The sequence below is a fragment of the Mirounga leonina genome, unplaced genomic scaffold (genome assembly GCF_011800145.1).
Source record: "Mirounga leonina isolate KUSES-001 unplaced genomic scaffold, KU_Mleo_1.0 Mir_168, whole genome shotgun sequence".
Classification (NCBI taxonomy): Eukaryota; Metazoa; Chordata; class Mammalia; order Carnivora; family Phocidae; genus Mirounga; species Mirounga leonina.
Window position 1 is genome coordinate 64752877 of NW_023270426.1, and position 144179 is coordinate 64897055.

Sequence of the window (144179 nt, forward strand, 5' to 3'; positions counted from 1 at the left end):
AAACTGAATTATCAGAAAGTATATTTTAGGAATATATTGGAACAGAAGTATCAGGAAGTATTAACCATACACTAAGTCTACGCAAGGCACTAGGCTCAGAGCTGTTTTGCGGAAGTTCTACGTTTACATTTGATCTTTAGAAAGTTAAATGAAAAGTATTTGAAAAGAAATTTGGAAAACATTTGGGGTTTCAATTTAAATGGAAGAGATTAACACTGATACCATGAAAACCTGAAAATGAAACTGAGCTAAAAGTAAAACTTACTCTGGGGTTTCTAAGAATCTATTCCAGTATAAAAGCAGAAATGAATCATACACACACACACACACACACACACACACAGATACACTTTAATTTTTCATAACGCTCTGGTATAAACCCCCTTTATCTTGATTTCCCTTCCCTTATTTTCAACAAAGAGAAGAAAAAGAATCTTTCATTTAATGATAACAGCCAACTATGATCTCTATATATCTATATAATAATGATTGATGATAAGTAAAATTATATTTATTATCTTACAATGGCAGTTGGTTCCTTAGAATTTCTTAGTACGTTAGAGAAGGGGAAAAATAATTAGGAAATTAGGACATGGTTTATGTTCATAGTAACACTGGGAGGAAGATGCCACAAAGCCTGAAACACACTAGTTGGGAGACAAGAGGTCTACATTCCTGTGACTCCATCTGTACTTGGAGGAATCTGGGGACAACAGGCAAATCTCCTGTCATGCAGGGGACCACATCTGTATCCTACGCTTATAGTGCTGCTTCCATGCAGTGGAATGTTAATGCCTTCTTTGGCATCCATCTCCTTAGATGAAAGATACTGCCAAGTTCAGAGCTGTCCTGCTGTTTTAGGAGACCAGCAACCTGAACAGACAGAATCTTTTTCAGTTACAGATCTAAGTGTCTTGGACCTGATTTCTGACATCAAGCCAATCACTTCACCTCTCTCTTCATCAGGTTACTGTCTATAACTTTACAAAGTCCTGTGGGCATTATCAGAGAGATGTACCTACGAGACTATCCCAAACATTTTGAACACATACAAGACATTATTACCTGAAATTCTTTCTTTTTTTTTAAAGATTAAAATCACTTTATTTATTTTTTTATTATGTTCAATTAGCCACTGTATAATACATCATTAGTTTCTGATGTAGTGTTCAATGATTCATTAGTTACATATAACACCCAGTGCTCATCACAACACGTGCCCTCCTTAATACCCATCACCCTGTTATCCTCTCCCCTCTGAAACCCTCAGTTTGTTTCCTGGAGTCCAGAGTCTCTCATGGTTTGTCTCCCTCTCTGATATCGCCCCCTTCAGATTTCCCTCCCTTCCCTGTGGTCCTCTGCACTATTCCTTATGTCCCACATGTGAGTGAAACCATATGATAATTGTCTTTTTCTGCTTGACTTACTTCACTTAGCACAATCCTCTCCAGTTCCACCCATGTTGATGTAAATGGTGGGTATGCATCCTTTCTGATGGCTAAGTAATTTTCCATTGTATATATGGACCACATCTTCTTTATCCATTCATCTGTTGAAGGGCATCTCATTATTTCTTATGATTTCATAGCTAAGGAACCCTTTAAAAATGTGTGTGTGGGGGTTGGTCTCAGCCTAGTCTTCTCATAATTCCTTGCTGGAGGCACAGTCTTAAAATGAGGAATGAAGGGAGTGAACAGACTTTACTAACAGTGTCCATATTTTTATTCCTGGGAATTGTGGCCCAACAGGTGTTAGACCACAATCATTAAGAAATTCTCATCAGGGCATCTGGGTAGCTCAGTCGATTGAGTGACCAACTCTTGATTTCAGCTCAGGTCATGATCTCAGGGTCCTTAGGGATCAAGCCCCAAGATGAACTCTGTACTCAGCAGGGTGTCTGCTTGAAGATTCTCTCTCTCTGCCTCTCCCTTTACCCAACCCCCCAAAATAAATAAATAAATCTTTTAAAAAAAATAAATTCTCAGTATCATCTTTCAAGTGTTAGGCTGAAAATATCAAAAAAGTAATAAATAAATAAATAAATAAATAAATAAATAAATAAATAAATATCAATAAAAAAACAAGGACCTGGTTTTATCCTGCTCTCATATCTCAAATGCATTTCAAATTTTGGTTTCAAATATTGGTAAGACTCTTTGCTTACTGCTACAGGATTCTCTGATTTTTGACTTAATGCCATATGCCACCTCATGCTACTTTGTCTGCCCTCTCTAGGGTTTGCTTCACTTATTATTCTTTATCCCCTTTCCCTTTTCCTTTATAATCTTGGTTTACTATATATTAATAGAACTTTAAATTCCACTGTGTGTGGTCACAATGTAAGTAACTCACGAGACTTAACAGTATACTTAGATAATGAAAAGTATTGAACACTGAGTCTGGAAGGGACGAAGTTGTTCGTTATCACTTCTCCCTCAAAGAAAACTGCTCTGAGATTCAGTCAAAAGAGACTGAATTCTCAAGAATTCAGAAATGTAGAAATGTGATTTGGTGGATTGTCTCGCTTCTCTTTCTGGGGTATATGTTGCTCTTCCTAGAGGTGAGCCCTAGGGAGGAGGGTGCATTTCGAGCAGCAGATGCCCTGCTCAGAGGCCAGGGTAATTGGAAATGCAGCAGAACATCCTGTTCCTGGGAGACCTTCTGCCTGGTTGGTTGTGCCCTAGAGATTTGGCTCCTGGCATCCTCGCCCAGACCTTTGGACTTCGGCAAGGCCAGTTCTTTGTTTCTGTCTTCATCCATGGGCTGTTCTGGTTCTTTCGGAGGTTTCCTTTTGTGTGTGTGTGGCAGTGCAGGCTGCTCAGGCTGCCTGGCCATGCACTTGCCCATGGACATTCCACTAAATGTCATAAGCAGCAACGGAATATGCACTTAACTTGGAAATGAAAACTATGACTTGTGCAAGAATTACAAAACATCTTTCCCAATTCTTGCCAAAACAATGAGGGCCAGGTCTCTGGTTTTCATGGTGGTTATTAAAGTTTTTGACTACTGCCAGATGCCACTGCTAAGTACTTTTAGCTATACATCTTGGTTGGAATAGTATATATGAGAAGAGCACAATCAGGAGCTTTTGAACACAGAGTGCCAAGTGAATATGGTAACACATTATCCTAGGGAAATCCTTCAAACATCTTGGTGCCTTGGTGTCTGTATCTATAAAATAGAACCAAAATGTAGAAACAGTATAACAAAACCTTCCTCACTGGGGTTTTGTGAAGGATACCAGCTAGTCCACATGAAGTATTTTATGGCTCCTAATTACTGGTCGTAACATTGCATACTACAGATGGGAAAGGGAAGAACGGAATGACAAGATAAAATCACACAGTGACCTGGGGAAAATCCCAAAGTAGAGAGAAATCCAGATTTCAAGAAACATAGCCATATTTGGGCAAAGCCCCAGAGTTTAAGTAATGAGAGCACTTGAAATAGAACCTGAAGTCACAGGCACATAGACAAATTATACAGCTACACTTGGTAAACGGTGCAGGTGCAGTCACACTACTCTGTCTTTGGAGGAGAGCTGAGGTGGGTCCTGTGATTGACTTGCAGGTGCAGTGAGCAGGTGACCCTCTGGGAAGTCTCCCCAGGTTCCTGATGAAGACAGGTAAGGAGGCCATAGGTAGAAAGGGACAAAACACTTCTGGTTCTGTGCAGTGGGATCTTCAACCCCCAACCACTAACAGTGTTGCCCAAACTCATGGCCTTTAACTGGGAAAGCATCACAGAAAGACTTTATGGCCATTGGTTATGGAACTAAAAGATGACTGGACAAGACTTTGTTTCAATTAGCAATAATTGCGCATTGTAAGCAGTGTGAAGAGAAAGAAGGAAATTCGGGCAAGGTAGTCTTTGCTATTTGCCTCAGGGTTGTATTTTGCAACACATAATGGCAACAATTAAATGAGGACACAATATTATCTAATCTGTGCTCTTTACTTCCCAGGATGTGGAACGTTTTCTGCAGGAGCCCACCTTTATCTCTAGGAGCCTCTGGCAAACAGTTCCATTTCAGCTCAGGGCTTTTTTGTAGAAGGAGCTTAATGCTAAAAGCAGGGGTCTCCTGCCCTCCACCCCCTCTGGTGGTGAACACGTTTTTCATCGTTGTCCTGAGGTTGCACTAGTCTGGTTCAATTTTTATTTCTGTTAATTTTTAATGAGTTAGTAATTCAATGATCCTGGCTCTGAATCTCTGGAAGCGTGGATTGTTAGTAAGGATTGAATCAGCTTGTTGGCTCATAATAGGCTCTGAAATCCAGTAACATTCATGGTGTGTTTATTTACTTGGGTGGTTATTGGATCCCAGTAGGAGAAAGAGCTGAAGAGACGAATCCAGTCAAAGCCTCTCTGGTTGCCCGGAGAGCCCTAGTGGCATAACCTCTGCCCTAACTGAAGCATCACCCTTCCAAGGAGGATGTTACTACCCCCTTCTATTATTACTTACCTGGCTTTATGAGAACTGTCACATCTCCAAACCAGTAAGCATGTAAGACTTGCTTCAAACTCTATGAAATATCTGCTATGACGATCGTTTTATTAGGTATTAGCTGGGGCGCCTGGGTGGCTCAGTCGTTAAGTGTCTACCTTCGGCTCAGGTCATGATCCCAGGGTCCTGGGATCGAGTCCCACATTGGGCTCTCCTCAGCGGGAAGCCTGCTTCTTCTTCTCCCACTCCCCCTGCTTGTGTTCCCTCTCTCCCTGTCTCTCTCTCTGTCAAAATAAATGAATAAAATCTTTAAAAAAAAAAAAGAAATTAACTTACATCATAGCTGTAACTGTAGATGCTGAACCTTATGCAGAATGAAAATGGAACTTAACTGAGTAGTCAGTAATTTGTACCCAAAAGCTACCATTGTCACATATGCCAAGGGAAGTATCAATGAGTATATTTAAGATGCATTTAAATGAAAAACAAGGGGCGCCTGGGTGGCTCAGTCAGTCAAACATTGGACTCTTGGTTTCCACTCAAGTTGTGATCTCAGGGTCGTGAGATCAAGCCCCCTGTCCACTCTGAGCTCAGCAGGGCGTCTGTTTGAGATTCTTTCCTCCTCATTCTCCCTCTCCCTCTGCCCCTCCCCCAACTCAACGCACTTGTGGGTGTACTCCCCCCTCAAATAAACAAATAAAATCTATTTAAAAGATGAAAAAACAAAACAAAACCAGAAATAGTGCACTAGAGAAACCCTGACTGTAGGATTAATAAAGCCGTATTTTCAACTCAAATACTTACAAGATTATATACAGAAGGATAATTTGTGCACAGCATGTAAATAATCATGATTCTCAGTGGGAATTATTTGCATTTTAATTGCTACTAGTAATGGAGAGAGTTGTGTCTTTTTACTTGTCCTCGTCATTAGAAAGAGTAGTTTACCATAAACTTAATTCAAGTTTTTATCTTAAAAATGGTGTCCTAAAATCTTGGTCACAGTTTCCTATTGTTTGATATTCTCTATCTCTATTTTTTTTGTTTTGTTGTTGTCATTTTAAATCAACTGTTAAAACCGATTAAGTAGGGCACAAGGTAGTATGTCTGTGGTTTACTGAAAGCCAACCTGAAGGCTCAATTAGGAACAGCAATCGTCTCTTTGAAGAGAGGGGCTGAATCTGAAGTCTCATTAGTTTAAGTGCCAGAGTTAACAACCCACAGCTGTCCTTAATATAGTGGTTCCTTTTTATACACTATATCCTCAAACCATCTATACTATAATTTTCTTAATTTTTTTTAATGGAGCACCTTTCACTGAAATAAACTTTCTTTAAATGAAACTTTTAGATGATGACTTCAGATGGGAAACCAGTCTCCCTGCCACAAGAGGTGATAACCACAAAAAGAATTAATGGTGAAAACAGGAAAGCATTATTGAATTCTAGCTAAAAACTGGAGCTTGCCAAGGCCCTGAGCTTCAGGCTTTCTCTCTTTTGTTTTCATTTTTTTTTTCTCTCTCTCTCCTTCTTTTTTGGTAAAGTGTTAAAGATGTGTTGAAGACACCAAATGGAGACTTTTTCTAGACATACAGAGGAGCGTAGAAGCAGAAGAACTTTCTCACAATATGATTTAGTAAGACTAAAACCTTCCCCCAACTCCACATTACCTTCGCCTTAGAAAAGAGGCAACAGGTGCCTCAGGAAAACCACCTCACATCTCCTAAGTTTAATAACCGGGAGTGATAATGTATGACTCTCCAAGTGAAGCCAAGTTGGATCCAGGGCTCTTTTTCTCCCAGATTCTTCTTCCTCTTGGGCATTCTCACGGACAGCTGCTGCTGCCCCCCACCCCCATGCCTCAGGGGAGCCCTCCGGGACATTCTGCCTCAAGCATGAACAGAGGCTTCCCTCTTTCTTTTTTTTTTTTTTTTAAGATTTTTTTATTTATTTATTTGACAGAAAGAGACACAGCGAGAGAGGGAACACAAGCAGCGGGAGTGGGAGAGGGAGAAGCAGGCCTCCCGCGGAGCAGGGAGCCCGATGCGGGGCTCGATCCCAGGACCCTGGGATCATGACCTGAGCCGAAGGCAGACGCTTAACGACTGAGCCACCCAGGCTCCCCTTCCCTCCCTATTTCTTCTGAGGACACCTGAGAAGAGACTGGGTATTTAAATGAGTTTATAAACAAATGGGCAAAAAGGAAATACAGAGAATGCCTTAATCTTCCTTTCTATCATCGGTTTGGAGTTTCCCAGAGGCAGTGGTTCTCAGACTTTAGCTTGCATGGAAATCACCTGGAAGGCTTATTGAAACACCAAGTGCTGGACCCCACCCCAAATTCAACAGGCCTGGGTTGGGGCTGAGAATCTACGTTTCAAACAAGTGCCCAGAAGAGGCTGGGGCTGCTGGTCTGGAAATCACACTGGGAGAACCACTGTCCGAGCGAGACCTGTCGCTGCCTGGCGTCTCCTGCCTGCCTCCTTTTAAGCAGGCCCATATCTGAGGTATGTGGAGAGACACTTTAAGGGCCGGATCCTCATTCTAAAACGGAAACTCAGTGGGCCTCATAAATAAGAGTTGAATTCACTCTCAAGTAAGATCAACTCTTTGCTCATACTACCCACGCGTCTCCCTCTCACTGAAGTCACCCAACCACATTTCCTCAATTCAAAGGAATTTCACATCGCTGCAACGGGCATACGTTCCATGGTCATTGTTAGTCATGTTCCGAGTGCGCAGGAACCTGGTCCTGGTGATTCAAATTATTGTTGCTGCATGAGTGAGGTGCGTTTTTGGTGCTGCACAAATGGACTTCAGTGTCATCGAAAATATCTTCAAAATTATAATATTGAGCTTAAGCATTGAAACAAAAAGTAATTGTGGATGAAGGAAGGCGTGGGAGTAGGGCAATGGGGCTTACGTTTGGTATTGAAGCAAATATTTTCTCCCTAGAATGATTGCAATTCCGTATTTTTAAAACAAGCTATGATAAAAGTTTTATTTTTAAATAGCAACATTTACAATACACCCATACATAGTTTATAGTTACGTAAATGGTGTGATGGCGAAAAACATTAACCTCACCTTAAAAATACAGCATGTATAGATTTTAAAAATTCCGTTAGGGGATGCATGAGCAAAAACCGTGAAGACCTCAGCTCTAGATTGCGATTTTCCGAATGACCCTCACAGTACTGACATCTGGCCAAAATAAAGTCTTTAACTGTCCACGGAAAAATGAGAAATAAGGACAACTTACTCCTTTTTTTAAATGAAGCTGTATGTTTTCGGTTTAAAGTTCTGGCTTGTATTCTGAAATAAGTTCCTTCATTTTTGGAGAGGAGGAAGTTAAAATAGCCTTAGTTTCAAAATTATGGTGTCAATACTTCAGAGGCTTTTTTTTCTTTTCCACATTTCCTTTTAAAGCAACAATTGCATTCTTTATAGTATCTACATGAGGAAGCTGCCCCTGAGTAGATGAAGCCAAGTTTCATCTTGTTACTGAGATATGCATGAAATATAACTTGTTAAGCAGTCAGTTGAAAGCAGAAGAAATTCCTAAATCTCTGTGAATATACAAAATAAATTTCAAAGCCACAGGACTATCATTTTAGGCATTGCAGTAGTTTAATCAGCATTATTTCTTTCTTAGTGGTTCAGAAAACAGTAGTGTAATGTACAAATGATGTTGCTTTAGGTATGATCAAACATTCATCTGAGCACCTAGATAAACCAATGCTCAATACATCCGTGCTAAAACTCCTACTCACCTATGATTTTACATTTACCTTTGTGGCCTTGATGGAACAAATAGCCCAGCATGGTCAGGGAGGCAGACCCACATTTTAGGGGGATTCGGAGATGGGGCAAGGGGCAATATTAAAGAACAGTACCACAAGTTCTAATGAGGAGGATTTACACCATCGGTTCCTGATGGGAGGCAGTTACACAGGAGGGCAGCGGGTGTTGGGATGAGGAAGGAATAAGGGATATTCTTGTAGAGCCTGCATATAGTCAGTACTTAGCTGTTTTGATGACTGGATAAGCAAATGAAACGTTTGAACATTTTTCCCAGGATGAATTGTTTTCTCAGGAACGGGTAGTTATTTATTTTTTTAGTATTAATCTCCTCACTCCTCCAAGGCTAAATAAGGTATCAATCAAACAGTGTGAGAAGTAAATCGTGTATTACCCATGAAAGCAAGCAGTGGCCATATGTCACGAAAATAATTTGGATTTGAACGAGTGAAAGACAGGTAGCGGGCAGGGTAAATATTCTAACAACTGGACTGTGACTTACTGAGAAATGCCTCATATTCTGCTTTTCCTTTATGTCCTCATTTATTTTGGTTTAGTTTTGTGGGGACATGCTAGATTACTTTGCTCCTGATGACTGTATCCTTCCTGGGAGAAAGGGAATGAGTGACTAGTACCTAGCTTTACCTCTCTGCGGACAACAGAGAGGCTGACGTGACTGGAGGGCAGCCGGCGTATGTTTTCTCTGCCAAGCGGGATTTCCCAGGCTGAATTACATTTGAAATTTGTTTGTCTTGGTTTCTTTGTTATTATACAAACAAAGCTAAAAAACCGGATCGAGTGTTTAAGCACAGAATCACAGGATTTAATGTCTTATAGACACAAGGGGTCAGCATTTCAACACAGATGATTCTGTCGACGCCTTGCCTTTCCTGTTCAGTTTTGTGGCTCTACAGTAGGCTTGATGTGTTTATGTGTATGAGGGTGGATAGGGAAATGAAACTCAATTTGTATTTTGCACATCGCTTTCTTTTCCAGTGGAGAATGTTGACACGTCTCTTGTAGATGCAATCAATTTGCTATAGCCATGGGAATGATACCTAACAGTGAATCTTCCCAGCCCCAGTGGTCCCTATGGTTTCAGCAAACTTCAATGATGGGCATAAATTTTCCTCTCCCCCAAAGAGGTTCTTAACCCAAAGAGTCCTTAATCTATGCTTGCTTAATAAGTATTCATTTATTCCTGAGCTGTACTAATTTATTGATGCCAGTTTTCCAGGAAAAGGGGCCCTGGGGCCAGTGGGATTATATGTTGATTCTGGGTTTATTTAATAGGGCTTCTGACTTAGCATTGGGTTCCATGATATTGCTGTTTCTTTGATCCAACCTTTCACTTGCCATTCGTAACTCTCTACCTTTTAAATAACAGTTTGAGACAAGATATTTTTTAAATTTTTTTAATTAACATATAATGTATTATTTGTTTCAGGGCTACAGGTCTGTGATTCATCAGTCTTACACAATTCACAGCGCTTACCATAGTAGATACCCTCCCCAGTGTCTACCATCAGCCACCCCATCCCTCCCACCCCCACCACTCCAGCAACCCTCAGTTTGTTTCCTGAGATTAAGAGTCTCTTATGGTTTTTCTCCCTCTCTGGTTTCATCTTGTTTCATTTTTTCCTCCCTTCGCCTATGATCCTCTGTCTTATTTCTCAAATTCTTCATATCAGTGAGATCATATGATACTTATCTTTCTCTGATTGACTTATTTCACTTAGCATAATACCCTCTAGTTCCATCCATGTTGTTGCAAATGGCAAGATTTCATTTTTTGATGGCTGCATAATATTCCATTGTAAATATATACCACATCTTCTTTATCCATTCATATGTTGATGGACATCTAGGCTCTTTCCATAGTTTGGCTATTGTGGACATTGCTGCTATAAATATTGGGGTGCACATGCCCTTTCAAATCACTACATTTGTATCTTTGGGGTAAATACCCAGTAGTGCAATTGCTCGGTCATAGGGTAGCTCTATTTTCAACTTTTTGAGGAAACTCCATATTGTTTTGATAAGATGTTTTAACATAGAATTACTTTTTATAAGGAACACATACCAAACAAATAATAAGGTTTTTTTTTTTGCCATGAGTGTGATATTTCTGTTAATTGATGTATAATTAACATACAGTGTTATATTAGTTTCAGGTGTGCAATATAATGATTCAACCATTCTATATATTACTCATTGCTCACCATGTTAAGTGTAGTCACCGTCTGTCACTAAACATTATTACCATATATCACCATTATATACTTATTGACTAGATTCCCTATTCTCTACTTTTCATTTCTGTGGCTTATTTATCTTGTAACTAGAAGGTTGTACTTCTTAATCGCTTTTACCTATTTCTTTAGTGTATTTTTATCATTTGTTCCTTTTCTTCAGGAACTATTTACAAAGTTCTTATCACATGCCAGACACTGTGCTAACACTGGGATTAAAGATCTGAACAAGAGAGTTATCTTCTCTGCCCTCAGGGAGTTTACAGTTTGGGGACATAGTCTGACAGAACAGCAACAAATGTCCCTTGTCATGTTGGTGTGATAGGTAAGGAGAATATGTAGCAGGGGGCTCAACTTAGTCTGGGATGGAATCAGTGAAGCCTACTGAGGGAGGTCGCATCTGGGGAAGATCTAAGAGGATAGCAATGAGCAGAGCACACATAAGGGGATGCACAGTCCAGGCAGAGGGAACAGTGTATGTGAGGTAGGAAGGAATGTGGTGCACTAAAAACAACCAAAAAAACAAAAAAAAAAAACCCAAAACCAAAAAACAAACAAACCTTAGACAAAGGTCTGTGGGGTTGGATCAGGGTGAGTGAGGGGAATAAAAATGTGATATGAGCCCAAAAAAAGCAGGCGGGGGCCAGATTATGGGGGCTTCAAAGGCCAGGGTAAGGATTTGGGCTTAATTCCAACAGCAATAGGACGCAAGTTAAGGGTTTAAATAGGAAAATGACACAATTATATATATTTTTTATTATGTTAATCACCATACATTACATCATTAGTTTTTGATGTAGTGTTCCATGATTCATTGTTTGTGTATAACACCCAGTGCTCCATGCAGTACGTGCCCTCTTTAATACCATGAGAGACTATGGACTCTGAGAAACAAACTGAGGGTTCTGGATGGGAGGGGGTTGGGGAATGGGTTAGCCTGACACAATTATATTTTTACTTTTAAAATAAAACTTTGGCTTCTGTGAAAAGATTGATTGGAAGAGGTAAGGAATGCACAAGTGGAGACCAGCTGGGAGGCTGTATGCAGAATCTATTACTGCATCACAAATTTCTCCAAGACTTAGCTTCCAACAAACACTTACTGTCTCATAGTTCATGTAGGTCAGGAGTCCATGCCCAGCTTATTTGGGTGCCCCTGGCTCAAGGCCTCACAAGGCAGCTCTCAAGGTGTCAGCCAGGGCTGATGTCACATCGGAAGCTCAATTATGGGAGTTGACACACCCATGGTCACTCATGTGGCTGTTGGTAGGCTTCATTTCCTCATGGACTACTGGACTGATGATTTCAGTTCCTTGCTGGTGGCTTCCATCAGTTCCTTGTCTTTTGGATCTCTCCACAGGGCAGCTCACAACATGGCAGCTGGATTCCTTCAGAGCAAAGGAGAGAGTGAGAGATGGAGAGCAAGATGAAAGACAGAGTCCTTTGTAACCATTTCAGAAGGGACCTCCCATCATTGTCCTATGTATTCTATTTTTATTAGAAGTGAAAAGAGAAAGGATTATGTAATGGTGTGAATACCAGAAAGTGAGGATCATCGGGGATGATTTTGGAGGCTGCTGCCATGTAGGGTGTTGCCGTGGTCTCACTGAGAAATGACAAAGTTTGAACTTGGATGGTATCAGTAGGATGGGAGAGAAGTGCTAATATTCTTCCTCTTGGAGAACAGGAGTGATATTTAGAAGATAGAATTGGAAAAAAAAAATGTGCTAGTTGATTTGATCTGGTGGATAAAAAACTGAGTTAAAAGATGACTCCAGATTTCAGGCTGGGGTTCCTGAGTTGATGGCAGTACTCCTCACTTACAGTGCTACACTATAGGACGGGAGAGCTGGGAAGTGCAATTTTGGACCTATGAGGTTTCAGATGCCTGTGAGGTATCTAAATTAAAAATCAGATAGGTGGTTATATATTCAGATTTGGAGCTCATAAGAAAGTTATAGGTCCGATGTGGGTCACCATAGAGATGTTAATTAAAGCATGCTTTGGTTTGGTTTTCCAGAACCACAAATTTCCCAAGTGACCAGTGGGTCCCTGGGAATGAGATGACTGAATTCTTTCTAATTGCACTCCTTGGTTTCCAGATTCATATATTCTACCCATCAGAGACAGGACAACACATAATGAGCATTGGCATAAAGTATATGCTACCTCAGGAACCAACACCCCAACCTCATAGTGTATCATCTCCAAGCTGGCACCTTAGAAGTTCCTTCAAGGGGCTCTTCCATTCTCTATCAGGACAACAATGTCTGGGTTATGTAGTATGTGCGAGACAAGCAGCAATCGATTTTTAGTTTGTACCAACATACCAAGCTGATCCACCAACAGCCAGGTCTGCGTTTTTCTCTCCTCCATCATTGGACAGATCCTCTGGTATTCTATAACAGAACCATTGTAGCATGCCCACATCTCTGGGCCCTGAGATCATTTCCTCAGAACTCCGTGGACATTGTTCTGACATCTCCACCTCATTTAATGTGAACCACATTTTTCTCCCAAGGTTCTAGGAGTCATTCCAGAAATGTGTTAAGACCAGCTCCAAAGCCCCAAAGAAAGTCCCAGGGGTCATCGAAAGTAAAAGCAGACCTAAACCAGGGGAAAGGCCCACAGACTGGTACAGGTGGGTGAAGGGAACTACAGACTACCAATGGTGTATACTACAATGCCATAGGAGGGGATGATGTGAAGAGAGGGTGAAGTGAGCAGGGCAAGGACTTCAGACATAGTCCTCCCTTTAAGACCCCGGCATTCAGGGCGCCTGGGTGGCTCAGTTGGTTAAGTGACTGCTTTCGGCTCAGGTCATGATCCTGGAGTCCCTGGATCGAGTCCCGCATTGGGCTCCCTGCTTGGCAGGGAGTCTGCTTCTCCCTCTGACCCTCCCCCCTCTCATGTGCTCTCTCTCTCATTCTCTCTGTCTCAAAATAAATAAAGGAAAAAGAAAAAAAAAAAAAAAGACCCCGGCATTCAATGGTTCATGAGAGGGAATTGCCAACAAATGAGATAGGAAGAGAGTTGTAAAAGAGATGATGCCCAGACAGGGTTTTAGGAAAAAAGGATTATTGCATTGTATTGGCAGGATGTAGTATCCTGGAAGACAATGATGACCTTGGCAAGAGCAGCAATGTCAAGTGGGACAGTGGGCCCAAGAGCCAGATTTAGAATGAATAGTGTGTGTGGGGGGAAATAAAGCCAAATAAAAAAATTAACAGCGAAAGGAAGGAAATAAGATGATGGATGGGGAGGCTATGGAGTTAGGGAGGATTTTTTTAATTGTTTGAGTTTATAGAGAGAGCACATAGCTCAATGCTGTAGGAAAGAGGAGAAGTTGTGGAGAAGAAGAGGGAGGGTGAGAGAGACAGAAAGAGGGAGAGGAATTAACCCTACTGTGCATGATTTCTGAGAAGAAGAATCTAGAGAAGAATCTAAGCCTAGATGGAGGGATAGCTTTTGATGGTAAGAGATAATCACCACACTGAAATAGGAGGGAGGAGAAAGGGATGGTTTAGGGATTTGGTGGTGGGAAGTTGAGGTTATGTAGTTCCAATATGATGGCTTATTTCCCTGCGTAGGAGTGAAGGTCATCTCATAAGAGTTAATGGGTTAGAGAAAGTAAGAGGTTTGAGGATGATGGACAGTGTCTGAAAGAAAGCAAGGTTAGTGTACAGAAGGTGTGCGAATGACAACAGCCATGAGAGGGATAGAGAGTGGTAAAGCTAGGTATTAAACATGAAGCTCAGCAGGTCTAGGGTTTGCAGAGGGTAGAAAATATTTGTCTGGAACATGGACCTGCTTCCCACCTAAGGTACTTGGCAAATTAGGAAATATGCAAATTCTATTAGAAAAGGCTATAAAGGAATTTAGGTTTAGTTATGAGCAGAAAGTAGAGCAAAGACAAAATTGAGAATGTAGAATTATTTATCAAAGAGATGGGGTTTCTGGAGAGTAAAATGAGGAGTTTGGGAGCAAGCTTTGAAACATGGATTAGGTCAGAGAGGAGAAAATCCAGAGCATGACTCAAACAAGCAAAAATACACTGTTCTGAGTTCTTTTTCTGGTCTTCTCTCTCCCTCTCTCTCTTTTTTTAAACCAATAAAGACACCATTCTTTTCTATTCATTATTACAAACTGTTCCTAACCCAAGGCAAGCCAATGGGTTGGATTGCAAAATTGAATTAAAATAAAGCCTAACTAGAATTGACATTTATTGGCTACACAAGTTAAACTGAGGTGTTGTTTTTAAAGATACATTTATGTTTGGGCATTAATATAGTTCACTATTTTGCTGTGATTTTCACTTAATATAATCATCTCCTTTCTCTTTCTTTGACCTCACCCTGACATGGTTGAATATTTTGCTGTAATTTTTAAGTGATCTACATTTGTTTGTAAATGCAGCATATATAACTGTTCATCAAAAATTGGCCAAAGATATTTTTGTCTTCCATTTCTATTAGAAGGCCTAACTGCTACCATGAGTCTTTCAAAGATCACTTGGGTAACAGAGACACAGAATCTTAGAAGAGTAGATATGCCTATATCTTTCAAAAGAAGGGCATGTCTGCAGGTGAGAAATTTCATCATTGTTAATTGCATACTTCATTAAACCTAAGAGGGTGGATTGAACAATAAAGACTGAAGAGTAGATTAGCTTTAAGTTGCTGAAAGAAGATGGTGACTGTCACCGTCAGAACTGGGCTTTTGTAAGATAATTCCCACTGCTGCCTGGAAGGTGGCGTGGAAAGGGACAGATTGGAGGTAAAAGGAAAGTAGGAAGCTGCTGTAATAGTCTAGGTGAACAATAACGAGTCTAATCTACACACATGACCAGGAATAGAAAAATGGTAAAAGAAAAAATTCCTCTCTTTCTCCTCTAGTTTCAACACTTCTGACACCAAATATATGGGTTTTTTTTCCCCACACCAACCAATTTTTCAATTCTCTGGACACCAGTTAAATGTCCCACGATTCACTTATGACACTAATAACTTGGAGTTAGCGCAGATCCCACAGTTTAAGAGCTCAGTCCCACAAGACTGTCCCTTGCTCAACCTTAGTTGTCAATCACAAGTCCAGGTTGTCACCTGTGCTTCTGATGGACCAGCTGTAATTAGAGATTCCTGTAACTCCCCGCCTCAGGTTTGATAATTTGCAAGAACAGGTCATAGACTCATGAAAACAATTTATTTACTTAGATTATCAGTTTATTATAAAAGGATACAACTCAGGGACAGCTAGGTGGAAGAGATACACAGGGCAACGTATGAGAGAAGGAGTGTGGAGCCTCCATGCCTTCCCAGAACCTCTATGTGTTCACCAACCCAGAAGCTCTCTAAACCCCTTTGGTTAGGTTTTTATTGAGGCTTCATTTCATAGACATGATTGATTAAATTATTGACCATTGGTGATTGTCCCCCTGGAAATCAGGGGGTGGGAATGAAATTTTTCACCCTTCTTATTCAAGAATTTCCAAGGGTTTTAGAAGCTTTGTGCTAGAAACTGGGGACAGAGATCAAAATATATATTTATTATATCACAGTTTCACTGGTAGGGATGGATAAACTGTGGGTATACAACCCACACTTGACTGGCAACTGACTAAATTGCCTGCTTGGCCACATGATACTGGAAAGGGCATGATTCCTGACCTTATATCTTTTTCACTACTCCTATTCCAGCTTCATCCTTCCCCATCTGCCCCCACATAGCTTTCTGAGCCATGTAGAATTTGTGTGAAAAAGGAACCACATGTTTCCTGACATCCATAACATTAGGGAGGAAGGATGGGAAACAATTGCATAATTACTGCTGCACAATCATGATGGGAACTGATTCTTGTAGCCTGACATTGGCTCTTGGTTTCCCTGGGTGACATTTTCAGACCTTCATGATAGGTGAAGAACCTTGGAAACCATGTCACACGTTTTCCTGTGGTCTGAAACACATTCATTTAATGAGCTGATGACCTTTATTTATCTCCAAAATGTGACTCCATTAGCTGTTAACCAAACATACAGAGTGAAGTTGAGACAATGACTTGAAACTCTGAATCTCAGGATTGCGATGTTTTTCTGAACAGCATCTGGCTAGAATGGACAGAAATTGCCTCCATTACTAGGGATTTCCATGTAAGAATAGATGTACTGTAACTCTTTGGTTGAGCATGTACAATAGACTATATGACTGTTTACTGATAGTCACTGCTCCACTTGCATTATCATTCTCTGAGCCTTTGAAGTTAGGTTTGGTTATAGGACTTGCTTTGGCCAAAGCCATGTATGGCAGTGAGTGACCTATCCTTTCCAGGTAGAAGAATAAGAACTTGTGCATTTTTGCAGTGTTGCCTTTACCCTGTCCTTTGGCAACTGGCAAAGCAGGCAGTGACTGCTTTCTCATGATGGGTCCCTGGGTGAGGACAAAGTGATGTGAAGCAGAGCCCTCAGCTGCCACGTGAGGGAAATATATTACAGGCAAGATATAAACCCTTGTTGCTTTAAGCCCCTGAGGTTGGGAGTTGTTACTACAGCATAATGAACCTATCTTGACTGATAAAGGGTATATATTTCTACTGCACATCTGTATTATAGATCTGGAGTCATTTTTAAAAAGAAAAACACTTGGGAGGGGGGAAAGGTAGTGTGGGTGTAACAAGAAAAAATTGGTAGAAAATAGTCTTTAAATTGTCACTAGAAATAGGTGAAAATAACCCACTTGTTCTTTTATGTTTAACTACATCCTGCTATAAAAATGATCAAATATTTTGTTTTAAGTGCCTAGGGGGTAGAGAAGGGGGTGGAGGATTTGGAACTTCAAAATAATAAATGTACAAAGAAACGGAAAATTCTCCAGATTTTGTAAAAGGATCAAAGCAGAGAGAACAGAAATTCCTTTAACCACAGAGAATGAAACAACTATTGGTTGAGTGTTTTGCTGACTCATCATCTGAGATTAGCCTTCGCTTGTGTTCCCCACTCTGCCACTCAGATCTTAGAAGATGATTTCCACACTTGGAATACTGGAGGAGTCTATCAGACCTGCCCATCCCCCATGAGGTGGGCAAAGTGTGATACTTGAAGACTGGTTAGAAATCAAGAAAGAAGTCCCCAAAGAGCTTTTCTCTGAGGGGTTAAGACTTTAGTAGATTGATCTATGTTTTCTTGATTAGAAAAGATTTCCTTTGTGTGTCTGGAGTATTGTTCTTCAAAGAGAACTGTGTAAACGTGGATTAAAAAATCTGATAAGATACGTGTGTATATTGCAATATGATCACCACCATAGCATTAGCTAACTTCTCTCACATCACGTAATTATCATTTCATTTTTGTGTATGGTGTGAGAACAATTAAGATCTAGTTCTCTTAACAATTTTGAATTTTATAATGCAGTACTGTTCATTATAATGATATATAAATGTATCAACTCAACACATGGTATACCTTAAGCTTACACAATGTTATATGTCAATTATCTCATTTTTTATCCTTTCATTTATTTTTCTCTTTTGAATATGTAAAAATACACACAACTCAAAAGTCAAAATTATATAAGTAGGTAGACTCAGAGAAGTCTCCCTCCTATCCATACACCCCCACCTGCTTCCTACCAGTCCCACCTATAAATATTGTCAATGGTTTATAATTTATCCCTTCTGTATTTCTTTCTGCAAAAAAAGCAAATATATATACATATATATTTAAATATATACACATATATTTAAATTATTCCTTCTTTCTTTTTTTTCTAAGTTTTTATTTAAATTCCAGTCAGTTAACATACAGTGTACTATTAGTTTCAGGTATAGAATTTAGTTCTATCTCACTTTTTAAAAAAGTCTGATGAGACGTTAAAATCCAGGCCTGATTTTAGGGTTACTTTGAAGAAAGTAAGCAAAAGTTTCTTCGTCTAACTCAAATGTATTTTTCTTTAATTGCTTTCGGGTGTGTGTATGTGTGTGTGTGGAGGAGCGCCAAGGAATTAGGCATAATGTCATTGACTAGCAATGTACCAGTCAACTGTTTCCAGGGGGTTGATGAAGTTTAATTAACTGTGTTACATGAGAAATGTCACCAGTCCATTTCTGGACAAAGCAAGAGCCCCTACTCACCTCTTTCCTCTAATCTTGTTCTTTTAGAGACACTTCTCCACAAAGCAGCCAACAGGATGTTTTTTAACATCTTTTTTTTTAAATAAAGTATACATAATTTAAAGAGTCAAATAATTTCTCCTTGTTAAAACAGTCCCTTAATGCCACCACCTCCCCCTCCACCATTTACTGCTTCCCAGAGGCAGCCACTTTGAACTCTTTTATCTGATTCTTTTAGTAATGACCACATTTCATTAAATTAACAATGGCTATGTTTATATGAGGCAAAAAATGCTGCCAGTTACACTGTGACCACTGTGGTTTGAGACGTATCCTAAATATGGGGATGTTGAAATGTGAAAATATAATGTCTCTCAGAATTGAAGAGATATGGTAATTTCATTTCTTTGAATAACATACTTATATGAAAATTCATATTTGTGTGTGTGTATATATACACACGGTATACATATATATATTTCACCATGTTCCTGGGACTCTTGATCCCTCTCTCAACAACCCCTGTTCCTTGGATCCTACATGTTCTTTCTTGATTTGCTTCCTTGTGTAGAATGCTCATTGTATTACTTTTCTGGGGAAGTTTCAAAGTAATGTTTTGAAAGCTTGCATGTCTAAAAATAATTTTATTCTCCCCTACATTTAATTGCCTGGGTATGAAATTTCAAGCTAAAAAGAATTTCTCCTAGTATTTAAAAAATATTGCCCCATTTTTTTTCTCCTAAAGTCCAGTATTGCTGTTAGGTGAACTCTGTTTTCTCCCTTTTTTGAAAGCGCTCCTTTCTTTGTGGCCAAGGTTCTGAAACTTCACAGTGACTTGTCAGTAATTCCTTGAATTATTTAATTGATTTCATTCCCCCCTGCCAATATTCTCTTTTCTCTCTCTTTAGATTTTTATTATTTGGATATTGACCTTGTAGATTATTGTCCTTTTTTACATATATATTTTATGTATTTTTTCTATTTCTGATTTCTCATCTTTGCTTACTTTTCTGTATTTTCTCTTTTACTTATTTCCTGGAAGATTATCATGTAACCTTCTTGCTGGATTTTTTCTTTTTTATAGCATATATTTTATTTCTTAAAATTGTCTTATCCAGATGTGTTTTAAAACAGTTAAGTATCTATTTCTTTTATCTCTGAGAACTTTGAAATTTGTTGACATTTTTTTCTCCTTGTGAAGACTTTGTTTCCTCTAAGTTACTGTTTCTGCTGTTTGGTTTTCTCTTCTAACCTTGAGATTAGTGGCTCTCCCCAAATATCTGTCAGTCCAGATACTTGTTCATATTTAAGTGTTGGACACTAAAAAGCTCTTTTGGAAGCTGTGGGACTGGGCCTCATTCTAATATAACCTGGCTGAGCCATTTTGTTAATGAACACACGACATGCATTTCTAGATCTTTTCTTTTGGGGTAATCATATTCTTTATAGAAGGATCCCCTTTTAATCTCCTTTCTGATGTCTAATTACACCACTGCCAGAAATATGGGAGTAAGGGAAGATAGCTGAGAGTCTCAACTACTCAACACTCAGTAGGTGAATTTCACTCAATTCCCCCTTTTTTCAGTTTGGTACTTCTTCCCTCAAGTGACTCTGTCTCTTTGTCTTGCTTTATTTTCCTTCTTAGCCCTCTTTACTGCATGACCTATCATATTCTTAGCTGTTAATTTGTTTATTCTTTGTCTTCTCCAGTTGGAATGTAGGGTCAATGAAAACATGGCTTTATCTCTTTGTTCACTCCTATATCTCCAGTGTCTGACAATGCCTTGTACATAGAAGATGCTCAATAAGAAATTATGTGATAAGTTAGGTTAAATCATAGGAAATGTCTGCTATTCAACTGCTTTTTGACCCTCAAAAGGTGACTTCATATAGTTCAAACTAAGTAAAAGAGGAGCCAAACAGCTAGGGATTATCAACATTTTCCTAATGATATGGAAGTGATTATAGGAGGTATTGAATATCTTTTATACTTTGTTGTATGAAAGTAATCTAATAGTGAGAAAACTCAAGACCAGAGAACTTAAATGACTTGCCCCCAAACAGACTATGTCAGGCAGTCATAGAACCAGGACCAGAATCTTATGGATGGATACCAGGCACTATTCGAGGCTCTGAGAATAAACCTGTGATTAAAATAGACCTGGTCTCTGCTGGGTATTTCTGGAGCAAGAGAGAGAAGAAACAAGCAAACAAGGATAATAGGACATTGAATGGAATTGTTTTTATTATCTTACAGTTTTAGCTAAAGGCTCCAAACTGGAGACAATAGGCAATGTGAACCTCCATAAACTAAAGAGAACAATGTGGAACTGCCAAACACCCCTCCAGGGCCAGACTGGTTCTTCATCTCTCACCCCTACAGCTGCCTCTAGCCTATGTATGCACAATACTGAAATTCACAGGGAGAGGGGCACTGATTCACAGTAAAGTATAGGCTCAGGAATGGAGAGTACTGTTGCTTTGTGCCATCTCCATATTTGTGTTGGGGTACAGTAGAGAGTTTCGATCATAAGTGCCCACCCAGGCTGCTTCTACTACATGGTGCAACTGTTACTCCAGAGAGGTTTGTTGTGCTGAAGTTATGGGTATATGAATAACAAACCTTCAAGCAAAATGACCGAAGGAAGTATATATTCCTGCTTCTTCCATAGAGGAATGAGAAAGCTTGAAGTGCCAAGTTATAGATTTACCTATTCATGATGTAAATCAAATTGGAGGGTTCTCCAACCATGCGGGCCTAAAAGAAACAAAGTTGATGTCCATAATACACTGACTTACACTTCTAATTTCTGGTATTTATCTTCATATTTAAAGGAAATGTAAAACATTTATTGAGCAGATGGCAGTCTACATAAGGGCCCATGAAATACACCTGTGTCTCCCAGGCCGCAGTTACGATGGAAACAGCTGTTGACCTGGACCAGCATGTGTTAGTTTTCCATTAGCTCACAGTGTTCACCAGGCCATCTGTAGTTCAGAGCTAAGTAAATGGAGTCATTTTCCATGGTTGGCTCATTTCCATATGTCGTTATGTAGAAAAGCTGATAAAGCATGATTGCCTCGAAAGGTAGAGGGGGGGAAACCCTCAGACATTCTGGCAAAGTTTCCAGGAAGGTCATCATTAACAAGGCTAGTCAATAAAATCCCCACTGGCTGTAGATACTTGACTAATCCTGTGGGAGAGGGTAGGTCTAGTTAGATTGCTGTCAAATGTCAATGAGGTATGGGTCAGAGGCTTAGCATATTCACGTTTATTTTATTTTGCTCATGGTACACTGCCTCCTCTCTATCCTTCTTTTTTTCTTCCAGAAACATTTTTGCCAGTGACATCCTGATGAAGTATTTTATAAGGTGACCAGATTCTCAAGGTGTGAAGTAGCATGTCTCTTCATCTTGAGGTAAGGAGGCCCTGTGTCTCTTTCATCTGTTGAACTGTACTTTTCAGGAAGGAAGGAACCGTTTTGAGTATTGGGTCTTCATTGCCTAGCATAGCATCTATCTATCACACAGTAGGTGCTCAATAAATCCCTCTGGCTGAAATTATGAATAAATTATATATATGCATTGTGAGGAATTTTGGTCATAAGCCTAAATGGCCAATCTATATTAGTCCCTTTTTTTTTTTAGTTTCAGAGGTAGAATTTAGTGATTCATCAGTTGTATATAACACCCAGTGTTCATTACATCAAGTGCCCTCCTTAATGCCCATCACCCAATTACCCCATCCCCCCTACCCACCTCCCCTCCAGCAACCTTCAGTTTGTTCCCTAGAGTTCAGCATCTCTTATGGTTTGCCTCCCTCTCATCTCTATTAGTTTTTTAATAACACATTAGATATATAGGTTAAAAATACAATAAAAACGAAGACAAGCAGAAACAAAATCCTTAAACACAACAGGATTTATAATTTAGATAGAGGTAAAAGGTACTTTATATTCTAATACTAAGGCATTATACTTGGCTGCCTTTGTCATCACTGATATAAATTCCTCTAACTCACTTTCTGATTTTTCTGTCAAGAAATTGCCCTTGATTAAGTTTCTTTTTTAATTTTAGTTTCAGTGCACACTAAAGAAAGCACCTTCTGCATCATCCTCTTAGAAGATTAGCTCTTGGATGTCTCACAGATGTATACTCAACCCAATGAAATAGGACTTCCCTGATTTCCTGACAATCTATGTCTCTACCCAGCTTTTGGGAAACAAGAATGGAGCCATTAGGTGATGCTTCCTGTCAGCTCACAGTTAGGCTCAGTTCCTCACACCTCTGAAATCCCACTTTCAGCCCATCCTTCTCTTTGTTCTTTCTGATCAGTCTAAGCTGAACTGCAGCAGTTTTTTGCTTACTGGCTTTGGCATTTCATTTTGAATTTATTTAGTGAAATGTCCAGGCTTAGCTAGAAAGGAAATTATTTGCTAATTGGTGCATGAACCCCCATTCCCCCCCGCCGGTTTGAGCTAATCCTCCATTTTCTATGTTTTCTGTCTCCTGAAAAAGTCCTTAACATCTGCTTAAATTCAGGCATGTGTATCTTTCCACTGTAATACTTTGCATTTGACAGGCAGGATTGTCTTACAAGGAAAACTGAGCACTCTGACAGCTGATTACGTTGCATGCCTTTTAAAATTTTGCTCCTAAAAGAGCACTGGATGACAGTGATGATGACCTATGAAAAGCAATTAAGGCTTCGGGATCATTTCTACTTGAGGGCTGGGAATGAGACGGCAGAGAACACCAAGGAACTGTTTATAATGGGTAATAGGCTCTTTAAGTAAGGCGCAGGGTAGGACAGGAAATATCTCAGGTTCTGTAACAAAGAGTTGATTTTCTCTGCCAAAACAGGTAGACAAATGCAATATAACTCTCTAACTTAATCTCTTTTTGTCCAAAAATATTCCACAGAGTATAGCTATTTGTCTTTTTCAGGAACAGCAGGTTTTTCTCTTAGTAAGGTAGGGGGCTTTTAGAAAATTGTTTAATACACTGGAAGATTTGTAGCCCTGTGGACATTTCCAAAGGGAATAAGAACAGCTATTCCTTTTGAAGACAGACTTGTGAATAACTTCACATTTAAGAAAGGAATTTTAATATTTAAAAGCATAACAGGAGTGGGTTTGTCATCTATGAGGCTGGCTGTATTGGCCATGGAACATATGATTTCATACTGGTGGAATCTGAGTTGTTGGAGTCTTGTCATTCTTTGACTCAATGGAGGAAGTACCTCAAGAGATTCTTTTCCTATTTCAGTGGTGGGAAGAAGCCTGAATATGAAATTTCAATCTATCAGGATGCCAGAGACCATTGGCCTTGACTGCTATCTTCTTGAACTGGTTGTTTTTGCTGAAAAGCATGGATATTTTGCCTATTCTGAGTATGGGTAGTAGGATTTGCTGTTCAATTTAGCAAATGAAGTTGATATAAAACTTCAGTAAAACTTTCGTAAAAACACTAAGATGGGACACCTCATGTAGAGAACCCATCATGCTCTGCTCAAAATTGGATGCTTGCCAGCTATTCAAATATACTTGGTGAAAAAAAAAAAAAAAGATGAGTTTCCATGGTACCAAAGCAATGTCTGCTGGAACCATATGTTTTCCAATCCAAATGCAGGGTTTTTGGGATTCAGAATGTTCTCCCCCTATATTTATCTGATTTTTGCTGATATTACAAGTGAGAAAACAGTGGGAAATATTTAGGACCAGATCTATTTCCAGAAAACAAGCCAGTCCTTTAGAAAAGGGTATCTCAGAAAAACTTTTATATGCCTATCGATATGGATATTGAATCTATTCTGGAACTTTTGACATAGAGAAGGTATAATGGGAAGCATCGTGGACTGAAAGAATTTCTTTTTTTTTTTTTTTAAGATTTTATTTATTTATTTGAGAGAGAGAGACACAGTGAGAGAGGGAACACAAGCAGGGGGAGTGGGAGAGGGAGAAGCAGGCTCCCCGCTGAGCAGGGAGCCCGATGCGGGGCTGAAAGAATTTCTGATTTGCCCTTTCCAAGTGGGGAGAAATGGGAATGCTACACCATGAGAACACTGTCCCAAGCCTTCTTTGTGACTTATCATATTATCTACTTCAATCTGAGTAATCCCTGTGTCAGTGAGTACAATAGGCCCCTATGGCTGCTCAACATCTTTTGAAAACACTTAGGTCTTGACAGCTTCCACATTTTGAGCCCTGCTTTGTCATGATATGCAAAAGATTGCATCAGAATCCCTTATTCCTTAAGGTACAAAAGCATATGACCTAGATTACCCCATTTGGATGCTACCCAGACAAGATATGGATGAGGAAGGGAGCAGTGTTAGGATATGGTCACACACAGATCCATTTCCTGCTAGAGGGCAGAGGGCTTCCAGGTCTTCTGGGCTTAAGTGGTGGCATGTCTAGCACCCAGTACCAGGTGTGGTCAGTGCCTGTTGTTTTCACTTGGACATTTCCCCTACAGGTGGATGGGCATGGTTCTTGTGTATTTTATTACTAGGTATTTAGCATTTTAAGTCTAGCTCTCTGGTGGTCCTTGAGATTCTGATGAAGTTCCTAATATACATTGATATATCCTCTTTTGCTTAAATTAGTTAGAAATGATCCTGTGATTTGCAACTAAAGACTCCTGACCAGAATAATGGAAACAAAACATGGTAATAGAGAAGTAGTTTAACTTCAGCTACAATAGATGTGCATTAGAAATGGAAGATTTGTAGTGCCCATAGAATAAAAGAATCTGATAGATTTCAGAGTTCTTAAAATTTGGAAGGTATTTTTTGTTTTGTTTTGTTTTTGATAAAATATGGAATTCTCCCCCCTTCACTTTCTCCATCGTTGTAAAAAGAAAGGCAATGGGGAAAAATTCATGAGTATCTTTAAGAGCTTGTAAAATACCATGAAGAAAATAAAAATTGTTTCCATATCATCATCTGGGATAACTTATTATTGGCTCCTTCCGCCCCCAGTTTTACTGAGATATAATTGACATATAAAATTGTTTAAGTTTAAGGTGTACAATGTGATGGTTTGATAGATGTACATACTGAGAAAAAATTACCATGATAGGGTTATTTAACACATCCATCACCTCACATAGTTATCTTTGTGTGTGTGCACGTGTGCATGCTCATGTGTTGAGAACTTCTAATATCTACTCTTAGTGGTTTTTAAGTATAGAAATACAGTATTATTTACTGTAGTCATCATGTTGTACATTAGATCCCCAGAACTTACTGTCTTATAACTGGAAGTTTGTATCCCTAGACCACTTTAATGTCCCCCCCTCACTGGCCCCCTGCCTCTGACTTACTTCATTTAGCACAATGCCTCCAAGTTCATCCATATCCTCTCAAATGGCAGAATTTCCTTGTTATTCCTTGCCTTGACATGTTTCTCATTTCACTCATTATAAATAATGCTGCAGGGAACATGAGGGTACAGATATATCCTCAAGACAGTGATTTCATTTTGTTCAGATATATACTCAGAAGTGGATTTGATGGATCATATGACAGTTCTATTTTTAATTTTTTAATGGAAACTCCATATTATTTTCCATAGTGGCTACACCAATTTACATTCTCACTAACAGTGTACAAGGATTCTTTTCTCCACATTTTCACCAACACTTGTCATTTCTTGTCTTTTTGGTAATACCCATTCTAACAGGTGTGAGGTGACATATCATAGTAGTTTTGATTTGCATTTCACAGATGATTAGTGATGTTGAGCAACTTATCATATACCTGTTGGCAATTTATATGTCTTCTTTGGAAAAATGTCTATTCGGTTTCTTTGTCCATTTTTCTTTCAGATATTTGGTTCTTCACTATTGAGTTGTATGAGTTTCTTATATATATATTGGATATTAAACCCTTAGCAGGTATGTGATTTGCAAATATCTTCTACCATTCTTTAGGTTGTCTTTCCATTTTATTGATCATTTATTTTGCTGTGCAGAAGCTTTTTAGCTTAGTGTAGTCCCACTTGTTGATTTATACTTTTATTGCTTGTGCTTTTGGTGTCCTATCCTAAAAATCATTGTCAAGACCAATGTCAGAAAGCGTTTTACTTAGGTTTTTTTTGTTTTTCCAGGAGTTTTATGGTTTCAGAGCTTAGATTTAAGTCTTTAATTCATTTCAAACTAATTTTTGTGAATGGTATGAGTCCACTTTTGTCCTTTTGCATGTGAATACCCAGTTTTCCTAAAAACATTTATTGAAGAGACTGTGTTGTCCCCATTGATATTCTTGGCCTCCAACAGTATAAGTTGACTGTATATTTGTGGGTTTATTTCTGAGCTCTGAATTCTATTCTATTGGTCTGTGTATCTGTTTTATGCTAGTACTATACTGTTTTGATTACTATGGCTTTGTAGTATAATTTCAAACCAGGAAGTGTGATGCCTTTAGCTTTGTTTCTGCCAATATTTCAACAAAATACTGACAAACCAAACTCAATAGTACATTAAAAAGATCACACACCATGATCAAGTGAGATTTATCCCTGGGATGCAAGGATGGTTAAATATATATAAATCAATAAATATGGTATATCTCATTAATAGGCTGAAAGATCAAAAGAACAATTATATGATCTCAATAGATGCAGAAAAACTTTTACCAAAATTCAAAATCCTTTCATAAAAAAAAAAAAACTCAACAAATTGAGTATAGAGGGACTGTACCTCAACATAAGAAAGACCAACTGTAAAAAGCCCACAGCTAACAGCATACTCAATGGTGAAAGGTTGAAAGCTTTTCCTTTAGGATCAGGAACAAGGCAAGGGTGCCCACTCTCACTACTTCTTTTCAGCATAGTCCTGGAAATTCTAGGAGTCCTCTCAAAGTATAGTCTGTAGACACATGGCAGTTGAAAACTCTTGACAAACTTTAAGGGTGTCTGCAAAGCCACAACTGTTTTCATAATAATCCTTATATTAGTTGCCTTTTTCACTTTGTTAACATTTGCACTGATGGTCAACACAATAGAAAGATTCAAGGCAGTGGCACCAAACTGTACTAATAGTCATTGTATGCTCACCATCACACATTCATAGTTTAAAGACAAAACAAAAAGAAAAAAAAAAACAATGGGACTCAAGAATACTCTGGTGAAGCACTAAAATACTGACAATTGAATATGTACCTTTTTAATAATTCAGTTGACAAAATGGGAAATCTATATAAAGCACTTTGCTGTATACCAAATTATCATGTCAGGAAGACAAGATTTGTGCAATTGTTTGAGATGCAAGTTGAACTACTGGGTTTTTTGTTTTGATTTGTTTTCTTTTCTTTTTTTTTAAAGATTTTATTTATTTATTTGAGAGAGAGAGAATGAGAGAGAGCACATGAGAGGGGGGAGGGTCAGAGGGAGAAGCAGACTCCCTGCCGAGTAGGGAGCCCGATGCGGGACTCGATCCAGGGACTCCAGGATCATGACCTGAGCCAAAGGCAGCCGCCTAACCAACTGAGCCACCCAGGCACCCCTGATTTGTTTTATTTTCATAGCATACTATTTTTACTAGATAAAAAATGACCAACAGACAAAATGTGGTTACTCTGACTTGGATATGTGGCAGAAATTTTCTTGCAAATGATTAAAGGGAGCCTGTCCTTTCAAGGAAAACAATTGGCAGAATTTGTTGCTAATGATAAAATTTAAACTTTCAGAGGAAATTAAAATTTTTGAAAACTTGTATCTACCATTATGTGCTTGACAAATTCTTAATACTTGAAGACTTGTCTGAGATTGGTGATGATATTAACTAGTGTGCTTTTAAAAAAATATCATAGTGTGATGAAATATGTCAACATTTGGAATATCTGCATTACTCATTGATTCAGTGTTTCCCAAATAACAATGCATGGTGTTATTGAATTATGCATGGGTAAAAATGCTATTCAAAGTTCAAGATAGACCATTAGATTTTAGTATAAGAGAGTGTAAAAGGTTTATTGATATGATTTCAGAGTCTTCATTATATCTACTCTTTAAGAAACTATTTGTTGAGTCTTGCTGTAGTATCAAAAAGAAATATCTACAACTGTACTTCTTCCTTTTTCAGTTATGTCTATGCAAGGTTACATTTTCTTCACATACTTCAATCAAAACATCATTTTGTAGCAGATTGAATGCTGAAGTAGATAACAAAGTCTAATTTTCTTAAGCCAGGCATTAAAGAGATTTGCAAAAATTTAAAATAATGCCATTCTTATAACTTTTTGTTTTGGAAATAGTTATTTTTCATAAAAATGTTATTTACATTAATTTGTAATGTGTTTATTATTGTAACTTAAAAATTAATAGATTTTCTCACTTTTAATTTTACCAATAGATGTAATGCAGATCAACAAAAACTCTTTGGAATGCTTAATAATGAATGTACAGGGGACTTGATTTAAAAAAAACCTTAAGAACCACTACTCTAATAAATTATTCCTGAGGAAATTTTGCATGTGAATACCATGAGGCTATACCAAGCAAGTTAATATATTCAGCTGTGGATTAGTATGACCTCCTGATTTCAATGTTAAATTGGGTGTAATGACCAATAACAGTCACATAAATAATTGATTAAGAGAAGTCAAAAAGAAAACCAGAGCTTTAAAAGTCTGTTTAATATTTCATTCATGTGCACAGATGACTCCTGGATTTGGTTACTGACTTGTGACAGTGAATGGGTCTTGGTCTCCTAGGGAGGCTGTTTGCTTTGCCATGTCACACACACACTTTTTTGATTTCAGATACTCATCGTCTGTCTGATTTCCTTGTGATTAATGCATCTGACCTATGACTTGTTTCTTTGTCTACCTTTTATTATGTGATTTCATCAGGATTCTTTGAAATCAGTATGGAGAGTGATCAGCAGACTATAATTTGGTTTTAAGTGCATTTCCTTATCAAAATACATAGAATTATATGGCATTCTTATGTCATCAGTTGAAGAACTGAATCCTATCATGTAAAGTTAGATAAAACATAGTCTAACATAGTTATGTCTATTATTACTTAATGTAGAACATAAAAACAAAAGAGATAAAAAGTTGTACAAGATCTTGATAAGTAAGCAGCTGGATGAAAATAGTCAGAGAAAGAAAAGAAAGATATCTTCCTGCTGATTTTATGATGTCAGTGTTTGCTTTTGTGAGCTTTAAATTTCTCTTCTCATTTCCTTTCTCCCTAGGACTCTAGCTTCTCAGCTAGAGTTTAATATAACTGAAGGGTGCTATCAATATAGTTAAGTGACCTGTGCTTAAATGCATCTTCACCATTTACTTCATCTTGATCAAGTGACTTTAGCTGTTTGTGCTCTATTTCCCTTTCTATAAAATGAGGATAATAAGTGGATCTATTTCAATGTATGAAGATTAAGTGAAACAATGCATGAACCATGCTCAGTATTCTGCCTGCCACTTATTGAGTCCTCCATGAATATCAGCTATGATTCTTCTCTACTTTTACTCACTGGCAATTTCATTTCAACTGTACATTAAATGGATGGGAAAATAACTCAATTAGATAATTCAACAATTGCATATTAAACTATTATATACCAGGCATTGGCTAGTAGTGCTCAGGATGGATAAAGATGGATAAAAACATGTCCATGAGGGTGGAGGCTATGTCCATGTAGCACATTACTCTATTTCTAGTCTTTCTCAGAGTGCCTGACATATGGTAGATATTTAACAAGTATGTGCCAATAAGCAAACAACCAACCTTATGAAATAAGTGTAATTACTCTCACCATTTTATGGATGAATAAGCTGAGACTTGGAAAGGGAGAATCATCCAGTGTCACCAGGCAGTAAGTCACAGAATCAGAACTGAAACCACCTCTGTGCAATTCACCTTGGAGCCAGTACCTATCCTGCATCTCTAGGAAGCAAATGCTAACATTAGCTATCCATGCTGCTTGAGAAGTATGGATTTGGTTCCTTAGTTCCTAATTTTCAAAGCATACCATTGCCCTGCAGATAAACCAAATGCTCAATAAAACAGTCCCTAAGTATTTGAGTATCCACCTTCTTAAGACACGTTGAGGCTAGAGCAGTTAACATGAGAGATGTTAGTGGAATTTACATTCCAACCAAAGGGACAGACGCTAAACAATGAGATATGCGATCACCCTTGTGATGAATGCTCTATAGAAGCATATGTCAGAGGTTCTGACTTAATCTGGCACACTGGGCAGGAAGGCTTCCCCAGTGAAGGGATTTTTAAATTGAGCTCTGAAGGGCAAGTAGAAAAGAAATTAACTAGAAAGGAAGTGGAGAAAGAGCATATCTTGTAGAATAGTATGTCTCCAAGACTCTTTTGGGCCATTGCAGTAAAAGAAAAAAGGCCAGTGTGCTATATCCAAGGAGTGAGTTAGACAGTAAGATGACATGAAGCTAGAGAGACAGGTTAGGGCTACAACTTCCAGGACTTCCAAACCAGGTCAATGTTGGTCTTTTCCTAAGTGCAGTGGGTTTTAGAGATGAGTGATGTGATAAGATGCACAATTTAGAAACATCACAGTATGAAAGGAGACCAGTGAGAACTTTGTTGAAAGAAGATGGTAGTGTGGACCAGGATAGTGGCATTGGAGATGGAGACAAGTGGGTAAAGATAGAGTCTATGGACTTGGTGACTTAGATCTGAAAGATGAGCAGGAGGCAGATCCAGGTTTTATGAGACCTGAAGCTTGTGGAATTAGGGAGCTCCTCTAGAAATAGATTTACTATTTAAGGGGAGGTTTCTAGATAGCTAGCAAGATCCAGGACAATGTATGCAGGTGCACTGAGGTCTAGATGAAGAAGGAGAGGCTTCCTCATCTGCATTCCTTTTTACAAATGGGCAATACTTTGTCCAGAATCCTTCCCAGCATTCACTCTCAAGTGTAGGAGATTAAGTAGAAAAATAGATAACTGCTTTCTAATTTGGAGACTCTCTGATTATGGGGGGAGAAAACAATTTAGGTAATTTCATTATCTGCAAGTCAAGAAGGCCATCCATATCTATGCACTGCTAACAGGATATAATTATTGTCCAACAAGACACTTTTGAAATACTAATTTATGCTCAGACACAGAGATAAACTGAGTTGTCCTCAAAATTGGGAGAGTGGCCACTCTATATATTATGGACACAAGTGACTGGTAGTTTCCCCCTTTTTCCCCCCCACATTTCAATAGTCTTCCTTCAAGAAGATGAGTTCCAGCTGTCCTTCAGTTACCAGTTGATGGGCTCTGACTCATTTCTTGCCAACAGTTGGCACCTGTTTTCTGTCAGCTGACTGGCACTGCAGCATTTTGCACTGAGGGGAGGAGAAGGCATGAGCTGTGAGCTTTCAGAAATGATCAGGCATGTGGGGATCATAAGCCTTACTTCTGATAGAACCTGGAATCAAACTGGGAAATTATTAACTGGAGAAAGCTGGAAGATAATGTCTACCCAAGTGAGTTAACAGTGGTCCTGGAAGAAGATCCAGGAAAAAGTGATTCTGTCTGGAGAAATGCATCCACATCTTGGAGAGTTACAATGGACTCTAGTATATTAAAAGGATTTCTGAAAAATACAGTGAAGAAATATGAAAATCTTCATTTTTAATTCAGGACTTTACAAACGTACATGACCAGGAAATCCTTTTTCTACACACACACACACACACACACATACATGCACAAAGACCCCACTGATCAATATGCTGCAGAATGCACTTTGGGGAAACAAAGGGCAAATTAGCATCAACGTAGGAAGGCCCAGGAATGGGAAGGGAAATAGAAGGCCCTAACATAGTAGAAAACTCTGGGAGTTTGTGCCTAGACTGTAATATCCTAATTCTCAATATGATTTGGCAGCTCTGGGTCTGCACTACACATAAATTCATATGAGGTTGATTTTTGATTCAAACGATGCCTGAGCTGTTGGGCTGACCTGTTGCTCCCCTAAGAGAAGAACTTTGGTTTATTTCAAGATAGGTCAAGGAGTGATGACTGACAAGGACAGCTTCTGTATCACTTTTATATTTATTGGGGTTTCTAAAATTGGAAGTAAAGAAGCAATATAAAATCTAGTTGTTTCTGGAAGCATGAGATTGCCTATTAAGATATCAGTTCAAACAATTTAGATGTAAAGTTATAAACAGATTAACATAGTGAAAAGATGGGGTCAGAGAGACTAGTTTTAAAATCTTGGCTTATCCATGTGACTTTGGGCAGGTGACTTAACCTCTCAATCTCAGTTTCTACATCTGTAAAAGCACTTCACTTGCAGAATAATGCAAACATTAGAAATAGTAGATCTTATTCTCATGAATTAACTCATCCTTGTGAAAATATACAATATATGTGTTTAATATATTGTAGTAATAATGCAATAAAAGTTATTTCTATTATTTCAAATAGCAGAAAAGAATTGATAGTATAAGATGTACAGTGCTCATTTGATTTCTCATACTATAAATATCTTTTAAAATGTTACATCACCTTTTTGTCTTGCTAACATAAGGTATACAACCTGGATTCTGGAATAACTGCCCAGTTAAAATCTCATCTCTACCACTGAGTATCTGTGTGACCTTGAACAAACCACATTACCTCTCATTGCCTCAACTTTCTTTTCTACAATACAGGGACAATAACATTATTTATCTCCTATTTGTTTTATAATCTTTAAGAGAATTCAGTTAGAAAATGTACTGTGCTGTGAATATAGTTAAGAACTCATTACTTTTCATTGTTTTTAATATAAATACTTCTCAATGCTGGATAAAATGTTTATATTTGAAAACTGGTACTCCAACTCATTCCACAAGAAAAAGATTGGACATAAGACAAGATTAAACAAATGACTTCCTTTTCTTGATACCTCCTTGCTCTTTACTTGTCAGCTCTGACTTTACCTGGCCTAGGGTTACTGCTCTTTTAGTGCCAACTGTCACTCTGAGCACTCTCTTGGCATTGCAGTCACTCTGCATTGCTACTGTTAAATGAATTCCAGTGTGACCTTAGGAGAAGAAGTTTCGCATTGGAATGACAATTGCCCAAGCAACACCATCTTGACCAGTGATGGTATTCCTGTCTTTTTCACTGATGCCAATATTTTCTTTTGTATCGAATTTGTAGGTAAGAGCTACAAATTTGAATCTGTTTGGCTCTAAAATCCATTTTTTTTTCACGACACCACAATAATAAGAGCAGCAGTCTCACTAATAATAAAAACTAACATTTATTGAACTTTTACTAGGTCCAGGAGCTGCACTAAATTATTTATCTGCACTATCTTATTCAATCCTAATAGCAAACCTCTAAGTGGTAGACTTCTTTGTTATAGATGAGGAAATAAGACCCAGTGAGATGAAGTAACCTATTTAAGGGCACACAACTGGGAGACGAGAGAGCCAGGATTCAGATTCACTTGTGGCTGGCTCTAGAGCCCACACCTCTAGCCACTTTGTATTGGTGTTACATTTTCAGACTTTGGGGGGGCTCTTTAATGATTATAACAATATCATTTACATCTATCAATTGATAAGCTTAAGGCTGATGGCCTTTTGGTTTCTGTAAGCAAATAGAATATCATTAACAAAGTGGCAGCAGATTCAGAACCATTCATTCATGTTTAGTAGATGCTGGTGAGCAATGACCAGAGCCACGGACTGAATGTTCAGATAAACAAGGTGGGCTTGATCCACCTGTTAGAACTCTGTTGGAAAAGATAAGATCTCACCAGTGGGTTTTCTTCATTCTGGTTCTCTCTGGTAAGATAACTTGAAATAGTCCAACATTTCTCTTTCACTTCAAGCTCCTTAAAAATTTTGGTTCAAAATTTGTACTATCCAAAAAGCGCTACATCTTCCAAAACAAACTGGCACACTACTGTGGAACACGCAAGTGACACCTGCTATAAACTGAAAATTGTGCATGAAGTAGGGAGAGTGCTAGACCCTCTCCAAGAATTAGTTTTGGGCTGGGCCCTGGTGGTATCTGGAAAAGAAGTGATGATGTGGGGCATCTGGGTGGCTCAGTTGGCTAAGTGTCTCCCTTCAGCTCAGGTCATGATCCCAGCATCCCAGGATCGAGCCCCATGTCGGGCTCCCTGCTCAGGGTGGAGTCTCCTCCTCCCTCTCCCTCTGTCCCCCGGCTCGTGCTCTCTCTGTCTCATTAATAAATAAAATCTTTTTTTAAAAAAAGAAAAGAAAACAGGGAAGTGATTTCTGCTTCCCTCAGACATGCCATGACTAATAACTATAGTCAATTCCTTGTCATATGTTGATGATAGAGTAATGCTTTCATAATATCTATATATAGCAATATTCAGGTAATGCAGACTATACAAATACACAGACTGCAAGCCAAAACCCAGGTGAGGAAAAATAACTTCCTTTTTTTTTTTATAAGAGATCTTTTTTCTATTAAGTATTGCCTTTCTAATTAAGTAGTGTAAACTTGATCTGAGCCAATCAAGTTTTTTTCCTTGCCCTAAGGTTGCATCTAACTTCTGAGAGAGAATAATGGAAGTATCAAGACATTGGATGGTGTAGGAATGGGGGAGTAAGGAGAGCACAGGTGTTGGTTCTGAATTACCTTCTACCAATGCCATTATCAGTTGAAACATCAGTTCTAGACTTTGGGAAGTCTTGGGCTGATCAGTGTCACTTCATGCAAGTCTCAGGTATGTGTGAGTCACTTCTCTCTACTATTATCTCCTAAATAAATTACCCGTACAAAAGTTATTCATTATCTTAGCTCTGATTTCAGGATGAACTAAGCTAAGGCATACCTTTTAAAAATGAAAATTTCAAAATTTGGGCAAGGTCTTTGTTTAGCTATGGGATCAGCATTCAGAAGTGTATGATTTAATGTTAGCTTTTTTTGTATGTGTGCTCTAGACTCAGGAAGGCACAATTTGAAAGAGAGGGATGATATTGGTAATAGAATGAGCAAATGGAACTTCTATTGTATTAGTCAGTTTTGTTGGCTCATAAGGCTGCATGACCAACGACCTCAAGACTCAGTTGCTTCCAACAAGTATTTATTCTCATTCTCCTAAGTTGCCATAGTGACAAGTTCAACTTATTTAGGCAGCCCTCATCTGGACCGCTCTGTTGTGTGCTGTGAATTGGCTGGATTTGGTTGCATAATGTGGGTCTGCTCCAAATACATTTGTTCTGGAAACAGGCTGTCGGGGCAGTAATTCCCTGGGGCATATACTCCTCTCATAGCACTAGAACACTGGAAAGCAAGAGCCAAGCCAAACTGTGCAAGCACATCGAAGGTCTTTGCTTGCATCACGTCCATTGGCCAAAACAAATCACAGGGTCAAACTCAACCTAGATGGCCTAGGAAACTACACTCTGTCTGCGGGGGCTGTGAGGGGTCGAGTAAATCATTATCATCATCATGTGTATTAGTACTATAGCCTTGAAAAATTAGGAGGCAGTTAGGAAAACCTTAATCTTCTTCCTTATGGATTTGAAATTGTATTTAAGAATTAACATTTATCTCAGTATGTATTTGGATTTGAACTTGCAGCCTGCACATGGCTAATGTAAAAGTTACCTCATGGGCAATCAAAAGAAAATAGCTATCTTCAGCCCTCGTAGTGGGTAGACTTTGAAGATGGCTGGATTTCAAGGACAAAAGCCAGATAGAACCGTTCTTCTGGAATTCTTGAAAAATCATTTAGTTTGACTGAGTATGTATGATTTGGGAGAAAGGAATGGAGTCTGGGGAAAAACCAACCCCCCTGGGAGGAAGAGGTCAGATTCTGAAGTAGCAAGGTGGACATTCCAGTGATGGAGGTTTGAAGCAAGAGAGGAATGTGGGCCTGAGGATGAGAGATCAAAGTTGGAAGTTGGGAATTTCTAATGAAGTGACCTCCGGGGAGAGTTGAATGTCGAGCTACTGTATCTGGCCTTTAAATAAGTCATTTTTGAGGAATTCTTGCAAGTCCTTTCACACATAGTCAGCCCCTTTAGTTTCTGTTTTTCTTTTTTTCCTCAACACTTCAGTGAAGGCTCAGTCATACAAGTTTGAATGTTCTGAAAAAAGGAAAAGACTGAGCTATGAAGGAAAATGAAACATACTTATTAAGGTAAATTCTTAAATTGCCTTTGAGAAAGCCCATTTTTCTCAAAAGGAATTAACATCTTAATATAAACTTTCAACTTTTCTTTTTTTACAGTTCATTTGGGAAACACAGTAAGAGGAGATGGTTTTGTTGGAAACATGAACTTTTTCCTTTTTGACTTAGTGAGAAACCATTTATTCTTCTGATGTATAAGCATATTTTACATATTCTGGTTAATACATCAAGTGTATAATGTGGGAGTTCCCTTAAAGATGCTAAGACCACACATGTTAAACTCAGCTACACATTGTATTAGGCTATTAGACAAATGTCACTTTTAATATCACAACACATATACATATTATACTTTTTTTTTTCACTGATAGAGGAACATGCCTTTCAAAAATATTTTATTGGATGAAACTTTCTTATTCTCAGGAAATTTTTGGTTCTTTAATATAATTTATTATGCCTTTTAAAATTCTGATAAAAGCATCGGTACATTATAAACACCTGTAAAGAAAATAGAGTTTAAAATTCTGAGGGAAATATTATATAAGTTTCCTCTTTTACATTTTCACAAAAATCCACACAGGCACTAAGAAAGACTGACAAAAATATTTTATGCCTGAACAATATACTCCAGGTTGGAAACATTCAAACATGACTTTATTTAAATATTAAAGCTTCTCTAGAGTGAAACTTTGGCTACAGTCCAATGAGTTGGTTGGGATTTCAACCAGGAAAAGATACTGTTAGAAGGATAAAAAAGAAAGCTTCATACAGTGAGCATGAAAGTAGGAAAGGGGAAACGATGAGTTTTTGTTTATTACCATTCATTGGCCTCTCTGGGCCTAAGGAGCTTTGTTTTTTAGTTGACAACTTATCTAATAACTCTCTGATCCTTTTTGGCTTTAATACTTTTTTGATGTGCTGCAATTTTCAAAATTCTGTCCAACACTCTGTATCAAACAACATGTGGAACTTCTAAGGATAGAGTGACACTGCAGTTGTTTTAGGAGAACATCCTTGAAGCATCCTGGGGATTGCTCTGCAAATACTTCGCTTGTGCACAGATACAAATGGTAGGCTAGGAGGTGAAACTTGGTCTTACCCACCACACTTCAAGCCATAGCAAGTGACAGACTCTAGTGTTCTCTTTCTGGTCTAGTTCACGTGTGGCTTTCTGAAGTTCCAACTTTAGGGAAGAATTACAAACAGCAAATGCAATGGGAGAATGCCAACATCGTAGATGACTGGAACCTTTGTGAGTGCCTAGAAATTGGGAAGCTAGGGGTTAGCAGTTAATGAATTCAGTATAAATGGCATCCAGGGGAGGTGAGATGAAACAAATATATCAAGCTAGATTTCAGAGGTACTTTCCGGGGTCTCAAATATCATTTTTCCCCACCTATGAATTAACCAGATCATGGCAAGTTCTCATAGTTATTGGTTATACATATCCTACCTGAAAGAAGTAGATGTTTGTTTGTTTGCTTGTTTTCCTGAATGCATTCACACTTTGTGTTGTTTCGTGCAGCAGTGGCAAAAAATGAAATTCTTGTTGGGTGCTGACCGGTAAGGTAGCCACTGTGAGCAACACGGAGCAGGACAACTCGGGGACCTTGCACTCAAATCTAGCTGGGCAGATTTCAACGCAATTCAATGCTAGCCAACTGTTGCCAGGAGGGAAGATGGGTCTGAGAATCAAGTTTTATGTGAAATTTCATATTTTCAGGAATCACTCATATTTATAAATCACTTGACATGCCAAACAAAATCTGCCTGAAGGACAAATGGGGCCTGTGGACTGCCAGTTTGTGTCCTCTTGAGTTGAATCCTGGAAGCTATTGAGTAAATATTTGAAAGCTATCAGTTGTAACATTGGGAAAGAGCCGTTAGTGGTAAGGAATGAACACTTAGTTTTAAAGATCCAGAAAAACCTGTTCAAATGAATACAATTTAAAAAACCAACAAAATCTTCCCTTGGCTCTCTCCATTATAAATATTTTCCTGTTTACACTGGTTTTCTGTGTCATGAGTGGTTTCCTGTTAGTATCGTTGAAAAAATATGACTAGGAATTTGCCAAGTCCCAAGTATAAGTTCTATTCTAAGAAAGTAATATGAATTAGTTCTCTCAGTATTCAGCTTGTGGCTGAGAAAGGAAATAGGTAACAAAAACCTTCATAAGGGGAAAGGGAGGAAGACCAAAGCACACACAAGTCCTGGTCAACTTTAGAGTCACAGAGGCCTCTACACAGCACACCAAGCCAAGAAAAATGGTCTAAAACTGCTCATACCATGTAACACAGATTTGGAGGACTGTTTCTGGATCTCAATGACTCAGCTTCTCCCCAAAATGACCAAATGGCCGCTCCCTGAATGAGTAGTGCTAGGGGGTAGAAAAGCCAAGGGTATGGCTCTAATTGTGAACTCTTCCATTAGAAACTTTCCAACCCTGTTGGGCTTCACAACTCAAAGAACCACGTGGAAAAGACAGGAGACAAGTTATAGGAGCAGTTTTATTTGCTCTCAATCTTTGCAGATTACTTCTTCAAATGAATCTCTGACCTGGGGGATGCCTTTTCTTTTGAGAAATGAAATGGGAGGGCTCAAGGAAGCATTCTAGTGTGGCGTGAGGACCACAAGCGAAATGAACTGTGGCTCCATAAAGAACAAAACATTTCACTTGTGCATGCGGGGAAGATGTGTTTTGAAGGAGTCATGATCAATTCAGGAAGTGGGATTTTTAACCTGAGCTCATCCCTTTCACATGTCTAGTTTGGGGAGCAAAAGCAAAAGTACCACAAAAGAATATTATAAGCATAAGAACCAACGGCCAAAACGACCACTTCAGACACAGACAAAAATCTAAGGGAAAGGAGGAAGCGTGAATATTTCCAACTCAGGACCACACACTGATGTCAATTTTCTTCCCTCAGAATGTCCACCAATGCCTGCAGCAGCCGGTCATCTCTGTGTTTGTAAGGTTTCGTGTTATAGAAAACATCAACATAGTCGTTATATAGACTGTCCTCAGAGTCTTTAAGCTGGGAAGGCTTGTTCAGCTTTTCCAGGGCTTCATAGAAATTTTCATAAGGGATATGGAGCTTTGCACTTGGAGACTTCTTTGGTGATTGCTTTGGGGGTGAGTTTTTGCTGAAAGCACTTTGTAGGAGTCTCAGCATAGCCTCGGATGGGGCTGCCTTCACCACCTCATCCCTTCTGCTCTCTGAACTGTCGCCATTGGGGCTTTTTGACGTGAGGGGGTTCTTGTTCAGGTTCTCTTGCGTGGGCTGCTCCTAAAACACAGAATGCCACCGACAAAAGGAAGAAGATTCCTCTTTAGAGCCAAGGCAGCCAGATGCAGCCCATGCCCACTGCCTACTCCTTGGGAGACTGTTGGAGAAGCAGAGAGAGTGTGAGGCCTAAGAAACATCTTAACTCAGGGTTCGGTCCTCACTTTTATACTTACTGATGTACCCCTGACACCTGTTTTATCTCCCTGAACTTCACCTATAAAATGCGGACAAGAATACTTTCATGTCTGGTGGTTTTGAAGACTGAAAGAGATGATGTATGTATTACTCTCCTTCACTTGTCTGCCTGCTCTAGTAGAATTCATTTTAGGGAATTTAATAAATTTGAATTCTATAATTTAAGTTGATAAATTTTGGATGAAAGAAAAAAATTTAAAAATAATACAGCTTCATCTTATGGAAAGAAAATAGCTGACCTTTCCCACTCCCTTTCCTCCCTGCCCATGTTTTGGGAGGAAGCTGATATTAAAATATTTAATAAGTCACACAGAAGGCACTAACCGTGCTTCATGTGCAAGAAGTTTCCTGGAGGCCCCATGTTCTGTCAGGAGCTACCCTTTCAGCCTCTGAGTTTTAAAAAGGGGTCTTGAGAAAGACGAGGGTGATGAACCGGGTAGGGCAGAACTGGAGATAGTGGAGAAGCAGCTCTTTGTCAACCATCGTGGAAGTATTCAACATTTTCACAACTACCGGGTCTTATTAATAGCCCTTAAGGAATCTTGGAGGGAGAAATACTCATAAAGTCAACTTGCCTCTGGGATAGTGAAGTGAGGCCCTTGGGTGGGGCCCCCGGGGGAGGGGGGAACTACTTTGCAGAATATAAATGGAGCTAGAATCTGAGCTGAGGACTTCACACAGCTAGTTTATAAGTTTCTTAAAAAAATTTTATGTCTTTGTATCTTCCAAAATACCCGTCACTGAGTCAGATATCAGGAAAGCTCATTCTGGGAATTCTGATAACCTACCTCCTATATCTGAGGCACTGTGCTAGATGCTGGGGGATTAAGAGATAAAGAAAATGGGGTGCCTGCCCACTGTCTCATAAGGGAGAAGCCCATAACCTCAGTGGGCTGAGACACAGGAATGGGAATGACTGACTAGCTATCCTATGAAATTTTCTCAGAGAAATTGTGATTCAGTAGCTTCCCTCAGAGCTGCCAAGAAATGTTCGTTAAGGAATTAATAAACAGAAGCTTTCAGGACTTGGTCACTTGAGCCTTGGTTTTCTTTCTGGAAAATGAACATACTAATGCCTGTCTTCTCTAGGTACAGGGATCATTGATTAAATGAGACAATGTAAAAAAAAATCCTTAAAAACTAAGTGTAATACAGACATTGGGCATGTGTGATTGTGCATAAAGAGAGCTGGCTTTATAATTTGTTATGTCATAAATGGAGAAAAGTAATGTTAGAGAATTTCATAATTTTGAATTCAGTAATTTTGATTTCTAAATGTGGACAAAAGAATAAACTTAAAAAACATTAGACTTTTATGGAAAATAGTTTAGCACTCCCTTCCCTTTCCTCCCCACCCATGCTTGACTCACTCCCTGCTTGAAAGTTAGATCTAGCTCCCCTCACTACATTTTGACTATGGTTCAAAGAAAGAGTGTGCCAAGAACACTCAAGAACGGAGCCACACAGACCTGCCCTGGATCCACCATTTTCTCCACCCCTCTTCTGTCGTTCTGCACGGTGTTGTAGGGTGTGTACACACGAGATTGTTTCATGTGTTCCGGCTGAGAAGAGGTCCCGTGCAAAATCAGCTTCCAGTTGACAATTCTTCCTTCATTTTGCATTCTTCCAGACTAATGAATAAGCATACACATAATTTTAGGGTGTGTTCTAAGAAACATCAAACTCTGTAGGAATAACTATAAAATCTAATTTAAAAATTCAGCACATTGCATGGGTAGAGCACTATGTACAAAGAAGCAAGTCACTGGATTCACTGTTGCCATGAAAATGGCAGTTTACAGGTTAAAGGATTTAAAGCCTGATTATTTGCTTCATTTGATTAAAAAAGCAAAACTCTTTATATGAATGTTCTTTTCTATTCTGTTCTTGGAAAGTTGACTGTACCTTCTATAAATAGAATGATATTTAATAATTATCAATTTGTAGAAACATTCCAATGGGGGGGGGAAAGCCTCTATTTATTTGATAGCCTTTAGTATTAACCAGCCCTTGAAAGCTGTATATTTATGGGAAGAGTAATAATTTTCAGACCCTCAACAATTATGCTAAAAATAATATGCTGAAATGTAAAATATCTAAAAAAAAAAATCCAGAAGTGCAGAGTCCGATTTTACAGACCTGATATAAAGTAGTCTCATCTTGATAAACAGATTTTCTTAGTTTTCTTAAAAATTGAGTTAGGGGTGCCTGGGTGGTGCAGTCAGTTAAGCATCTGACTCTTGGTTTTGACTCAGGTCATGATCTCAGGATGGTGAGATGGAGCCCCGCAATGGGCTCCGTGCTCAGTGAGGAGTCTGCTTGAGATTCTGTCTTCCTCTCCCTCTGCCCACCGCCCCCCAACTCCTGCCCGCTCATTCTGTCTAAAATAAATAAATAAATAAATAAACCTTAAAAAAAATTGAGTTAAAGAACAGAGGTCAAGTTCAACAATAGGACCACTTCCTAAGAACATTTTCTTGCTCTCCTTAGGGATGCAGGAATTTTACAGATTCTGGTTCTAAATCACAATGTTAGCAGTCTTTAGGAGAAAGCTATTCTCAAATTAAAAAGGGAACAATGACTATAGAACTTGTATTAATTTAATGGAAATCTTTAGGAATTTAAAATAAATTCTTTTTAAATAGTTATCTAGACTTTGAAATCTGGTGCTGAACTTGTAACACTTCTATCTTGGGAAAGGGCAGACCCAGAGCCCTATTCATTTATGTGCTTAGCCTGTAGAAAATGCTGGAGAAATGATCAAAAGTAGATAATTCAGATGTTTTTGGCTTTTTGTTCAGACACTCCTTACTCTATTTTTGTCACTGTGAGTTACAATTTCAGAAAGATACCGAAGAGTATTAGTAAACAGAGTGAAAGAGAAATGAGAAATTCTTTTCGTTTGTTTCATAACTGCAACAAAACAAAACAAAGAAGTCATATTAAATAACACACCAAAAAATAATAATAATAAAATAAATAAATAAATAAATAAATAAATAAATAACACACCTTCTCTAACAAGTAAATAGCCACCGCAGTAAATATCCATAAGAGTTTCTTCATGTGACCCCAGCAGAATGTCATAGCAAAGCTGCTGTAACATTTAACTATCTTTGTGAGTACAGGTGATTCTGGTGGCTGAGCAGGTCCTGTGGCTTGCTGCATTCTGACATTGGAACACTTGGATTTGTTACACTGTAACATTATTAACCAATGTATCTTCTTTTCTTTCTTATAGTATGGCTTTTTTATTTATTTATTTAATCAATCAATTCAACCAATCTATAAAGCCAAGTGGGCAGAGATTGAAACACTACACCTTTTCCTTACTTTACTAGGGGGTGACCAGAGTTCCTTAGGGCCTTGATTAATGATGATACCAACCTTAAAGTACTTCAGACTGTTTAAAAGTGAGTCTGTGGTCGTCTATCTTTTCATTTATACTTACCATGTCTGTAATTCGCAAAGTCCAGGTGCCTATGGGATTCTCTCCCCACGTGTGAACAGACATGAAGTCCCAATTCTTAAAGCCATTAGGAGATGTATCCCGTTCTCTTTCAGCCAACAGTACAGTGCTGGTCCCTATTTTCATGCAACAAACATCAGTTAATGAATGTCCTAACGACTCTGAGAATAGGATATACTCTAGTATTTGCTAATTGAAAATGAAAAATGGGAGAGATTAGCCCTCCTAATTTTCCCTTTTTGTATAAGACCAAGATAGAGACATTCATTAAAAAAATGTTTTTATCCATAATAATTAGCATATTGCCTGGCATATAGCAAATTCTCAATAAATATTTTGGCAAAATATTGAATGAATTTATTGATTAAGGTTTATTTGAATAAGGAGAGCTCATAGAACTACATTTATAAACTATAGAGTCAAAGACCTAAAGTACATTTTAGTGGAACTACCATTTTTAAATTTAAGAGGAAGTCTTGCAAATTTAACTGGTGCCTGAGCCTATAATTTAGTGTAGACCTAAAAAAATAAAGCTATATCAATTTAGTAATCTCTTGTCATATAGAAACTAGTAGTAGTTGTTAATTCTAAATTTTCAAATTCAAGCTCTCTATATATCTAAGTGAAATGGTCAAGTTAACTCTAGGGCCACCAATGAGAAAACATTCCACCCATACTTCAGGCCAACTCCAATATATCTAGAAAGGATAACTCCAAAATTAAGAGTCCAGTCCAAATCTCTAGGAAGCTTATATCCTCGAAGGAGATGATAAAGAGAGCTCATCTTTCCTCATACATAGCCTATAGCAATCAAATTTAGTCAGGTGAATCCTACTAAAACATGGAAGAGGATTAGGAAGCATTTCCTGGTTGGATTATAGTTTATGGTTCATAAGCTCTTCCCCATCCATGATCTAATTTGAGTTAGTACTTTCTCAGGAAAGGGCAATTGCCTGTATATAATATCATATGGCCTTTAGGATATCATCATGGAATATTTGTTAGTTTTCTCAGTCCTCTTTCATGGATCAGAATTCCTAATTTTTCAGTTGATTCCTAGGATGTGTCTGATATATCTGTCAGCGTTATTAATTAACTATCAGAGTACCTTCCACTAATGTGTTACCTAAGAGAAATGAATGATAGATCAGTGGTCTGGGAAAATGGAAACATTTTGAAAATGTGTAACTCCAGAAAGGTTTATTAATTGATATTATTTGAATAGACCTCATTCTCTGCTTATCAAAGGACCAGTGGGAATGAGCAGGCAGAGTTCTGATGCCAAGAAAAATGAAAAATAAGCATATTTTTTTAAGTCCTGAAAAACATCTACTGGGAAACTCAGTAGTATAAATAAAAAGAAAATGATTGATTTAAAAATTCAATATAAGTCAAGCAGAGAAAGTCAATTATCATATGGTTTCACTTATTTGGGGAACATAAGGAATAGCATGGAGGACATTAGGAGAAGGAAGGGAAAAATGGGGAGGGGGAATTGGAGGGAGAGATGAACCATGAGAGACTATGGACTCTGAGAAACAAATTAAGGGTTATAGAGCAGAAGGGGGTAGGAGGATGGGTTAGCCCGGTGATGGGTATTAAGGAGGGCACATGTTGCATGGAGCACTGGGTGTTATATGAAAACAATGAATCACGGAACACTACATCAAAAACTAATGATGTACTGTATGGTGACTAACATAACATAATAAAATTAAATTTAAAAAAAATAAAAATCAATATACTCTTAAAAATTTAAACAAATGATTTAAACTTGAGAAGTTTTTAAAAAGCTTACCAGCAGCAGAAGTGAGGGTAACATGAAGGTCTCCTCTTCGGGAATATTCAATCGTTGCTTCAAATTGCACATGTTCCAGGGACTTGATGGCGTTGTCTTGTCCTTCACAAGCTCTTGTTGGAATTTCAATGATAACTTCTCCATTACCTTTCAGGGCTCTAAATACATTTTTAAAAATCACTGAATAAAATACATCTTTTCTTCTTTGCATTTTAGGCAAATATGTACACATTAGTCTTGACTAGATACTCAACTAAGCTTGTTGTCTCTCCCTGTTAATGAGTAGAACCCAATTCAGAAGTAGCTATAAATAAATTTTAAAGTATAAAAAATGTAAGGTTCTCACAGAAATACAAAAAAAATTCTACAATTTTTATGGATCACAGAAGACTACTAATAGCCAAAACAACCCTGAAAAAGAAGAACAAAGCTGGAGGCATTACACTTCCTCATTTGAAAATATATTTCAAAACTACAGTAATCAAAACAGTATGGTACTGGCATAAAGATAGACATACAAACCAATGTAACAGAATCTCTATAAACTTAGAATTATACCCATGCATATATGGTCAACTAATCTTCAAGGATGCCAAGAATACTCAATGGGGAAAGAGGAGTCTCTTCAGCAAAGGGTGTTGGGAAAACTGGATATCCACATGCAAAATAATGAAATTGGATGCATATCTAATGCCATACACAAAAATCAACGCAAAATGGAGTAAAGACTTAAACATAAGACCTGAAATTGTAAGTCTAGAAGAAAACATAGGGAAGAAGCTTCATGACATTGGTCTTGGCAGTGATTTCACAGTTAAGATGCCAAAGCACAGGCAATGAAAACAAGTGGGAATACGTCAAGCTAAAAATCTTCTGCATAGCAAAGGAAACCATCAACCGAATGAAAAGACAACCTACAAAATGGGAGAAAATATTGCAAAGGATGTATCTGATAAAGGGTTAACTTATAAAGTATATAAGGAACTCCTCAGCTCAATACAGAAAAGAAAATTAATAACCTGACTAAAAATGAGCCAAGTACTTTAAGAGACATTTCTCTAAAAAAGACATACCAATGGCTGACAGGTATATGAAAAAATTTTCAACTTCACTAATCATCAGGAAAATGCAAATCCAAACACCTGTCAGGATGGCTGTCACCAAGAAAAGCAAAAGACAACAAGTGTTGGAAGAGATGTGGAGAAATTGGAACCCTTGCACAATTGGTGGGAATGCAAAGTGGTACAGCCACTATTGAAAACAGTATAGAGGCTTCTCAAAAAATTAAAAAGAGAACTACCATATGATTCAGCAATACCACCTCTGGATATTTATCCAAAAATAATTGCAAACAGGATCTTGAAGACATCTCGTGTTCATTGCAGCACTATTCACAATGCCAAGATGTGGAAGTAACCTAAATGTCTATCAGCAGATGAAAGGATAAAGAAAATGTGGTATATACACACAATGGAATGTTAGCTTTACAAAAAGGATATTCTTCAATGTACAACAATATGGATAAACCTTGAAGACATTATGCTAGGTGAAATAAACAGGCCACAGAGAGAGAAATACTGCATAATTCCACTTACATGAGGTATCTAATATAGTCAAATTCATAGATTCAAAAAGTGGAATTGTGGTTGCATGGGTGTAGGGGAAGGGGAAAATGGAGAGTTACTAATCAACGGGCATAAAATTTCAGTTAAGCAAGATGAATATGTTCTAGAGATCAGCTATACAACAACTGTACTTAGAATCAACAATAATGTGTTGTACACTTAAAAATTAAAGAGGGTAGATCTCATGTTAAGTGTTCTTACCACAAGAAGATAAAATAGAAAAGAAAATGGTAAGGAGCACAGATACAAGAATACAATGCTTTTTGCTGTGGAATTGAATTCAGGCAGGTTTGCCTTGGGCCCATCAAAAAGTGGTCCATTATTACTCCAATCGACCCTCTTAAGAAATGATACTATCTCCATAATGAATGTTCCCCAGGGCTCCCACCCTCAGATATTTTCTGTGAGTGGGTCTTTAGTAAAATCATGGTTGCCTTGATAAAATCAACAAAACAGTTATTCCAGATTCTGCTTCTTTAGCTGGATATAGTCTCTGTAAAAGCAGTATGATAGAGGATCCTTCACAAAAGAGAAATCATGAATCACACAGTACTGTGGCATGAAGTGAGGCTCTTCTGGAAATAGGTTTTGGATAATACTGGTTGACAAGTACTACATTTAATCAATTCTAAGATGCATTTTTTGAAAAAATTACCATAACATCTTTGAATTGGGGATTAATCTTAAAACTGATCATTGGTAATAGTTTAATTGGCAGTGATTTTTCTTAGTAATATATAAAACAATGATACATCTTGAACTGAAAGTAGATAGGCCAGGAAATGGAAAATGGAAACATGCTAATATGATTTGCAGATTTCCCATCTCTCAGTGATTCCCATGGACCCACAGGGAACTATGGCAAATGCTATCTCCATCTACTTCAGAAGGGTAGGTGAGAAAAAAATTAGGCAGAGTGACAAACGTTATAATCAAATATTGCCATGGGCACACATTTCTTTAAAATTCCTAAAGACACTTACCTGGGCTCAAAGTCATTGTCCTTTACCATACACTCTTTCTTCTCAGGCACACTGGTCCAGGTCCTGGGATCAGCTAAATCCACCAGAGCTTTGGCATTTAGCAACCCAAATCCAAATCGACTATTCACCATCAAGCCTGCTCCATTCTTTTTCCACCCAAGGTTATTGGCCAGTGGGTCATACTCAGAGGTCCAGACAACCAAGTGTTGCATGTCTCGCCAGGTAAGATTTGGACTGGAGGAGAAGTGACCCAGAATATTTTTCAGGAATAAAATTATGTTTCCTTATAAAAGTAAGTGTTAAAAACAAGCATCTACTATTTGCAGATTATGAAGTGCCTTTTGCAAGTATACTTACATAATTCTGGTATGTATTTCTTTTGGAATGTCTTTTCATTCAGAATTTAAAATACAGTACTGAAAACTTCTCCCATCTAAGTTAAGCTCCTACTATGAGTAAAATTTGGTCTTCAATATAGTAGAAATGTGGGATTTGGTCCCTGATTTTTAATTACTTTAAGTGGAACAAAAATTTTAAATGACAACACTTCCTTTATGTCTTCAGTCTTCTGTCTTCTGCTGTCTATTAACAGCCTTGGCACTTTCAACATTATGTACCCTGATGAGGCCTTGAATTTTTCTTAGGAAGAGTCACATTTTAAAGACACAGTCTGGTTACCTATCCTTAAATACTTTTGCCTCTTTTCCTTATATATCAAAATTAAGAGTATACTTATCTTGATGAGCAATGAGTAATACATAGAACTGTCAAATCACTGTATTTCACACCTGAAACTCATATAACACTGTATGTTAACTATACTGGAATTAAAATTTAAAACAAACAAATTGTCAAGAAACTCTTAGCTACTTGAGATCACTCTTGCAAGGTACTATGCTGAATACTTTAAGGATATCGAAGGAGGTGGTTCCTGTGTTTAGGAAGATTACAATCCAGCAAAGGACTAAGTCTTTGTATAACTCTAATGTATCCACTGAATGCAGTATTCATGGAGTCATGTATTACAGGAATTAGAGGAGGAAGAACTCTGGGGATGGAAGATCTGGGAAAGCTTTGCTGGAAGGAAGTGTTCTGTCTGAATTTTGAAGACTGGGTAGAATGTCAGGGAGTGGAGAGATGGAAAAGGGATGGGGCAAGAAAACAAAACCTACAAGGCAGAAAGTGCAGGCTGTGGCCAGAGTACAGTGAGTAGTCTGGTTGGTGGGAGCAGGGAAGTGTTTGATAGAGTACTGAGCCAGATAGTGAAGACCTTGCACGCCAGGAAAAGGAGCTTATACTTTATTCCCTGGGCAATGGGGAATCAAGGATTTTTGAGCAAGGAAATGGTATAATCAGAAGTCTTGGTAAGATTAATTTATCAGCATTGTAAGATACATCAGACATACTTGGGAATGTTGGGTCCATTAAAATGAAGATGCAGCCTTCCCAGATCACTCTATTTAAAATTTCAATTCTCCTCACAAACTCCTGAGCTCCCTTATCCTGGTTCTTTTTTTCTTTTATAGTACTTACCACCTTCTAACATACTGTGCAACTCATTTGTTCTGTATATTATTAATGTCTGTCTCCCTTGTTAGAAATAGCTGTAAGAAGGGCTGGGATTTTTATCTATCTAATTCTCTAATGTGTACCATTCAGAAGAATGCCAGGCCTAGGGTATATGCTGAATTAAACATTGGTTGGTTGAATGATTGAATGTGCCTAAGTGTTAAGTGGCCCCAATAATTTTAAAAACTTACTGCTATTAGTCATTAGATTCTTCCAAGATCACAAGTTTTTCCTTAGCTTTGAGACCTGTGTTGTTTCTATCAAGCCAATCAAGTGTTATTTAACAAAAAATATCCAAGTGTGTAGTCTTTAGGTTTTCCATCTTAGAACTAAGTCGTGTAACAACCATCAGGGGAATCTGGCTCAATATGCTATCTTTCCCCAGAGCCCAAAATGTACTGGTTAAGCAATCCCCTAGTGACAAGAAAGAGGCAGCATACATTCTTAAACATTGAGGAGTCTGGTTCTTGGTTAAAATCCCACAGGCATATAACCAATTCAGACAATTAGAAGTTATTTCAAATCATGAGGTCAGAATAGGGAGTAACAGAAAGCACATCAAACAATTTCCTACCAAAGACCTATGTGATCTTCAGTAAGTCACTTCATTTCCCTGGGCCTGAGGTGACTCCTCTGTAAGACGAGAGGGTTGAGTATGATCATCTTCATAATTCTTTACAATTCAGACCTCCTATCTGTCCAATATCATAAATACTTCATTTAGATTGTGTTTCCATGTTGGCCAACCCACATTAAGGAATAATTAACTAGCTTAGCAGAAGTGGCTATTTTCTCAATGCAGAAACTAATTCTGTTCTATGAAGCATCTTATTAAAATTCTTGCTTCCTTCCAGTTTTTTTAAAGGAAGTTTTATCTAAAAGCCTCTTATCAATGTGGTCAATGGGAAACACATCAATTTCCCATTTGGACCATCAGTGCAAACAGGTGTGTATATGGAAGTTGGGAAGAGGAAGTGTACTAGGGAGGTATAAGGAAGGCAGGGTTATAATAATCAAACACAAAGCATAGACTTTCTATAGCAGAACATTTACTTTATATTTAGTTGCAGGTTTTATTATTTTTATTTTCTTTTACCTATTCTTTGTAAAATATTCAAGGGAGCTTCACTGTCATGCAATTAGGAAAATGAAGCTTGTTTTCCTAACAGAGTTATTCTTCATTTGTGTGATTGCTTTTCAGAAATGAAAAGGAGTTGCTAACAATAGTGTATCTGATTCCTGACAGCCTTCCTTTGTTAATTAGTGCTCAACAGCATCCACAATAATTAAATTTTTAAAAACTGCATTAGGTTGCTAATCAAGGATATGTTTATAGAAAATAAGGGTTATGGAATTAAACATTGAAATTAAGCATTGCTTCTAATTAGTGTAGGTAAAGTAATCTGGAGACAAAATTCTAATGTGAAAAATCTTGCTACCTGGTTCAGCCTCTAAACACATGTAAGTACGCCTAGATATTAAAGATTTTCTAACCTGGAGACTTTCCAACATTGCACAATTCTGAGTCAAGGATTTCTTTGATGTGCTTTATCCAAAGGTTTTATGCAGCATTGAAATCCTATTTCCCTTCCTCTAGCCTTTCATGAAAACAGAAGATTGGTTCATCTGTATGTTTAATACCTCCACAGGTATAAAGGGATTCAGTGTTTTACTTCAGAATTTTTGTTCTCTATTAAAAATTATTCTGATTCCTTTGCTCTCTTCAGAAGACTGGGGTTGTTGCCTGCTATCTTTCTTAGGTATACTGACTGCTTAACAATAATGGTGCCAGAGGCATTAGTCCAAGGAATTCCTGTCTCTCATTGTATATATCTATAAATATATATATAATACACCTATTCAGTACCTTATCGAGCATCTTTACAACCACAGCTGGATGAGATTATAGGAAAACTTCTTACAGCTGTTTCTCGAAATTTAGTGAAGGTACTACCAGCATTAAAACTGGCTGGGATACTTGTTAAAAACAGGGATTCCTAGGCCACATATGATACTTAGGAATCTGAGTGGCTGGCATTAGGATTTAGGAGTCTGTCTACTAATTAAACTCCTAAGGTGATTGATTACGCTGGTGTTCAAGAAACACTCCTCCAGGAAGGGAAAGTACTCCTCTACACATATTTGAGCCAGGAACCATTCTTTCTCCTTCCTTCTCCTCTTCCCATTCCCCAGCATTCCAGCTATGTCTTCTTTTTTTTTTTTTAAAGATTTATTTATTTATTTATTTGAGAGAGAGAGAATGAGAGAGAGCAAGCATATGAGAGGGGGGGAGGGTCAGAGGGAGAAGCAGACTCCCTGCCGAGCAGGGAGCCTGATGCGGGACTCGATCCAGGGACTCCAGGACCAGGCGCCCCAGCTATGTCTTCTTTAATGTAGCATAATAAGTAATCTGCTTGTGACAAGGAACCATTTATGAGAAACTCAGGAGCACATGAGTTATGGCGGTCCTTGATCAGTATCAGTCTTCTTAACGCCCCTTTCTTTGAGGGGATGGCAGACTGCCATTGAGCATCTCCTCTCCCTTGCAGGGCTGTGGGAGGCAGTGTGGGACAGTAGTTCATGGCTCGGGTTTGAGATGGTCTGAACTTGCATCTCTTTGCGGGCTCTTGGTTACATTCCTCAACCTCTCTAAGCCTCAGTTTCTTCTTTTATAAAATGCGACTAATGATTTCTTTTTCACAAGGCTGTTGTAAGGGTTTGAATTAGTATTGCACACAAAGAGGTTAGCGCAGTGTCCAGCCCATAGGAAGAACCTGACAAATCCTAACGTTATTATTCTTGATAAATTTAGCCCACCATTGTTCTTCAGTATCCATAGTTGTTCCTTTAGCAGCACTTGGTTAAATTATTTCTCCCGATCTTGATTATCTAGGGGCACTTCTAGAAATACTGGCATTCAGAGTTTCTGAAATAATCATCTCCGTATAGACAATTGAATAGAGTTCAGAAAACCATCTATTTGAGAACGGACACTTCAAGAATTTCCCTGTACTTTGGCATGAAGTATAGAAAATGTAAGCTAGATTATGTCTATCTTACTGATGATTGAATTCAAAAGAAAGGAATTAAATTCTTATTATATGCACCAGGGAGATAATGGATTCTTAATCTCTCTTAAATCATGAACAGTGTGAGAATCTGATAGACCCTACAAGCCATTCCTTCAGAAAAATGTCATATACACACAAGCGATTCTGCATCTAGTTTCAAAGAAGTTCATGAACTGCTGGAAACTCATCCATGTTATTTCAGAGCAATCCATGAAGCTGCTGCTTTAAAACTAACCTATTAAAAATTAACTGAAGTTAATGAGGCTAGATGATTCTTAGATCATGTTCTCCTTGCACAGAAAAAAGTTTGAAATTTTAGAAATCAGAGGTTACAATTTTAAATTTTTCGGTTCTTACATGAAATTAATATTATATCTGTTCAGTGAGATGGGTGTTTCTATTATACTGGTCACTAGACAAGGATGGCTTAGGCCTGGCTAGTTACATTTACATGCATCTGATAGGTGTTGGGTAGAGAAGACTTAAAATTTTAAGGATTTTTTTTTTTTAATAGCTCCTTGGAACTAACAGCTTATATCCTCAAATCATAAATATCCTAAGACTATTTTACCACCTCTATGAAACTGCTTGCCTTCATTGAAACTTATTTTCTTCTACTCTGGACTTTTCACCACCAAACTCAACAATTCATGTTGGATGATCTTTATTTGCTGATACCTTCAATTTCAAATCAGAGAATCTTATAAAGGAAAGAGGTTTGAAAAAAAATGGTATGATTCGACCCCTCCATTTTCTAGATGGTAAATTAAGCCCTCAATTGGAGATTAACTTGCCTAAGGTCACATAGCTAGTGATATGCCTAGAACCTGAAGCCATGTGTTCCTTGCACTTTTGAGTGCTTAGATTATTTTTCTCTGAATCCAAATTCAAGGATCTGCTGATGCCATTTTCCCTTGTGTTCATAGACTCTGCCCCCTGTCCATTCCCTTCCTGTTACAAATAAACTCACATTCTGAATTTAGCTCTTCTGCTGGGCCCCAGAGCTTCCAGTGTCCCTGTTTCTGACTGAGCCCCTGGATTTGCTCTTCCCTTACCAGACATCTTCCCAGCCCCTCCAAGTGGGTGAATTCTTGGTACAAACCTTGCTAGGCCTGTCTTTCTTAGCCACTGTGGCCATCTCATAGCTGAGATACCAGGACAAAACTATAACTCACAGGTGGCCCCAGGGCTCTTGGATCTATGTTGGACTCTCCAGAACAAAGACTTAGCAACTTCAGGGGTTTTCCAGCTCTGGCAGAGGCTAAGGTATTCTATTTTTCTGCTATTATGAACCTTGTCTACTGAATATGACATGAGGAGAATGCTTTGTTCTCTCTCTAGAGAATATAGATATTCTTCTAGGATAACCTTCTTATTAGGAAGGATAATAGTAACTTAGAAATTTCACCACTTCCTCTATCATGCAACCATAGCATCTGACTATATGTTTAAAGTGTTCTCACCACCAGAAAGCAGAAACAAGGACAAATAAAAAGCTGTGGGTACACAGTGTGCATCAGTTAGATTGTTTTCCCTCTGTATTAAGAGGTGGACTATTGGGTAACCAATATGAGGAACGAAATACTGTTAAGTATACTGTTAAATCCCTTTTTAACATCACACACTAAAATTCGAGGGGAATTTAAACTTATATATGGTAAAGGAACCATAATAAAAGGCATATCAATAAATGTTTATCAAATTTGGGGTTGTAAATATTTTTCTGAGCATGAAAGCAAAGGAAAATGCCTTAAAAGGACAGACAAATATAACTGTACACATACTAACTTCATTGCAATAAAAATTACTTATAAATAAAATTAAAAGGTAAATGTCAAACTAACCAAGCATTAATAACTTCTTGAAACTAAGGCCATAAAACAAAATCAAGGTCATAAACGAGCAATCACAGATGACAAATGGCCAAAGAATATAAGATACTGAGCTTCACTGCTAGTGAAATGAAGGCATATAAAGTTGAGATACCATTTTCTCCTATCAAAATAGCAAACATTTAAAAGATGATAAAAGTAACTTTGGTAAGGAAATTGGCGCTTTTACACATAGAGAGTTGGTGGGAAAATAAAATGATACAATCTTCCTGAACGGTAACTTGTCAATGTGTACCAAAATCATTAAAACATGCACACCCTTTGACCCAGAAATTCTAATCAGGGGTGTTTGTCCTGAGGATATTACCAATATTTATGGATGAAAGAGGGTATCTAAACATAACTCAATGACTTTAATATAATTTGCATTTATATAATGAGATACTACAAAAAGATAAAAATTCTGTTTTTAATTCTCATGTCCTTTGAGATGTTAGATCAGCTCTAGGACTGGGCTTATATAATCTGGAAAAAAAAAAAAAGGAAGTTCTATAAGCTTGTTGTTCCCAATACTACCCACAGGAAGTTATCTGCACCAAGTCTCTCCTGGTGGGAAGAAACAGAAGTGAAAAGACCTTGCAGCTGAGTGGGAGGGAAATTGGGAGGAAAGCATGAATTTGTAAAGGTCAAGGAACATTGATTTAGTCATGAGAATGTGCTCTTAAAAGATTATAGGGTAGATTTAAAAAAATTGCAATTATGTGTATGCGGAGGTCCCAATTTTGTAAGATATGTGTGTGTTAAATCTACATTGGGATGTTAACAGGAAGAGAGCTTATTTTTATGATTATTTTTTATAGTTTCCTAAGTTTTCTATTGTAACCATAACTCAGAAAACAAGATATGTTGTTAATAAGAAGAAGGAGAGGCAGCAAAGGTGATTACAAGTTTCCTGGACCTTACTTTGCTTCCAGCGCTAGAGCGAAGATGCCAGCAGCCAGGGGTGCCGAGGCCGAGGTGCCCGTGTGGGTCTCTGTGCAGTCGTTGTGCAGGTCAGCACTTGTCTGGGTAGCATCCGGAGGGAAAGAAATGCGGGAGAACATGTGAGGAGGGTGCCCCTCTCCCTGGGGGTTAACCCTACCTATGGCCGCATCTGCTATGATCAGGAAACTCAGCTGATTCGCTTCCCTACTTCCTCCTCTAAACCACAGGCGGATGTTTGCCATCTGCTGATATTTTAGTTCATGCTCCTCTATATGCAACTTGTCTATAATTCTGGCATCAGACTGCCTTTTCTGGGTCTGAAGTACTCCCACTATGAATATTTTCTCTTCTGAGTTTCCCAAACGAAACGCTGTCTGTGAAGAAGGGACAGTTTCAAAATCACTGTGAATCATGCTGGCCCATTAATCATCAGGTCCATTGTGTGTGGTCTGGCATATTTAGAAATTCTGCCTCATGCAAAATTCCCTTTTGCCTTCAGAATTGACATTTGACTCTCTTCGGCACAAGGATGGAAAACCATCTGATTTGGGCCACTTGAGCTACTTGCACAAAATGTGTTCAGTGTGTAGTTTGCGCTCACTGTTGACATAATTTGATGGCCCTGAGTTAGCATATTTGCACTTCGGTGAAAATGGTGTTTTTCAACCAAAGAGTGTGCTAGACTCTGATCTGGTTTCAAATTGTAAAACTGCTACTCAGTAGATGTGTCCCATGGGCATGTCACTCGGTTTCCCCATCTATAGAATGAGGTTGACATTTCCTGACTCATATTCTGAGGTCGAAATGAGATCCTGTCTGTGAAAGCATTCTTACACAATATTACTGCATGTAAGGAATTACCCGGGCTAATGTTAGCTTAATGAAGAGGTTGCCAAGACTGAAGGGAAGAAACCAAAAAGACTTCCAATCAGGCTGCCTTAAGGACCACAGTAGTGCTGGTTGAGCAAGTCACCGGGCCAAAGGATTACTAACAAGACACCCACCCGGGCTCCCACATTATCATTTTTAGCTAGAGATTTCAATGTGTGGGAGGGAGGTGTAAAAAAATAATTTGTTCTATTATCACCTCCTTTGGCTTCCCACTTGGAGTCACTGAATTTCGCAAGTTATGGCGGCACTGCTCCTTAGAGGGCTGAGGAAGCAAGGCTGCTCTTTTTCCCTACTGACGCACGTAAGCCCCCAGAGCTGACTGAGCTGAGGATGGGGTTTGCGTAAGACAAAGGCTATGTTATTGCCAGTGTCTCAAATAGAATCCACCAGCTGTCACTCCTCTGGCTGACTTACCTAAGGAGAGATCTTTACGAAGATGGAAACTTCCTCGGGCTTCAGAGTGCAGTAGCTCAGCTGAGGGCCAGTCTGTGCAATGCTGACTGAAATGCCTACCAGGCCATTTTCTGCAAAGCAACTTTAGACACCCCCAGGGGCTCTGAACACAAGGGGGACACATGTCTGATACGCCTCTTTCAAAGGCTAACAACTACTCCTGTCGTAAACAATTCCTGGAGAGAACATCACCATCTATTATTTGAGTAATTGAATTGGGCATGAGAAGGGGGCCAGTGCTTTTAAGTTGAGCCTAGGGTTTTACCATCTAAACTAGAGTGAGTTGCAGAAATGGGCAGAATTCCAGAATAGTGATCTTGTATGAAAAAAGAGTACTGACAATTTTCTTCGAGATGCCATTCATAGGAATTTTACACACATTCCAATGTCTAATTATTATGGGGTTCACCCACACTCTCATTGAATCATGACCTATTATTCCACTGAGATTACAATGTACAGGCTTTAGCCGGCTGGTTCTTTCTACATCAGGAGTTAAGTTTGGGGCCATATATTTTAGAATTAGAAGTCCCTCTCTTTGCTCTCAGAGCCCCCGGATGGCCCTTCATCACTGTGCCCTTGAAGGGAAATCCAATAATTGCCCTTGGCAGTCTGACTCATAGAAGTGAAGGCACAGCCAAGTGTGGGCTAGAGATGCTCTCTGAGCATATAACCTTCCCGAGCTGTTTATTCAGACGCTGAGAAGTTCATCTTGGGGGAAATTTAGACTGTTATTTTCCTGCAGGTCATCCATTCTTAGGAGATGTAGCTAGTGTGTGCTCTGTATTTTTATCATCTGCTAAAGGGCAAGTCAGACAATATCCCTGCTATTAAAGGATCACCAAGTACAAGGGTGGGAAAGCCCCTGCAACCCTGAAATCTCCTTTAAGGCTATTTTCAGGGAGGCATCACACTAGCAGAATAGACATTTGGATTCTTGGCTGTATGTAATGACAACTGAGTGGCTTCTCAGGGCTGAGTTTAAAAATGACAGAGAGGCAACATCGTCTTGGCAGAGGCGTCATTATCCTTGAGAGAGAAGACTTCCCACTAGATGCTAGCCTTTCGGGTGAGTACAGCGGGAGTCTCTCCAATTGAGTCCTCAAGCTTAAAGCTTAAGCAAATCAATTTGACCAGAGGTACTGACCAAAGGATCTTGCCAAACGCAAGCTGTGCTCTCCTACCTAAGCAGAGGAGCCAGACAAGACAACGTACGATTCGCTGGTCGGTGTAATCGCCGCTGCTGTACGAGGTGGCCAGGGTGGAGGAGCACTTCTCGGCGTACCAGGGGGACAGGCCTTGCTGCGAGGCGCTGCTGATGGAGATGGTGTAGATGCTGTCCGTGTAGCCATCGCAGTCACAGTTATCGCCCTGACGCCCCCCGTTCCCAGAAGCCCACACGAAGATGGAGCCTTTTCCTTGTCTCCCCTAAAGGAAAAGCCAGACTACATCACATCTGTCATCTGTTGGGATCACTGGAACACCCCAGTGAAATCCCCCACAAATACATGCATGAGGTTCTCAGAGAGAGTTATTTGGAGTCCGTTTCCACTCTAGGTCCTCCAGCCTCCCTGTGGGAAGCCTCAGGAGACTGCGTAGGAGAAGTCCCTGGGCTGCGACTCTGCCGGTCTTCCCTCCCCTGGGCCCTCCCTGGCATGGGTCTGAGTGAGTGCTTTTCTTTCTTTTCCTTACTGTGCAGGTTCATACTCTGGCCTTTAGCACTCACTCATATTTTTGCACTCTTCCTTTGGCTTATGTCACCGTGTTTGAATCTTTGAACTTCCTCTCTTTCTTCCTGCTTGCATCTTCTGGCTGGCTGATTGACAAAATCAGGCATTATTCAGATCTGTTTTGCAGCTGCATTAAAAGGGACTCTTCAATTGAATGCAACTCGTCAAGGCTACTCTTTCTATGACTTCTCAATCTGTGCTCTCCAGAGTTTCTACTTTTGTTTGATCCTGTGCAGAACGAGGCCTTAGAATCCTGCTAAGAATGCAGTAAACAGAGCAACACCAGCAAGGCACAAGTCCGCACCAGGCACATACAAAATGGGAAGTAGCACATAGCTATATTTTAGGATGCATTTCCAGAGAGTTGAAAGAAGTCTGGGTAGTAGTGTCCCTAGTGTAAACATCCAAAAGCAGCAGGAAAATGAGAAAGGACATATCCAGAGTATTTAATTTTATTTATTTATTTTCTGATTTACTTACTTGTGTTTATTTTTTAATTTTTAAAAATTTTATTTCCAGAGTATTTTTTTAAAGTAAATATTCTAAGAGTATAAAGAATCTCTGTTGAATGTTAGACCCAAATGGGGAAAACTCTCTTAACCCTTAACTTCTGTCCCTCCGAAGAATGATTTGGCTCTCTAAGTGCATTTCAAATTGTAGGCAACGACAAGAAATTCAAAGCCATTTCTTTCCATATAAGCTGAGTGTTCTTCCCTTTCCTTCATATCCAAATGGTCAGGTTTCATTTCAGGCAGGTCTGTGTTAAGCATCTTACCTGCTTGACACCATATTCAAAAGCCTTCTGGGCCAGTCGGCCAGGCCCCTCCACAGTTTTCCCGTCATCATTAGGGCCCCAGCTGGCACTGTAAATATCCACATGTCCGGGATTGAATCCAATTGAACTGGCTTCAATAGCGTCAGTCACAATGCCATCCAGCATTCTTATGCCTGAGCAGTAAATCACACAAGAAACAAGTAAGTGGATGTCAGTGTGTACATGTCGAATGGTATAATGCTCTTAATATTCATTTTATTTTCATTTTTTTAATACTCATAGAAGACTCTCAAAAGAGTTAAAAACAGGATAACCACTGGAGGTCTCAAGTGCCTGTGATCAGGCTGCTATGAGCACAGAAGGAAGATACAAGTCACTGCCTCCATAAGCTTTGGTATCTGCCCTCTAGAGATAACTATATGCACTAAGCAGGGACCATGATCTTCACTGATTACAAAATGTCTCCCCTCCCTTCGCCACCCCAATAACCTGAAAATGACAGGACAGCTTTTGGAAAGAGGCATCAAACAGCCCTCCCTTGACCTGTCTGTTCATGACTATTCCATGAACGACTGTTGCCCAGCCTGTGCCCTATGAAGGATTCTGTATGGGACACTGTGTAGCTTGAAAAGATCTACCCACAAAAGGAAACTAACAAATAGGGAAAGAACTCTTGTTTCTGAGCACTGATTAAAAATAACCCAGAGGCCATTCTTTTATGTGTTTGCTGAGAAACATTTTCAAGGAACATGCTTCCTTTTCTTCTAAATAATCTCAAGGATGAAATCATTGCCATGGATTTTGCTCCTGAGGGGGAATCATTTTTCATTAGGAGAAGGCAGTAGCTCTTTGTACTTTCTAACAGGCTGTCACCTGTCATCAGACTTATGTATTCAAGAGCCAGGAAGGCAAAAGCAATTTAGACTGATACAGGCAACTACCGGGTTATTCCTGGCTTCAGGCTGATCATGTAGTAGAGTGCACAGCCTTATATTTGCATGCTATTATTTACTATGGAGCATAGGTAAAAGAACATGCAATTAACATAATTAGCAGAAGTCATATTGATTAAAACAAAACTGGTTAAAAATTTGTTTTGGAAAAAAGAAAAATCCCAGCTCCACTTACTAGCTGTGTGATCTTGGGCAAGCCACTTAACCTCTTGTGCCTCAATTTCTTCAATTTTTAAAATGGGGATAATAGCAGCTGATGTGCCTTGAGGATATACTATATGCAGCTACCATGCTGAGGCCTTAAACATATGGATTCCTCTATCTTTAGGACAACCATTTGAGATGCGTGCCATAATTTTCCCCATTTTACAGGTGGACTATAAGTCCAGAGAGGGACAAAGACTTGCTCAGGGTCACACAACTTGAAACTGGGGAGGTGGGACTTGAATCCCAGAAATGTAGCACCCAAATCCAACCTGTTAACTTACAGAGTACACCACCTATAATGTGTTGTAGAGTCAGTGGTGCCTACTAAGTGAAAAGTATTATTTAAAAATGCATTTGGGGCTAGATCATCAAAGGGTGGAATAATGAAAAAAATCTCAGTAGACTTGGAATCAGAAGTCTTGTGTTTTAGTTTTGCACTGCCACAAACTAGCTATTACCTTGAGAATCTTCCTTCTGATTACTCCTCTATAAAATGAAGGGATCAGAAGATTCTCTCACAAACTATAGCTAGATAGTTCATCATGCCTTAAAAAGGGAAGTATTTCTCTAGGTGATTACCTGATTTGTGCTCTGTCTTCATTTTTTAAAAATTAACACAGCACTTAAAAAAAGGGGGGGGAATCACACAGCATTTTGACAATGCCGGTATCAGAGGGATCAGGAATGACACAAAATGTAATAGTGTGCTGAATTAGGGAGAGATTCATTATATGTGCCACAATGCGTGTTCATTTGATTTCTTAAAAGGAAGTCATAATCAAATTCAAGGTATACTTATGCAGAGTTTAAAGGAGCTTTACTGTCACTGGCATATTCTACAGATGATCTTTTCTATTGTAGCTTGGAAAACAAACTAAACTCAAAGTTGCTAGCCTAACTGTGAAAGCCCAAGGTAGGGATAGTGAAAAGAGGAGAGACAATGATTATATTCTCTGTGAGCCCCTGCCAGTCCACCGTCCACCCATCCTCACAGGAACGTGGACTGCATCATTGGGTTCTCTTGCCTTCCCACTGGCATCAGTCAGCGGGAAGACAGCAGCAGGAGGCTGGGGGATGAGGGGAGAGCGAGGTACTCATTCCCTGGGATCCTCCTTGCCTAGAAGAAGCCCTGTTGTTACACTCAGGGCCACAGCTCCTGTCCAGTGGTTCTCTCCTATGGCCCCAACTTTCTCCAGTTGCCACTGACCTCTCCTTCCCCTTGCTCCTTTAGGCCTAAAGGTGATAACATCTGTCTTCATTTGTTACCCCTTATTGGTTTCCCTTTAATCTTTTTTTTTTTAAAGTTTTTATTTTAATTCCAGTTAGTTAACATACAGTGTTATATTAGTTTCAGGTGTACAATATAGTGATAATGTCCCTTAAGTCTTGTAAATAATTCCTCTATTACATTGCCCCGATGGAACTTAGTATGTTTCCCCACAAGGACACAGATTCTAAATCTGTGCTGTCAAAGATAACCTTTGGCTTCTTCATGTAACCAGTATGTATTCTTTTATTTTCTTAAGACAGTTATTTGCTATGAAATGAAGAATGACAGAATTGAGAGGCAGGGAAAGTCTTTGCCTAAATTTACCTCCTCCTTCTGTTCCCTTAGCAAGCACTCAATAACAAACCCTTGTAAATTAGCACACAGAGAAAATTAGCTTTGGTTCAAAAGCTTTCAACATTTCCATTTTTCTCCCCACAAAGATGTGTAGGCTATATTCAGCTATCATTTATTAGGAATCCAGACCTTTGATTTGTTTGCAAATCACACTTAAATCCTGAAGCATATTTTACATGGAATTCATTTCTTCCTCTGGTTGTTGAAAGCCCCCTTCCCCCCTTATTTACACCAGGTGATGCAAGACTCAAATTAAAGTTCACAACTCTAGGAGCAACCGTCTGCTTTACCTCCAACTTTGGAATTGTATGCAACTCCGACCCCACACTTGTGATTATTTGCTTGCATGGCAATTTCTCCTGCACATCTGGTCCCATGTCTGAAGATTAAAAATAGGAATTATAAAACATAAATGAGGGCAAGCTGTCGTTTGCACATGAATCCTTGGTATGTGGCCACACCAACTTTTTGTCAGCCTTGCTGCCGGTTCCCTGCCCATCAGTATTAGATGAAGTGTAGGTGTCAGATGATACAGGTATTGGAGCCAAAGTATGTGATTCACTTTCCAGCTTCTGCCACTGACTAGTGGTGTGATGCTGGGTAAGTTATCTGTCCTCAAGGGTTTTGTGGCAACATAGGAGATATTGCATGTAGGGCACTTAGAATGGCGGCTGGTATAATGATAGAACTCGGGAAGTGTTAGCTATGGATACTGTCATGAGCAGCTCTGACACTTTCCGAAGCCGTCTCAAAGAAATGACGTCTGCTCCATACGTTTTGGTGAAGTTGCTCCTCACTCCCTGTCTAGTGACTTCCTCGGATTAGGTTATCCTGGACCAATCCTAGTAGGATAAGTAGAGCAGAATTCTCCTCTCAAGCTGTCTTCCCCTCCTCTAACCATCCTCCACCAAACTAAAGCAACTGAGGGTTTTCTGGTACCAAGGAGAGTTTGAAATTTTAGCTGGTTAACTGGGAAACCAGGGTCATCCTGCAACTCTGACTGGGGCCAGAAGCCTGAACAAGACTGGTTTTGCCATCAGGCAAAGAGGGTAATTGATGATTTCAGAGTATCTGGAGGGAAAAGTCCATCTCTAAAACAGAGCAGAGTCCACCATTCAAGCATCAATTCTGAAAATCTGAGGATAATAATCTTTTCCTACCCCCACCCCCACCCCTGACCTTAGGAGGGTCAATAAGCCAAGAGAACTTTAATGTGAATTTATTTCATGACTTCATTCTACTGTGGAAGCCCCTGAGAGCCGTGGAGAGGCTTGTTGGTGTTTTGGAGGAGCTGACATAGGAAAGAGGGGAAGAGTTAGTTCTGAGCAACACTGTCAGCCACCTAGTTTTAGACATCACTACACTGGACATCTATTAATTTAGCCCAGCAGGGAATATACAAATGCTAAATTGACTATCCAAAATAATTCTTTTTCACTTCTCTCTCTCTCTTTTTTTTTCCCTAAAGTACCAAAGATGATTTCTTGGTCTCTTTTTATTAAAGGATGTTTCTGTTTTTTCATGTTAATACTGGAGAGGAATCCTAAATCAGAACAATATAATTATCTTTAATTCAAAGTCTTTCCTAATGCAGCAGACATCTGCTGCTTCTTTTTTTTCCTCCTAGCATTTTCTCCTTTAGGGAGGTAGCTTTCCCTCACTCCTTGTGAGTCTATCATGAGCCTCTTCTTCCCAGACAGCTTTCAAGGATTGTGGCATATTCTGGGGAAGAGAATCCTATTCTCTCTCTAGAATCTACAGCTTTAAGTCCTATGAGCCATGTGGATCTTGCTGCCAGGCAAGATTTTTTTTTTCTTTTTTTTCTTTTTTTTTTTTGAGAATGAAGCTAACTGGAGGCAAGTAGCTAAGAGATGGAGACAGTGATTGGGGTCCTAAGAGCATATTATTTGAGCTCCTGGATCTTGGAATGCCTGAAGCTAGACCATCCCTTGGGTGATTTTTTTTTTTTTATCCCCATTTTACTTCATCTGTGAATTAGGATTCTCTCACTGGCAACCGAAGCTGCCCTGACCAACACATCCATTCTCTGAGAATTGTGTGCACATCGAACACGTAAAAAGAAACTTATGCTTCCTTGATGGATTAACTCTCTTTGCTTTTGTAGAAGGAGAAACTGAGTTGTCCCGCTCTGGAAAGTGTGTTCCTAGAAGTCACCACCACCTGTATTTCCATGTACACAGGACAGGAGATAGGGCCAGGATAGCAGAATCTCCAGCTTGAGCCAATAGAATCAAACTGTTGGCAGACATTCCCAGCACAGCACCTCTGTCCTAAGAATGATGCAATGTGACACCGCCTATGATTTCTCTCTCTTTACATACTGAAAATTATTTTCTTTAAGGGTGCAGTAGAATCACGGTCCAAAAAAGATTGATATTTTTCCCTTCTCTTACCCTCACTTCCCACCTCCACCCCTTGAGAAAAATGGAAGGCTTTATCAAAGTGGTACTATGTCATTCTTTGTAGACCTGCAGCTTTTTTTCTTTAAATTAGTCTCTGAGATAAAAGAACCCTTTATTATCTTAGAACAATGGTAGTAACTGGCATTTAAACAAATTGATTTTTAAAAAATTATTCCACAAGATAGTTTAAAGACTACTATTATCCTAGTTAAAATACCCTTGTCACACATGTTATTTAACTAGAAAAATAATCTGTAATCGGTATTGAAATTCTGAATATAGATTCATGCCAGCTTAATAGTAAGAGTTACCTGCTCTTTTGAGATTTTATTATTTAGTGATTCCTCTTTTGATTTGCAGAGGAGAATTCAAATGAAGCTTCTATTAATCTCATTTACATAGTAATAATGAACAGAAGCAACACAGATAGTTTGGGGAGATAATGCCCTTGGAATTGGGAGATAATAGGTCTCTAACTGCTATAAAGTCCAAGACGAAATGGAGCCATTCATTTTCTAAACCTAAGGGATTTATTTCTGACAACATGCTAGAAGGGCAACTCTATTTTTTATTATACCTTTTGATAAATGATAGGGATGCTACCTTTTTGGTTGATAGTCAAGAGGACCCTGAGAGGTAGTTACTTATTGTGTAATTTTCAAACAGCAGATTCTGAATTGGCTCAGAAAATTGACTTGTCTCTGTCTCTGCTCCTCTCAGATAGTATTATTCTTGTCATGTTGATTTTTTACTGAAAGCAGATCTTAGTTGCTAAATGTGAAGGCTTGATGATGATGATGGTCATCATCATAGCAAATACATTGCAGACACTATACAAGCCAATTACATATATTACATATAAACTCATTTAATCCCCGTAATAACCGAATGAAGTAGCTACTATTATTATTCCTTTTTAATAGATGATAAAACTGAGGCACAAAAGCAGTTAAATAATTTGATCAAGGTCAGCCAGCTATTAAGTGGCAGAGCTAATATTTAATCTAAATCTAGCTGCAAAGCCTATACTCTTAGCTGTTTGGCTGTGTCACGTTAACTCTACACTATGTGGGAGGTCCATGGCAGGCTATGCTCTGGAAACTCAGAGTTTTCAGGCACAAAATAAGTACCATTATATAGGGTACTTTGAAGGCTTTGGAGCTCTGTGAATTGGGGAAAATGTTGAATTGGCTATCCAGTCTTTTGAATACTGGATATAAGACTCCTCCTTTTGGGGGAAACAAAAAGGGAAATCTGAGTTCCCCCTTCTCTTGAGTAGAGAAACTCTAGAGAATATCATTTTACCAAGTATTTGGCTATCAAGCAGCCACCACACAATTTATCATCCACATTGGATCCTGGGGCCAGACCTAGAGGACACTGCCTAGGAAGAAGGCTAGCACCTCCAGCTAACAGTCTCCTCAGCTGCACCCATATGGCTGAGAGCAGATTTCTCTTTTGGTCTTGACCAAGGAGGTGGAATGACAGTTGTCATTTTTACTTTATTCTAACTTCTTAGAATAAAGTACCCCTTTTGTCCAAGAACTTATTGCCCATTTCCTTAGGAAGTTCCGTTTAGGAGGGTAGAGAGCAAGTGCATTATCACCCATTTTAAGAGACAAAATGAAAAATAGAGGCAGAGAGAGGTAAGTGATTTCCTCAAGGTCACCTTCTCTACTGATAATTGGCAAAACCATGACTACCAGCCAGGCTAACATTACAAGGTCATGGTCCAAAAGAGCACATATTCCTCCTGGCCCTGCACTGCCTTGACTTAGAAATATGGCTGAAAATTTGTCTGGGGCTCCTATCCTAAGTTCCTGAGATATCTAACTCTCCTCCAAGGGCACCCCCTGGTGGTTCTCGTTGTACTGTTACTAGAAAATTCTAACTTCTAGGCATTGTTTGTAGTTAACCCCTTTAAGAAATAAACCCTAGAAGTAAATGGTACTGAAAGAAGCAGTATCTTGGAACCATCCCCAAGCCTCCCCTTCTCCCCAAGGAGGAAATATACACCCAGAGGTTGAGGCTAAGTGCATGAGCCTCAGTTCTCTTCCTGGTGTTTGTTGGCCTTCTGGAGAGGGGACCTGTCCAAAGAAACTTTAGGTCAACATTACTGCACCAGCCACATGGGAATTCTGAGTGAGAATAAGAGAGAAAGGAAGAGGGAAAGAGGGAGAAAGAGAGCAAGAGAGGGAGAATTCAAATGACCCAAGTTGGGTAATAGTCCAAGAGAGAAAAAGCCACACAGAGAGAAAATTTACCCCTTTATGTAGAATCTTTCCATTCCAATCGTAGCAACAAACCCTAATTTTGCCTTGGCTTTGGTCTATTTTGGCACAAATCTCTTCTGGGTGGAGCAAATGAAGAAGAAAGTATGGAAGTCTTCTTGAAGTTATGAGAGATGTTGCAAAAGAAGACTTCTGACATGGGTATGGACACTTGAGGCCATGTGGCTAGAGGGTGAAGTTTCTTTGCAGCTAGGAAAAAAGGTTAAGAAGTCTCTTGGCTCTGGCTCTTTATTTGGCCTCTTGCTTTGTCAATTCTGGCTCTTGGCCTCCCTCATCACATTGTGGTTGCTAGGGAGAATTATTTTAGGAGTCAGAAGATACTCTTTTTCTCTTCCCTTTAGCTTTACAATACCCAGCAGAAACTCTGGGAGAGACTACAGACTCGTCCAATGCCCCCAGAAAAATGTGATGGATTTGAGGACCAGGCCTCAGAGTACATCTCTGTTGCCTGGTATCTGGCCATACTTTGCTGAGGGAACTGGTGAGCAAGGTTGTGGCCACCAAAAGAAGTCATGGGGATTTGTTATCTTTGTCCTCTCTTTTCATTTCCACAACTAACATCAAATATGTTGCTAATAGGAAAGGATTCATAGACGAATTGGGGTTGGAGAAGATGGTCTGGAGGATTTTACTCTTTATGACCCAAACATTCTTTCTAAAGCTATAACTATTCAGTACCATTTGAAGGGAGCATTTCATAACATAGAAAGAAAGCTTAATTAAAATATGACCCCATAAGCCAAAAGAAATACAAAAATAGAAGCATTGGTTTCTGCTTTAAAAGCAACAAAATATTGTGGTGTGGATGGTGTGCATGAAAACTTTTCTGAGAGCTGAAATGTGGATCATATTTATAGTGTAATTTTCTCAAATAAGATAAAAGCATTTTAAAGTACATATTCCGCCCCCCATCCACATTTACTCACTTGTTCTCATTTGTGGGATCATAACGGGGAAATGGATCATGGTCGTTATCGTTAAAATCATAACTAGCCTCTGGATCCTAAAGAGACAATAGAAATAACCCTGTAGCATCATTAAAAAAAAAAAAGCACTTCCCAAGCCTTCTGCCCCTACCCCCTCCATCCTGGCTGATAGCTCAGAAGTCTGCATTTCAGAGTTTCTGGCCCAGTGGCTGATCATTTATTATACCCATAAACCAGGCATAAATGATGTACGTAGGAAAGTGAGCAAGCATCCAATTCTCAGTAAATGTTACCAAACCTGTATAACTCTCTGAAGCTCATAGGATACTGGAACCAGAAGGAATCAGAGTTTACTTAGTTCGACCACCTCATTTTTTAAATGAGAAAACTGAGACCCAGAGAGGCTGAATGACTTACCTAAGCTCTAGAGCTAGTTAGCTACACTTGGACACTCATCTCTCTTACGATTATGGGTGCAAATAGGTGACTGTGGGGTGGGGCTCAGGTCCACAGTGATCTCCTTCAGCCTTCCCAGTTACACGAAATAAACATGTAATTTAATTAAAGACAGTGTGCTTGAAATTGAACACAAGCTCCTAGGTCCCACCTCCTTTTCCAAACAGATTGTTATACTTACACATCTCCCACGTAGGAGTTTTGTTACCAGTATGGTCTCTTCTCTACATTTTCTGTATCTTTCAATAACTCCTACTTTCTACTAATCTTTCTATCTCTCCTTTTTCTTCCCCTATCTTTTGCTCTCTAGCTGGAGAATTTTGAAGGAATGGAAAGGATGACAAAACAAGGGATGATCTTAAAGATGAAACACTGATCTTAAGGCCTAAGATATCATGTAGTACTTAACAGACAATTAAGTAGTTTTCATTTACTTATTTTCCATTCATAATAAACATTTCTTTTCTCAGCTTGCCATTTTTACACTATGTGTGTACATTTTGAATTTGCATGGAAGGACTCTCATTCACATAATTTCACAATGTCAGAGATATTCACCTATAAAGGATGTGAGGAAGAAGACTATGAAAATGAGCTCAGGCATTATTCTTGATTTGATTGCTTTAATGCCCCCAAATATTGAGTGATGTAGAGTCTGAATGGCTTTTAATAATTTAGCTGGTATAGATGCCTCCCCCCTTCCTCAACACACATGCTTTTGTAAAATCCTTGGCTCCACTGAATTCTTTCAGTGCCCACTGATACAAAAAAAGTTCTTATGTGCTGGTAGGAGGGTAAGAGAAAGAGCAAAACCGTGGCCCATGATTCCCGGGGCCAACATCAGAGCAGTCTTCCACTTGAGAAAAGGAAAGCCTTAACAATGTGTCTTTGTAGACATCTCCCTAAGTTGTAGTCATGGGAGGGCCCAGACTCACATAATTTTCATAGATGTCTGTGTGATTCCACTCCAAGCCATCGTCCAGTACTGTGATAACAACTCCTTTGCCTGTGATGCCTTTTTGCCAAACAGGTATCACATGGAGATCCAGCTTGGGCAGGGCTGCAGTCATCCTAGTATCTTGCTGGTAAAGACAAACAAAGAATTGGTAAAATCATGATTTACTTGCTGCAAAATGAGAAGTGAATCTCAAGTCTGGAGACCCATCTTCCCCCGCCCCCCCCCCTGCCCCCACCCAGGGTCACTCTACTTTTTAGAAGAAGGTGAAATAAAAAACAAAGTTGATGGTAGAGCCAAGTGAATCATCAGAGTACTGTTCTTTTCCCAGTTGTTCCAATGGAAAATCCCCTGAAACGATGAATCGCTCTGTGCCCCTTCTCACTGAGCTTCATAGCTTCTAAAAAGAAGTTTATCCCCAAGTTTCATTCATTTATAATGACACACTCAAGCTTTTTATCTACCAGAGTTTTATTTGGTGTCCCATGTTCCCATCTCTCCCAAATCCTGAGCTGCCCTTGCCACACTGAACCTACTTTATATTGTCTGGTTCATAGTCATTCATGGTTGTTTTAATAACTTTTCAAAAAGCAGGACCTGGAATGTCTAGGAGGCTGCCATCTCACCAAGACTTGCAATTTAATTGCCTATTTCCAGGTATGAGTGATATTTTTTTTTTCAAGTATCAGTGATTTAGAGAGGAAGTATCTATGAGAGGAGATTTGGAGTTTTGCTTTTCAGATAGATTTTCTGATAGTTACAGTGTGTGGGACTATAAGTGAGAAGAGCTGGACAGCAAGGGAATAGAGAGATGAGCACATTCCCAAGCATTTGAGGGAGATGCTTTAGAAAAGTACCAGGTTTCTGGTGAAAGGGACAGTAAGAAATTTATAAATAATAACAGCCAAAAGTGTCAATGAATGAATTTCCCCTGGCTGATTCTCCTCGGAAAGAAGTAGGGGAAAACTTTTTTTTTTTTTAAGGATGTCTTCATTCACTTTAGAGAGAGTGAGCCCATGCAAGTGAGGGGAGGTGCAGAGGGAGAGAATCTCCAAGCAGACTCTCTGATGGGCACAGAGCCCTACATAGAGCTGATCCCACAACCTGTAAGATCTTGACCTGAGCTGAAACCAAAAGTTGGACACTCAACCAACTGAACCACCAAGGCGCCCCAGTAGGGGAAAACTCTTAAAAGAACTTACAAGGCCAACATGAAGCTAAATCACAGGAGGCTCTAACTACACATAGATTTTTGGCCAAAGCCAGAGAAGATCTCTGTGTCAGTTGCAAGAACAATCACACAGTGTGGTGGTTAAGAGTATGATCTCTGGAACCATGAATTATGGCCCTACCACTGGTAACCAGATGACTTTGGCAAGTTACTAAACTTGCCCATGTCTCTGTCTCTTCATCTGCTAAATGGGTATAATCATTGTATCTACAATATGATGTGAAAACTAAATGAGTTTATTCATGTCAAACAGTTAGAATAGTATTTGACATACAGTCAATACACAAATGTTAATGAGTCTCTTCTACTGCAATGAACAAGTATTGCCTAGGTTAAGAGAATGTCAAGAGGAATCGATCCCTTTTCCCGTCCTTTATGCAACAAAGATGTCTAAGCCTTAACTTATGCTTGTCATGAAAACTTATCTTCTATTGTATTCTCAACAACAACAACAAAACACTTCTATCAACATGTATACTGCCATAGAGGCTTAATATTAAAATGGAAGGGAGAACACTCTGCAGGCAAGAAGGGACACTTAAAATTTCTCTACTCAGGGGGCCCTGGATGGCTCAGTCGGTTAAGCATCTGCCTTCAGCTCAAGTTCAAGTCATGATCTCAGGGTCCTGGGATCGAGCCCCATCTCAGGCTCCCTGCTCAGCAGGAAGTCTGCTTCTTCCTCTCCCTCTGACCCTCCTCCCCTCTTGTGCTCTCTCTCTCTCAAATAAATAAATAAATAATCTTTTAAAAAAATTTCTCTACTCAACACACACATACCAATGAGGATTTGGTATCTTAAAAGTAGAACAGTTTGCAAGTCTAGACATCTGCTTGTAGATGTCTTTTGTCTCTCCTTGTGTTCCTTCCTTTAGCTTGGCTCAGAAATTCTCACTTTTAGCATGTAAGAATTGCCACTCAGGGCTGTATATACTGAATCATGTTCACTGTACCCTTTGGATGATTTATAGGTTCTCAAGAGTAACTGACCAAATGTGATTTTTGCCATGATTACTGTTTTGGAACTCTTAACTTGCAAGACATGATTCTTCTGCATTTGCTCCAGATAAGCTTAAGAGAAGAAAGTAACAATCCTTCTTCTCATAGAGGATAAACATCTGTGTTTCAGACACTTTCACCTAGTAAAACAGGAGATCCAGATCATGGAAGATCCCATCAGCCCTAATCTCCAGGTAACATAGCCCTCTACTGAATTGTCTATCATTAAAAAAAAAAAAAATCTATTTTGCAGATGTAACAAAGTAAATAGCCCAGGTCCTATACAGTCCTTCTGTAAATACTTACCAAGTACCACTGCTGATTCCACATTGGATCATTGAAGAGATTTAGTGCTGAGTCTCTTAAAATTGAACGTTTACTTCTCTCTTTTTCATACTGTTGTTCAGCCCATATTACCTACAAAGAGTTTTATAGCAAGAAAATCAGCAGTCAGATAGTCACCTCTGTGTAACCATCTTCCCTCTAACTAGCTCCAGTACCCTCCCCATCAGAGTTGAGGCAGTTCAAAAATATTTTCGTTTAACTGCAGATCAAACTGGCAGCTCAGTGAGAAGAAGGCATTGCCACTGGGGAGATGAACATTTCCTCTATTACAGTAAACTGTACCTTTAGGGGGAAGGGAAGGAATCAGTGAAGTGATGATTCCCTCAAATTATTTACACTATGATTCCAGTGGAGGTAAAAGTTCAGCCTGCTTCCATCAGCAAATGGACCATAATACTGATTTTTTATTGCGGTCTTAGGGTTTTGTAGCTGAAAATTTGTCCATTTTCATGTAATGAGTCAACAAGCTAAGAGATTCCAGAGACTGCTGTTATGGTGCTCTTACAGCTTAATTTCTCTTTCTTTACATGCAAAAGGTAGAAATTGCAAATGTTATGCCAGACAAGAAAGGTGCTGTGTCTTTGCAAATCTGAAACTCTGGCTCCCCTGTGCTTCAAGCTCCTGCTTAAGAGTATTTAATATGAGAAACAGATCCAGGGTGATGAATGAGTATTACTGACCATGCACACTTACCATTAATTTAGTCTCATGTATTATGCAAAGAGATCTGACAATACAAAAATTACCTTTCCCACATTTATGGCATAATCCTATTATACTTGAGACCCTGAGAGGGTGAGGGACTGCCTTGTGGTTATATTCATTATGAAATAATACCATGCTCTTATTTCACTGAGCAACATGACTGTTTCTTACCCAAAACATATTCTCTCTGTTGTACACATGATGACAATCCAGTGTCTGGTGGGATGTTGTTAATGTGAGAATACTCATGAGTCAGATCCAAAAATAAAAACTAAAAAATAATTTGTTGCTAAAGGATAAAACCATCCACTAAGACTGTCCTGAATTTTCAATTAGAAAATCTATGGCAAACCTATTATAAATATTGGGAGGGACTTGAAAGCTAGACATTAGTTGCTATAATTTATTTTTAAAGAGCCTGTATGTTCAAGCTTAATTGTTTTGGCTTAAAATACCTCAATGCTTGTAATATACAGCCTGTCATCTGAGTTGGTCTTTGGAAGCTGGCTGCTAGGGAACAAGTACTAATCTTTGATAGAGAGAGTCACTTACAGTTGGAGATTTCATTAACAGACTTGTAAAGATAGCCTATTGCTGCATTTCAGAATGCTATTTTGAAAGAATATTATCCCCCATAAAAAAAAAGAGCAATAAAATGAAAATCAAAAGCAATTTTTAAAAAAGGGAATATAAGAAGAGGCACTCGCCATCTGATCAGATAAACATTCCATCGTTGGAAACAGTGTTATGATTAATGTCATTAACTCCAAATCCCATATTAAGCTCTACAAGACAAGACCAAATGGAATAGAGGAAATTAGTGGTATCTTTCTTTTATGTATGTAATAGGTATCATGTACTTAAATGTAAATAATCCTTTTGATTTGGGAAGAGCATTAAAGATCATCTAGTCCAACTTTCCACTGCTAGCTTCTATGGGTTCTAGGATTTTTTCTAAAATAGTTATCTGGGGATAACTTTTCATAAGATTATATGGATTCTTTTTTTTAATGAAGTTATGCTGGAGATTAAATTCTTAGCCTTTCTTCATTATCACTTGAGATTTTTGCTCCAAAATCAACTATTAAAGAAATATCTAAAGAAAAGAACTGGGTCATTAGTTCACTTTAGTGAGATACTTGTAGTAATAATAACAGGTATTTCTCCACTCTGTCCAATTTTCTTCTGTGAAGATGAGAAGGGAGGTCAGTTTGACTTCCTTGTGCATTAGTGTCAGGCATGCATTTAGGCAGACAAGGAAATCTCTTCCTTGCTTTGCTCAAGGACTAAGCTTAGCCAGAGTCTTGGAAGTTGTCCTACTTTTTACAGCCCATACAATGAGTCATCTGCTTTGGGATGGCAAAAGGAAGATTTCACCGGACAAGAAACTTTTCAAGTAATCTTGAGCCTCTGATTTGGTCTCACACATCTAGCCATTAACCTGAGTAAAAGCTAGCTATGGGTGCCTAGGAGCTGCGGTTCGCTGGCCATGGTCCTGATATAGCGTTCTTTGCCTAGGTGTGGTGGCTGATAACCCAGGCCCAGGCATTCCCTACTCTGATAATTTGCCTTTTTATTCTTCATTTTAAAATTCTATCAGTTTAAGAACAAAATAAATAGGAAATTATTTCACAGGGTTTATAAATTCCATGTACTTTCAATAGTTTTATCACCTTTCTGTCACTTATATTTTCTTTCTAGCGAGTTGAAAGGGTGTATCCTATCTCTCACAAAGCTTCCGTAATTCTCTGGAGTGTCCTAGGTAACAGAAATCATGATAACAGAAAACAGGCCAGCCAGGATAAATTTCTACCAGTATGGCATATTCTTGAGAAAAGGCAACATTGTGTATGCAAATTTCAATACTCCCAATATAGTCACCATTTCTATTGATATATTTGCTGATCTTGAAAACAGACTCAAAAAATCAATAGGTACACTAGATATACATTCAAATTGTCCTCACACTATTTACCTATATTCATTCTAGACATTTCCTGCTCTTGCCTAATCATTGAATATGTATACAAACCAGGATAAAAAGAGATCTAATGCTTTCAGTAAAACAATACAATACTTATGGAAACATTTGGCTCATAAAGACATGGAATTAAAACTCACTCATTAGCACTAGTTCCCCATATAACCAAACCAAACAGAAATGGTAAAGTGTGTTTTCAGTTATGCTGAAATTTATTAAAATCAATGTTCATATGTTAAATTTCTTTGGCATCCTCACATTAAAGTGCTCATAAATAATAGGCATATAATAAAAGGTTGTTAATTGATTGTACTGGCAAATATTTTTTTTAGAGCTGCAATTTAATTTTTAATATTCATTTTCATGTTCTTTGGCTGGATTTGTGAGCTAATATTTTAAACATATATTTTTATATAATATATAAAATTTATTTAACTTAGTCTATCCAGTCCAATCCAGTTATTATTATGTGCCTTGTGGTTATATTCCTATAGAATTAAAACCCTATAGAAATAACAAGAAACACTACAGACAGATCATTGTGACCACAATAAAAGATAATCACATTTGCAAAGTGTTTTTTGCTCTTGTTGGAAATCATAAAGCAGATAAGTCAGGTTATTTGTTTGAAGACAAATGTACAACACTTACACGGTCATCATCAGATAATCTCTTAGTAATATGAAGGGCACTCCTTCGAGACCTTCGGGGATGGTTTTTATATTTGAATAAGTAGTGATTTTCAAGTGATCCAATCTATAAAGGAAAAAATATTAAAATAAAAATCCACTTTATCCAAAATAAGTACATATGGGTTAGATTGAAACCCATGCAACTTAGAGACAGGCAATTTTTATTAAGCCCATTCTTTATGAGGAAGACACTGATAGAAGCCTTTGCTCTCTTGTCACTGTGTTAAGTAAGTTGAGCTTACAATATTATCACTTGGGCTCACTGTATACTTGGGGGCTAGTGATATCTCTTTTTCACAGATTTCAGGGGAACTAAATTTGTTTCTGTGTGACAATATTGTGTAGGTAGACATTTCTTTAAAAAAAAATACCCACTCTATCCTGTTAGAGAAGAATAATTTGTGGAAAGCTAGCAAACCCTTTGGGTACTCTGTATGATCAGGGTTACATTCAGCTAAAATGATTTGTCATTGTTATAAAATATAGCCATTGAAGCTATAGTGATAATTGTTATAAGCTACTAGTAGAGAACATTTGACTTTCCACTAATTCAAGGCACTCCATACATGGAGCTGGGGATAGGGGAAAAGTAGCCCTAAGAAAAGATCATCAATGTTTAGCTCTTCCTCTGCTATCAACTGGTTTTGCTTCTGGTCACCTGTCTAATTCTATCTTTATCCTGAGGCCTTCAGGAGCTCAGGGTAGTGATGCTAAATTACTGCAAACAAAGGGAAAAATAAAGAGAATCAAGAAAGCACTATCAATCTTTTACAAAGAATTATTATTTTAAAAATGTTTGTTAGTAATGCCATTTTAGCTGGAAATGGCTAGAGAAATTATAGCACATGCAAATCATATGTAAATACAGATTTCCCCCCCACTATTCCTTAAAGTTTCTTGTGACCATTCCTTCCTTTCTTTGAAGATCCTACCAAGAATACTGATTTATTATTTTTTGGTTTGGGATTTGTGATTTTGAAAGCAATTCCCATAAGGAATGGTCCAGGTTTGGAAATATGTCTGGGGCTAACAGGTGAGAAAAGAAAAAAGGGATATTTTTGCTCTCTTATCCAATCTCTTTCCACACAGTTACCAGTGCTATTTTGCTGCCCAAAGGATATAGGATTAAGTACCCAGTTATTCCCTCCTCAGGACACACAGGATTTCTATGTTGCCCACAGTAGCTACCATTGCAATTCCACCTACTGCTCACACTCTCCTCAGATCCCAACAATTCCTTGCAGTTTCTTCTAAGCTGCTTTCTTTGTATCTTCCTTGTTTCCTACAATCTGTTTTCTATGCCTTGAGTGCCTTCTACAATCTCACCATGTTCTCCTGGCAATCTTGACTCTTCTTCCTAAACCTTCGGCAAATGTTTCCTCCACTGGGCTTTTTTTCACTCCTCAATTCATGTCCCTCTTCAATCCCTCAATCAACAAATATTGAGAATCCAGGTGCAACTTCTATTACAGCAATTACATGCAATTCCAATTGTTTGTTACTAAACCAATCTCCTCTAGATTCTTGATTCCTTGAAAGTTGCTTTTCTTCCTATTATTCCTCAGACCCTAACATGGATCCTGGCACAGAACAAAATCTGGGCAAAAGCAAAAAGTCTTGTTTGGCTCCTGGGACACGGAGAAGTCAACCTGCGTATTGACTTTTCTGCTGGGCATTTTAAAGACAATTTGGCTCGTAAAGTTGGGGAATGAAGCCTCTGGCAAGGAGAGGAGTATTCCCCAGCGGATTCGATCTATGGAATCGCCAACGCCCACGCCGATTACTCATCCGTGACTTCAGCTGCATCTCTACAACCACCTCCAGAAAAAACGCGCCAAAATGTTTTACAACTCCCTCCTCCCCCGCTTTGAGGCACAGTTCCAAGGCAAGGGGCGAGGGCTTGATTCTGAGCCAAGGAAAAGGAAAGCTTAGATTAGAAATCACACCCCCTGGAGTTCCCCCGGGAATCGCACACCTAAGCTGTCACTCTAGTATTGCCTTAACACCCTTACCCTCCCCCCAGCTATCTATTAAACCAGCTCTCCCTTGGACAGGCAAGTTTTTATCACAAGCTGAAACCCTCGGGGAAGCTATTAGGCATTTGGCTGAATAACAAGAAGGAAAGAAAACCTTTCCCCACAGTCATTTCGGCAGCTTGACCCTTCAGGGGGACTGACCCAGCAAAGTTGTGAAGCTCAGACTTTGCAAGTTCCCGGTGAAGACCCGAACCTCCCAGTAGAGGCGAGGGGAGTTGGTCCCGTGTCTTTCACCCACCTCTACTCCAGCCCCCTCCCCAGGCCACTCCGCGGACCCCCAGCCTCTGGGTCGTGAGTCCCGGCCTCTGGCGCTCTTCCAATGTCCTGGGCGTGCCCGAAAGGCCGCGGGCGGACATCACCAAGCCTATTTGACCCCTTGCATCAGGATTTAGATCTGATGCTGCCATATTGAAAAAAAAAAAAAGAAGGAAACAGCCGGCTCCTGACGCAGAGACCAGCTGAGTCCCAGGGGACAGAGAGCAATGCCTCTCCCGGGGGCGCTTGGTTGGAAAGAGCCTGCGTGCATCTCAAGTTCGGTGAACAAGCGTGGAGGGATTTTTCTCCCAAACCACGCGGGAATGGATTTAAATGCCAAAGCGGACGACAGCAAGAATAAGCTTTACCCAGCTGCAGCGGCTTCGTTCTGCCTGGCTGCTTCCAGCCCAAACAATAAATAATGCAAGCCTTCTTTCTCCAAGCGCGCCAGGGGCGAGAGCTGCAGAAGCTTCTGCTCTTTGCCACTGGGCTCAGGAGAGTGCGACCTGGGGCTTCACTTGGGAGACCGCGCGTCAGTCCCGCCAGTCCCCGTGGGCCCCAGAAAGTTTCAGGAAAGTGCAAACTCTTACCTGACCCAAAAGGTCATAGCCCAGCTCCTTTGCTATGGCCGAAGCTGCCTCCGGTCCCCCGGGGATCTCCGCCGCCCATTCATTTACAAACTGCCTCTTCGCTTTTACACTGTTCAGTGCACACCAAGCGCAAAAGAGAGCGAAAGCAGTACACTGCAGAGTCCAGGCTCTTCGCTCCATGGCTCACACACTCGCTTGCACACAAGTCGGAAGGAGATGGGGGAAAGAAGCAAGAAAAGAAGCAAGAAAGGAGAAAAGCCAGAAACACTAGCCCTTTTCACCCTCAGACTCTGGACCACTTCTCGCTCCCGGTGGCTCTGTTAAGAGATAGGAGGCGCGCGAGGAGAGGCTGGGCGGTGGCGAGCGCTCTTTGGTCTCCCGGCTGAGTGGAGCCCCAGCCCTTCCAAGCCGGAATGGAAATGAGTGTTTACACGTCAAATCGACGAAAGCCATCTCTTGACGTCAGATCTACCTGGACTAAGATCTGGATGGTATTCCCGGCGGGGTGGAGAAGCGGCTAAAATAAGCAGGGAAAGATTAAGGAAAGGAAGGAATCGTTTGCTGGGATCAGTTAAGTCGGCTCCCTGACTGACTGTAAATTCTGTAGCCATGAGAAACACCTTCACTTTTCAAAGAGAAGTGCCCCTATTTGAATATTACTACCAAGAACCAAAGGCTGGGAGTTAAAGTACACTTTGCTTTCCTCCTGTCGGTTTTCTTTACATTTACTTAATTATCTCATGGGCTGGGGGGCGGGGAGGGGGGTGAATTCTTATAATAGCCCTGTGGATATCAGCACCTGCTGTGAAGAACAGGTTTTTTTTTTTTTTTTTTTAAGATTTTATTTATTTATTCATGAGAGAGAGAGAGAGAGAGGCAGAGGCAGAGGGAGAAGCAGGCTCCCCGCGGAGCAGGGAGCCCGATGCGGGACTCGATCCCAGGACCCTGGGATCATGACCTGAGCTGAAGGCAGACGCTTAACCGACTGAGCCACCCAGGCGTCCCAAGAACAGGGGTCTTAAGTCTGAAATTGGACAGAGACTGGTAGAGCAGAGAGGAGGGAAGCTTCTATTGCCCAGATTCTGATCTAAATTGCCTAAGAAAATAAGCACGTCTGGAAGACATTGTTAAAGCAATACTTTTAAAAATGTATTTTTAACTAACATTGAAACCACCTAAAAAAAACTCAGTTTAGTTCCTCTTCTCCTCACTTTCTCAACTTAGTAAAACGATATCTAAAATTCTATTCTAGATATTGCAAAGCCTAGTATCACCCCCCTTTACTGTGCTTATCTGAAAATGATTAATCACATGAATTTTAAAAGAAAATTATTTTCTTTAACCATCAACAAGGGGGTCTAGGGACACAAACCCTGTTGTGTTAACTCATGGAGAGAAAAAGCGGGTTTTATTAACTCTGAACTTTCCATTTTTTCTTCAGTAGAGCTCCTCACTTTGGTTTTGAGCTGAAGCTGTGCCATTACTTTTCCATAAAATGCACAGTGTCACTCTGTGGAAGAATGTTTTTTTCGTGGAAAGAGAATTAGCAAAAGTCTAAATGGCCCCCCGCACCTTCCACCCACCCCCACACAGACCCCGAAAATGGATTCAGTCTACCTTGGCTGACTGAGCCTATCTCAATCCTCAGGGGTTGAACCAGGCTGGAAAAGCCCCAGTGTGTAGTATTCAGCACTAATGAATGGACAGCGCCACACGCGGCTGTGGCCAGAGTGGCCTTTCGGTTTGAGCCTCAGAAACTGCTGTCTTTTTGCAACTAGCCAGAACCAAGCTGTTTCTCATTTGATCTGTGTCTTTCCCCTCTTTTAAATAGAAAAAATAGGAAATTGACTGCAGGGGGAACTGTGGTTAGGTTCCTGATCGTGACTACTTGCATCGAGCATGTTGGACTCATACCAAAAGTGAAATTGTGGAGGCTTAAGAGTCTTGTCTGTGAAAGGTTTTTCTTCTCTTCTCTTTCTTCTTTTTCCCTTTTCCTTCCTTCCTTCCTTCCTTTCCTTCCTTCCTTCCTTTTTTTTTTTTTAAGCTTCCAACCACGGGGGGGCGCAGCCTATTATAGAGAAAGAAAAAAAGGGTAAGATTGGAAAGAAGGCATATGAGATTGAAGAGAAAGGAAGCGAGAGATATTCTCTACAGGAAGCAAATAAGACTCGGTGGAGGATGAGACTGAGTAGTGCTAATCTTCCTTTGCTTTCATGTTTGCAGAAATGTAGACAAGATTGATAATTTCTTTAAAAATAGAGCTTCTTGGGCGCCTGGGTGGCTCAGTCGTTAAGCATCTGACTTTGGGTCGGATCATGATCCCAGGGTACTGGGATCGAGTCCCACATCGGGCTCCCTGCTCTGCGGGAAGCCTGCTTCTCCCTCTCCCACTCCCCTTGCTTGTGTTCCTGCTCTCGTTATGTCTTTCTCTGTCAAATAAATAAATAAAATCTTAATAAATAAATAAATAAATAAATAAATAAATAAATAAATAAATAAATAAATAAAAATAGAGCTTCTTAACAAAAACAAATGTCAATGTTAATAAGCCATGTGATCCAGTTGAGTGTATAATAATACTGTGTAACTCTCACATGAGATGTTGTGGAATGGGCTGAGATTAATAGCTCTTCTGTCTGCTCTGTAAATTCACATGTGTGAGTGTTGATGGCTGGGTGAGCTTTCTTTTTTTCCCTTTCATATCTCAGCCGGAGTTGTGGCCTTAAGCTCTCTAGGGTATTTCATTCTTACAGCAGACAGATGCTAACTGTGTGCTGCAAGGCAAAAGAAACTCATGGTACATATTTTAAAAGGTAGGTATGGCTAGAGCAGGAATATATTTGCCCCTTTCTTATTATTGTTCAAGTAAATCAGTTTGGCAGAGCGTTGGCAATGAGTGTCTCATTAATGGGGCATTTGTGTTAAACGGAGCACTGTACAAACCTGGAGTAAACATTTGATTGATATGCCTAATAGGGCAAACTAAATTCTCACAGCAAAAGCAGAATATTCCCATCCAAACTATATAAATACTCTCAGTAATTTATTTTTAAATTGTTTCAATTTATCTTATGGACCTTATTTGCCACAATTTCTGGGATGCAGAAGAAGTGAATGTTTGCCAAAGCTAAAGATGCAAATAGGTATAGAATTCATCTTTGCCATATCAAGGGCTAGCCCTATTCTGCTATGTGCATCATAGTTATAACCTCCAGGCCCATCAGTGTTGTATTTTATACCATGAATTAAAAGAGCCATTTATCACCTTTAAGTTGGTTTGAATAGCATTAGATTCGTCTGATTAATTTACATAAAAACAGAATAATTCAGAAAGAATACATAATAGAAACACAGAAGAAAACTGTGTTTCTATTATGAATTATCCAGTGAGTGTTATGCTTTTCATGACCTCTCCCAACTGCCGAGTGATAAAGTTAATCATTTATTATGTTTTCTTGGAGAGAAATAAAACCAAGGCTAGTAAAAGCAGGAAGTAAGAATATACTCAGAGATCTATAATCACCATATCTTTTTAGTATTAGAAAACAAAAATTTTTAAAACTTTTGTTACTATGAAATAAAATATGTACACTAAAGGGCACAAAACAATGTGTGCCATGATTTATCACAAAGTGAACACTGTGTAACCATTCAGGTCAAGAAAAAGAACATTGCTAACCCTTCAGAACAATATCCCAATGTTTTCAATCCGCGTAAGAGGAGTAAGGAAATAATTTAGGCTTAACAATTTTAGTTGTTATGTATATGTACTTGTTTCCTTTGAGTAATAGTAACTATATATTAACACTAGTCTGTAATTAATTAGTCTGTGATTTAAGTAGAAGATACTTGGTAAAAGAACATATTATAGAAGCAAATCTACCTATTGCAGTGTTTCCTAACATAGAAAATAGCAATATTTGTATGGCAAACTGGAGTAAACTAGAGGAAATTTGGGGCCATATGTACGGGATTCTGTAGAGAGATTCATTACATTATCTTCCCTGTGATACAATTTTGATAAGAAAATAAAATAGATTGTTTAAAGAAAGATATAAAATTAAATGTAGATAACCTTAAATTTAGAAATATGAATATACTTCCATCAATATAACTTTTTGTCTCAGTTTTTGTGTTTGAAAGCTTATATATCATTCTAATCAAAACATTTTAACAATGATCTTTTCAAATTTATTTATAGCTGCTGTCAACAAAAAATTATATTTGCACAAGTAGAGAATAAAAATTTTGAAACAACTTTTACAACCATTAAAAATTTTTCAACATTTGATTTTAAATATAGCAATTCTTTTGTTTATTTCCTTTCCAAATTTACCATTGGAATTTCATGGGGATGCTATATATTTAAAACTTACCTAAATTTTATATGTCAAGTGTTACAAAATAATACTGAAATTCTAAATTAGAAAATACATGTCCTTTAGAGATATTATCATGCATCTACATTGCCATAAATGGGTAAAAGTATTTAATGTAGGGAAAGATACACCTACCAGGAGCTTCTGGCTTTCTTTCTCATTATCTGTTCTTCTATGGCCAAATTTTGGTAGGCATGCTATGCTAATTAAGCACATAGAACATGAATTCCTTCAGCACATCCATAGATCCCTTTCTCATGATGAAAAGGGACATGCTTGCAGCAAGCTGCTGAAGTAGGTATCAAGGTGCTAGACACTCAGCTAGGTTGAGCTCACTGCCCTGAGGCCAGACCAATGAGTGATAATCATGATTGCCTAAATGCCAATCTAGTTGGGTCTTTCTCTCAGGACCCCAGGATAAAGCTATTTGCATGGCCTTCCCAGTGGTTGAGAAGACAAATATCTTGAGGGACATCTATAATTCCATTTGGAAAGCTCTGATCTACAGAAAAGGAGGTAAGAGAAAAATCAAAGTGTGTACACTGAAAGACTTTGAGGTGGATGAATAATTACGAAGGACTTTTGTTGAATAAACTAGACAGAGTTTTGACTTCAATATAGAATTGATTTATTAAAATTGAAGAAATATGTGCTATTAATTCCAAATATTAAAAATTATTGGTTGTTTCTAGTGAAAGTAGATAATTAAATGTAGTCATATACAAGTATTTATCAACAATCTTTCTTTCTTTAGAACAGTTCTTTTTTTTATTTTTTTTTTAAAGATTTTATTTATTTGACAGAGAGAGACACAGCGAGAGAGGGAACACAAGCAGAGGGAGGGCAGAGGGAGAAGCAGGCTCCCTGCTGAGCAAGGAGCCCAATGCGGGGCTGATCCCAGGATCATGACCTGAGCCGAAGGCAGACACTCAACCAACTGAGCCACCCAGGCATCCCTAGAACAGTTCTTTTAAAACATGCATTTACTGACTGAGTTTTGGAGTATTCCTGTTTCCATTTCCAAGCATGTTCCCGCTTCCTTTATGCTCTCAAACACTGACATTTTCATATGGAAAGTCCAAGATATAACTGCTTTCTAGGTTCCTGAAGTGCATTTTTCAATGAGAATTGTAGACTCTCAGTAGTGAGAAGTGATCTTAAAAGTATCTAGTTCCTTGGTTCTCAGAGTGTGGTCCACATACCAGCATGATAGGCATTACTTTGGAGCTTGTTAGAAATTCAGTCTCTCAGCTCCCATCCCAGAACTACTGAATCAGAATTTGCATTTTTAATAAGTCCCTGGTGATTTATATGCAATTAAAGTCTGAGAAGCATTGATCTAGTTAAGCCTCTCCACCCACCCCAATATATGACATTCCTTGGGAATATTCCTGTCAAGAGTGAGGTAATTCATGGTCTCCCAAAACAGTCCTTTCTTTAGTTTGAATTGGCTCAGGTGGTTACAGAGTCCTTCCTTATAATGGCATAAATCTTCCCTCATTACCTACTTCCAGTCAAGCATGCTAATTTTGCCCTATAGCACCACACGGATAAGTCTCAATCTCTTTTATGGATGACAGCTCTTCAGACTTTGAAGACAGGTTATTATGTCTTGCCTAACATTTTCCTACTCTAGGTTAAACATCCTCAGTCTTTTTAATGATTTTTGCATCCTGGTTGGTCTTTTCTGGACAGGATTTCTTTGTATATACTTTTTGAAATATGGCATGTGAAATGTAATGTAGTGCTATTGGCTAAATCCATGCCGATTAGGGCAAGAATCTCACCTCTTTTTGGAAACTATCCTTCTGCCACTATAGCCTAAAATTGAGTTAGCTTTATTTTTTTCTTACTGAACTTGACTAGGATCTTTATTCATAGTCACATGTACTGCAGGGGGAAGGAGAATGGTAAAAAAACATATTATAGAAGCAATGAGCCACTCATTTTAAAATTTTGTTTTGTTTTTAAAATTTTTGTTTTCTAATACTAAAAAGATATGGTGATTATAGATCTCTGAGTATATTCTTACTTCCTGCTTTTACTAGCCTTGGTTTTATTTCTCTCCAAGAATGGTAAAAGAACACAAGAAGAGCCACTTTTTCACCTAAACTTGTACATTTTTTGTGTTTTTGTTATCTGTGTGTATGGAGGCAGGGGTCTAAGTGTAAGACTCATTTCAGCCTCTCACAATATTTTGAATCTTGATTTCATCATCCAGTTATTCTCTCCTAGCTTTATGCTATATACAGATATAGTCAGTTTTCCATTGGTGTCTTCATTCAGGCTATTAATAAGAAGATTTGCAAAGATAGGACAGAAGATAGAGCCACCAGAAACTTCCCTACAAGTTAATTGACTTAATAATTATTATGCATTAGAAACAGTTACTAATTTATCTAATTAAATTATTAAAAGGATAGCAGAAAGACCTTGTCACATGACATGCTGAAGTCCAGGTACATAGTGACTATAGCACTAATTCTCACTGGCATTAGTAGGACTTGCTCTATGTCATGCTAGGTGCCAGTGATCAATATTTATTTTGTGAGTAATAGAAACCAAAATTTTAATAATTTGTTCTGAAATTAATGGTAGTCCACTGATCTAGTTCATGGAATTTTCCTTCTTTTTATTCTTGAAACTGAGAATTTTTGACCACCTCCAGTCTTTCAGTACTGATCCTTGTTCTGCTTTCTAATATTCGTCAGTGATCTCTGACAACGAGTTCAGGTGCCTCCCTGTTAGAATGAATTTATTCTTGAATTGAAATTTATCCATATTACCTGCCTCCTCCTCTTGAATCAGCCCCAAGTAGTAGTAGTATAACAATATCATCTGGTACATATAACATTTTCATCTATCAAAACAAAAGTCATCTTGTAGGAATCAAAATTATTTTGGTTTTAAAAGACAAAGAGGTGTATCTTAACTGAAACTAGCTTAAGCAGGAAAAAAGAAATTTATTGGTTTGTGTAATTGAAGCATGAAAAAAGAGTTGGCCAAGGACAGTGTACCCAGAGACTTAAATAGCATTAGCGAGTGTCTCTCTCTCTTTCCTTCTTCCATTCTCTCTCTCTTCCTCACTTCTCAGGTTCTACGTCTTTGTAGCTCTCATTTCTCAGGCTCTTCCACAGGGTAAATATGTGACTATTGGCACTTCTGGGATCAGGAGCTTTCCAGCTGGTAATACAAGGAGAAAAAGAGGATCTCTTTTCCATGCTCAATATAAATGTCCCAGAGAAAAACTCAAGGTGCTAGGCTTGACCAATATGTTCACCCTGGACCAATCACTGTAGCCAGGAAGCGTTACTATTGTGATTGGCCAGATGTAGGCCATGTGGCCAAGCTTGTTTTTGAAAGTGGGAGGACTGTATTACTTTCACTAGGATTTACAGGCACATAGTGTGTTTTCAGTAAGAAAAGAGCAATTCCCCCAAGGAAGGAGGTCCCTATAATAATGGAAGGAAGAGTGTTTAGAAATATAAACAACAATCACCATGCCCTTCAGCAGGCAGAATGTATGTAAAGAATAGGCATTGACAATCCTTATTTTTCCATCCTGAATATTATTCTTCCTATAGTTCATGCACATAAGCATCATTCAAAATTTAAAATTAATATCAATGTTGAATTAATTTAGATAATATCTAATTTAAAATTATTTAAAGGGGACTTAAGGGTAGGGTTATGAAAAAAAGTTTCTTTTTCTTACTTTTAATTTGAAATAATTTTAGATTCACAAAAAGTTGCAAAAATAGTACACAGAGCACTTACATATCCTTCATTCAGTTTTCTCAAAGGTTTACATTTTACCTGTGGTACAGTCCCCTAAACCAGGACATTAATATTGATGCAATACTATTAATTAATCTATATCTCTCTTCAAGTTTTCTCATGACTAGATTGGAGTTAAACACATTTTTTAGCAAGAAGTAGTGTTATGCCATTCTCACTGCCTTGCGTCAGGAGGCATAGCTCTCCATATGTCTAATTACTCATGAGGCTAGTTCTGATTGCTTGGTCAAGGTGGCATTGGCCAGGCTATTCTCCATTATGAAATTACTATTTGAGAAAGAATATTTCGGTGCAAAAATAATTGTTGAAGGGATGATGAGAAGAGCCACAGTATATTAATAATATCTAAATTTATATTTTTTAGATAAAATGAAAATAATTTCACTTCCATAGATATTTGTGTTTATGACCCTAACTAGTTATTATTCTGCATGTCAGGAGATTGCTTCTCGGTCTTGCTGATTGTTATTTCTTGCTTGTCGTATCTGGGATCAAGATTGGCCCACCCTTTTAACTACAATTAGAGACAATTGTTTGAGGCCTGTTGTTCCTTGCCGGTTTACAATAGCTTCAGTGCAATCCTTCAAGGATTGCCATTTATTCAAACGATAAGCAGATTAATTCCAACATTCACATTCACAGAAGGGAGATGAGAGGCAAAGGTAAAGTTAAGTTCAGTCCACTGTTGCATGTCCCTCAGCAGCCTTGCTAGAAAGAAAGCCTAAAGAAGACCAGTCTGATGCGAGGGGAGGGGAGGGAACTCAGCTGCTTCCTACTCTGGTACAGGCAACTCAGTTCTCAGCTGCTTATCTCTGCTCTCCTCTCCTGGGCCTCTTTGACCGCCACCTACTGGAAAGAGAAAACAAACCCATGAAAGCAGAATCAGTCCACAGCACATTACTTTAAAAATTCTAAATTGGGGGGCACCTGGGTGGCTCAGTTGGTTAAGCGACTGCCTTCGGCTCAGGTCATCCTGGAGTCCCGGGATCGAGTCCCACATCAGGCTCCCTGTTCAGCAGGGAGTCTGCTTCTCCCTCTGACCCTCCTCCCTCTCATGCTCTCTGTCTCTCATTTTCTCTCTCGCAAATAAATAAAAATCTTAAAAAAAAAATTCTAAATTGGTTTCTGACAAACTCAAGAGATGTTTCGTAAAAACCTGGAAAATATAAGTTTGAATTCCCTTACAACAACAGGAATCCCCATCTTTCTCTCACACGAGGAGACAAAGTATCAATTTCTGCAGTTCTGTTTACCCTCCACTTTTTTTTCTTAGGGCTGAGTTCAGGTATCCTTAACTCTATCAAAGTGGGAAAACAAAACACAGCAGAGGGAACTAAGTGTTTGAAGACAAGATTCTCTTAAGCCTGACTTACTCCATTCGGTTATGGTATCTGCCTATCTCCTCTGAGTATTTGTGCCTGCATCCCTTTCCCCAGAGCTACCTGCAGACTCTTTCCTATACTCTTCAGACTTGGCCATGCTGTATCCTTATTATAGCAGGAAAGAGGCAAAGATCAGCGGGTCCGATATCTTAAGCAAACATGAATTAGCCAGGTCTGGCTTGTTACATCCCAGGGAGAAACTAACAGGTGGCAAGAGTTCATTCCCAGGCCCTGAATTTAGGAAAGAAATGAGCTTATGGGGGGGGGGGGGGGGGAAGGATTTTAGCAAGGCAAAGAGGCCAATTTAAGGCTATTTACATTCTTCTGATCTGCAGTCCAGATTAATCAGGGATCAAGGGTGGGGCCACACCTACACGTGGGAGAATGTGGTGGTTTGGTGGTGGGAAAGCTGGGGGCAAAATGGGTGTGAGAAAATGTTTTGTGGGGTATCGTGGCTGGCTATTCACTTTCTCTTCTCCTTATGCTCTGTTGCTGGACACGGCAGAAGCAGTGGCCTTAATTTTATTCGCAAGTTTAGTTGAGAGTTCACTGGAAAACTGGCATCATTTGACAAACGGGGCCCAAACTCCAGATGGACACAATTTCAAAAAGCAATAAGCACAGAAATGAGAGCAGACCCCAGAGCCAGATTGCCTGGGTTTGAATCCCAGTTCTGCCACTTGGCAGCTGGGGATGTTTAGATGTGTTTTTGACCCTTCTTTGCTTTAGTTCCCTCATTTGTAAACTGGGGCTACAATAGTAACTTTCTTGATGCAGTTATTATATATAACATACCTACAACGTTTTCCAGGACAAATAAATAACAGTTATTTTTACTGAGAAAATAGCAGCCTGAAAACACCTGTTTGTTATAAAAGCGGTTTTCAAATGGAGAGGAGTTTGTGGGGTTGTGGTGGCACAGTGGAGAGGGAGATGATTTCAGAGCTTAAGCCTCCCTAGCTCACTTCTCATATCCCCCTCCTCTCTTCCTACTCACTAGTTTCCAGCATGCTCCTCTTCCTCTTTTATTTCTTTCTATCATAGTCTTGCATATTCTCGGTTGGTTTTTCTCATAAGCCTGCTGAGAGAAGCAGGACAGTTTTGATGAGCTCCAGCTCACTGAAATGCAGAAGAGGGAAGTAATTTCCCCACAGCTCACACAGCCAACTTTGGGTAGCAGACCCTTCCTCTTTGAACGTTTGGCATTTGTTTTCAGGGGGGAAGAGAAACAGTGACGGAGTTCAAGGTAATGGGAAGACCTAGAGAGTTGCTCCTTCTAAACACATTCTGTAAAAATGGCACCTTAAACAAAATAGGACACTATGTTGACTCAGTGTTGTCAAGTACGCTGGAAAGGAATTGTGTGAAAGCATGAGTCAGTGTGTCCAACAGTCAACATTAAGAGCGGCCGTTAGACCTCGAGGCACACAAAGAAAATAGACAAAGGGGGCACCTTTTAAAAAAACTTACCCCTTCACCTTGTCCTTCTGGTATTAGAACCAGCCTGTGATTCTATCTGTGTGATTGAATAGTCACACAGTTCCCTCATTTTTACTTCCTGACTTTGTGTGGGAAGGGTTAGATCTGGCTCACACGAGCCATGGTTACAGGAATATAATGACAATCGGCATTTATATGGTTCTTTACACTTTTCACAAAGATTTCACAGCTACCCCCTTCTCACTCCATCATTATTCCCATTCTCATTTCACAGACAAATATCCCAAGTCGCAGACAGGGAGGCCACGAGTTTGCCTAATTCATCTGACAGAGCTAAAGCTAACAACTCAGGTCTGCAGTGCTTCTCTGCCCATTGGCATGGAATAGTTTGCGGTGCGGCAGTTTGAGCCATGGAGGGCATGAGTCTTCTGCCCCTTACTCACGTTGGTAATTAGCATAATTTACTTACCCTGAAGCTTCAGCCTCCTCCCCTGTGCGGCTGGGAAGATATTCCCGAGAACCGCTTCTGAGACCTGAGGGCGACTACCTCCTGTCAGTCACTTAGGACAGGGTTCGGCACGGGGCACGCGCTCAGTAAAGGCTGACCGTTGTGATTACTGGTCTGTCTTCTCTTGTCACTTTACTGGCTTCACATCAAAGAGAACTGCCCGTGGTCTGAGACTAATCCCAGAAGCACTATGTCCCTGGATTTATATTATCACAAAATATGATTGCCCTTTGTTGCTTTGGAAGGCTGGAAGCTTAAAAAAATAAATGGGTTATATTGGATAGCAGCCCTGGCATTAGTACGCAGCCTATAGTCAGCCAATAATTTTCAGCTTATAATGCATAAAACTCACCTGGGGAGCTTGTTTAAAATGAACAGTCCTAAGCATCCCTCTTTCCATCATGATTAGGGGATAGTGTGGGGCCTAGGAATCTGCAGACTTCAGCAAATACCCTGAGAGATCATGAGAAACATGTGAAAGGCCCTTAAGGGGAGTTGGCCCAGCTCCCTCCTCCCCTACCCCTTCTCCTCTGTTGTGGTCACGTCATCAAAACCTCTTCATCCTCCTCTTCTTTCTTTCTTTCTTTTTTTCTTCCTTTCTTTTTTCTTTTCTCTCTCTCTCTCTCTCTCTTTTTTTTTTAAGCATTTGAAATAGACTGCCTGAGGTTATTTTCCGCTATTAGGCTAGCTCTATTATTATCTCTTTAGGGAAAATGCCACTGAACCGGGGGGGGGGGGGGGGGGGGGCGGAATACAGAGTAATTACTCAAAGGAAAAATATATATATAACTTCCCTGAACCAATTAGAAAGACAATCATTAGGTTGAAGTGATCATTTGCTCACACTTCACTGTAGGGCTCCAGCCCTCTCAAAAGGAGGAAAGTAGCCCATGTTTGTGTCCAGAGCTTACTAATGTTAGACCCAAATGTAATGCCCTGGCATTAAGTTTTAAACTCTTTCCTATAATGGTGCATAACTAGACAGAGAATCATTATTCATTGTCACTTTATTGGCAGTCCAACAGAAATCTTACGTATCTTTTGCTTCAAGTCAGCCAGGCACTCCAAGAAAGGTGTTATCAGTCCCTACTTCCCACCCCAACCCCCACCTGCTTGTACCTAAGTGCTGGGAAACTAGAGGGCCCAGTGCCAAATATGAAACCACTTAAACTAACAAAATGTGGTCACCTATTTGGGCATTATATCTACAACTTCCAAAAAAAGTAGGTATTTGGCATAACTGGCTTTTGAAGAAATAAAAATAGCCAATGCCAAGCACAGGCTTCCAAGTATTTTTAGCCTCAATTATAGATCTGATTAGCAGTGGTTGTCAATTCTTACTGCACATTAGAATAATTTGAAGAGCTTTTAAGCAGCACCGCTGGCACACCCAGAGATTAAGATTGAATTGGTATGGCATAGAGCGTTCTAGGTGATTCCACTGAGCATCAGTGCAAAACTGTGAATATACATGAATCAGATTTACTTGGCAATTACCTGCTCTCTGCACCCCTCTGCAAAGTATAGACATTGATTAAGACTAAAGGAAAATAAAGCAGAGAATTTTAAGAACATTTTAGTCTCCATTCCTGCATATTTTAGGTAAAGTGAAATATTAGGTCTAGGATTTTTTCCTAATTGTCTCAGTTCTTCATTTTATTTTGCTAGAATATACTTGATCTTGTCAAAATACTCTCAGCAACTAATAACATATAGAACCTCACAGAATTCCAAATGAATCTTGACAATATATAGAATGAAGGTAAAAAAGTTAAGTCTGTTGGTTAATAATTTCTCTTGGCTGAATCACAGTAGTCATAGGAGAAGCCAGGGGAGTTGAGAGTTTATTCTCACACACACACACACACACACACACACACACACACACAAACACCCCCTTTTTGGAGCTTGTAAAGACTAGCTGGGGAGATTTACATAAAGAGGGTATTCTTTGTACTTGTCTGCATTTCTGGTTTAGGCCTTTTCAGTTCTCATCAAAAATAGGTGCATTGAGGTCATGATTAACCAATAAGCCTTATGTAACAGATTTTTTTTTAATTTTGTTGTTGCCAGGCATAAAATTTGTTTAATTTAGAAAGATTGCTAATAGAGTTCTAGTACTTGCTTTTCTGTATTTTTAAATACCTTTTAGAAATTAAATTATTTTCTGATTTTATCTCATGCTACAAAGTCTGCTGGTTTATATATTTAAAAATCTTTCTCCTTCTAATATTTTCATCAAATCATTGTAATACATAAAAATTTTCTTTTCTCTCTCATTTACAATCCTTTTTCTTTTGATGTTATTTCTGGGATATTTTTCTTAATTTATATTCCATTCTTTCCAGAAATAAAATGACTTTTTCATTTTCATTTTTGACATCATATTGTTTATTTCCAAGGAATCTTTTTTGTTTGTTTGTCTTAGGAATATTCCTTTTTATTTGTCCCTGTTTTTCTCATGGTTGCAATATTTTTTTCAATGTCTTTGAGAATATTCATACCAGGTTTTTTGGGGGTTTTTGTTTGTTTGTTTGTTTGTTTGTTTGAAGTTTTCCTTCCCCTGTGCAGCCCACCAAGTTATTTTTTCCTGTTTGATTTCAGCTCCCTCTGTCTTAACAAAGTCATTCCTCTGATCTCTGGTGATCCTCGGTTGCTGGGCCTTGTTTAAGTATTAGGTAAGGGGGATCCCTGGGTGGCTCGGTTGATTGGGCGCCTTTCTTTGGCTCAGGTCATGATCCCAAGACCCTGGGATTGAGTCCTGCGTCTGGCTCCCTGCTCAGCGGGGACCCTGCTTCTCCCTCTGCCTGCCTCTCCCCCTGCTTGTGCTCTCTGTGTCTCTCTTTCTCTGACAAATAAATAAATAAAATCTTTAAAAAAAAAAAAAAAGAATTAGGTAAGGAAAGGCCAATTAGAAGTCGTGATCATTTCAATGAGGACTGACAATGGCAAGCTTTGCTATTGAATGGGTTAGCCAAATAATTGAGTTGAGAAAATTTGGAACTCAGGGTCTTTAAATTGTTCCTCTTGGGTCAGTCAGGTCCTACAGAGAAGACTTGCTAACCTTCAGTATGGAGGCAGAGGGGTTGGCTGCCAGAGGGAAAAGAAGCCTGGAGAACTCAGGATTCGTTAGACCTCACTTAGTTCCATATGAAACCTCCACCTTTAACTGTGTCTGTGAATCCCTGTTTTACTCTCTCGGGAAGAAACCTCTCTGTGGCCAGGGTCGCAAGTGATTGGTTTCCTGGCATGGAGAGTGATGAGGGGAGTCAGGGGTCTGGGTGCTTCTAAAACAGACTTTCAAGTAATCCTTTTTATTTTAGCATCTCTTTTTGTTCCAGCTTCCAATGTAAATTAGACTGTTATAAATATAAGTTGTTATGTATAATCTATGCAATCACAAAGCAAAAACCTATAGTAAATACACAAAAGATAAGGAGAAAGGAATATAAATATACCACTAAAAAAAGTCATCAAGCACAAAAGAAGAGAGCTAGAGAAAAGGAAAGGAACATTGAGGAACTACAAAAAACAACCAGCAAACAATTAACAAAATGGCAGTAAGTACATATCTACATTAATTACTTTAAATGTAAATAGGACTAAATTATCCAATCAAAACGCATAGAGTGGTTCAATGGATTTTAAAAAGATCCATCTATATGTGGTCTCTAAGAGACTTGCTTCAGGTATAAGGACACACACAAACTGAAAGCAAAGGTATGGAAAAAGATATTCCATGCAAATGGAAACCAAAAGAAAGCTGGAGTAGCTGTACTTAGACAAGATAGACTTTAAAACAAAGACAGGAATAAGAGACCAAGACAGGTGTTACATAATGATAAAGTGGTCAGTCCAACAAGAGGCTGTAAAATTTGTAAATATTTATGCATCTACCATAGGAACACCTAAATGTATAAAACAATATTAACAGATTTAGAAGGAGAAATCAACAGAAATACAATAATAGTAGAGGATTTTAATATCCCACTTACATTAATAGATAGATTATCCAGACAGAAAATCAACAAGGAAACATCATCCTTAAATGACACATTAGACCAGATGGACGTAATAGATATATACAGAACACTACATCCAAAAGCAACAGAAAACACATTCTTCTCAAGTGCACATGGAACAGTTTTCAGGGTAGATCACATGTTAGGCCACAAAATAAGTCATAATAAGTTTAAGAGGACTGAAATCATATCAAGCATCTTTTCTGACCACAACTGTATGAAATTCAAAAATAATTATATGAGGCACCTGGATGGCTCAGTTGGTTGGGAGACCGACTCTTGATTTCAGCTCAGGTCATGATCTCAGGATTATGGGATTGAGCCCAACATTGGTCTCCACACTCTGTGGAATCTGCTTGAGATTCTCTCTCTCCCTCTGCCTCTCCCCAGCTTGTGCACTCTCTCTCTCTCTCTCTTGCTGTCTCTCTCTCTCAAAATAAGTAAATAAATAAAATCCTTAAAGAAATTAATTATATGAACAAAACTGGAAAATCCACAAATATGTGGAGATAAAACAGTCTGTTACTTTAAAAAGAGTGGGTCAAAGAAGAAACCAAAAGAGAAATAAAAAATATCTTGATGGAAATACAAAAATGGAAATATAACATACCAGAATTTGTGGGATGCAGGGAAAGGTAGTTCTAAGGGGAAGTTTGTAGCAATAAACGCCTCCTGGAACAAACAACAAAAGTCTCAAATAAACAACCCAACTTTATAGCTAAAGGAACTAGAAAAAGAAAAAAAAAAAAGCTCAAATTTAGTAAGAGGAAGGAAATAAAAGGATCAAAATGGAAATAAATGAAATAGACTAAAAAAAAGATCAATGAAACTAAGAGCTGGCTCTTTGAAAAGATAAATAAAATTGATAAATCTTTATTTAGTCAGATGCCTCAAAAAAAAAAGACTACAATAAATGAAATCAGAAATAAAAGGGGAGACATCACAATTGATCCCACAAAAATACAAAGGATCATAATGCTATTATGAACAATTATATGCCAACAAATTGAATAACCTAGAAGAAATGGATAAATTCCTGGAAACATACAATCTTCTAAGACTAAATCATAATGAAATACACAATCTGAACAGACTGATTACTAGTAAGGAGATTGAGTCAATAATCAAAAACCTCCTAACAAAAAAAAAGTCCAGGACCAGATGACTTCACTGGTAAATTCTACGAAACATTCAAAGAATAATTAATACCAGTCTTTCTTATACTCTTCCAAACAATGGAATAGAAGAGAACTCTTTCAAACTCATTTTAGGAGACCAGCATGATCTTGATATCAATACCAGATAAGGACATCATAAGAAAAGAAAATTATGGGTGAATATCCATGTTGAATATAGATGTAAAAATCCTCAACAAAATATTAGCAACCCAAATTTAACAGCACATTAAAAAGATTATACACCATGATCAAGTGGGATTTATTCCAGTGATGCAACATTCGCAAATCAATCAACGTGGTATGCCATATTAACAACCTTAAGGATAAAAATCATATGGTCATCTCAATAGATGCAGAAAAAGCATTTGACAAAAATCAGCATCCATTTATGATAAAATCTCTAAACAAAGTTGGTATAGAGGGAAGGTACCTCAACATAAGAAAAAAGCCATATATGACAAACCCATAGCTAATATCATTCTCAATCATGAAAAGCTGAAAGCCTTTCCTAAGATCAGAAACAACACAAGAATACCTACTCTCACCACCTTATTTCAACATGGTATTAGAAGTTCTAGCCAGAGCAATTAGGAAGGAAGGAAGGAAGGAAGGAAGGAAGGAAGGAAGGAAGAAGGAAAAGAAGGGATGAAGGAAGGAAGAAAGAAGGATAGGGAGGGAGGGAGGAAGGAAGGAAGGGAAAGAAAGAGAAAGAAAGAAAGAGAAAAGAAAGAAAGAGAAAAGAAAGAAAGAAGGAAAGAAAGAAAGAAAGAAAGAAAGAAAGAAAGAAAGAAAGAAAGAAAGAAAGAAAGAAGAAAGGAGGGAGGGGAAGGGAAGGGGAGGGAAGGAAGGAAAGAAAGGGAAAGGGAGGGGAAGGGAGGAAGGAAGAAAGAAAAGGAAAGAGAGAAAAGGCATTCTATTGGAAAGGAAGAAGTCAAATTATTACTATTTGCAGAAATTGATTATAATAATAATAATAATAGAAAACCCTAAAGACTCAATCAAAAAACTCTTAGGACTAATAAATGAATTCAGTGAAGTTGATACAAAATCAATACTCAAAAATCTGTTGCATTTCTATATACCAATAATGAACTATCAGAAAGAGAAATCAAGAAAACAATTCCATTTACAATTGCGTCAAAAAGAATAAAATACTTAAGAATACATTTAACCAAGGGGATGAAAGACTTGTCTATTGAAAACTACAAGACATTAATGAAAGAAATTGAAGAAGACCTAAATACATGAAAAGATACTCCATGCTCATGGATTAAAAGAATACATAATGTTAAAATATCCCTACTACCCAAAGCAATCCACAGATTCAATGCAATCCATATCAAATTTCCAATGCAATTTTTCAAGGAAATTGAATAATCCTAAAATTTGTATGGTACCATCAAAAAACCCCAAATAGCCATAGCAATCTTGAGAAAGAAAAACAGCCCTGGAGGCATCACATGTCCTGACTTCAACTATACTACAAAGCTACAGTAGTTAAAACAGTATGGTATTGAAATAAAAACAGACCACAGATTAAAGGAACAGAATAGAGAGCACAGGAATAAACCCATACACATATGGTCAATTAATTTACACCTCAGGGGTCAAGAATATACAATGGAGAAAGGACAGTCTCTTCAATAAAATGGTTTTGGAAAAACTGAACAGCAACATGCAAAAGAATGAAACTTGACCACTATCTTATACCATACATAAAAAATTAACTCAAAATGGATTAAAGACTTCTCTCTTGTGCTTATAAAATTCTTTCATTTTGTCTAGTTCCTCAGAACTCTTTTCTATCTGTTAGTTGGGATGGTGCTCAATACACGAAACATTGAACAAAGCCAATACCATTTTTTAAAAAATAAAGTATTAAGGACTTGAATGTAAAACCTGAAACCATAAAATTCCTAGACAAACACATAGGCAATAAGCTTGACATAAATCTTGGTGAAATTTTTTGAATCTGACAGCAAAAGCAATATAAACAAAAGTAAATGAGACTACATCATACTAAAAAGGTTCTGCATGGCAAAGGAAACCATTAACAAAGTGAAAAGGCAACCTGCAGAATGGGAGAAGATATTTGTAAATCATATATCTGATAAAGGGGTTCTATCCAAAATATATAAAGAACTAATACAACTCAATAGTAAAACCAAACAACAACAGCAACAACCACAGAAACTAACCTGATTAAAAAACAGGCAAAGAATCTAAAGAGACTTTTTCCAAAGAAGACATAGAGATGGCCAACAGGTATATGAAAAACTGCTCAACATAATTAATCATCAAGGAAATGCAAATCAAAACCACAATGAGAGATTGCCTCACACCTGTTAGGATGACTATTATCAAGCAGACAAGAAATGACAAGTGTTGGCAAGAATGTGGAAAAAAGGGAACCCTCATGCACTGTTCATTGGAATCTAAATTGATGCAACAATTGTGAAAATTTCCTCAAAAAATTAAATATAGAACCATATGATCTAGCAATTCCACTTCTGGGTATTTACCCAAAGAAAATGAAAATACTAACTTGAAAAAATATATGAATCCCCATGTTTGTTGTCGCATTATTTACAATAGCATCATTTATAATTATTTATAGCTTATAATCTTGCAATAATGGGTACAATAGTCTAAGTGCCTGTCAATGGATGAACGGGAAAAGAAATTGTGGTATATATACAGTAGAATATTATTTAGCCATAAAGAAATACTGAAATCTTGCCATTTGTGACAACATGGATGGACCTTGAGAGCGTTGTGCTAAGTGAAATAAGTCAGAGAAAGACAAGACTGTATTATCTCTTTTATATGTGGAATCTAAAAACAAAACAAACAGCAACAAAAAACAAGCTCATAGATACAGAGAACAGTTTGGTGGTTGGCAGAGGTGGGGGTGGAGGGTGGGAGAAACGGGTGAAAGGGGTCAAAAGGTAAAAAGGAAAAATTAGTAAATATGCTGCATTACTAATCAACAACAAAAAACAAAACAAAGAGAGTCTTAACTGACTCAAGTTGTTTGTAAGGTGTAAAAGCAATAGATTTTCAGTTGTGTAAGAACACATATATATCCATCTTGGAAAAAAAAAAGTGAGGGGCGTCTGGGTGGCTCAGTCAGTTAAGCGTCTGCCTTTGGCTCGGGTCATGATCTCAGGGTCCTGGGATCGAGCCCCGCATCGGGCTTCCTGCCCAGTGGGGAGCCTGCTTCTCCCTCTCTGTATGTCTCTCCCCTTCACTTGTGCTTGCACTCTCTCTCCCTCAAATAAATAAATAAAATCTTAAAAAAAAAAAAAAGTGAGAAAAGAGCCTGGCTCATCCGCTCTTGGAACCGTATCAAGCAAGTGTGGTCCAATACACATGGAATAGATACAGGTACGTCATAACAATTGTTCAGGGGCCTCAGGTGGATTCGGAGGGAAGGCAAGTGAAACAATTAAGGCTCAGTCAACCTGCGGTCCCCTGAGTCTGAGGTGACTTCACACCCATGCTGGCTGCCTGTTCTCTTTGCAATCTGACTCTTCTGTTGGGCTCTTCATTCACATTGCTTTTCCCTCCTTAGCAGAAACCAGCTTCCTTTTAGAGCTATTCTTTAAAATAAATTCCATTTTCTCAGGTCTGCTAAACTATTTGCTTTTCTGCTTCCACAATTTTCTTGCTATTGCTTCCACTTCTGTTCTCCCTGTATTTGAGTTTATGCTTTTAAGAAATCTCTTCACTATAGTTTTTGAGAGATATTGGGAAGGAGTAAAGTGTAGGCACAGAAATTTAATCCACTAACTTTGCTTGGAAGCATGATAGCCAAACAAGTAGGTGCAATCTAAATGACCCCCAATATTTTATTGGTTAAATAAACAATAGGGCACTCATATAATAGAAAACTTTTCAATCATTAAAAATTATGCCAATGAATACTGTTATTGACCTGGAAACATATTGATTTCCATGTGGAAAGTGGCAAGTTAATAACATTAATTATGGTAGCTAACAAAGCACTTTCTCTGTCCTCACCATTCTGCTAAGGACTGTAATGGAGTTTTCCCTGTAATTTCTCTCTCTCACACACAAAATTCTGTAAAGAAGCTACTACCATTTTATCCATTTTATAGATGAGGAAACTGAGGCTCAGAGAGAATAAGAAATTTGCTCAAGGTCACAACGTCTTTGGTCCAGATTTGAGGAAACTAGAACTGGGTTCAAAAATGACAGAAATAGAACTCACAGGCACCAATACATTTTATTCACAAGATACATCACACATCGAAACAGTATGAGAACAGTACTGACAAGGATGCCTCTGATCAAGCCTAGCCTCCGGTGTTCCTCTTCTTCCCCCAGGGACAAGACAGTGGTCAACAGCTTGAGAAGGTGAGAAATCTGGCAAGTCCGAGGGGCGCAGGGCAAAGAGTGGTCAGGCTTGTTTTCTTTCCTGCTTTTCAGTCTGTTTCATTGCCCAGAACCATTTCATTCTATCATGTAAGGTAAAAATGCTGTAATTTAATAATCCTGACATCTGGCTTTGTCCAGGTTCTTGGTCCAGAGATGCTTTTTGTGAAACACGTGATTTACTTTATCCTACACCTGAATTATGGAAATCTTCCGTGTATGTGCATTTAGTGGCTCTCCATAAGCAGGGCTGGCCACAGTCTCTTTTATAGAATTAATAAGCAAAGTTTATAGTGTATGATTTAATTTCTGTAAAATAAAAAGTGTGCATTCATAACCCATATGAAATTCTCTTTTTTTGAAATCCCATGGGGCATGTCACTATCTCTCCTTGAGGGTTGCTTTGGGGTACTAGACACAGTATTACCAGTTTCCCCATTCCTGTGGATTGTCCTCTCTAATCCTGAGCCCCACAATGAACACATTTACTAATGTCCACAGAGGAAGGAAATTCTTCCCTTCCTCTTTTAACTGCCACCTGGCCACTGGCCCCTAGACTGAGCATACATATGGATTTCTGGTAGTAAATTCAAAACATGTAGAGTGAGGCTGGTGGAGGGTTGAAAAATAGGCTGGGTGTAACTGCAGGTAGCTGCCTTACCTGCTTGCCCTACAAAAGAGAACTGGCCGCCTTGCCCAGACATGAGATGGCTCCCTTTTGAATTCTCACTAGGCTTCCAAAGCCTTTTGCTTTGAATTGTTTCTATTTCTTCAACCTCACCTTTCCTCTCTACCCCTTACAGTCTACTCCTCTTGTAAACTCCATCTCCTCACCCAAATTTCCACTCTTCTCTCTATTTCGGGAACATTCCATCTTCTTACTCTGGAATCCTCCCATTCCCAGTTCAGTCTTTGTCTTATAAATTTCCTCAAGCTCCTGACTTCTTTGCAGATTCAGGCAATCTCTTCTCTGCCTCTTTTGATACTGGCTTCTAGGAAAGATGAGCTCAGGTCCCATTGCTGTGTGTGAAACTAGGGTAGGGGTAAGAGTTGCTGGGATTATATTTGGAATTGCAAAATAATTTTAAGTATCCAAAAGAACATCAGAGAACTGCTAGGATTACCTTCTTGCCAAAATCTCTCATTGGGTCTCCATAAGAAACCCATCTTCCTTTGTTAACTTGATTTTCTTATGATACGAGAACTGTTTGCTCATTGACCACAGGTTACATTACAAAATACTCCACCATTAATCGGACTCTGAAGGGTACCATGGCCAGTTGCTTCTCTGTAACTTCTGGGCTTGCTTCTGTGTTTAAAAAAATGAGAGACTGGGCAGACAATAACTCTTATGGGTGTGGCGGGATAAAATTTTGAGACATTAGCCAGGATTCCCTCACTTCCTCTCCTATTTAGTGAATAGCAAGCATTGCTTCAGAGAGTATGTAGGTTTTATGCCAAGAACACAATACACAGAAATAAACAGTCAGTGCTCAACTTTTGAATCTTTAAAAATAAAGTTTAGGGGGGCCTGGATGATTCAGTTGGTGGAGCGTGCAACTCTTGATCTCGAGCTCAGAGTTTGAGCCCCACGTTGGGCATAGAGATTACTTAAGAAATAAAAAATAATAATAAAATAGAATAGAATTTAAACCTCACTGCAGAGAAGGTAATCTATGAAGTCAAGGGTATTGGTATTCAAGATTCAGTTTCTTTTGATCTGCAAGAGGCCAAGCTCCAAAGGAAGCCAGGCCTAAAGTTTGTAACATAAACAGTAGAATGGAAAGAGAATAGATGAAGAGTCACAGTGTCCTATTCTGGAGACTAGATGAAGTTTGCCTAGCCTAAGGGGAACATGTCACCCTGAAGAAAGAGCAACAGTAGTATATGGATGTGGGACTTCAGCTCCTGTCCCCATCAAACTAACATCCAGGAGAGAGTAAGGGTGACTGAGATTTCTGTCATTTGGGGGATCTGAGAGTAGAGTCAGCATTCTAAATATCTAACAACGAGAAGAGCACAAGTATTGGCCAATTAGAAGCGATGCTCAGTCAATCCAAATGATCACCCTGGTGCATGTTGGCTGAATAACAGACGTGGACGGAGACCTGGACATGACCGGGAGAAATGTCTGATTCCCGTTTGAGAATTCAGGGTGGTGGCACCCTTGTACATGCCTTTCAAAGGACAGTGGCAGGGGAAGAAGAAAATAAAACAAGCCAAGGCATAAGAAAACATGAGATACCTCTAAGTTTCTCTTGGACTTCCATTAATATGGTGATGGCTGCAATTGTCCAGCCCCAGGGGCTTGGAAGTAGTTGAGAGCACCCGAGACTCTAGGAAGCTTGAACTCTTATTAGGACCTCAGGCATAAGGACCAGCTTCCAAAGGGGAGACGAGACCATTTAAATAGCATCTTGACCATATACTCTCAACACACACACACACACACACACACACACACCCCTACACCTGCACAAGTCCTCTTTGAAATTTAAATGGTATTTAGGGGAGAAAATGAAGGGCAGAACCTTAAACATTGTCTGAGTTTGAAATTTAAAAAACTGAGCAATAGTTTTATGGAGTTTACTTGGGAAAATATGATCAGGTTTTCTGCTTTTAAAAGGACATGTGGGTTTATGATAGAAATTACATTATTTTTTGTTAAATCTGCATTTTACCCATGGGGTGCCTACTCAGGGGTGTGTGTGTGTGTGTGTGTGTGAATGCACACATGTATATAAAACCTAGATGTCAGTTGAGGGGCCTTGTCCTTTGAGATTCTAATTAAAGTGGCTCAAATGCTGGCCATTGTGTGGTGAGATCCCATATCCTTTCCAACCTCTCCAAAAAATATTCAGCAAGAGGCAGAACCCTGCTCTACTAGAGCAGCACATCCCTACTTCAGTGGTTTTCAAACATTTTAAGTGGTAGAGATGTTATTTTGGATGGGACTCTCATATATTAAAAAAAAGATTTAAAAAACAAACAAACAGGGATGCCTGGGTGGCTCAGTCATTAAGTGTCTGCCTTCGGCTCAGGTCATGATCCCAGGGTCCTGGGATCGAGCCCTACATCAGGCTCCCTGTTCAGCGGGAAGCCTGCTTCTCCCTCTCCCACTCCCCCTGCTTGTGTTCCCTCTCTCGCTGTGTCTCTCTGTGTCAAATAAATAAAATCTTAAAAAAAAATTAAAAACAAATAAAAAACAAACAAACAACCCAGGCCTATTCTGACTGCAGAGATGCGGGGCCCAGAATCAGTCCAGAGCATCTCTTGAGAATATTTTCGTGGAATCAGAGGACCTTTATAAAGAAAGCCATTCTGAAAACGATTGCTCTACTTCCGGCCACACTGGGTGTGTTACAGAAAAGGTCTTAACTGGGGTGTGGGCTATAAATCTTAAAGGCCTAGGTTTAACTCCAAATGGAACAGGAGAATTTGTGCACAGAATGTTTCTAATTATTGGGCTTTTGACTGTCTCTAAATCCTTGCCTTAGTGGATTTAAAGAAGTGCAAGCAAGTAACCAAATATTTTACTCTGGCCTATGCAGACCTGTCAGCTGTGCAAAAAGCAACTGGCTATATTTCATTCATTCATTTATTCATTCATTCATTCAACAAATGTTTATTATGCTTTAATCAAGTACCAACACTGTGCGAGCTGGTATGCAAACCGTGTCCCTGTCCTGTATTGACTGTTACATCTTTACATGAATTCTTGGACCTATAGATGTTTCTGCGGCTTGATACCTTCTCAGATGAGAACAAGCTGTGAATGTTGGTATATGTTTCTGTCAGTGCCCAAACTCTTGAAGTTCTGATGGATTTGGTCTCCTCCAGCAGGATCAACTCAGAAACTCTCAATATCTAGAGCCTGCCCCGGTTATTATATTCACATTAAGACACATTAATGTGAATATTATAATACTCATATTAATAATATAAGACATATTAATGTGAATATTATAATACTCCTATTAAGACATATTAATGTGAATATTATAATACTCCTATTAAGACACAGGGACACAAAGGTCATATCACTGATCAGAAAAGGTAAGCCAGCAGAGACCTTCACAGACTTTCTCTTTGCAGCTGAATTGGATCATCTACCACTTAAAAAATGCAACTATTCCCTAGACCTAGGTTCTTTAGATAAATTGTGAAGAAAAATAGTACCTTTAAAAATATCTGATGCCTTATCTGTAGCAAGTTATGTACATAGTTAGATCAGCTACTTCTACTAGGACAGTCCTCTTCAGTCTATCCCACTTCCATCTCCTCCAAGACAACCCTTTCTACGTTCTCAGCTTTCAGTATTTTACCTTCATTTTATTTCCATATCTCTAAATAGTAATTTCTTTTTTCTTGATGTTTTGCAGTTTTAAGTATCATCTGGCCTAACCACCATTCTACTCTAGCCATGCACAGTAACTTCTCTCTCTTCATACAGTTTACGTCATGATCTTATTTGAACATATACCCATGACTACTTTGCATGATTGGACTAAGTAAAGTCTCTTCACCTCCGAGGCATGTTGCCTACCATGATAATCTTTCCCTTCTTATGCACTTTGTCATGTGTGTTCTTTGCTTACTTTTCTATATATTTATACCATTTAATCTCTAAATTCTCCCCTTGTTATGTCCAAATACACCAACTAATCCATCAGTTTTATCTTCCTGGGTCCATTTTCTCAGAGCCTTCTGGCCTGGCCTATCTGGACAGGATTCTGTCCTTCATGCCTGGTGCACCTTTGGGTACCTTCATCATTATCAGGGACTCTCTTCACCACCCTCTTGAGTTGGAACCACTTTTCTGGACCCTGAATCTTTTGCCCTCTTGTTTTTGTAGAGCATTTCTTTTTTGTTTTTTTTAATATTTTATTTATTTACTTGACAGAGAGAGACACAGCAAGAGAAGAAACACAAGCAGGGGGAGTGGGAGAGGGAAAAGCAGGCTCCCCACTGAGCAGGGAGCCCAATGCAGGGCTTGATCCCAGGACCCTGGGATCATGACCTGAGCCGAAGGCAGACATTTAATGACTGAGCCACCCAGGCGCCCCATGTAGAGTACTTCTTTTAATAGAGTCCTGAAAAAGGGCACCTATCTGCAAATGCCTTCAATCTACCCTCATATTGGACTGAGGATTTAGTTCCATTTATAATTACCTTTTGGAAAAGTAATTTTTCTTGGAATATTGTAAACATTGTTCCATTGTCTTGCTGCTGTCGGAAGCCTTGTTGAGAAGTTCAAAGTTACTACGATTCCTGTTTTCTTGATTTTCTTTCTGGAGGTCTTAAATTTCCTTTTTAAAATTATCCCCAGTGCTCTAAAATTTCACAATGATGTACCTCAGTGTAGGTCTATTTTCATCCACTGTGCTGGACATTTAGTATATCTTTCAATCTGGAAACTTATGTCCTTCAGGAAATCTGAAGAACAGCCTAGAAACTCAATCTTGGGATGCCTGGGTGGCTCAGTTGGTTAAGTGCCTGCCTTCAGCTCAGGTCATGCTCCCAGCATCCTGAGATCTAGTCCTGCTTCGGGAGCCTGCTTCTCCCTCTGCCTGCCGCTCCCACTGCTTGTGCTCTCTCTCTCTCTCTGACAAATAAATAAATAAAATCTTAAAAAAAAAAAGAAAGAAACTCATTTCCTTGCCATTAATATTATTTGTTCTCTTTTCCTGGGACTTCTGTTATTTAGATCTGGACCTCTTGCGCTGGTTATTCTTATGGGCAGGGGTTGCTTCATATTCCTATTTTTTTTCTATGGGAGATCATATAGAAATACCAACTTAGAACTGCTTAACATTAAGTTCTTTTAAAAATTTCTTAATGTTTATTTTTTATTAAAGTGTAATTAATACACAGTGTTATGTTAGTTTCAGGGGCACAATATCTCTCTGAATCCCAGATATCTTATCCTTAGCAGTTGCCCAGTCAATAATGTTGAATCTGACTAAATTGAGTGAGTTTACATTAAGAAAATTATCTCCTGCTGGGATGCTCTCCTTCTACACCATGTTCATTTACTGACATTCTGCCGATTCTCTAAAATCTGACCTCTGCCCTCTCCCGCGATTCTTTGAGTCTTTCCCTGCAGCTCTAGTGTGTCTATCACTTACTTCTTTGGTACGTATTTAATTGCTTACATGAATTCTATGTAAATTTATTTTATTTTTATTTTAAAGATTTAATTTATTTATTTGAGAGCGAGAGAGCATGAGCAGCGGAAGCAGCAGACAGAGGGAGAAGCAGGCTCCCCGCTGAGCAGGGAGTCCAGTTGCACAGGATCCCAGGACCCCAGGATCATGACTTGAGCCAAAGCAGATGCTTTAACCGACTGAGCCACCCAGGCGCCCCTCTACCTAATTTTAGATTGTAAGCTCCTGGAAGGTAGGGACTTCATCTTAAACATCTTTGTGTACTACTTACCACCCATGTATTACCTCCAATAATCTAACCCAGTTCTTACCACTACCTACTTCTTAATAACTGTCTGTTGAATGAATAAGTGAAAGAAAGTAAGAAAAATGGATGTCTTCTTAAAAATCCTGTCACAGAAACTCCAAGTAGCTAAGGAGCAACTTCAGCCAATGAACAAACATGACACTCAACAGTTATAAAGAAAAGAGAAGAAAAAAAAACAACCTGTTTTTTTCAGTGAAGGAAGAATGAATACAGAAAAATAGGCCCACAAGCTATGATGAAAAATAGGTCCTCAAAGACATTGTTTCTGAATCTCAAAACACAGCAGAAACAGTTATTTAAAAATGCCAGCTGAATACTTGCTTTTCTGTTAGTTTTCACTGAAATGTGTATACACAAATCCAATTTGGAATCCTATTGGCATTGACTCAAGCAGAGTTATTGTAGTTAAGGAAAATGTATAAGCAATTGCTGACAAAATTATTTTCCAGATTAACTTTATTTTGCCACAACCTATGTGTGATGAAGCTTAACAGAATACTTCTAAAGAGGACTGTAAGTAAAGGAAACTGTGAATTGTAATTCTGCTTCAGGGAATAAAATTTCTTTATGAAATCAAGAGTGGAACAATGGAAAAAAGGAAAAGATCCTGGGTATATCACAATAATATACCAGGGGAGCTATGGGAGATATTTTGAGCATCCCCATAAAGCACTGTTGGAAGAGACCCACATGTGGTTTTTCTGTTAATGATGGCGGTCTGGGCAATGTTTTAGCTGAAGTCAGCATGGCTAAATGTTTCTAGAGTGTACATGGAGTATGATTCATTGACCTTTCAGGTAACACAACTCAATCAAAAGTCTAGGTATATTGACAGAATCAGAAGAAATGCTTTGGCATCAAATAAAAACCTTAAATCTAAAAATAATTCTTCTTCCATATGCAGAAATATCCTTGAAATTAGGGTGGACAAAGTGGTGTGTCTGTTGCTCCACATCAGTGCAATATCCCTGCTGCAAAAGAAAGAAGAATTTCAGAATGATTCAGATGAATCAGGACAAAAACAAGCCAATGCAAACAGCCTTGGTTAGTCCTAATGAGCAGGTTTTTAAATCTGGAATTATTTAAATTCTGGAAATATGCAAATATTTAAATAAGTATTTATTATTTATAATTATAGATATTTATAAATTACAAATTATTATAATTATTCACCTGGAAATATTTAAATTAAATTATTTAAATATTATTTCCTGCATTATTTCCTCAATATTTTTCTCTAATCTGTCTCTGTAGAAATGATTTTTTGACTTTGGCTAATCCTCCAAATGCAATTTCTTATTTCTCAACTGTAATATAACCTAAGGCCTTAGAACTCTTGTAGCCTATCTGTGTTATCTTCAAAAAGAGCTCCAAACTATTGAGACCCTGCTCTGTGATGGCCCTACTGTATGTTACCTCATTACTCCTGACAACATTCTTCTGGGAAAGGTGTTATTAGACCCATATAACAGACAAGGTTACCAGAGCCAGAGAGATGAAACAACCTAGCCAAGGTCTGAAACTAGTGAGTTTACCTAAGCTTAGATTTGAACCTAGGTTTAAAGTTAATTCCCCTTTAAAGATGCTATATTGCTACTTTTAGGTAGTTATATATAACACAAAAGAGTTGTTGGTGATTCACTGTCAGTAGTCCCAGCACTATGATTTTATTGTCTCGGAGTTCAGCCATCTCCCTGTGCCTGAATCTTTGTAATCAAAAGAACAGTTTTGCAGATGTCTGCCAAAGGCAGGGAAGCAGTTGTGGTTGCCAGCATCAGGCTGGCCCTCATGGGCTGTCTCTCTTGCGCTCAGCTCTGTACTGAGCTTAACGGGACCCACAAAACCGTGGAAGATTTAGTCCTCTTCTCTGATAAACTAAACAGACATTGTTTCTTTGAAAATTTTTTCCTACTTCGCAAACATTTCACCAGTGGCAGTTAAAAATGATTTGAGGTGGTTCACCAACCCCTGAATTACGTAATATGGAATCTCGAAGAGAGATGTATTCCCTTTTCTATCCTTTAATGACCGTCAAGAAGAATGGCTCGGTTTGGTGCTAGTATGCTTTTAAAACTCCTGCTAATCTCTTCTGCCAGTAAAGTGAAAGCAAGCATTTGGCTCAGAGACTTTGGCAACCAAGAGAGCATTTCTTTTATTGGTATCCTCTATTTATGACAATTGATGCTAACCTTCCATTTACCATAGTGAAATAAATTGTCCTTTCTAATGAATTTAGGCTAAAGACTGAGTCATTGAAATAAAGGTAATAAAAATATAATAATACAGGCATATGTCAATAATACATGTTAAATAATAATACAAGGATATGGCAAGAGAGCTGACTCTGAAAATCAAAAGAGACTAGGCAGGGTCTTAGGCAGGTCATCCTGCAGCATGCCTTGGATGAGGCTCTGCCCCAGCTCAGGGAAAAGCTGTCTCCAACTTCTTCTGTAAAGGATAAACAGAAGCAGAAAATTATTTTTTATAGAAAAGAAATTGTACATTTAAACAATTACTCATATAAGCCTCGTTCTCAGTAATTAGGTGCTATCCTAAATAGAGTGACCAATAAGTGACTTTCATTGTAGGCAAAGTATAAATAGTCTCCGGAAATAAGATCAAGCTGTTTATAAAAAGATACAGATATGGGGTGCCTGGGTGGCTCAGTCGTTAAGCTCTGCCTTCGGCTCAGGTCATGATCCCAGGGTCCTGGGATCGAGCTCCCCATCGGGCTCCCTGCTCCGCGGGAAGCCTGCTTCTCCCTCTCCCACTCCGCCTGCTTGTGTTCCCTCTCTCCCTGTCTCTCTCTCTCTGTCAAATAAATAAATAAAATCTTAAAAAAAAAATAAAAAGTAAATAAAAATTCTGGGATGGCTGCTTCTAGATCGTCAGGCTTATTAGAATTCTGGGATATGTATATACATATACAAGTATACGTAAGATATATATAAATATATAAATATATTTATAAAAATATTTATATATTTTATAAAATAAATATTTTATAAAATTTTGCAAAAATATTTATATAGAAGTATATAAATATATTTTATAAAGAAATATATAAATATATCAAGATATTGTTTCTGGTTGGGATTGAGTGTTCTGGAGAGGCAGAGGGAATCTTTTCCATGGTATGATTAGTGGAATGCTACATAAGCTCAATACAGGGAGTTTGTGACACCTGTTTTAGCTGCTGAGAACCGTTTTCTTTACCTTCTATTCCAAGTAGAGATCAATTTAGTCGAAGTTTCCAGATAAATAATCTCTGAATAAGTAGGGTGCTGGCGTAATAATAAATACAGCCTAATAATAGCTTTTAAAAAAGATTTTATTTATTTATTTGAGAGAGGGAGAGTGCGAGAGAGAGCATGAGCTAAGGGAGAGGCAGGTGCAGACTCCCTGCTGAGCAGGGAGTCCAAGCGGGGCTTGATCCCAGGACCCTGAGATCATGACCTAAGCCAAAGGCAGATGCTTAACCGACTGAGCCACTCAGGTGCCCCCAGCTAATAATATCTTAAAGATCTTTCATTTTCCATAGTTTGAATTTAATCCTGTCAAGATTTTTTTTTTTTTTTTATTTACTTATTTGACAGAGACACAGCAAGAGAGGGAACACAAGCAGGCGGAGTGGGAGAGGGAAAAGCAGGCTTCCTGCCGAGCAGGGAGCCCGATGTGGGGCTCGATCCCAGGAGCCTGGGATCATGACCTGAGCCGAAGGCAGACGCGTAACGACTGAGCCACCCAGGCGCCCCTCAAGATATTTTTTAAGGTAGAATCTGTTTTACCCAAATATATCATTTCAGAGATAATGGGGTCTTCATGTTCTAATTTCCATGAGTTCTGTTGATTTATTTCATTTTGCCATGTTAGTTCTTTCAATTAAATGTTTTGATTCCTATTAACATAAAAATCCATCTCTACCGAGAGACATAACATGGTAACTCCCACTGGTGAGTTCAGTTTAACCTGAAACATTCCAGATCCTTTCCCAAAAGCAAGGTTTGATGATTATTATGGACCTATTGCATGTCAGATGGGCCTTCACATGGCACTGAAAATAAAACAGAAACTCTTCACATACCCTACAACATCCTGCAAGATTTGACTTGCTGTCTCTCTTCTCATCTTCCCACGCTCTTTCTTCTGGTTCAGAATCTCCCAGCCCCCTTGGCCCCATTTCATTAGTGCCTCACAAGTGCCAAACTCCTGTGTACCTCAGTACAACTGTCTTGTTGCTCCCTTAGCTCACAGCCATCTGCTCCCTGGCTTTTCACATAGCTAAGCTGTCACCTCTTCCAAGAAGCCTCCTTTGAATGTCTTATTTAAATTAGATCTTCCCTCCATATCCTCTCTTATTGAAAATTCTTTTGCTCCATAGCTTTTACCATACTTGTAATTATTTGTCAATCTGTTCATTTTTCCCCTCTCTTCCCTTGTGCTTCAAGATCTGTGATGACAAAACCTTTGTCTATTTAGAGACCATCATAACGCCATCATCTGGCACAGTAGGCTTTAAACAAATGTTGATGGAAGGAAGGAAGGATGGGCCACTGGGCTCCTGAAGGCTGAGCAAAGGGAGACTTTGTGGGGCAAAAACACTGCATAGAGAGAAAAAGCTCACTCTGAAGACCCATTTGACAACACAAATTCCCTCTGAGTCCAAAACAGAAAGTGTAAATGGGTGAAGAGGGCTGGAATGAGATGACAGAAGGGAACTTCCCCTCATTCTCGATGTTTGGAGGACACCAGGGAGTAGTGGGGCAACTGATGACTTGGGAAAAGATGACTTAGTCCCATTGAAGATGGTGGATGAGACTTAGCTCATTCAATACCTGCCATGAAGGAATAAAAGGCCAATAAAGTCAGAGCTTGATTTTTTTCAAAAGAAGTTAGAAACGTAAAATTTCATGTGAATTCTGCTGATTTTAATGCTGGGAACTAAATTGGAAATCTCAAAACTTTGTGGGGGCCGGTGTCTGGTGAGCCAAACACACCTACCTAGACTGGCACTCTCACAAAGATTTTCATTCCCTTTGTAGGTTTCCTAAAGGGAAGAACTCTTAAAAGTATGTAATGGTATGTGATAACTCCCCAAAACTCACCCCATCACTTGGAAATCTAGGTGGCTTAAAATCCAACTTTTCCCAAGACATTCAAGACCATTGTTCTGAGTTCTGTCTTCCAAATTCATCTTGGTTGTAAAATATCTCTTTAATAGACCTAACTCAGTCATCAGAAAGCTGAGTGCCTAGACAGGTGGCTATAATTTTCCTCTTTGCTGGGTTTATATATTATTTGTGCAGTTTACAGTTGTATTTTAAAACTTAATGCATTCTGTCCTTATGTTACTGATTTTGCTGTGGAAAATTGATTTTAAATGATATACATATTTACATGAAAGGAAACGGCAGAATAAGTCTTATTCCTTGTTTTCATAGGGCTAATGGCTTGTCCAATCTGTTGTCAGTAAACTGTACACCAAAGGCCAAATCTTCTCAGTCACCTATTTCTGTACAGCCTGAGAGCTAAGAATGGTCATTACATTTTTACGTAGCTGGAGCATTGAAAGAATAATAATATTTTGTGACACACACAAATTTTATGAAATCAAAATTTGGTGTCTATAATTGTATTGGAATGCTGTCACACTCATTTTTAATGTTCTGTCTGTAGCTGTTTTGCACTACAGTAGCAGAGTAGAGTAGCTGCAAAATATACCATATGGTCTACAAAGCCTAAAATACTTATCATTGTCCCTTTACAGAAATTTAGATCTAGAGAAGTAATTACTAGACTTTGGGATTTCATGGATCAGTAAAATTAAAGAGGTGGAGAGGAGAGTGAACAAACACTGAGCTGCCAACTTTTAGTTTACTGCCAGTAAAAACACTTAAATAAATGTTGTTTTCATCACCAGAATTTAATAAAAGAAAACATGTTATAGCACAAAGAAATAAGAATGGACATACTCTCAGAATAAAGGGGAAAATCTACATATAAGAGCATGGGGCTTTAGAGTTAACCTTAACTAGTTTGAGTATAGGGTCCATTTTTATCTGTCATGAAAATGTTCAGATTAATCCTTTTTTTGGTATTATTTTAATAAACTAACAAGTTTCTAGATCATCCCATTTTCCCACTTTCTTCTTTACCCAGCCCACACCCCTGGATCTCACCCTACTAAGAATGCCTCTTATATGGGAATGCATCTCACTTTTTTTGGCTTTTATTATTCATCACCTTTATTTATGCATCCCAATTACCAGATTATTTATAATACCCTTGAAGGCAGAGACTATAATTTGTAATTGTTTTTCACCATTTTAGCATCTACTGTGATCTCAAGAATATAGTTAGTGCTCCTGTACTATATAGAATTAGTCTCCCTGATGGAGAGTTCTCCTGGCTCCCACATTGTCTCTTCTGCTTTATCCATAGAAAATACTGAAGTGGAGAAACAAATAAAACCATCAGTCTTTTCTACATATCAGAAATAAATGGTTGCTTTTTGAAGCTGATTAGGATGGTCCAGTGTTGGCAATACAAACATGGCAGAATGCCTCCTTATAATCTCTTTTATATAATTCATTTCTTTTATGGTCATATAATCTGATATAGATCACAAGTTCAAGAGCTTTTTGCATATTATTCCTGGGGCACAAAGTCAGGTAGGGTCCCTATCAAAATGGGTAACTGAGTTTAAAAGCCTGTGACCATCTAGAGATAATATCAAGAGGGAACTTAATATAGTAGTTGAAATATATAATTTTCTGGCTTCAAAAAAAATGGGCCATGATGGCTCTTAAAAAAAAAAAAATTAGGTAATTACAGGATTCAGCTGCTTAAGCTTTGATTCGGCATAGGACCAAAGAGCCCTCAGGACTCCTATGGAGTTTCCTCTCTGCCTCTCTGCCAAAGCTAACCCTTCAAGGTAATTAAGAAATAATTTCATAGTAGCCACACATGTAGGCAATCAGACCCAATATAGAAAACACCTGTTTTTACTTCAATTCTGGCCTGCTTACTAATAGGGCATATTTGTCTTGGGACATTGTGTTTGCTTGTGTAATTGTGCATAGCACATTTTCAGATTTTACCACAGATAGATCCTGAAAGCAGTTCTGAGTGAGTGTGTCTGGGTAAACAAGACACAAAAAACCTTCCTCATCTTCTGTACAAACAGACGTAAGCAGAATGAGGCCCTGCCCTACCCTCTGCCCACACTGTGCAGGGCAAACAGGAAGCAGTTGGTGAACAGCTTTGGTCTTTCCAGGCTTAGCAACCAGGTTTCTTTTGTTTGGTTAACAACTCCAGGCCCATCTAACCAAAAAGAGTGGAAAATATGCAGGTCAACAGCCAGACAGTGGTAAGTGCTGACGAGTAGCTCTGTTGTCAGAGAAGTAGAAGCAGCTCAGTGGGAGGATATGCTTCAAGTGTTTGGAGTTTCAATATTGTGCATAGTAGCTGTGCTTTGATGAGTGTTCTCATGACTAAGCCCAGAAGAAGGAGGTTCTGAGAGTCACAAAAGAATGGGAAGAGCTCTTTGAGAACATAGAGACAGGGAGAAGAAGTGCAAGGAGAACATGGATAGAGGAGATTCCAAAGTCCAAAGAACCAGGTCAGAATGAAAAGTGGCATTCAGTCGCTTTGTTTATATACATGAATGGAAATGAGGTGGAGAACAGGGGCAGTGGAATGGAAAAAGTCATGCTTGCAAAAAGGAGATGCCTATTTATGCTAAGAGTATTTTAGGCTTGAATTATCTCACATTTTCCTCAAATTTATACTTTGTTTTGGGTGGATAGAAATATAGGAAAATATTAATATGACTTCTCTATAAATTGTGTCTTTAGACATAATTGTTTAGATAGTAGTTTTATTGAGGTATAATTCATATACTGTAAAATTTACCCTTTTTAAGTGTACAATTTAGTGGGGCTCTTTTCATATATTGCCAGAGTTGTGCCCCTCATTTTAGAATATTCCATCACTTCCCCCCTCGAAAAGTCTATGCCCATTAGCAGTCACCCTCTATTCCTCCCCTCCCCAGCCCCTTCAACTCCTAATCTGCTCTCCGTCTCTATGGCTTTACCTATGGTGGACATTTCATATACAAGGAACCATACAATATGTGGCCTTTTGTGAGTAGCTTCTTTTTCTCAAGAGGATGTTTTCTTTTTTTTTTTTTTAATTTTTCAACAGAGAGAGAGAGACAGCAAGAGAGGGAACACAAGCAGGGGAAGTGGGAGAGGGAGAAGCAGGCTTCCCATGGAGCAGGGAGCCCGATGCGGGGCTCAATCCCAGGATCCTGGGATCATGACCTGAGCTGAAGGCAGACGCTTAACGACTGAGCCACCCAGGCGCCCTCAATAGGATGTTTTCAAGATGCATCTGTGTTGTAGCATACAACATTACTTAATTCCTTGTTATGCCTAACTAATATTCCACTGTGTGGGTATCTTACCTTTTGTTTATCCATTCATCAGTTGATAGATACTTGGATTGCTTCCATTTGGGGCACTTATGGATAATGCTACCATGAATACTCATGTTCAAGTTTTTGTATGGATGTACATTTTCCATTATCTTGGGTACGTAGGAGTGGAATTGCTAGATCATATGATAACTGTTTCGCTTTTTGAGAAACTACCCAGAATTGTTTTCCAAAGCAACTACCCAGGGGTGCCTGGGTGGTTCAGTCGGTTAAGTGTCTGCCTTCAGCTCAGGTCATGATCCCAGGGTCCCAGGATCGAGTCCTGCATTGGGCTCCCTGCTCAGCAGGGAGTCTGCTTCTCATTCTGACCCTACCCCTCTTGTGCTCCCTTTCTCTCTCTCTTTCTCTCAAAGAAATAAAATCCAAAGCGACTGCCTGATTTTCTGTTTCTTCCAGGAATGAATGAGGGTTCCAATTTCTTTGCGTCCTCTCCAATGCTTGTTATTATCCATCTTTTTGAGTATAACCTCCTTACAAAGTGGTCAATTATAATGATTCTGAGTAGTCCTCTAAAATGCCCTAGCACAGGGGAAATAGGTCTGGGTCTTTCATTGGGTTTTACCATCTGATCCATATTATTTGGGAGTTGTAGACCAAATTAATTAAATTAAGAATGTACATTTTATCCTAATTTAGGAGTTGATTTTATGCTCTGTCAGTAGATATCACTTAATTTGGGTCATGTTTTAGTAATTATCATGGGCATAATATACACGTGCTTTTATTTGCAAAGTCAAGTTTTGGGTTAAGTGATGATGATGTACATCAAGCAATGAAGCTGATACCCACATTGAAGTAGATAAGCACTGTTTGCTGGGATGTGACCAACATTGGCTGTAACTGCATGCTAACCAAACAGAATAGCACAGGTAGACAACCCAAGCAATGGCTGATCAGCCCTTTTCCTAATGGATGTACATTGAGGCAGTACATACAGTCTAAGGTACTGAAAAGAGGCCTGGCCTAGCAATCAGGGATTTGGATTTCAGTTCTGTGAATGAACTGTACCCAACCTTGTTTTCCAGCACTGACTCGTTCCTACCAGGTTACATATGACTGCTATTTGCTTACTATAGTCTCCCCCTACTTCTACGGAGTGCACTTAAAAGTTTTTACGTTATTGTTTCCTTTATTGACTGCCTTCGGCCCCTCGACTGTAAGCTCTACGAGGTCAGGGAATCCCTTGTGTTTTGTTTTTTGTTTCATTTTCAGTGCTTTAGCCCAGTGCCTGACATAAAGTAGCTGGATATTAAATATTGTGAGGATCTTATACATGCAATGAACTACAACTTCAACTTGACGTTAGTATAAAGTGTTATGTACCTAAATAGTACCTCCCTCTACAGTTTCTTATTTGTAAAAGATAAATTGGGAGTATTAGTAGTGCCTACCTCATTGTGTCGTTATGAGGAACAAATTAAATATAAATTAAGACACTTAAATTGGTGGCACACAGTAAATGACCAATAAATATGCATCAGTATCATAATTTTGATTTTCACCCCCCACTATCATCTTCTCAAAACTTAAAAAGGGTTGAATGAGAATCTCCTTAACATGTCTCCCATTGCCAATATTCTGGTAATACATTTGTTAGCATGATAATCCATTCGCTTGGTGTGTATGAATATTCTATTTCTGGAGTAGGTGATAGGTGTTGACATGTGTATGTAGGAGCTTGTTAACAATGAAAGTTCCTGATTTCATTCATGGAGACAAAATAACATTTGACAACTGCTATTTTTCTCTAAAGCAGTTGTGGTTTGAAACTCAACTTTATTTTTCTCTTGTACAATGATGATGTACAGTGAAATATTAGGGTGGGTTCAGAAAAGTTTCAGAAAATGTCAAGTGTCCTTTGTGGTGATATCAAATTCTGTGGGTCAGTTGCTTTTCGATTTAGAAAAGGTCATCATCATGGACCATTTCAAACTTCCAAAGTAACTTTAAGGGCACTCTCTGCTTCTCTGGGGAACCACATAATAGGGAAAACACTAGTGCTTTCTGGTTTTCTAACTATGCTCTGAAACTCCACCTTGAATTCCTTATCTTATCCAGGAGGAAAACACAGTATCAGTTCCTGCCCCTCTGATAGTATTTTCTTAAAATAACAAACCTCCAGTTAGGGAAAATGGCTATTACTCAGATTCAATCCATTTATACCAAGATTGATTTATGTTGAAGGACTATCTAATTGACGTTGTCAGTCATATGTGGATGAATGGAGCATAGATGATTCATACCCCAGTTAAGCCCCATGGGTAAATTTCATTCCCCTCAAGCTATCTTTGTGTTTCTCCTTTCCTCTTCCATCTTCCCTACCCAAGACTAAACTTTCCATGTCTCTTCTCTTTTATCTTTCTTGGTTTTACTTTCTATTATCACTTGATTTTTATTTCACCTCCATCTTACTCTTTTTCCAACCCCCTGAGGTTTCTGATGGCTCAAAAAGTAATAGAATAGGGAGGAAACCATAGAAGACGAGAAGAGAAATCTGAAGGAGAATGTAGAAGCAGAGAGCATTATGATTGAGGAAGGTAAAATGAAAGAGAGGACAGACTACCAAAATACTTTGAGAAACATATGGGATATGTTTTCCTGGAAGACTTGGGGCTAAAAGGTTTAAAGAAAAAGCACCAGTGCTAGATATCAACACACTTTTACTGACATTGAAAAAAAAAAAAACCCTGCAGAAAATGTTTTGGTAAAAGGGTCATGCTATTTGGCTTTTTAATAAACCCACTTCCTCTTTAAAATAGACAGTTATAGACAAAGTATTTTTCTAGATTGTTTCCCTCCCATTATTACTTGGGAACTCTTTTGTTCAGCCAAAAATGACAGTATTTACTACCTCTGGCATGTTTAAATAGGCTTTCTGATAAAGAGTAGTTATTTAATTGAATTCAAGGACCAGGCCCAATCTGTATATAAAAGAGAGATTTTAGTAAAAGTCCTAGTTTTTACATAGCCTATTCTTACAAGATAATGTCACTATACTTAAGATTTCTATAGCTAGTTCTACTCAGGTCAAGGAGCATTTAGCCAAAATACCACTGAACAAATCACATATTGCTTGGCTTTGAGACATTTGCAGTCCAAAAACTTAATACCCATGAATAAATCTTGGTTGGAATGACAGATTGCCAGAAAGTGGGAACCTTTTTTTTTTTTTATCCCCATGTTCAGATATCCCTTGTATTGTGAAAAGTAACTCAATAGACATTGTTCCAAAATAAAGTGAGTAAACCTAAATGAATAGGGTAATGTATATTTTAAGTACTCATGTAGTACTCATTATATAGGTCAAGAAATGCAACGAGCCATAGATTTATAAGAATCTTGACATTTGGTATGGTCTGAATGTTTCTGTCTCCCCTCTCTACTCCTCCCCCCGACTCACAAATTCATATCCTAATCCCCAAAGGTGATGGTATTACTAGGTGGAGCCTTTGGGAGGTGATTAGGTCATGAGAATGGAGCCCTCATGAACAGATCAGTGTTCTTTTTTTTTTTTTAAGTTCAATTAGCCACTGTATAGTACATAATTAGTCCCTGATGCAGTGTTCAACGATTCATTAGTTAAGTATAATACCCAATGCTCATCACAGCACATGCCCTCCTCGATACCCATCACCCATCAGCCTGTTACCCCCTTCCCCCATCCTCCTCCCCTCTGAAACCCCCAGATTGTTTCTCAGGGTCCATAGTCTTCTTATAGAAGATCCCACAAAGCTCCCCAGCTTTATACCTTGTAGCTCTATATGAGGATACAACAAGAAGTCTGCAACCTGGAAGAGGGCCCTCACCCAATCATGCTGGCACATTCCTCTTAGACTTCAGTCTCCAGAATTGTGAGAAATAGATTTCTGTTCTTTAGAAGCTCTTCTGTCTGTGTTATTCTGTTACAGCAGCCCAAAGGGCCTAAGACGACATCCAATAGACCAAGTCCTCCCAGCTTGTTCTTCAGGAAGGGCTTAGCTCTTCACCTATTGTTGTTGCATTTACATTTTAGAAATAGATCTTCACGTTCTAACAAAAATCCTGCTGGGATTTTCATGAGGATTGCACTGGATTTCTAGATTAATCTGGAGAACAAAGTGTATTTAGCAATTATTTATTTAGGTCTCATTTTTTAAGTAAGTTTTATAATCATCTCTATTAAAGTCTGGCATATGCTTTGGCAGATTTATTTCTAAGTATTGATCTTATAAAGATTATCTCATAAAATTTTGTAAGTATATGTGCAGAAGTTTTGAACATACTTTGATGGATTTTTTCCCTAGGTATTCGAATTTATAATATTGTAAGTGCTTTCTCTATTTGAATTTTACTCTTTTTATATTTTGTCATTTAGAAAGAAAATTAATTTTTATATATTGCCTTTCTATCCTGCAAACTTGTCCAGCTGTCTTTTTAATTCTAAGAATGTAACTGTAGATTCCTTTAGTTTTTTTTTTTTCATTGATTTCTAATTTCATACCTTTGTGGTGAGGAAAGATGCTTAGTATGATTTCAACCTTCTTAAATTTATTGAGACTTGTCTTGTGGTCTAACACATGATTTATCTTGGAGAATGTTTCATGTGCACTTGAAAAGAATGTGTATTCTGTTGGGTTTGAATGGAATGTTCTGTATATATCTGTTAGGTCCATCTGGTCTAATGTGTCATTCAAAGCTGCTATTTCCTTCTTGATTTTCTGTCTGGATGATTTATCCATTGATGTAAGTGGGTGGGGTGTTAAAGTCCCCTACTCTTATTGTATTAACTATCAGTTTCTCCCTTTATGTCTGTTGGTTCCTTTAGATCTTTTAATTTAAGAAACCATATATTTATAAATAATAATTTTTGCTCTTCCTTTTTAATCCTTATAATACTTTTCTTACCTTTACAACACCATCTAGGACTTCCAGTGCAATGTGAAATAGAAGTCTTGATGCCAGACATTCTGTCTTGAAAGAGAAACTTTCATTATTTTAACCATCAAGCATAATGTATCTTACAGGTGTTTATAGATAATCTTTGTCCAATTAAGGACATCTTATTTTTTCCTCAGTTTGCTATGGGATTTTGTTTTTTAATCGTGATGAATATTGAATTTTGTCAAGATCCAGATTTGTAACTCATTGTTACAAATCTCATTGCTTCTAGAACTTTTTAGTGAGCTAGTAAATATAAGCATGGATACAATCACACATATACATGAATCTGTTTCTTGATATCCATCTGTGTGTGTGTGTGTGTGTGTTTGTACCCATGAGTTTACAAATGATACCTCCTCCCATCCAACACCACAGGGTTAATTCTAGCCTTCCTCCTTTCCTTCTTTGCAGGTCCTTTCTCCATTGAGAGAAACCCAGATTTCATTATCCAGAATATATTTATATATTTATGTATTTTCTCTGTCCTAGAATACATATAGTTTTAGAATTTCTTTCTTTCCTCTTTTTTCTTTTCTTTTTCTCCTCCTCCTCCTCCTTCTTCTTCTTCTTCTTCTTTGTCTTCTTCTCCCTCTTCTCTCTTTTTTTTTTTTTAACAGAGAGAGAGAGTACGTGAGGGAGAAAAAGGTAAGGGCAGAAAGAGAGGGAGAGAAAGAATCCCAAGCAAGCTTCACACTCAGCACAGAGCCTACTGCAGGGCTCAATCCCACGACCCTGAGATCATGATCTGAGCCAAAATCAAGAGTCAGATGTTTAACAGTCACCCAGGTGCCCCTAGTTTTAGAATTTCTAACCCATTTCCTTGAAAAAAAGAATTGCTAACTAGAGTACTGTATTCGTATAGTTCCTTTTGTCCTTAGCCTTAGAATTACTGTGAAAATATTGCTTCACAGTTACTTAGGTCCCTTTTCCCCTACCCCTTTCACTGTGATTATGTTGTTGATTTGTAGTGCAGCTGGGTATATTTGTTACTGCTTATATTCAACTTGGGGTTGCTGTTACAATGTAGATGAATTTTTTTTTATTTTGAAATTAAGTTAAAATAAATTAATGTTTAGGAAACATTACCATGGTTCTAAAAGTCAGAACTTTATGAAAGGGTATGCTCAGAGCCATGTCACTCCAATCATTCCTCTTTCCTCTTTCATTTCTCCCATTCTTTCCACCCTGTCCCCACCCACCCTTTGTAAGTAACCTATCTCATTAGTTTTTGTTTTATCCTTCCTGTATTTTTTTTGCATAGATGAACAGATAAATATATTTTATCTCATACCCCATTTCTCATACAAGATAATATAGCATAGATACTCTTGCATTTTGCTTTTTTATATTTAATGTTATATCCTAGAAATGATTCCATTTCAGTTCATAAATAACTCTCTCAGCCTTTTTATTACTGCTGCATGGTACCCAATGATTTATTTAATAGCCACTCTTCCTTTATGTAGAGATTTATAATGTCTCCAACATTTTGCAATGCAACAGTGCAGCAGTGACTCACTTTGTACATGTGTATTTTTGTGTTGTTCGTGTTGTCAATTCCTAGATGTAGGATCACTTGGTTAAAGGCAAATGCATGTGTAACTTTGTTAGAAATTGCCAATTTCTTCTAGAATGGTTGTACCAGTTTACATTTGCATCAGCAGTGTATGAGACTTTTCCCCCCAGCCTTTCCAAATGAGTGTATTGTCATATGTTCTAATAGTTGCTGATCTGATAGGTAAGAAATAGTTTCTCAGTATTTTAATTTTTATTTATCTAATTGTTAATAATTTTGAACATCTTCTGATATGCTTAAGGACCATTTTATATCCTTTTTTCCTTATAAACTGTCTTTTATATCTTTTTTCCATTTTCCTGTTGGTTTTTCATTTTTTTGTCCTTCACTTTTTAAGAGTTCTTTGTACATTACAGATGTTAGTCCTTGTTCTGTGATATTTGTTGAAAATATTTTCTTTTAGTGTATCAGTTCTCTTTTGACTTTGATTATGATGTGTGTGTGTGTTTTTTTTTTTTTTTGCTCTGCACAAATATTTGTTGTTGTTGTCAAATTTATTGTTTCTTTTATTCCTTTGGTATTTTAAGGCATAGTTAGAAAGACTTCTACAATAAGATTAAAGGGAAATTCGCATACGTTTTTCTTCTTGTATTTGTGTAGCTTCATTTTCTACATTAGGTCTTTAATTTTCTTAGAGTTCACTCATGTGTGGATCAAATTCTATATTTTTCCAAATGGCTGCTCATTTTTCTCAGCACCATTTATTAATAAGTCCATCTTTCTAAATGCATTAGTGTCTGAGGCTCCATGTCTTCTCTGGTAAAATGTGGATATCTCTTGCAAATACTGGTGTGCAACTTAAATGACATAACCTACACTCTATGGAGGACAGTAGGTGCTGGTTGCCTTCCTATTACACAACTTACTATCTGTTGATTTAGTGTCTCAGGATGGGACCTGCATCTCTCTAGAGCAGCAGTTCTCAAATAGTATTGGTCATAAAAAGCATTTGGGATGCTGGCTAAAATGCGCAGGACTTGGCCCTGTCCTTTAGATAATCTAACTCAGTGGGTCTGGTGTGGCTCAGGAATCTGCATTATAACCAGACCCATGTGTGATTTTGAGACCAAACCCCGAGAATCATTAGCTTGAGGGATGTGCTGATCTCATCCAACCCCATGGTAATGATTACAAATATGCAAAATTTATAAACCAGCCAGGGTAATAAATCCCTATATTCGTAAAACCATTTTATATCAGTTACAGAGCAATGTGTGGTAAAAATACTGAAGATTTCAAAAGTAAAAGTGTGATTAGAGTTGATTTTAGTTCATTTAAAACAGGTAATTTTTGGTGGCTCAGTTGTTAAACATCTGCCTTTGGCTCGGGTCATGATCCCAGGGTTCTGGGATCGAGCCCCGCTTCGGGCTCTCTGCTAGGTGAGAAACCTGCTTCTCCCTCTCCCACTCCCCCTGCTTGTGTTCCCTCTCTCACTGTGTCTCTCTCTGTCAAATAAATAAATAAAATCTTTAAAAATATAAATAAATAAATAAATAAATAAATAAATAGGTAATTTTTTGAGACAGATCACTAAGAAAATGAGGAATGCAGATATAAAGGGAGCAGGTGCATTGTGTGTTTAGTGACTCTTGGGATGTTAGTATGCTGTCCACATTGAAACATCCTCCCTTAGAATCTGACAACATGGAGGAAAAAGATGGAAAGATGTATTTTTGTATTGGCATTTCAAAGCTAATTAGAGAAAATAAAAGATAAAGAGAATCTCTTCTAGAGCAGATATCTTTTTTAGTTCCAGTTAAACTAAAAATAATGTGTGCTTGTCTTACGCATGAACTTATATTTCATGCCAGAAAAATCTCTCCCCAGCTACTTACTTCAATAAATAGGTTGATGCTAAAAGTGCATTTACTGTTTAGAACCCATTACAGCAGAATGCTCTCTCTGTGTCTCTTACTCCATTACTGATATATGTAGCAGGTGACAGGGAGACCAGAGCTATGATTCATTTACGAGTATTGTGTCTAAAGGTAATTTTTTTCGCAGCTCAACCACTGAGTGATTTCAGATTTCTAAATAGATGGTAAAGTACATCAGCATGATTAAACACACTCCCACAAGAACAAGTGTTTGTTCTCAATATCATCATGTAGCCTGTACAACTCTAATTTGAGAGTCTAGGTGTTCAAAAACACCTGTCACAGTACATTGTACATGATTATGTTTTGTGTGGTGGGATGATGTGTGACAAGCTGAGTCTCTTGACTGAAAAGTAAAATATGAAGTGGTCTCCTTCTCCCAATAAGGATTCAACAGCCAAAGGGACTTTCTTCTATTATCAAGGAATTTTTATTTTTATTTTTTTTAAAGCTCTTTTTTTTTTCTTAAGATTTATTTATTGGGTGCCTGGGTGGCTCAGTCGTTAAGTGTCTGCCTTCGGCTCAGGTCATGATCCCAGGATCCTGGGATCAAGTCCCACATCGGGGTCCCTGCTCTGAGGGAGGCCTGCTTCTCCCTCTCCCACTCCCCCTGCTTGTGTTCCTGCTCTCGCTGTGTCTCTCTCTGTCAAATAAATAAATAAAATCTTTAAAAAAAAAAAGATTTATTTATTTATTTGACAGAGAGAGAGAAAGCGAGAGCAGGAACACAAGCAGGGGCAGTGGGAGAGGGAGAAGCAGGCTTCCCGCCAAGCAGGAAGCCCAATGTGGGGCTCGATCTCAGGACCCTGAGACCATGACCTGAGCAGAAGGCAGTCGCTTAACCGACTGAGCCACCCAGGCGCCCCTATTATCAAGGAATTTTTAAAGATTAGGTACCAACTTTGTATATGTAGAAAACCTGGCCATTTTTTTCCAGTTTGGATGATTTCTCAGGTAGGTGATTTTGAGGAGTCAAATATAATTGAGATGAGGATTCCCCTTGTCTCATTCTAATGGGGCAAATAGGATGCATTGAAAATAACTCAAGATTCTGTACAAATAATACATTTATGTATATACATATGATTTATATCAGGTACAGTTTTCTCATTTGGTAATCATATCATGGTCTCTTGAAAAATATCTCTGTAAAGGAGCATACCTCACATAATAGAAGGGGAGAAGGGGGTAACAAGTATATGTATTTTATGTTTGCAGAAATTTTCCAAGGAAGATAATGTTTAAGTGATTTTAACATTATTATAAAGATGGTGTGAATTAAAATGTAAACATAAGTATCATTTTTTATGAATCCACATTCTATCTACCTTGTTCTTTTTCATTATATCCAAGTCCGTATCATTATATCTCAGACTTCTTCAGTGTGTCCTTCTTTGGCCAGACCCAAAATCCCATACCATGCACAGCATCCCACCCATTTCCCACTCCCCAAAGGAGAAAAGAACTAGGTGAAGACAAGGAAGTACTACTATATAAGTAAATACACAGATACACACACACACATGCGCAAAACACAGACACATGGAGAGAGAGGGGGGACACTCTGATTTTAGAAATGGTTGAATGAATGCTTCATACTGAAACCACATAACATAGGCACATACAGTTTAGTCATTACAGAAATTGTGGGTCATAGGCCAAAAATACTATTGATGCCCATATGCATCCACATGTACTATATATAGCATTTACCACACTACCACAATAAATAGACAGATAATAGTGTAGCTAAAATAATAAGTTAGAATGGAAAGACAAAATGAACAACATCTAAAAATGAAGTCTATTTTAACATAGCATTATATCAATTCCTGAGTTCTGGCCTTCAAATTATGTGTATGAATGAAATAGTCAAAATCTATCACATTTGACAGCATAGTACATCAGCTGGTCCTCAGAGTAGGATACTGAATTTAATTGCTCAGTATGCCCAGTTAACACTAACTTATCCTGCAAATACCAAACTTAAGTACCTCTAATAGCTCACCTAGTAATTTAGTCATAAATAACTTGAAGTCCTAAGTGAAAATAAGAGTCTGTGGCTTTGCATTTCCCTTCATATAAGAACCAAGAAGGGACTTGCGTTTTGAGAGAGTTGGGAAGTACGTTGGTGGCCTGCTTATGGCCTTGGAGTTTCCTTTAAGAATCATTGGTTTCATGGCCAAAGGGAAAGTACATACTTCTTTTTGAATAGCCATAAATTAATGATTTCAGATGTCACAAATTGTTTGATTGGATAGTTTCACATTCTAAGATCTTAATGAGATTCAGTGCCCAGTGTCACTGGTTAGGCTGACCTCAGGACCTTTTCACACAAAAACACATTACGAAGTTGAGAAGGGCTTTCAGGTCAGCTAGGGGCAACTTTCCTCCCAGTAACTCTGCAGCTGGATTAAACACATTTGTAGGTCATTGTAATTGTCTTAGGACCTGAGGGTTACAGTAGCTCTAAATGACTTGACTGATGTCACAAGCCAGACAGATCAAATTTATTTGCACAGTCCTGTAATTTCCAAATATCGAATCAGTAACTCCCAAAGTCATATTCCTCAGATTACCAGCTGACAGAGAATAGAATGTTTGCCAAAATATTTATCAGGAAATTCACACTGAAGCCATACCTACCTTGAACCTAAGTGTTCCGCTAAGACTACCATAATATCCCCCAGATTTCCTCAGTCTCCAGCCAAAATTATGATCCATTTCCTCTTTTTGCAATTAAGTTACAATGAAGAAAATAATTTTGCTTTAAGTAGCTGAAAAGAGACATCAGGTATGGCCAGAGGAGGTGATGTAACATGAACTGAGATGTCTGGCATGTTGATATAAAAATGCCTGCTCTACACAGCCTGGAGAATTTAGGATTGTCATAGACAATGAAATTTTATTAATCTGGAAAACAGATTGGCTACACAGCATCTGTTTCCAGTCCCATTCCTGACTCTCACCAAATTTTAGAACTGGCTTGATTGGGATCAAGGGAGCACTTTAAGTTAACCTTTCAAATTGAGTGTGTGTGTGTGTGTGTGTAATTTGTATTTGCATATTGGAGTGGTTAAGTCTCTAAATTTCACTTTTCTTTTCTATGATCTCTCAGAAGTTTAGCTAAAGATACTTTCAACTCTATACCAGCTTTATTCTGGACAAACTATCCTCAGCTATTATATTTCTTGTCTGTAACACCTCCTAACCTCTAGCTTTACTGTCTAATGAAGAATAAAATTCTTTCCTTTCTGATGTGCACTCAGAATTTCTTGAGGCTCTGATTCAGGCAGCAGAATGTCTTTAACTCTTCCCCTGGGCTTTAGCAGACTGTTTGGTCTAACCAATGAAATTTACTCAGCCCCCCTCGTCAAATGGGTCTGGCACTACAGTGTTCTTTCAACATCGTAATAAGAAAGAGCTGCCAATAGACATGAGTGGAATGAGTTGTTTATATGAGTTCCAAAGAAGAGATACATACACTTGTAGAACTGCCAAAAAACCCAATGCTATGACCAGATCCAATCTGGAAGGATAGCAGATGTAAGGGAGCCTGCCTCAATTCCTCCCTCCCCTGTTTATGGATGACATCTTTAATGCATTACAGCTCCCTTTCCATTGCCAGCTCTATGGAGACAGGGATTGATCGATTAATTTTGCTCTTTTGTGTGTAGTGGATTTCTAGGACCCAGAATGTTACCTGATGTGTTCACATAATATGCATTCTATAAATAATTGTTGAATAAATGGCATGAGTGGCTCAGATGCATCGTCAGAATCTTATGCAACACAATACTCTAGACAGTCAGAATGAAATCTGCCTGCTATCCTTGGATTCTGGGTTCTTGCTACACCAATTTCATTGTGAATATGCCAGGAACAAAATATGGAATCAGCAAGTGTTAGCTTACAAAGCAGGTATCTCTAGTACCTCTTGTGGCTCTGATCTATCCCACATTATAGCTCTAGGGAAATACTAAGGTTGGTGACTCTAACATAAGACAGCATTTTGCAAATCTAAACAAGGCAGGCATGGTCACTATGTCAGATTTCTGGGACTGCCATAACAAGTTTCCACCAACTGCAGATAGCTTAAAAAATAGAAATGTATACTGTCATATCTGGAGATTAGATATCTGAAATCAAGATGTGTGCAGTACCTTTCTATCTGTGAAGGCTCTAAGAGAGAATGCTGCCTCACCTCTTTCAGCTTCTAGGGGTACCAAGTATTCCTTGGCTTGTGACAGCAGAACTCCAATCTCTGCTTCCGTCATTACAGCCTCCTTCCCTGCTTGTGTCTTTGTGTCCAAGTCTCCCTTTCCTTTCTCTTCTACAGACACCAGTCATTGGACTTAGGGCCTGCCCAAATCCACTAAGACTTCATCTTAACTTGATTGTGTCTACAAAAACTGTATTTCCAAATAAGGTCACATTCTTGGGTACCAGGGGTTATGAGTAGAACATAACTTTTGAGGAACATAGTTCAACCCACTCCAGTCACTGTGTTCATGGAGCTCACAATTGAGAGTTAAGTTACAGATAAGTAAACAGGAAATTACAACTAGGTGATGTGTTTTCATAAAGGAAGTCAAGGATGTTATGAGGGCAACTGAAAGAAGTGCCTGGCCAGATTGCCTAAGGGGTTCCAAATTGCACACAATAGCACACAGCAGAAATCTGATAGCAGTAGCTTAACTAAATAGAAACTGATTCATATTATACAACAAGAAATTGGAAATAGGCAATTCACATCCAGTGCCATTGTTCAGGAAGTCACTGAGAACCCAGGTTCCCTCTGGTTTCCTTTCCTTCCATTGTGGCTTTTGTTCTCATAACCTCATAATGTTGACTTCAATGCCAGACATCAGATCTGCATTAGAAGTAAAAAGGGAAGGGGAAGGGGAAGAAGCTCTGGTGGGCTGAATCTGACCCTTTACATCCTGGAGGCAGCACCTCGTAGACTTCTACTTAGAATTCATTAGCCAGGACTGAGTCACATAGCCATTCATACTTTCAGAGAGACTAAGAAAGTGAGTATTACTAACTGGGAACACACTGGTCCTTGCAAAATTGGAGTTCTATTAACGATGTACAAGTGAGGAGGGCAACTAGTAGGTTCTGCCAAAGAAACTGTCCCGATGCTAGAGAAATGCCAAACTGAGACTCGAAAGATAAATAAGGGTCTCTCAGGACCAAGGACTGGGAGGGCTTTTCCAGACAGTGGCAGGGAGTATTTATCCAGATCTGGAAGCAAGAAATGCCAAGAAAGAAAAGATGAAAGGCTTTAAATATGTCTGAATTGCAGGAAGTGAGGTAGGAAGTCACACTAAGAGATGAGTCTAGGGAGGAAAGTAGTGGTCAAATCATAAAAGGTCTTGTGACCCATATGTATTATGTAGGGCTTTTGGATACAATTAAAAACCAACTTTGGCCAAAGTTTTCAGCAGAAAATGAAAGTATTAAAGTGTTCTTGGGTAGCTCACAGAATTTTCCAGACCTAAAGGACCATAGAGTGCTGCACTGTCAGGGAGAAAGTCCAAATTGTGATGTAGAACTGATCGTTGATGCAGCCACTGCCACCACTGCTAAGCATTGACCCCGGTGGACTCAGGATACTGCCAACAAAACCCCTGCTTCTGGGGCCCGAGAATCCTCCCCTCCTGGAATGTCCTTGTTATCCACAACTGTGTCACCTCTCAACTCCAACTCTTTGAAAGAGGTCTTGATGGATGAGGCTGTCATGTGCCTAAATTATAGCTTGCAAGGAAGCTAAATGCTTGGCATGCTTTACCTTGGACACAAGAAGTACCTCTTTCTCTCACCAAGAAACTCCCCCAATTGTGGGAAGAAGCTTCTGATGCTGGGCAACTAAAATGGCCAAGAGACTCTATGAGGTAACAGAAAGTGCAGGGAGTGTGTGAGAGAAAGGAAGAAGACTGTGGTCAATAAGGGAGACGTTTGAATTTAAGATGAGGAACAAAACTGGTCCTGAGGTATGGCCAGGGTCTTGTTCTCAGGGAATGCCTTTGAACAAGGAGATGGTGTCAATACTGAGACCAGAAACTGGGTGTTCTGGATGATGCCAGACTGCCTCATGGAATGAGACAAATGATTATGCTACTTTGTCTTTCTGTGCCTGATTAACAAACAACAAGCAGAAAACCTGTGTTGTTGATGAGAAGAAGAGACCAGGAGTAATTCTTCACCTGTTCTCCATCCTTTGGCTGGTGCTGCTGGGCTAAAAGCAACAGAGCTTTACGCCCCATGGCAGGACAAATGGTCATTACCCCATCTCTGTCCTTGTCCCCAGAGTTGTCACAAATACAACTGGCCAGTGGGGAAATGAAGCAGCAGGACTGCATGAGTAGCTGGGACATAACCCAGATCACACCTCCCCAGCTTTTCTCTCAGAGCGGCATCTGTATCTCACATGAGTTCATGAGGATTTATTACCATGGTACGTTCCTCCCTCTGCCCCTAAGGAACTGAAGTCTCTAAATCCCACTAAGATTAAGCCCCAGCTCTAGTTGCAGGAAGACATAAATAATGAAAATCTCTAGATCTTCTCCTTTCCATCTTCTACCAAATCATGAACAAGTGACCTGGATATTAACTTTCAGGCCCGACAGCTTTTCCTGCTTAACAGTAAGCAATTGCTACAAAGCAGGTCAGAGGGGTCCAGTGCTCCAGGGTTGCCGGGTGGAGGAGCACCTGCAGCAGAGGTCAAGGGGTTGCCCGACTGACCACACAGATTGCCTTGGTGTATTCACTTGGCCCCTGTGTGACACACAGGCCTGAAAGTTCCTGCACCCTCCAGGAGAGGTAGATGGACTGGCAAAGGTTTGGGGCTAAAATAAGAGGCTGCAAAAAAAAAAAAGAGAGAGAGATTGTGAAACAGAGGGCATGGGCCTAGGACTATGACTCCAAGAGTAGGATGGGGTAGCTCACCTTCCCGAATGGCCAAACTGAACCAGTTGCAGCCCAAGGGTCACGGGTGCAGGAAAAAAGCAGAATAGGTGCCACAGCAGAGAGAAGGGAGGATCCAGTGGACAGCCAGTGGATCTAAGACTCCAGCTACCCTGCCATAGGGACACCATTTCCCTTCAGATACCCGAACTCCATTGCTTCATCTTGGGTGAGAAAATCTGGTCGTCCAGAAGAGGCCATTTTTTTTAAACTTTCTTTCTTTGCTATTGAACATTAAGAAAAGAGACCTTTTAAACTGAAGGAAACTAAAACACTAAGGACTAGCAAGTCTTTTCCCAGGTGGTGGGGACCTCATAAGGAAAATCAATTCAGCCATAGGAAATAAAGAGACTGCTTTTTGGTGCACATTTAGAGTGAGTAAATTTAAGATGCAAATAAATTTTGCATTAAAAATTATTTTTACTGACTTATTTCATGCCTAATGCTTTTGGGTTTTATTTGTAGATGGCACCAAATTTATTTTTCCCCATGTTTATGCTCGTTTGTGTGACTTGATTGTCTCTTAACAATGTTAACTTGAGAAAGTATCAGTTATATGATGCCAAGCTGACCACTTATCATCACTCCCAGCAACGTTTCTAAAGTGATGCTAGCAAATATCCAGAAAGATATTTTAGCCAAAGCCATGGTCAGGAATTTCCTAAAGCCAGAGACAGAACAGTATCACTCATTGCCTCCTCATTTCTTATTCTTCACCATTGTTCCCAAACACTTGAAACAGTTTTAAATGGAAGCTCCCAGGAAAATTATAAGCACATTTCAAAAATATCATTTCCTTGGCTCGCTCCTTTTCTATACTTAGTTTGAAAGACTACCCATATGGGTATCCCTTGAGACAGTCTTCATATCCGTAGCAAATTAGTCCAACTTCCAATGGACAAGAAGATAATTATGCAATTTGATACCTTTCTTTCCTTTCTTATTCTGTCAAGCATGTGCTCACACTCTGACAACACATCCTCCTGCGTATAGGCTTCACAGTTGTCTCAAAATAATTAGACAGCACTTGTCTTAATGTAGAAAGAAACATTTTTGATGGCAGTCGTGATGTGGACAGCTAAAAAAAAGTCTATTCTCAGGGTCCTTTTAATTATGTCCAAAGAACTCAGCTAGACTACAGTTCTCTATTTCCTTCACAGTTGTTGATCTAGTAACTGGAAGATCAATGTGTCAAAAGACCAGAAGTTTTCAGTCTTAGCAAACTCAAAAGACTACTTTTTATGTTTAATAAGCAAACATGCACTAAGTCTGATGGTAATTTGCAGGACTTCTTTAATCTAGGTGGGATACTTATTTTATCAGTTTAACGAGATTTTTTTTTAGCTTACATCAGGTGATAGAGATACAAGTAGAGATAGAGATAAAGATAGAGGAAGGCACACAGAGACACAATTTGAGGACCTCTAGACTCTGCTCTGTGTGTGTGAAGCCCATTCATTTCCTCTTTTTACTTTCCTAATTGATTAACCAACCTAGATTAAGTAGTGCCTCTTTATAATATAGTTACTTGTTGGGATAACTCAGCAACCACCTTCACAATTTGCTTTCAGAGACATTATTATCAGCAATTATTCCCACAATAGTCACCATTATATTTTGATCCATAGTGCTTAAACATCCAATGATGGTATTTAGTGTTCCTAGACTGTGGTACAGGCTGTATATACTCTCAGTGCAACTTCTGGGCTATTGTAAGAGACGTTCGCACAAAAATCTGCGTGTCCTTTATCCTAGTCAACATTATCCGATCATTTCTCCTGTAGGTGAGGATATTCATTTTCTCTCACCAATCTGATTCACTTATCCAGGTTGCAAGTACCAGATCGGAATATATAATCAAGGGTTCTAAAATGAGTAGAAAGGGCATCAGAGAAGATGAGATAGTGGGAGGGGAGAAAGGCTTGTTGATTTTCCTCATCAAGCAAATCTCGTAAGGTGGCATTGTTAGACACGAAATTGGAGGTAATAACTAGGCTAGAAGGCAGTAGGATCCAAAGAACTCGTGCTCCCTAGGGACACAAACCAAATGTTTAAATACCTATTTCCATGCCCCTGATTCACACTGCTCTTTTAAGCATTTCTTTTTAAGCAGTTATATAAGTATATTTTCCAGATAACTGATTTCTTTAGGCAGTTAGAGATCTCACTTTTTTCCTTTTAAAAAAAAGATTATTTATTTATTTATTTATTTGAGAGAGAGAGAGAGAGAGCACAAGCAGGGGGAAGGAGCAAAGGGAGAGGGAGAAGCAGACTCCCTGCTAACCAGGGAGCCCGACACGGGGCTCGATCCCAGGACCCCTGAATCATGACCTGAGCCGAAGGCCAATGCTTAACCCACTGACCCACCAAGGCACCCCTCTCAATTTTTTCTTAATAAAGTTAAATCATTAGTATTTTCTAAAAGTTCACCATTTTTATGACTTTTACTGCAATTTGCCTTATCAAAATAAAGTCATTAATCCCCCTCTCATCCTCTTATCCCTGAATAAATGAGTATATTATCCATCATAAAAACATCCTAATAGGAACCAATAGTGTAAATATTTGTTTGATTCTTTGCTGTGAAAAACTAATAGAATAAAAAAAGTACATTTTATGCCTCATTTTACCTTACTAAATTTGTATATCTTAAATATTACACCTCAATTGAAATGAAGCCTATTTGGTACAAAGTGCATATTGGCCAAATTATAGGATTGAAATACAAAATTAAAATTATCCAGTTACTTGTTTCTAGTCTTCTTGTCACATTCAGTTCTTGGTTTTCTGCGTTATCATTTTTCTGGAAGGCCAATTGTTCCTATTACTGGTCAGGGTAAACCTTCAAATCCATTCACTCTTTGCTGTTTTAGCTGGTTCGTTATTTGCATGTGGTTGCAGATAGTGCTTAATATACCTATACATAGTCATTAAGAAACTACGTAAAATAGATTAACAGCAAGTAGAAGCAATATTCTGTCTTGTTTCTAACATCTTAATTTATCCAATAAGAAAGTACTCACTGAATACTTACTGCATGTCATGAACGTGACAGGTGACAATGATGGATTAGGAAGTTGTCTTCACACTCCAGAAACCATAAAATAAATACTGACATTGCAGTTAAAGCCCAGGTTAGTCACTGAATAGCTAGATGATCACAGAAGGGCTTCAATTGCTTCCTTATTAAATAGGGGGAGTAATGACTTCTTCACGGGATTGTTGATAGAACCAACTGAACACATGAAGTAGTACATAAGGTATGATTGGTGGTGATAGTAAAGGAGGTAAGAAATGAAATAAGTTGCTAGTTGGGTGTAACTAGGGGAACAGAACAGTAGTAGAAAACAAAGAAGTAAAAAGTGAGCACTGGGAAGGATCCACATGTGGCAGGATATCTGTCTACAGAGCCCAAGCCAAGTTCCCAATTCACCTGGGGGAGACTGCATTTAGAAGCCTACATACTGACATCTGCCTATTGCAGGCTCCCCCCAGGTGACATGGAGACCTCATCGCTATAGTGGATTGAAAACTCAGAGGTCAATGTTGACCAAAGAACTCAAATTGTTGGTGGCTGCTTCTGGATTTGATTGTCTATTTTATTAAATTACCAGCCAATCAACTTAGTTACACTAGTTCAACAGAGGTCCTTGAAAGTCAATGTTCAGAGTAAGGATATTATTTTTTTTTTACTTATTTCACTTAACATTATTTTTTTATCTTATTAAGTTTTTTATTTTAATCACAGTATAGTTAATATTATATTAGTTTCAGGTTTACAATATGGTAATTCAACAGTTCTATACATTGCTCAGTGCTCATCATGGTAAGTTTACTCTTTAATTCCTATCATCTATTTTCCCCATCTCCTTACCCACCTCCCTTCTAGTACCATCATAGTTTGTTCCCTATAATCAAAAGAGTCTGTTTCTTGGTTTGTCTCTCTTTTTTTCCTCCTTTGTTCACTTGTTTTGTTTCTTAAATTCCACATATGAGTGAAGATATTTTTGGAGAAAGTTGCTGTAAACTTAGTCTTTGAAATTTATTTGATCACTGAAAGATTTGGTTAGTAACTACCATTTGCCAGACACCTTTACATACTATGGAGGTAGAGGAAAATTAAAATAAATTATAAGAGGAAAAATACAGCTGAGGCCTAAAGGAAGAATAACAGCTTACAAGGCAAAGATGGAGGCAAGTGCACTCCAGGCAGTAGGAGAAGCATATGCAGTTCCTCCAAGTGAGGAAGAGCAGAGCTCTAGGAGAGAACTGTGGTTGGGGGTGTAGGGGGGGGCATGGTCGGTGGGTGCTGGGCTTATCAGAAGAAGCTGGAAAATTGAGAAGCCACCAGAAAAAGCAGGCAATTTTAAGTTATGTTCCAGAGTTTGCATTTTGTCATAAGGGCTTTGGAAAGACATTAATGGTTTTAAGTGTGCAAGATAACATGATCAGATTTGCAGGAAAGAAAGTTGACTCTGTCTGCAGGGCAGAGTGTGGGTTGCAGGGAATTAAGACAAGAGTTAGAACAAGTAGGAAACTCGTGGGGGAGTCCAGGCAGAGAAATTTGGTGGCCTGGACTAAGGTAGCACAATGGAAATGGGAAGAAGGGAATTGAAGATACAAACCAGGTGTAGAGAAATCCAGGTTGAGTCCTAGTAACTGTTTTAAATGATTATGGATAAGGAACACAGGAAGAGTCTGTTTGGAGTAGTCTGGGTTGGAAGGAGAAGGTGAAGTCAGTTCTGGAAAGGGTTGATTTTTAGTGCATGCAAGATAGCTAAGTTAAGTTTATATGTTTACAGATCAATGTATCAATGGATCTGGTACTCCAACAAGTAGGCTGAACTGGAGACAAAAATATGAAATTGTTGACATTTAATGGGAATTAAAATTATGTGGATGGATGAGATCGCCCAGAGAAAGTGAGAGAATATCCTGGGAATGAACGTTGAGCAACAATTACATGTATGAAATGAGCAGAGGTGAAGAACTTCACAAAGAAGACAAAGAAGTGGTTAAAAAGGTAGAAAGAAAAACAGATATTGTGGTGCCACAGAAACCAAGAGAAGAGGGGATTTTAGAAAGGACAGGGTGGTCTACGCTGTCAAGTTTCACAGAAAGTGATCATTGACCTTTTGAAAGTAGTTTGGGTGAAATGGAACAGGCATAAGCCAAATTAGAAGAGAGCAGATTAGAAAGGGTGTGGAGCAAATGAAGGTGGTGGGAATACCTCTTTGAAGAGCTTCAACCATGAAGGGGAAACATTAATTAGGGCAGTAGTTAGAGAGGGGCCAGATTTTAGACCACAAATAGCTGCCCAAAGGACAAGCCTGCCACTGCAGCTGAATTCATTGGAGCTAATGGATACTTTTCAGTCTTTCCAGGAGAGAGGCTATACGGACATTGGCATGTGGAGAAAAAGAGCTCTCAACCAGAAAAAAGGGATCATATGTGGAAGAAGCAGTGGAAGGATGTTGGGATCATTCACATCATTTTTTTTTTAGTAAGCCAAAAAAGGCAAATTGACTTACATTTTGATTAGTGCCCTTTGTCTCTCTGGCTCTCTCTGGCTCTTTTCTATGTCTCTATCTGTCTCTCTCCCTCTCCCTCCCTTTCTATTCCTTTCCTATATATTGGATTTAAGAAGCCTCGTTAGTCTAGCAAAAAAGGAACTCATCAGAAGAAATCATCAGTAATCGTCATGAACCATAGAATTTTCCTGTTTCCATAGTCTTGATATCCAATTCTCATTTCTCACATTCTGCACAATGACTTCTCTCTGTTTGATAAATCAAACATACTGTGAATCTAAAAAAAAACACAGAGCCAAATGACAGGTAGTTCTAATTGAGCTAAGAGCTTTCTTTCAGATCCTTTAAATGTAGCTTTCAGAATACTTTCTAGCATTTTAAATAAATATGCTGGTTCTGATTTGTAGCCCAAGAAGCCCAGTTTAAAATTCTCTATTGCCACAAATATAGTCTAAAAAGGGAGGTTGGGCTCAATCATCTATGGAGCTGGTTATTGGTCTCTTGGAGTCCAGTAAAAAAAACAAAACAGTGTATTATAAGTGAGACTCTTTGTATTCATTTTCACAACAGCAATATTTCAACCTCATCATAGTCCTAGAACTTCAGGAACAGCCTTTGCCCTTAACATTCGCTCACCCTTGGAACAAAGCATCTTTACTTATAAGGAAATAAGTGTAAGATATTTGTTTTCAAAATGAACTCAAGCAATTTTCTCATCTGGAGAATACATGAGAAGGCATATAAGTGGGGAAAAAAAAACTTTTAAAAACTTCCAGTGGAGGCATATATCTTCTGGAAGTTATGGAAATGGCTAAAAACTGCCTGCTCATGTCTGAAGGGGAAGTAATAAAATCTTGTACCAATAAAAAGTAATAATCACAGTCACTGTGGATCTACAAAATCTTATTAAATATCCCTCGACAACAATTTTGAAAAAACTCAAAGTAATTATCAAGCCTCATTTTAAATTAAAACTTGGCCCTGGTACCCCACGTCACTCTTGCGCGCACATGGTAACAAAAGAGACTTATGATGGCTTTGTGTCTATTGCTGCAGAGTTAGCTGGCTGGCCACCCTTATGATATAATCTCCTTCCACTGCAATTTAATTAAAACAGTGAAAGATCTGACCTTTGCTGGAGATTTTCTTATCCACAACACTAAAAATATCCCCTAGAAGCAATCTGTCAATATGATCTTTCAAGCAGGAGATAGTACTGGAGAAGAGAAAGGAAATGAGAAAAATGAGAACCCACAAAGGTTAGCACATAGTTAGTTGTCATGAAACCAGAGTCACAAGGTTTCTATAAGGAGAATAAGCCACCTAATTACCTGAAGCCATGAGTGAAAACCCCCCATCTGGTGTCCACATATAATAAGGGCATGATCAATGCGAATTGCCTACCGTCCCCACTCCCCTCTTCCAGGAATTATCCTTGTGTCTGTTTTGGTTTGGATGACACATAGAGGCTTGAGAGCCTTCATTTATAGATATTCCTGGTAAGTCTTCCTGTCCCATAACCCCTAGAATTCTGTGCATTCTGTAGTAAAAGATTTTGCAATGAAGAAGGAATCCTTCTTTATTGATGGTAACAGGAGATCCCTGCACACTCTGTTTTGATGATTGAAATGTTCTTGCCTAGTCAGAGGATAAATATCGTTTATCTTCATTGCTATCGTGAGAAAGGAAATTTTCTCCTTTTCACCATGGGAATGTGGGCTTCCAATTTGAAATATAACCTGAAGGATAAGGAATTGAAATACTGGAGAGAAGTAGGGTATAACTCAAGGGAAAATGGAGCCCATGATGAGCATGAAGTCCTGCTAATCATGCTAATCATTCAATAGAGAATGCTAAAAAAAAAAAAAAAAAAAATCCAGATTTGAGGTCAGACAGACCTGGAGTCAACTTCTTCACTACTTCCTAGTCCCCACTTCTGGGGAATAACACTAGACACATCTAAGCTGCTAGCTCAGCCTATAAGATGGTAACAATATTGATTTTACAGGCTTGTCAGGATAATAGGGATAACTTTAATGTATCATATGATACATATTTGTTGTTTAATAATAAGTAGAAGCTATTATTAACAGTTAGGAAAATAAAAATATCACTAAAGAAATTGTGGGTCAAGATAGGAAGCCACAGATTCCCCAGTGAAATATAAACTTAAGTTAGATTCTAATGGCCAAACTCCTATTGTCAACCAAATGAATCAGACAATCAGTACACGTTAGTCAGTAAAACTACCTAGTGCTTTAACTATCCATGCTTTAATTAGCGTCCCATGCCAGCTGTGCATTTGGAAAACAGAGATGAATCTCAGGCATGGGCAAAGGCTAAGAGAAACTGTGTTTTATTCATATATATATCCAGAGGTGATCTTCAAATCTTTAACACTCAGTACGGAACAAGTCTCAACCAATAAGAATGGGTGTTGACTATAGATAAGAGAGAGAGCCGTGTCAGTGTATACTGGGTGATTATCAATCCTGTACTTCTCTAAAAGGTCTAGCATTAGTAAGCACTCAATTAGTATTTACTGAATTGAATTTGCACTGTATTAACCTGTTCACTCAAAAGTGATGGTAAGTAGAGGAAAAAATTGAATTAACAATGATCAATTTGAGGATGTGTAAAAGAATCATCTTGACTTTTCCCCCATGAAGATTTTTCAGTTTTTGTGGATCAGCTTGGGTACATGTTGTCTGACTTAAATTTGATCTTTCGTTACTTTTCCTTGAATTAAAAAAAAAACATTTTAGACACTTTAAATAATAAACTTATCTTTATTGACTGACTATTAAAATCCATTTGTATCTTGATTTATTCCAAAAGAATATTAAACAGCTCTATCTTGATTTATAGTTTACAAGGAGCTTTATCAGGATTCTTGGGGGTAAACTTGATACATGAACAGGCAAGTCCAAAATCAGACAACTGGCAGACTCCAGACTCAGACCTAAATCCTATGATTTTAAATCCTAAATCCTTAAAATCTCTCTGCACATGCAGACTCTCGGCTGCCTACTTGAAAGCAACGCCAGGCTTTATTTGGGTCAGACTCAAGTCTTATTGACAACTAATTCTCTTAGTGCTGCATCCATCTGCTTATGCTCCAGACTTCAGCAGCTGGGGTAGCACCTGTCTACACACATGCTTAGTAAGTCAGGACGTGTGATTGTGAGGGCTCTTATCTTTTTTTTTTTTTTTTTTTACATTACTAGCACTCTCTGGTTCTTAAAAGAGGCTGGAATTTCTCTGATCCTTTTCCTCTCTTAGGCCTTTGGTCACCATTACCAGTAGCTGTGTTCACCATCACCAATAGCTGTGTTCACCATCACAACTGTTCTTTGCCTCAACACATACCCCTTGTCACTCTTAAGCGCACCTTCAGCCCAGCTTAATGATTTAGTGAGAATAGACTGGAGTTGTCAGAAAAGTGAAAGCCATCACAATTTCAGTTGTGATGAAACATATACACTTTGCTCTTCTACATCTGTTTTGAAATCAAGTGAAAACTTTAGTAATTATGTTCAGCAGAGGCATCTGGAAGATGTGTTGATACTTACTGGCAGCAGACACCAGATGGGTTATTCAGTCTGGAACAGATGGTAAACTGATATTAAATAATGATAAGCCTGGACTTTTCCACCATTCATGATTTTCACTTTCTATTGATAAGTTTACCATTTTGGTTTAACTCAGTTTTCTAAATTCCTCTTCTTAATCCATATGGTTTTAAGAGGAAGAGAGAGAAATTTTCTCTTTGATCAGAGAATATCTCAAGCCCTCAGGAAACCCTGGGTTGAAAAATGAACTCCAATGAGCTCATGATATTATGGTAGAGCTAAGAGGTTCATCTTTTTTTTTTTTATAGCCATAGATCTAGGATTTTTCTATCCCTACTCTGCTAAATAATGTTACCCTCTTCTCTCCCCTTGTATCTCCCCCATTCTGTACTGTCAACTAAATTCCTTGGGGAAATTCTTTGCAAAGGAAAACCACCAAATGGTAACAAAGTACACTTTTATTAAAAGTGGCATAAATATCCAATATCCAAATGTACCTCTCTCCAAAGGCAGGGGTGAAGTAAACAAGTTAGAGTTAAGTCCCGAATGAGACTTCTACCACTTCTGAAATTGAAATCTTGAACTACATACATGGAATAAGGAAATCGAGGGAAGAAAGGAGAATTTTCTGGCCCTGTGGATCTTTTGTCTCATCTTAAGAGAAATGGTCCACAGGGTCACTGAGGATAGGCCATGGGTCCACTTAGTCTCTTGGATGGAAGAGTGAGAGCCAAATTGGTGACATACATGGACTGCACAAACACTGTCACATTAATGCTGCCCAGGTGGACCAATCAAATCATCAACTCCTCTTCCCTGGAGATGGGGAAGAAACTAAAAAGGGGTAGAATTTGTGTAGAAAGAAAAGATGGTAACTACCCACACAGAGTGATATTCCAGGGTTCTAGAAAGCTACTACCACATCCATAATTCTTAACTCCCTAATGCCTAGACTTCTACTAACAGAATCTGTTCAGTGTTTTATTTTGGATATTTTATAGCTAATAAAATATAATTTAAAAATGATCAAAGCTGATTTGGTGGCCTGAAGAAGAGAATAAGGAGAAAATGGGTACCACAAGTGGGAGTACAGGGAGACTGGGGGAGAAAAGACATCCAAATCTAAACAGTTCAAAACTAGGATCATTGAAAAGGATCATGTTTTGCTTTGGGCTGGCCTTAGAAGCCGGATAAGGTGTAGCAGAATCTCCTCAGTAATTATCTTACTAGCTGTTTAACTTCATTGACTGCCCAAAGGGGAATGATATATCAGTGAACTTGTTTCATGGAGGCAGGGAGTGAGCCCAGAGAGAGTGCATCTTCTCTCCTTTCTGTATTTAAAATAGGCCACTGAGGACTGATGAAGCATCCTCATTTATGAACTATCCCTCTTAGCAATCACTGGGGATAAGCCAAGAGCATACTACAACCGAAAGTTAAGATTTCCTTTTGATCTCTTGCATTCTTTTGCATTTTTTCCTCTAATTTTACCTAGAGACAGTTGCAGAAGTTAAATGCGTGGTTCCTAGGACAAATGCGGAGCACCTCTAGACTTCTAGAGAAGTCAAAAACAAATAATATTTATGAAATTAAACAAGAGAAAACATATACTAGATCAAGGCAGAGGTATAAAAAGCCATCACAAAGATAGACAACATCTCCAAAGATAAGAAAGAGATAACTAAAGATGTCATCACGTCTTCTGTCAAAGTCAAGGATGGACAGGAGCTGAGTGACAGTGGGAATCCAGGGTCTTGCAGTGGTGATGTACAGTCCCAGAAGTACAGTCTCAGAAAGGGAGGAGCACTCCTGCTCCTGAGAAAAAGGTGGCCAGCTCTCTGAAGTCCCAGTTCAAAGAACAGTTGTCATCTGTTATTGCAGGCTCCTGAGAATACACTCTGGACAGAGACACTGTTGTAAGGTGGGATTTGGGTTCAAATCCATGTGTGATTGTCTACCTTAAAGAGTAGAACCAAACCACGCATGGGCCTAGACAAACAAGATTTTTCAAATCGTGTTCCTGGGGTTTCATACAGTTATCTCATGGGCTGCCTCAGGGGGTGTAAGAAAGTTGAACAGGCAGGGCGTCCCCCCTGTACCCCATTGAATTCCCATTAGAGTACCTCACTTTCATCTGTATGGTACTCTGGAGTTCTATGTAGGGTCTCTTGGGGACAGATTCTGCCACTAAAAAACTCATTGTAAAAAACTCATTGACATTGATAAAGTCGACCCTTATAGTCTGCTCCTTGGATTCTTCCCTAGGGCTCTACCTTGGTCCCCAGATGGCCTCCAGTGGAAGTCCCTTGGCATCTTATAGCTATGGCATGGACCTCTAAGAGATTCCCCAAGGAAAGGAAAGCACAAGGCCATAAAATCTCAGAAATTAGCTGATCAAAAAGTAGACATATTGTGCAGAAGGTAGAAGGTTTTTACTTCCTGACCCTTTCCATCGAAGACCAACCTATAGATCTCAACTAGGAGTGGACCCCTTCCTCCAGTGGAGCATTGGAAAGTAGGCGAGCCTGCTTTAGGCTGTTACAACGATTGTGGAGTATCATTGTAATTCTTAGTAGGGGCCAGAAATGCTAAACTTCTGTAATATGTGGGACAGTTATGTATAAGAAGTTGTACCTTTCCACCTGAATGCCAGTACCCATGACATACTCTCCAACATAGCAAAATCACAGGGAATGCCTAGAATTCTTCCCAGAGGTTAGAGATTATAGGTATCTGTCTTTTATATAAATGGGTATATCATGCTGTCAATGCATAAGAACATTAAACATATAATTGAACCACCATTTCCCAATTCCATACTTTCTGAGTATCATTTGGAAGCCCATATGGATCTGCTGATGACTGTTCCATTCCTGGCATCAGTTATTGTCTCACTGTAAATTAATACATTAACCATCTGGTTCTTAGATATTGGTATATCACGAACTTGGGTTAATGTGAGTTGGTCCATGAGACAGAGCTATTCTCAGACACTAATGAAATCAGGCCTAGAGTCTGTAGAACAAGGGACTCTGAGATCACAGATAACTCAAAGTTTAAGCCGCATTCGGGTGCTCTGGATAGCCTGTTGGCCTCTCTTTATGACACCGTTGCCTCAACATGAACCTCCTTTCAAACTATAGTATAAACATTTCTCTTGAAGAAAGTACTTAGACAAGAGCAGATTCAAAATTTAATTCTGGAGTGTGACTTTTGAAAGCATGTGAATGAAACTCAATTTATGTTCTGTCATTGTTGTGAATCAGGACGGCATCAGAATATAGCACTGAACACATAACTTTCAATAGAGGGTTGAGGTGTATGACATTATACGTTAGGAACAAAAACGCAAGTGTTTTTATGTAAGATTTTTCTCTAGCATTCCACTAACATTAATAACCTTCTCCTTTTTGCTTTTATCTAACTTATGAAGATTTTATACAATATGACTAACTCATAAAATTTTAATAAAATTGGACAGATGGCTAAAAATATCACCTGTTATTGTAATTATCATGGCAACTTTATGCTTCAGAGCTGAACCAAGTGGGATTAGAAAAGCAGTCTCTTGGAGAAAAGTTTTCTGTTTGCTAATTTAGTGTGTTATGGGAAGGATTGCCCTTAATTCAATAATCTAACCCAGGGTTGAAGTGAGTGTAAAAGACTTCGAGGATTTTAGTCCCTCTTCCTGGGAATTCAGTGTTCTGTGTCACATAAAACTTAGATAGTTCTTCCTGAATGGTGAGAAGTCATTACCAGCATTTAATGTTATCCAGAATAAGAAAGCAACAGTCAAAAAACAGTATTTGCAAAATGTACACTGATTTACTGTACTTCTCCCATTTTATTATTTTTGTTACATCCTGCAATATATTTCCAATGTGAAAAGATGCAAGACCCAAAAATAACAACTTAATAATAACTACCATTTTTTGAATGTTGGATGTGAACATGGCACTTTTGCCAAATGCTTTACAGATCGCAGAGTGCCTGGTGAGATGTAATAGTTCTTTTAATCCAGAGAAGCCTGCAGAGAGGTTTTTCTGGATAGAGGTAGCAGGTTCCTTAGAGTATATCATTGTTGGAGAAGGCTCCATTTCCTAGATTTATGAAGTTATGCAAAAGTTATACAAATTTTGAAGTTATGCAGTTTGTGATATCATTTAGATAAGAGGCCCCAACAGCCTGTAGGGGATGCCCCCCTCTCTTCACACAGCTGGGCTTTGAGGGGGCATTTCTGCCACATAGAAAAAGGCAGGTAAATGACAGTGGCGTATTAGTGCCTCTTAGTTCAGGAACAATGAAGTTGGGGCCCTGAATAAGAGAGAATCGACTTCTTTGAGATGGACTTGATGACCTCCAGAGGTCACTTTTATGTCACTTCAGACAGTAGTGAGGAAGAAAATGCAGCTGCAGATCAGACTGCAGACAAACTGAGATTTTTCAGGTAGGAAAAGACACCAAGGACCCCAAACAGCAGTTTGGCTTGAAAGAAGGGGGCATGGAATGTGACCTGGATTCAATATCAGACCTGGCCATCTCTGTACAGACTTGACCTCAGAAGAACTTAATCGTGCCCAATAATTGGATTCAGAAAACTCCTGGAAAACCCCTTTTGTTTATACGGCACATGCTCAGTTCCCCAAAGCCCTTTGCATGGATTGAGTAAGGGAATGAGAGGTTTTGAGAGGATAATTACAAGCACTTGTCCTACCTTTGCAAATATTGATCTAGATTTCAACAGAGACTCATAAGCACAATAATTTCTGTCCTGCTTTTAAGCCAGATTGAAGCAGATCTGAGGTTGACTGAGGAGTAACTTGGTCTCAGTTTTACTGAGGTCAAGCCCTTCTTCTTCCATGAATAAAGAAACTCATAATGGGGGTGCCTGGGTGGCTCAGTTGGTTAAGCGACTGCCTTCGGCTCAGGTCATGATCCTGGAGTCCCTGGATCGAGTCCCGCATCGGGCTCCCTGCTCGGCAGGGAGTCTGCTTCTCCTTCTCCCACTCCCCGTTTGTGTTCCCTCTCTCACTGTGTCTTTCTCTGTCAAATAAATAGATAAAATCTTTAAAAAAAAAAAAAAGAAAGAAACTCATAATGGTACCAGGGTTGCCACTGACACATGTCCAGAACACTCCAGAGAATAATTTCTTCATTGATTACAAAGGGAATGGTTCTGCTGATGGTGTGGATTGCATATAATTCACTAAATTTCCCAAATTATATAATATTATACATAGACACACACACACACCCCCCAGAAATCTATAATAAGAAAAGGAGTAATAATCACTTCTGGGTCTCCTGGACGCACCATGTGTTAGGTCAACATGATCACGTGTGAGTCATGGCTGGTGGTGGACATCAGACATAAGATATCATGCGCATGCTCCCCTTCTCCCTTCCCGATCCCCTTCCCCAAGCCTATCAACAACAGCAGTGTCAGGGCAATGTGGACCCTCCTGTCTGCTGACAGTTTGTGATATCACTTAGATAAGAGGCCCCAACAGCCTGTAGGGGATGCCCCCCTCTCTTCACACAGCTGGGCTTTGAGGGGGCATTTCTGTCACATAGAAAAAGGCAGGTAAATGACAGTGGCGTATTAGTGCCTCTTAGTTCAGGAACAATGAAGTTGAG

General features: G+C 38.8%; 1 protein-coding gene across 1 annotated transcript; it reads right to left on the reverse strand.

The window, feature by feature from the left end:
* Positions 1–38826: 38826 nt before the first annotated feature.
* PCSK1 (proprotein convertase subtilisin/kexin type 1) lies at positions 38827–78470 on the reverse strand. Its single transcript, XM_035014900.1, has 14 exons — positions 78022–78470; positions 75100–75204; positions 71724–71834; positions 69171–69317; positions 67780–67856; positions 62430–62518; positions 59356–59528; positions 58066–58278; positions 55486–55586; positions 48051–48284; positions 45443–45600; positions 43627–43760; positions 41645–41806; positions 38827–39980 (listed from the first exon to the last, which is right to left on the reverse strand). The coding sequence occupies exons 1-14, from the start codon at positions 78199–78201 to the stop codon at positions 39603–39605; spliced, it is 2262 nt and encodes a 753-aa protein (XP_034870791.1). The 5' UTR covers positions 78202–78470; the 3' UTR covers positions 38827–39602.
* Positions 78471–144179: the final 65709 nt, after the last annotated feature.

What these genes read in the sequence shown, in the direction of transcription:
- PCSK1 (XM_035014900.1), bottom strand. Translation starts at nt 78,201, where the DNA reads ATGGAGCGAAGAGCCTGGACTCTGCAGTGTACTGCTTTCGCTCTCTTT. An exon ending in ATTACACCGACCAGCGAATC is followed by an intron (nt 55,587 to 58,065) that starts GTACGTTGTCTT and finishes GATGCTACCCAG; the next exon opens with ACAAGTGCTGACCTGCACAA. An exon ending in CTTTGCGAATTACAGACATG is followed by an intron (nt 41,807 to 43,626) that starts GTAAGTATAAAT and finishes CTTATTCATTAG; the next exon opens with TCTGGAAGAATGCAAAATGA.